At 43.2% G+C, this 141,279-nt stretch overlaps 11 protein-coding genes and 1 long non-coding RNA gene across 15 annotated transcripts in view; 5 read left to right on the plus strand and 7 right to left on the minus strand.

Moving 5' to 3' along the window:
• Positions 1–15,183: 15,183 nt before the first annotated feature.
• Positions 15,184–27,919, minus strand: msrb3 (methionine sulfoxide reductase B3). 3 transcript variants are annotated; one of them, XM_070854100.1, is made up of 7 exons: positions 27,610–27,919; positions 23,912–24,030; positions 18,036–18,144; positions 17,249–17,326; positions 17,040–17,068; positions 16,316–16,413; positions 15,184–16,167 (listed from the first exon to the last, which is right to left on the minus strand). In XM_070854100.1, exons 2-7 carry the CDS (start codon positions 24,012–24,014, stop codon positions 15,988–15,990), a joined length of 597 nt encoding a protein of 198 aa, XP_070710201.1. In that variant the 5' UTR covers positions 24,015–24,030; positions 27,610–27,919; the 3' UTR covers positions 15,184–15,987. The 3 variants fall into 3 exon arrangements, with proteins under 3 accessions (XP_070710201.1, XP_070710203.1, XP_070710202.1); XM_070854102.1 differs by lacking the exon at positions 23,912–24,030 and adding an exon at positions 20,193–20,337 and having other exon boundaries at positions 27,610–27,911; XM_070854101.1 differs by lacking the exon at positions 23,912–24,030 and having other exon boundaries at positions 27,610–27,914.
• A 1,629-nt stretch (positions 27,920–29,548) lies between these two features.
• Positions 29,549–43,448, minus strand: lemd3 (LEM domain containing 3). The gene is made up of 13 exons (XM_070853954.1): positions 42,017–43,448; positions 40,341–40,381; positions 39,128–39,197; positions 37,967–38,040; positions 37,280–37,359; positions 37,045–37,190; positions 36,004–36,105; positions 35,060–35,162; positions 33,937–34,115; positions 33,499–33,580; positions 33,285–33,390; positions 33,109–33,187; positions 29,549–32,013 (listed from the first exon to the last, which is right to left on the minus strand). The coding sequence occupies exons 1-13, from the start codon at positions 43,359–43,361 to the stop codon at positions 31,835–31,837; spliced, it is 2,586 nt and encodes an 861-aa protein (XP_070710055.1). The 5' UTR covers positions 43,362–43,448; the 3' UTR covers positions 29,549–31,834.
• A 2,612-nt stretch (positions 43,449–46,060) lies between these two features.
• tmbim4 (transmembrane BAX inhibitor motif containing 4) lies at positions 46,061–51,076 on the minus strand. The gene is made up of 7 exons (XM_070854159.1): positions 50,871–51,076; positions 49,876–49,984; positions 49,324–49,429; positions 49,128–49,161; positions 48,921–49,038; positions 48,765–48,810; positions 46,061–47,347 (listed from the first exon to the last, which is right to left on the minus strand). The coding sequence occupies exons 1-7, from the start codon at positions 50,959–50,961 to the stop codon at positions 47,141–47,143; spliced, it is 711 nt and encodes a 236-aa protein (XP_070710260.1). The 5' UTR covers positions 50,962–51,076; the 3' UTR covers positions 46,061–47,140.
• Positions 51,077–53,582: 2,506 nt separating this feature from the next.
• Positions 53,583–56,483, plus strand: LOC139222182 (beta-2-microglobulin-like). The gene is made up of 3 exons (XM_070854160.1): positions 53,583–53,709; positions 55,357–55,629; positions 55,906–56,483. Exons 1-3 carry the CDS (start codon positions 53,628–53,630, stop codon positions 55,917–55,919), a joined length of 369 nt encoding a protein of 122 aa, XP_070710261.1. The 5' UTR covers positions 53,583–53,627; the 3' UTR covers positions 55,920–56,483.
• Positions 56,484–58,835: 2,352 nt separating this feature from the next.
• LOC139221656 (beta-2-microglobulin-like) lies at positions 58,836–62,570 on the plus strand. The gene is made up of 4 exons (XM_070853574.1): positions 58,836–58,998; positions 59,347–59,619; positions 60,710–60,747; positions 60,861–62,570. Exons 1-3 carry the CDS (start codon positions 58,932–58,934, stop codon positions 60,721–60,723), a joined length of 354 nt encoding a protein of 117 aa, XP_070709675.1. The 5' UTR covers positions 58,836–58,931; the 3' UTR covers positions 60,724–60,747; positions 60,861–62,570.
• A 1,562-nt stretch (positions 62,571–64,132) lies between these two features.
• Positions 64,133–76,802, plus strand: irak3 (interleukin-1 receptor-associated kinase 3). Of its 2 annotated transcripts, XM_070853827.1 has the most exons (12): positions 64,133–64,256; positions 64,909–65,101; positions 65,849–65,853; positions 66,597–66,733; positions 67,565–67,629; positions 67,723–67,837; positions 68,927–69,045; positions 69,951–70,149; positions 71,475–71,543; positions 71,652–71,819; positions 73,201–73,543; positions 74,686–76,802. In XM_070853827.1, the coding sequence occupies exons 1-12, from the start codon at positions 64,154–64,156 to the stop codon at positions 74,802–74,804; spliced, it is 1,635 nt and encodes a 544-aa protein (XP_070709928.1). In that variant the 5' UTR covers positions 64,133–64,153; the 3' UTR covers positions 74,805–76,802. The 2 variants fall into 2 exon arrangements, with proteins under 2 accessions (XP_070709928.1, XP_070709927.1); XM_070853826.1 differs by lacking the exons at positions 64,133–64,256; positions 64,909–65,101; positions 65,849–65,853 and having other exon boundaries at positions 66,585–66,733; positions 74,689–76,802.
• A 532-nt stretch (positions 76,803–77,334) lies between these two features.
• Positions 77,335–81,136, minus strand: cdnf (cerebral dopamine neurotrophic factor). The gene is made up of 4 exons (XM_070853828.1): positions 81,064–81,136; positions 79,900–80,027; positions 78,384–78,525; positions 77,335–78,266 (listed from the first exon to the last, which is right to left on the minus strand). The coding sequence occupies exons 1-4, from the start codon at positions 81,134–81,136 to the stop codon at positions 78,094–78,096; spliced, it is 516 nt and encodes a 171-aa protein (XP_070709929.1). The 3' UTR covers positions 77,335–78,093.
• A 471-nt stretch (positions 81,137–81,607) lies between these two features.
• hspa14 (heat shock protein 14) lies at positions 81,608–89,572 on the plus strand. The gene is made up of 14 exons (XM_070854158.1): positions 81,608–81,688; positions 82,927–83,007; positions 83,641–83,723; positions 83,959–84,007; positions 84,570–84,675; positions 84,767–84,857; positions 84,943–85,047; positions 85,376–85,537; positions 85,661–85,816; positions 86,173–86,275; positions 86,425–86,640; positions 86,817–86,981; positions 89,245–89,312; positions 89,390–89,572. The coding sequence occupies exons 1-14, from the start codon at positions 81,632–81,634 to the stop codon at positions 89,466–89,468; spliced, it is 1,521 nt and encodes a 506-aa protein (XP_070710259.1). The 5' UTR covers positions 81,608–81,631; the 3' UTR covers positions 89,469–89,572.
• A 2,042-nt stretch (positions 89,573–91,614) lies between these two features.
• Positions 91,615–94,320, minus strand: prl2 (prolactin 2). The gene is made up of 5 exons (XM_070854150.1): positions 94,299–94,320; positions 93,825–94,012; positions 93,013–93,120; positions 92,460–92,639; positions 91,615–91,809 (listed from the first exon to the last, which is right to left on the minus strand). Exons 1-5 carry the CDS (start codon positions 94,318–94,320, stop codon positions 91,615–91,617), a joined length of 693 nt encoding a protein of 230 aa, XP_070710251.1.
• Positions 94,321–101,214: 6,894 nt separating this feature from the next.
• rint1 (RAD50 interactor 1) lies at positions 101,215–114,030 on the plus strand. The gene is made up of 15 exons (XM_070854132.1): positions 101,215–101,472; positions 103,153–103,278; positions 104,927–105,042; positions 106,422–106,595; positions 106,739–106,879; positions 107,397–107,580; positions 107,681–107,791; positions 108,169–108,394; positions 108,815–108,952; positions 109,455–109,549; positions 109,974–110,078; positions 110,537–110,757; positions 110,979–111,159; positions 112,907–113,025; positions 113,506–114,030. Exons 1-15 carry the CDS (start codon positions 101,236–101,238, stop codon positions 113,717–113,719), a joined length of 2,388 nt encoding a protein of 795 aa, XP_070710233.1. The 5' UTR covers positions 101,215–101,235; the 3' UTR covers positions 113,720–114,030.
• A 10,260-nt stretch (positions 114,031–124,290) lies between these two features.
• Positions 124,291–131,205, minus strand: LOC139222192 (uncharacterized). The gene is made up of 5 exons (XR_011585911.1): positions 131,077–131,205; positions 129,532–129,744; positions 125,898–126,138; positions 124,844–124,913; positions 124,291–124,424 (listed from the first exon to the last, which is right to left on the minus strand). It is a non-coding gene; the product is annotated as an uncharacterized lncRNA (long non-coding RNA).
• Positions 131,206–133,239: 2,034 nt separating this feature from the next.
• tmtc1 (transmembrane O-mannosyltransferase targeting cadherins 1) overlaps positions 133,240–141,279 on the minus strand; it is a 119,434-nt gene continuing 111,394 nt past the window's right edge. The window contains exons 17-19 of the mRNA XM_070853952.1: positions 140,130–140,252; positions 135,526–135,603; positions 133,240–134,031 (exon numbers count right to left, since the gene is read on the minus strand). Coding sequence (XP_070710053.1) covers positions 133,906–134,031; positions 135,526–135,603; positions 140,130–140,252 — 327 coding nt within the window. The 3' untranslated portion in view covers positions 133,240–133,905. The remainder of the gene's footprint in view (positions 134,032–135,525; positions 135,604–140,129; positions 140,253–141,279) is intronic.

Below are 141,279 nucleotides of genomic sequence, written 5' to 3' on the forward strand. Positions count from 1 at the left end.
GCTTCCACAGCCTGTTTAGTCTTCTTCCTCTGTGTCACAGAGCTCCACTGTTGTCCAAAAACCATTAAAAGCACGTCAATGTGCCTCACTGTTGCACTGGCTGACAAGTGTGTGCCACGAACACACACACACTGTAGTTTATTTTGACTCAGTCACTCATACACCTTCCTGCTGCCACACATACTGGAGCGCCAAATGTGGATTAATCCGCCACTGAAAATAGTCCCCAACAAATGCACTATTTTATGCTGTTTAAGGAGCCTTTTTTTTTTTTTTTTTTTTTTTTTTTTAGAAATGAAACAATATACCTTTACAGGCTGGGGAAGTTAGATGAAACGGACTAACACATTGTTGGTCTCCACTGACAGTAAGAAAAATATAGTGATGCTTAACTTATCCTCTAATTTTTATTAGTTTAATAACTAAAATGTTCAACATGTTCTAATGCAGTTTGGACAATGTGCTGATTTGTACATAACGTTTGCATAAATTCTAATACAGAATCACATTCCTCTCTCAGACTTAATGGTAATTGCATTTTAAAAAACACCCTTTTCTCTGTTTTGTTTTGTGTTTTTTTTTTTTTTTCTTTGGCAAAGCAGGAGCAGGAATTGTCCACAGCACACTAAAGCATCTGAGTCTGACCGCAGCCTCTTTGCCACCCCGAGTCAGTTTTAACCGTTTCCCCTCCAGATATGTTCCTCCCAGACTCCGTCAAAGCAGCAGCACATGTGTGATGCATTTATGGTGCACAGCGCTGAGAGGCCGTCTGCCAAACACTTTCAGACTGTTTAAGGATTTCTATTTCTATCTACTCTCAGGTTACATTATTTTCCAACAGATTTTCAGGGCAACACACCATAATGATGTCCTAAAAGCAATTAAATACAGCAGACACAGTCTCTCTCTCTCTCTCTCTCTCTCTCTCTTTCTCTCTCTCTCTCTCCTCGCGCTCACTCTTTCCTTTAGCTCACAGCTCTGCTCCCCGTGTGGAGTTACTGCAGAGGAGAAAGTCTCCGTGCTCATCCCCGCTCTCAGAGAGGAAATGAACAAATTAAATATAGAAGCTGGGAGATAAAATAAGCCATCCACATGTCAGGCTGTGTGTGTGTGTGTGTGTGTGTGTGTGTATGTGTGTGTTTCTGGGTATGTATGTCAGAGGTGACCGTAACCGTGGACAGTGCTTATCCAGACAGATGACGATCCACACGCCTGATGTCTTCTGTCTTAGTCTCTAGTGGACGGTCGGAAGACAAACAAAGGGTGAGTGTGGGGGTCTCGTGAACTCCCCCGTCCTCTGGTCTATTAATAGTCTTTGAGGTTTTATGTTTCCGTGACTCCTTCTGTAAGCGGACCTGTCGAGCCGCGCATGCTGTGGACGAGTCTATACTCCTCGCCTCCCCCGGAGGAGCTTTCCCTCACCTCAGGTCCAGAACTAAAAAGGCTCTTCCAGGTGCCACGCCATGTTATACGAGATCCCTCGGCACTCATGACCCAGGTGCATCTGATAGCCATTAAACTGTTGGCAATGGGAAAAGATAAGCTGCGGGTCAATCACCCCTCCTCCGTCCTCTGCTGCCTCTCATATCACCAAGAATGCAGCAGCTCTGATGCAGCGGAGCAGCATGGAGCAGGTAAAGGCAGGTTTCATTCCCAGGACCCCTGCTGACCTGCCGCGACCGGCCTGGCTCTGTGCAGACCTCTGTTTGTCTACAAACAGCCGGGCAGGACACGGCCGTCGTCAGACTGTGTGGTCCTGCCCGGCCAGGTGGCTGCTGTAACTTTTACTGGAGCAGGTAGACCAGATCTGATATCAGCAACAAAGGCAGCAATCAAGACTGCCTGTCTCTGTGTGTGTGTGTGTGTGTGTGTCACTACAATTGTAATTGATTATCAGGGACAGCAAACAATAGCACGTTAACACATTCATTAACATCAATAAGATGTAATTTAGCCAAGAGTCTCTTTTAAATCTCATAATCAATAAAAACAATATAAAAACAGACAAAACGACATTAAACATATGAGCGTGCTGCATCACACCTTTACAATTCAGGGAATAACTCAACTTAACCCTTTAACTGTATCATATTTGATACTTGATCCTTTTTTGTATTTTATGTTTTGTTTGTTTAAGCTAAACAAACTGGGAGAAATACATTGCAGAAAAATGCCAGATGTAGCAAAAATGATACCAATTCAAACTTTTTAAACTTTAAAAAAAAAAAAATTTTTGGAAACACTCCAGTTTAAAAAAAATTGAAATTTCTGGCAATTATTTCTCATGGTTCAGCCATTAAAGGGTTAAAACAGCTGAACGACGTAAAACAGATTATGCACTTAGAAACATAAGATTTAACTCTGTCAATAGTAACACATTCATTTTGTAATTCATTTGAAATATTTAATCTGTTAAAAATATTAAATGAAATGAACGCAGCTTCATTTCCTGTGCCCCCCCTCACCTCGATGGACATGGAAACATTCGTTTGGTATCTCAATCAGCATGACTACACCTCAGAAGAATGATTAATCAATAGCGCCCATGTTAAAACAGACTCAGCAAACGGCTTCACAACTTAACAGGGAAACAACGATCGAATGAAAATTTCAAACATGATCAAATTCACAACTTCAATCATTTAAATAAAGTTTCTAAATGTGTCTTTGAGTGACATTTTACAAACTGCAGTGTAGACCACAGAGTGAATAACAGACTGCAAAACGTAATCGGTGAAATTGGCAAACAACCGACTCTTTTAAATACCCGTGGTCATCACTCAGCTGCAGGAACGACCAGTGCATCCCCACGTTCAGATTTAAAACGTGACGTCGCTCCTGAATTGCATCGTGAGCATTTTCGTGGGTGTGAGTGAACGGTCTCCTCCGGTCCGCTTAGGTTGCTCCTGTGTGAACGATGCAGTGAACATCAATGTAATGTTAAAGCACTCTGAGTGGTCGAAAACAGTAGAAAAGCGCAATGCAGAGTGCACAGTCCATTTAGCAGTTACAGCACACAATAAAGAAATCACCTGGAGAGCTTGCACTGCGTGGTGTCATTTAAAAGGCAATAAAGCCCACAGGGACCAGGCGGGTGCAGCGAAAATAACTCACCCTTAGACCAGATCATGGTCTCTCTCCCACACACACACACACACACACACAGGTAGGACCACGGCCTCCACTCTCAAACTGACTGTCCTTGCCCATCTCATGTCCAACTGCTTGGCGCTAATCAAAGTTCAACAACTTTGCCGAGCAAATTCATTCCTGCATTTGTCCATTTCTTTTTCACACTTAGCTATATTGTTATCTTTATGGCAAGGACATTTACGTGACATTACAGTCAGCTGACCTAGCTGCAGTATAACGAACCAAAACCACTGAGCAGAACCCAACCTGCTATTGTCACTGATTAGTTGGCTTCAAATGAGGCTCAACGTTCGCACAGCTTCCTTTGAATGTCCCTCAGTATTACAGCGTCCGTCCAGCATTGTTCCAGCCTGTGACAGAGTAGACGTCAGCCTATCAGCTGCACAACGTGCTAAGGCTAATTTCGAGAGGCTAATCGGCAAAGTAAAGAGTAAAACAATACAAAGCAAGGCAGAACCTATAGCTTCCGAGTCTGAAGTTTCACTTTGTTGTATCTTTTTATAAAAGGTCAAAGGTCAAGACCAAACTTTTTTAATTGAGAGAGAATCGACGATTCGTGAATTCGAACTTGAGGCTTCAAGAATCCTCTCACTTACTCTCACATTACCCCTCTCATTGGAGAAAAGCAGCGTAAATACTCTGTATATCAGGATAACCCTGTTTCTAAGGTTCCTGTTGAGGGCAGAAGGTGATGAATTTGGTCTCGAAGAGTAAGATTTGTATCAGTGAGGAAGCTCATGAAGTTGTTTTAAAGGAATACGTGGATCAATAGAGTTCTGGCTCTTTGTCAGTCGGGCCAACAGGCTGAAAAGGAACCAAGGCTTTTTTTTTATTTTCCTCTATTAATGATGAGCAATAGGCAGCTCTGGCATTACAGATGACCTGCCTTAATGTTTTAAGACCATCTTGCCAGGCTAAGCAAGGTTCCTCCAGTTTGGTATAGCGCCACAAGGTTTGGGAGTTATACCATGGAACTAATCTCTTTTTGTCATTATCTTCTTCTTTAGTGGAGTCTTGGTTAAGGTTAGGAACAGGTTTAGGATAAGATGGTGGGTTTAGTGTGCTGGTTTGGAAGTTATATGACGTACATGAGGTAAGTTACATTTCATATGTGGGATAAGTCACTTAAGATAATTCAACGATGACTTTTAGCTCCACAGTGGACCTCCTGTGTTCCATCCACCCGCCTCGACCTCTTCTACACGCAGACTTTGTCGTAACATGATGATGTTACAGAAACATGATTTGTCTCATGGGTGCTCAGACTCCAGAATATCCAGTAGGCCTTTTTAGTGGCTGCAACAGTAACATGCTGAAGAGAGCTCTCTGCTGCCAATTGACCCCAAAACATTAAAATCACCTGCACTGTTCTACACTTACAAGTGCAGGTAATGCTTATTTTCTGTGTCTTTGCCAAGTAACTACCAAGCATTCTCATTTTAGTCAAGACACCCCACTCTCACAGTTAGCATCTGTAATGTTGCTAAATAATACAGCGGGTCAAGCAGATTCTATTTTAGTCCAAACGAAGGTACGACATCTTGCTGCAACTGTTTGCGTCGTTCATGTTGAAGTCGCTATCCAAAAGGTCGCGTTGAGGAGTTCCTCATATCAAGAGGTATTTGTCTGGAGGAGGTCTGTCATGGTGGACCCTCCAACGGTTTATCCTCTGCGACCCCACGGACACATTGTTCCTTCTTCAAACTGAACATGCCTTTTTGGCCTATTTACATGTTGTTGGAATTCATTACTCTCATTGCTTCCATGTTATTCTAATTTGGCCTCATATAACCAGGCTGTTGTCTGGTGGAACAAGGCTACCCCTACTTAATTGAACCGTGACCTGTGACCAGAGCCGCTCTCGCCGTGACCTCTGCTGACTGCTGTATGAAGTCAGCGCTTTGTTTGAAGCTTCATAGGACATCGTACTCAACTGAAATATCAAGCTCAGTCTGACGAAAAAAAAAAAAAACAGATGACAAAGACTGAATGCAGCAAACCTCTGCACACCACCATGGTTACGTTTTGAACCTCGCAGCGGTGAATCTCCTCTAACCGGCGGGGCAGACACAAAGTGTGTTTTCTGTCACAAAGTGGTGTGTTTACTTCCTGTGGGAGATACAGAGGAAGCAGATAGCGAGAAAAAAAAAAAAAAAAAAACACCCGTAACCTTTAAAGCAGTTTAGTTGAACTCAAATGGATTTGCGGAGGAATCCAGCCGCCACACCCACAGAGGTCAGAGATCACATTGCAACATAGAAGTCTCTCCCAAGGGCTCTTTGTCAACACCCTGAAGATTGCAGCCAAAAGGTATGTTTGCAGGGATCCAGATTTAAACAAGTGGCTTCCGACGCTGTCAAAATCACTGTCAAGATGTTCTAAAACATTTTTGCCTCATGTCGTCGCGATGCAGCATTGCAGATGTGCATGGGATGTACAGAGATGATCATCAAGTCTTACTTTGTGATCAGTGATAGACGAGACACTTCAAAAAGCCACTGAGCACAAGTTGTTTTTGGTTTTCTTCCTTAGCTCACAGTAACACCCCGGCCATGTCTTCGTCTGGCTGCAGGCAGGGAGGAGGCTCCATCTGCTGGTGTCCAGGCCACAGTATGAATGTGCATACAAGAAGATTATTTTTCAGGAAATCAGAGAGAAAGAGAAATAAGGAAATTCTCTGTTTCTTTGTCTGCAGCCTGTCTAAGAGCTGCTATTGGCTGCTGGCATGTCCAGCACGCTGAGCCCACCCACTTTGAAAAGGGGGGTAGACAAAAAGAACTACTGAGGGTGTAAGAGACAAACATTTATATAACAGACCCAAAGAGACAAGACAGTAATAATAGGAATTAATAATGTTCATTATTAAATCTGGCTGCTTTCACTTTGCAGTTCTCTTCTCGGTCTCTTTTGTTGAAAGTCATCCAGAAAGCTTTCGAGGAAATGTTTAACAGCACCCCCGGGCTCAAACTGCCCCCAGCACCCTACCCTTCTCCTCAGTATGGGGCTCTTATTGGGGAAGGGTACCTAAAGCAGGCAGGAAATGCTGCTTATTCGATGGGGCAGACACACAGAAGTGACAGCAGCAGCTGCCGGTGGAGTTTGAGCAACAGGCTAGGTGCCTGTTTCAACTAGCGGATGTTTAAAGTTCCACTAATCCACATTAAGAGCGTTCACATCATTGGTATCACTTTGAAATAACTCCTCCATTCCTGCACACACAACACACACGCGCATCAGTATATCTATTCTTGTGAGGACCCGTCTATCTACATTCATTCCCATAACCATAACCTTAACCATCAGCTCCACATGCCTAAGCTCAGGCCTTACTAGAACCAAACCGAGAGGATATAGCGATTTTTTCCATTGCTGCACATCACACGCTATGTGTACACTAAGCTAACACATTATATTGTGTACTGATAGCTACACTGCAGTCCAGAGCACACCTTTCCCTCTACCAAATATGAAAAGTCAACCCCAAAAATGAAGAAAAGTGAAGAAAAAGTTCAAAATGGGGACCAAACTGGCAGGGATGAGGAGTCATGGGCGACTTTAATTCACCCAAAAATGAAAGCAAATAGTTCTGGGAGCATGAAAAGGTCAGCTTAACAGAGCCAAACTCAGGCCACGATATCTTAACGTAAAACAGAACAGAAGTGAACACACTAATTTAACAAAGACTAAACTGACCTCACAAGCTGAGCACAGAGATAATGATCATTTATGTGTCACATGCAAAAAGCAGTACGAGCGGAGAGATGCACATATAGGCTACTGTATATGGTGGCGATATATAGAATAAACAGTAAGATATATGAACAGTATTTACAGTATGAAACAAATATGCTAAGATTTATATTGTGTGAACATTTACAGCGGTTACAGTAAGCAGTGCAGGTGTAAGTGCTGCTGATAGTAAGACGTATATAGAATAAAAAGCTGGAGGTATGATATGAATATGGTGTGTACACTATAGGTCAGATACTGTATGTAACATATAGACATATAGGTATAGATATGTGATGATGTATGTGACGTCATTGGCAATGAAAATCTTAGTTCACAGACTGTCTCCAACAGTTCTTAATGAATATTCCTAAACACAAAACTAAACATGAGAATCTAAGACGTAGAATTGTGCAGTTAGATATATAGGAATAAGATGAAATGTGAAATATAATAAAAGAGGAAGAAGTGAAATGAGAAAGAGGAGAAAAGTTCAGTCTGGAAGAAGGTCTGTGGGAGCGTGGAGGAGGACTGCCGCCATGATAGAGAGCTCAGGAAGGTGCCAGCTGTGTACACTGAACGTAACCGTGCACACGTTAGGATTCACGGGATTGATGTCGAGATTATTATCGAAAGCGCCGACAATGCCAGTGATTTGAGGCTGGTGTTTGTGCCGCCTTGCAACACGAGTGGCCTCCTGAGATGCACCGCTTCAAGAGGACGCTTAACTCAGTTCTCTTGGAGTGAGCGGAGCCGCCCGGACTGTGAGGACTCGAGTCCCATTCAGTCACTTCTCAGTCGCTCAAGTCTTCATTTGATCTTGTTCAGAACCTGCCAAGCTCTCTCGACTCAATCCGCTCATTGACTCATTGACCGCAGCAGTCAGAGCGAGCGGCGCCCCTTCGATAACAGCAAGTGGGCAGTATGAGCGGGAAAAGATTCATGGGGGGGGGGATTCAAGGCTGACCTGGTACATACCACACACGTTAAAAACATTCGTTTTTTTGCCCATCACTACTGCGAAAGTAGCCCGGATGATGTCAGAGTGACATCACCGCGACTTGACTTGGACTGTAAAAAGCATGGAGTTTAGAGGATGCAGGCAGTGAAAGAAACTTTGCTCCAAACTGTGTCCAACCATGTCTGCAGGCTGAAGTCGTTTTGAATGGCCACACTGGAAGCCGGGAAGAGCATTGACATCCCATAAACGTGGACAGTGACTCACTGCTCCGGACAGCTTTTGCCTCGAAGGCAGTCGTGGTGTTGCACTCTCACACATACTGTACGAAGAAGCGACAGATCCGACCCCACCTGCTGTCACACATCCACACACCTGGACAATCACTGCAACCCGGCAAACACTCCATCGGAGGCCTGTCGACTCTATCAAGTTGCATTGTGGGAGGTGTGTGATCCAGAGTTGTTAAACTTCTCTCATTCTGAGGATTAAAAGTCAGGAATGTGTCTCCCTCTGCTGCTTCCACTCTGAAAAGGCTGTTTTTTTACTTTATCTTTCAGAAGTGCCGCAGCTTCATTACTCTTGGGAATACCAAGAGTACCCAACCCAATCGCTTGCAGTACTCCAACCTTGTAGTCGAGGTGTAGCTGGTCGAAGGTATTTGAGTTTTCCGGAAGGAAGGATTACCTGGAGACTGCTGTCGCTCACAGCCACAACCAGCTACTGGTTTACCGGCGTGGAGCTGCATGTCCTTCAACATTATAAACCAGAAGAAGTATTTAAATATGTTGCTGTAGAAGGAGAGCAGAGAGTTCCATGTTTTGGAAACACATATCCTGATTTTGCTCTCATGAAAGCAGGACAGCTCTCGGGGGAGGGGGGATGAATCTTGTCAAGATGGTAAGGCAGTGCAGTGTGCATGTTTCCAAAAAAAAAGTGGTGGTTTTCCACATGAAAACTCCTTAATTGGAAAGAGGAAGCCGCTCTGTTTTCCTCTTGTTGTGACGAACTTCTCCAGTCATTTAGCTACGGCAGCTCCATCTGTTTCCTGCATACCTCTTCTTCCAAAATCGCTGTTCAGCCAGGTCCTCAGTAGCGGCGTGTAATAAACCACAGGCTTGTGAGTTTTTCCTAGAAGGTGAGAGTTCTTCCAAGAGAGGGAATATTTCCAGAAAGGCTGAGTAATCCTACCATGCTCGCACACAAGTGTAACACACAAGCTCTCACAGTTTGTCAGCGTGTCGGACAGAGGCTTCATTTAGCCTGCAGAGAAGTCTGCCCTGTTCTTCCATTAAGCCCCAGTCACTGAGCAGCACTGTCGCACTGTTGTACGTTTTCTATGGGATATTGCAGAAACACTTTCACGCCTGTATTGGCAAAACAAATCAAGTTCACAGTGTCTCCGAAATGACTGAGTTAGGAGGTCCAAAACATGTCAATCCCTCCAGGAGGCTTCAGAATAGGTTAGAAAGCCTGTCTGCTCCATGTTAGTGAGCGAAATATGGGAAATATAACTAAAGAGGCAAAATACACAGACGAATAAATGTATCTGATGCGTCACGCTGTTAATCTGTCTAATCAGTTTGGTTTTAATTACTCATTTGGTGCAATTAGGAGATGCTGGCTATGACTTTTCTCATTCATAACTTTCCAACTTTATGAAATTCTATTCTAGCGAATTGACGGAATTTTCAAAATTTCCAGTTCTTCATACAATTTCAACTCTTTCATACATTCAGCCAGTAACTCCATAAAACATGAGAATATCTCACATCTTTTACGCTTTCTGGGCCTTATTCAACTTTTTCAAATGCCGTTAAAACATTTCTAAACACTCAGCTTAGTTTGAAACGCAGTTATAATGGAAGTCAATTAGAAGGACATTAACATTCCTCACTGCATTAATGTAGAAGCTCCATTCAAACTGTAAAACGACGACAGCACTCACTATATTTACTATACAGCACAACATTTTCATGCAATTGCAATTCAAAATTCATGCAATTTTTTTTTTTAGCTCTTCTCATATTTTTGCATTAGTGTGTGTGACTGTTCAGGGGGAAAAGTGGGTGACATCATCGGCAGAATGCAGACGAACAATAAAATGATACAAAACAATCGCTTAAACATTCCCACACTTTTCACCCCTGATACAGAATTTGAACAAAAAACTGTCCCACGTTTCCAAATCTTCAAAAAGCCTTCTGACACTTCGCCATGCAGATTAAAGCGATGCAGTTTAGTGGAAGCCGTCGATAAAGTGATGCAGTTCAGTTCCACGCTTCATCCCTTTTCCACCTTTCCTGCTCTTTGTGCATATTCTCTGGTTATCGTTCAACGTTTTAATCATGTTAAAACGATTCCAAATTCATTCATAATAAAATGGCTATGGATGCACCTTCAAAAAACGCATTAGGAACACAGCGCATACATGAGCCTGCAATGAGCCTGGACTTTAGCTCAAATGTTCCAATGATTATATTTAAGCATGAAACATCATAAAAAATAATAAAAAAAGAAAAAACTTGACAAGCACACATTTAATGGTAATTGAGTCAGCATACCTCATACCATGAGGTTTTAGCTGCGAGTGAAATGATGAAGGTGAACATGAAATATAAAGTGAGAGATGTGACCTTATAATAAAACAGTATTTGCCAATTTCACCGATGATTTGTCAGTGACATTTGTCCACCACATTAAGCCCTAATGCAGCCATTAAAATAAAATCACATCTCAGCGATAACGTGCAGCCAGGAGGGACACCCCACGGAGCCTGGTCCTTTCCCATACACTTTGCAGTCTAAACTATATGCAGAAACAGCTGAAGGCACCCAGTCATGTCTAACAGTGGGCAGACAGATCATACCATCAGGCCAAATCTGGACGGAGAGAGCGGGTGGGCTGTTACTCTTTCCACAGATCTGACTAGACGCCACGTGACGTTTTTTTTTTCTTTTTTTCTTCAATTAACCTTTTTTATTTTGCCAATCTCAACCATTGTGCGGTTGAGTGGTGAGACCAGGCCCTGCCAAGCCACCAGCCAGGCCCGACACACATTTCTCCCACAACCTTTTGAATTCTAAAACTTCCTCGGTTTCCCACAGTCCTCATGACTGAAAGCAGAGCCCAGTGGTCTGATGACTTGCTGTTATACTGCCATTTCTATAAATAACTCTTGGGTGGCCTCGTATCTCCTCTCTACCCAGCGGCTGGCTCGTAGCCTTGATCTAGTCTTTCCCTCCAGACGTCAGTTTGGAGAAAAGGATTGGAGCACAAATGCCCCCGTAGCCCTGGTCAGTGTTACAGCACTGCCATGTCTCGTACAGACTAGCTGTCATTCACTTCCAGAGCCTCAGAAGTCACCAGTGAGTACAAAGAGGAGGCTCCGGAGCTCACCAGCTTTCGTAATTGATCCCAGAGCTGCTTCTTCCACTAAGTGCCCCCAATTCCCATCCCCAACCCCCATTTCCGCCGCCACCACTCTAAGCCTCTTAATTAATCAAGAGTAACATGAGTAGGTAACATCTTCCAAACATCCCTGGCTTTAAGAATAACTTGCCTCTCACTTCTCCTTCCCTAAATCTGTTTCCACTCTGTCCCCCATCCCCAACTGTCATCAGTATAACCATTTCCTCTGACAGACAAGCCCCCCCGTCTTTGCGTCTGCTGGTTTTGCGTCCAGACTGAGGAGGACCCGGAGCCGTGGGGGCCCCACCCTGCCCCCTGGTGCTGTGAGCGCAGCAAAGTGCAACAGCTCCTTAAACAGCATTGGTGATGTGGTGTAATGACGGGGACGGGACCTGTTGGGTGTTTGTGGAGGACTACATGGAATCACATCCTCTACTTATATTTCAGCTGTACTCCTCAGTCCGTCCACATGGACGCCCACGACGCTTTGGACCCCCTTTTCTCGTTCTCTTATGCGCAACAGGTCTGTCAAATGGCCAGATAGCAACGTCCGTTCAGGGGGAGGGTCAGCTGACAGGTTTGACCCATTCAGACAGCGTGGACCCACTCTGTGTGCGTCTAAAGTGGGTATTAGAAGAATCAATGCCAAGGAGCACTGAAGCTGTCCTGGAGGTTTCCTGCTGGCCTGTCATCAGCGACACTCTGCGGATTATCCCTTTAATTTGTCTTCCATTGTATACGTGTTGGCTTTTCACGGCCTTGAGACGCATTCATCCCAAACAAGTCACCTAAACCACCAAAGGGGCGCCACATTCAGGCAGTGCTGGAGGAGAAAGCTCTTCAGCTCAGGATTACTGCGGCCATTTGTCCAGACAGACTTTGTATTATTAGCCTGAGAGTATTTTACGGCTGCATACAGTGTCTCTTATCTCCAGTGCCTTTAAAATGCCTAGAAAATCTGTACATTTTGTCGCATTACACCCTGGAACTTCAAATAAATGAGAGCTAACTTTTTTTGAGCTGTATGTCCTCACTACAAACCTCATCATCAAAGTGAAAATAACATTTTTACAACATTCTGGACAATTATTGAAAATGAAATAGTGAAATACCTGGTTTGGTGATCAGCCCCTTGGAGTTTACCATTATAAACTTACTCAGGTGCAACCGATCAACTTCCAGATGAAACACCAAGCTAATTGCCTCCCACCTGACATCAGTTGTAGTGGTTTGGATCACTTCAGAATAAAACCAGCTGTTTCTCGAAGGTTCCACTACTAGTAGTGCATGGTGCTGCAAATAATTCACCGTGGTTGGAGTTTTAGAAAGGCACAAGAGGCCAAAAGGCAACTTTGAAGGACTTACAGGTCTTTATGGCTGGGACTGTTGGGTCTGTGCATGTGACGACAATCTCACAAGCTTTACGCAAAGCTGGCCTGTACGGCAGGATGGCAAGAAACAAGCCTCTTCTGAAAAAGTGCCACAGTCTGATTGTGTTGCCATGTTGGAAAAGGTTTTATATGTCAGATGAGACTAAGATTTAACTTGTTGGACTGAACTCCAAGCGCTACGTAAGGCTAAATTTTGTAAATAAAGCTGGATTTTTATTTTTTTGGATTTGATTTCAGGCTGTACAACAAATAAAGTAACTATTTCCAAGGGGTATGATGACTTTCTGTAGGCACTGTATGTACTTTATTTCAAAGTTTGCATTGCACTCATATAAAAGTATTTAACACAAAGATATCTTGGTTTTCCTGACAGGTATCAAGCAGATTTACACAATGTGGTGCTACACTGAACACAGAGACCACTGATTATTTCACTTCTATATAAACCTCCATAGTGGATTTGTAAATTACAGAGCTCATTGCTGAGAACTCCTGGGAAGCGAAGGGACCTTCCCAAAAGAAGCTGAGCGGTAACTTATTACTAACTAGCTATTACCTATTACACTAGTCCTGTCCACGCAGGGTTAAAGTCTCAGTACTGATTAACCAGCTAAAAGGGCTCAACAGTCGGTCGCACTCATTAAGGAGCCTCACTAGAGTTCATTCTGAACCCTAACACACGCACACAAGTCTTATTTCAGGTGCTAGCCCGCTGCTGGAGATGGGTGAGGTGGGTTTGGGTTGGGGTGCTGAAGGTGCAGCTGGTAGGGCACCCTCGTTTGCCTTTGGGTCCCCTTTGGCCCTAAAGTAACTTAGATTCTGCCCTAACGTGAACAGCAGGTGTGATACTGCGGTCACACAACATCAGCTCCACCTGGCTCAGACACTAGATGGACAAAAGTGTGTGGACACCCCTCCTGTCTGTCTTCTCGTGTTGAGAACTGGAGTCCCAATTCAGAACTATGAAGTTAATAACACTTAATGATACAGTTTCCTTACAACCAAACAAATACGGATGCCTCTCATCAGCCAAAAGTAGTTGTTTGTGGTAACTGAACCATATTTTCTATATAAAAGCACTGTATTCTTAACCTTCACACAGCTGTCATGAACAAGGGAAGCTGATCCTGGGAAATAAATTCCCTGCCGTACCTACTGGGACCAGCTTGGGGGGGGGGTTAAAGATCAAAACTTAACGCAAAATAACAATTTAACGTTCATCTCACTGCTCCAGCCAGCTCCTTATAGTAGTGTAGCTGCTGCTGAAGCCACAACATGTCAATTATTCTACATTTGAAACGCTGGGCCTCCAATAACGGCCTCATTTGTTGGCCCCTCCTTCACTTTGTCACATTTTCTTGTCAATCTGCCTTACTGGTCATGATTGGGACAATCAGTGAAAATGATGCGAGTCGTCTCCGTTTCCTCTCTGTCTAAAGCAGACGCCACCATGTCACTGCGATCTGTGAGCTGGTGATGCATCGTTTCCTATTCCTTACAATGCGAAGAACTCACTGTGAGAGCGCCACTGTTTAAAAATGTGACTATCTTTCCTCGCTGATGAAAGGAAGCGCCGCGGGGTCATGCGTGTGTCACGTATTTGAAGTGGACAGAGGTTTCTGTCTCAGCACCCCGCCGCTTATCTCCTCCAGGAGTTAGATAACATTTGCCAGGCAAACATTAGCTTTTCGTGCATGAATGGAGAGCCTTTACTCCCCTTCAACAGGATGCAGGTCAGCAGATAAAGGCTGTTTTGGTGCTGCACTTAACTGCACGTAGATGAAGGCCACATTTAACCTCCTGGTCAATCATCAGTTTAAAGTGCAATCCACATCAGAGCGCCTTGTGTTTCCTCTAGCCAGTAGGCCTTCCTCTAACTAGCGAGGACAAACACCCAAACGTGACGTAGTGGTTAAAGTCATTGTTGTAGAGGCTGACAGCGTTTTATACTTTGACAAAAATCTGGAATAATAAACGGGGGAAACACGATAACGTCGATAAGGAGGCTGTGCACCTTTTTATTTCCTGAGTTACCCCATTTGTCATGCATCATGGTAGGTTAAACTGATAGTCCAGTTGTCATAGCAACCGGCCCTTTTTTCCACCGCTTACTGACCCTGTTTGCACCGGTTTTGCTGGTAGTGCAGCTTCGTTCGTCGGAGGCCCCCAGGAGTCTACTCTTGATTCCTACAAGCACCGCCGGGACTCTTCTGCAAGGTTTTTAAAGCACAGCACAGCAGAGTGAGCTGCAGGCTTCAGGTGTGGCCGGAGCAGACGCAGCTGGTAGGTCAAGTGAAAGCCCGGGTTTCTCTGCGTTGGTGCTGCTGGGTGTTCCCGAGCAGCAAACAGCATCATGAACATGGAGCTGAAAACAGTGGGAACAGGGTTAAGCACTCGTCCATAAGTCGCTTGGTTTCAACTGGAGATTCAATGCTGCACGTGCTGCTAACATGAGCGATTAATGTTCAGCATTGATTTATGTGTTAAGAAGAAGGTGGGTATGAGTTGAGTTGAGACTGATAAACCTTTAAACACAGTTAGTGTGTTTCTAGATATTTTATTCATCCATTAACTGTTTCAATGCAAGCTGTCAACAAAAACTAAACATCCCCTAATGTAAAGACGACGAAGGAACAAATGCAGGAGGTGACATAAAGGCAGCGGTACGATAAGATGCCATCTGTAACAGCCCGCTGACTGGAGCACTTGGGTAGGCACCTTCGATAAATCAGCCTCTCAATATCAAACGTCACTTCAAAAATATACTCTAATAAAATACTTCTTAAGTTAGAATATCAAAAGACAGATGTGTCTGTGCGTGCGTGTGTGTGTCTACTGCACAGCACTTCATCGTCACTTTAAATTGGCAGACCGAATGCTACTACCCAGACCTTAAAGGAAATTAAAGGGAATTCAGGGAAGGTTACAATATTTGTTAACATTTTATCCCTCTGTTGGAGACAAATGGGAAGCCGTACTTAATCATCTAGTTTTCCCAAATGTCTACAAGTGCAGTGTTATCGTGACCAGTGGTCAGAAAAGCGATCAGCCGGTTGACAAATACTGAAAGTTCCCTTTAAGGCAATCAGCAGATAGAGTGTGTGTTGCAGCTTTGACAGTGGCTAAAAAAAAAAAAAAAGCGTGCACTTTCCATAGTGATAGATTATACATCAGGGTATTCCCCTGGTCTGCGTCTGAGGCCTGAGCTTCCTTCTCTTCACAATACAACCACCTGTTCTACCTTTACATTGTGAATTAACCCCACAGAACTCCTAACTGTTACGCGTGTGAACTGCTGGACTCCTCTACACAGGCGCCGTCGTCGGTCTGCAGTGCTTCGTGCTTTCAGAGCTCCGTCTTCCCGTCGCTCACTGAGCTGCCGCCGGCTCCGCTCTCAGCTGCGGAGCTCGAGGCGGGGGAGGCTGCGTCTTTGGGCTGGAAAGCCAGCGAGGCCGAGTTGATGCAGAAGCGTTTTCCCGTGGGTCTTGGTCCGTCGTCGAACAGGTGCCCCAGATGAGCTCCACACTGAAACACGATGACAAAGATTGGTACGCAGCTTTTTGGCATTTTTCTGCACAAGACGCTGCACAAGCTTTTGTTATATTTCATTTGTCTTTGAAACACTGTGCTAGTAAGGCAGTGAACAGATGCTATTGAGTGTAACGCAGCGTACCTGGCTGCAGGTACTCTCCACTCTGTGCATCCCATAGGAGAAGTCATCTGTCTGACTGATGGACTCCTGCTTCACGAGGTCAAAGAAGGACGGCCACCCTGAACACATGAGCGGATCATGTTAAGAAGGTGTTGGCTGCACACAGACGAGGTGATCGTTCATCAGACAACACTGGTCATACTGTGGATGGGCTGACATGAAATTCAGCAGAGATAGTCAGAAGGCCTGGATGATATGAATCCTACTGACTTTGGACTCTTGACTTTTTATTTGATCTTCAGATCAAAATGATCATTCATCCGATGCTTTGCCAACTGTTAGCAAGCCAAATAAGATGGTTAATACAGTCAACACTAGACCTGGTAAGTATCAGCATGTTGGCATGCTGATGTTAGCACTTAGCTCAAAGCATCGCTGTGCCTTATTAAAGCCTCAACGAGCTGCTTGCATGTCTGTGGACTCTTGTTTAGTTCGCTTACATTCAGTCCTGCTTTGTTAAGTACTACATTTCTACCAAAGTACAGAAACATACAGTGTGCAAAGATTTCCCAGCATTCTTAAGTGTGTTCAGCTTTCACTTCTCTGAGGGAACCTGGCGTCATCACTGAGGAGTTATCATGAGTAACAGACACTGTTGAAGCTAGATGAAGCAGAATTCCTGAAAGGTGGTAAGGAGAGCAGAGAAGAGAAAAAAGCTGTAGGGGGGTACAGTGGTTCAACTTACCTGAGCCTGAGTCAAATTTAGTGTTTGAGCTATAAACAGGAAACAAAAATGTCAGTTAGAAAAAAAAAACATCTGAATTTTGTGTTTTAAAAATGACTGCCTCGTCTTTCTTATGTTGTCTTTGATATTGTTGTGGAGTATTATGGCTTCTAACATCTAGAAAGTCCTGTTGTGGGGTAAGGCACACACAGACACAGTGCAGCTCTTACCTGAACAGCGGAGCCCCGCAGACAACACAAGTGTATGTTCCTTCATCTTTATGGTACGTGAACTCTCCAGTGAAGGCACTGTGGGAAACGGCAAAGTCAAATTAGTCAAATTAAAAAGGCCAAACATGATCAGTGTGCAGTTTGTACTATTACTGACTGTCGTACAAGTTCTCTTTCATATCCATCACCTTAAGATATGAGTGGGGTGTTCTGTTCCTGACACTGCTTTGTGACTTAAACACAGCTTAACCACGTCATGGGATCTGTAACCAAAGTGTCGTGTGATGTGCTGCTACTTCAGTACACAGCAAGAACAAATATTACTGGGACCGGTGCATAAAAACTGCAGCTGAACATTTCATATCCAGGGATTCAGGTTATGGACTCTACCGCTGACTATCACAATTTAGCATTCAAATAAAGGTTTGAATTCAAAGAAAGAAAAAAAAAAATCAAACTTATATGTATGTGAGCTTAGCTTGAACACATGTCACATCCTCTGTTTGGCACAGCAGACCAAGTGCATCTTGGGAAGGAAGCTGATCACATTAGCCTTGGTGGTTTTTCTTTCAAACTTTTTTATCAGAAGACTCAACTGTCAAAATCAGTGTCTGCACCGAGACGTGTAAATGTGACCGCATGGAAAACCATGATGAATTCAATGTGGGGTTCATTAGATGACCAAAAAAAAAGTCATTCTGATAAATTTTGAATGGCCACTAAAAGAAAAAGAAAAAAAAACATCCCAGACATGGAAGAAAGTCAAACCCTGTGAAAGTCCCGGTACCTCTCAGTCCCCCTCTCCTGGGTAACGTGGTACTGCAGCGGTGTGAGGCGTTTCTTCAGCTCCTCCTGAGGGAAGCTCACTGGCCATGTCTTCTTAGTCCTACATGCTCCTGAGGGAGGGGAGGGGGGGAGGACAAAAAAGTATTAACTACTCAGGTCTTCTGATGACACCAGGAAGAAGCAGACCAGCTACTCTCCTACATACGAAAACGTTAAATCCATCTCTGCCTCAAAATCGTGTCCAGACACAAAATATAAATAAAAGCAGGTGGGACAAAAAAAAAACTCAGCACACAGTATAATGATGACAGTTACAAATTAACAGCGCTTTAATTATTTTTGTCTATGAATGTGACGATAACGATAAAGATGACGTTTCCCTGAGGTGAAGTGTGTGTGTGTGTGTGTGTGTGTGGCAAGTTCTTCATTGTTCTTTTCTATGTGTGGTTCCTGGTCTTTTTTTTTTTTTTTTTTTCTTCCCCGGAGATGGTAAGTAGGTCTTGGAGAAATTCCGCGGCTTCGTGGTCAGTTTTGACACCTTTTCTCTCCCCGGATATGAGAGAACCAACACTGCTTCGTCATGCACACGCTTTTACACGCCCCCAAAAAACAAAGCACAAAAACACCTGGGAGCAATTAGGCCCGTTAAGATTAAATGTACATCTGTTGAACAAAACCAAAACCACTCAGTGCATGCGAGCTGCACGGAAGCCAAGCAGCAAGTCGTGTGATTATTCTGTTAGCACGTGAAGTATATGGTGTCAGCAGCGTGTGGGCGGAGCTACAAATGCAAATGTTCTGTGTTCTTACATTGGTACTTCCACTGTGAACTTAAGTCTCTTCAATATCTGGAACCTCTCATACATCATACAAGTGAGCTATTTGTATTTTTTTTTTTTTATGTCACAACGCCGCCCTGGTTAAGAAAGCTCACAAGCAGCTGTGTTTCCTGAGCAAAATGCGGCCCAGGGTGGGCACGGCCCAGGACAGGAGGGCTCTGCAGCTCACTGCAGAGCATCAGTGGCGCCCATCTGCCCAGCATCAGTGATATCAGTGAGGTGAGGTGCCTGTGCAGAGCCCCGGGATATTAAAAGACCGTTCCCACCCCAGCAGCAGCCTGTTCACCCTGCTGCTGCCTCCTGGCGAGAGATACAAGAAGTCTTTGCTGCCGTAGCACCAGACTGTTTAATCCATCCTCCACATTACACCATAAATAGTTTTCCTTGTGTAGCATGAATGTTGTAATTGTAGTCCCATTTATGCCACACAAGAAAAACTTTTTTTTCAGGGGGATTAAATGACATTTAAGGGAGTGGTGTTGGAAAAAAAAAATGTTAAGCCAAAATGTAGCAAACTAAAAGATAAAAAAAATAAAACCCAACTGGATGTTCAATTGTTCAGTCTTGCTTATTCATATCCAGCTACAGAACACTGTGCTCACAGCTGGTAGTGAATTAGCAGCTGTTAGATGCTGAGACTTGGGTTAGTGGGAGTGATTTGTAGGAAATGTGCTAAAGCATTCAAAACCGCTGGAACCTTTAAGATCAACCCTTACAGTTAGACTTTGCCTGTATGCCTATATTTGGGCATATATATGATGGATATAAGATTTAAAAGGCCTAAATAAATAAGTAAAAACAGAATGAAATATGATACAAATTGTTGTATTTGCTCTTTATGTCTGCATTTAGTGTGCCGTTACTAGATTATTATTAGGATGCTTGCCTTTCATGACTCAACAACAGACTGTACAAAGGAATGAGATTATTGTTAAAAAACTAAAAATGACAAAATCAGACTTTAAAATCTGGTCTGATCAAAGGATGAATAAGCAAGACTGTGAATCTGACCAAGCATTCAGTGCTATCGTTGCAGTAACTAAAGGTTTTTGATGTTCACTGCTACTTTTTTTAAGTACAGAGGTCCTGTAAGCAGCGCTGTTCAGGTTTGCTACACTTTGGGAGGTCTCAGACATCAAACATTTGATCGCCGTTCTCAGGGAGGGCCGATCAAACTAAAGAAAATAACTGAAAGCAGTTACATCATTGTGAAAACACGCAGACTGGGAGAGCAAAGACATGCGAAAGACACACCAGCTAGGTGTTAAGGCTTTAAGAGAGGCAGAGCACAGCAGGCACACAGCACCCAGTCAGTGGACCTGAGGGAAGACTGCAGGACCTCAGAGCTACAGGCTGGCTCTTGGTTATTAGGTGCAGCAGATTGAAGCCCGACATGGCTGCTGAAGAGAGGTACTCCACCCACCACAAGAACCAAACGCCCCTCAGCAGGGCTACAACCTAGGACTGGGCCGGATGAGGGGGAGAAGACAGAGAGGGAGAAAAACACAAGACAACACAGGTCAAGATACGGAACAGCAACAGAGGCAAGATGTGGAATGAAAGCGCTGGTCGTCGGGGTCTGCTCGGGATTCCCACTGTTCCAGTTTGAAGGACACTGCTTAAAGGGATAGTTCGGATTTACGCTAGATTCAGAATATTTTCCCTTTTACGCTTTACTTTGCCATCAGAGGGCCCTTTCCGATGAAGACCTGAGGCCATTCATCTGTGTTCTCTCCAAAGCCACCAGACTCCATTGACAAATCTGTAGTTTTTCCTCTCAGAGTGTGGGAGTTGCTGATCTACTGCCGCTCTGATCAACAAACTAACCCTTTAGTTACTTTGTTAGAACTAACCCTCAAAAACACAGAAGTCACACAAAAGCAGAAAACAAACCAACCACTTGAGGCAGCCGTAGACTAGCATCTCTCCTGTTCTGTGAGGCACAATCACTGTTTCTAAAATTGGAGTCTGGTGGCTTTGAAGAGAGCTATGTAACGGCTTCAGTTCCCCGTCGGAGAGGGCTGTTTGACAGCAAGATAATAAATACATGAAAATATTCTAGTTATAGCATGCACTTAAACTGATGCTGGTTTTTTAAGTGACTAAAATATGTTTTTCTGTACATTGTTTAGTGTCTGCCTCTCCAAACTGGGAGTGTTCTGACAGCCACCTACTGTATGTAATACACTGACTATAGAGAAGAACCTCATACAACCCCACTTCAAAAAATCCGAACTATCCCTTTAAAAAGGCACGTTACATACACACACCTAGAAAAAAAATTAATAAAAAAAACATTAATACCATATCCTGCATGGGTGACAAGCTACTTCATTACAATCAACATATTTAGTGTAGTTTATGACTTTCAGATTGGATGATGAAACCTCCCAATACCATCCTAGATTTTTGTGAATGCTTAAAGGACTTAAAGGATGGTCTGAAAATGCCAAGTCACTGTGGATCAAACAGCTGAGGTACCTACAGATACTATATGTTATGACTGAATCACAGCATCTTTCATAATACTGATGATCAAGAGGATTCATCACAACAAACAGCTCTTAAAAAGTATCTCACACTTCAACATTGTACCACATACGCACTCTGACAAGACCTTCAGAATGAACACACACACACACACACACGCGCCGTTAGGATTCAGGTTTGACTCATACGTGGCACCAACATTGTCCTTTTAATTGGGCAGATGTGATTTCAGTTGGTGTGATTTAACAATTGCATCTTAACAACTTACTTATCCTAACACAAACGTTTTCCACAGCATGACGCGGACAGACAGACACAGAGTCATTCTGGCTGAACTTTAAACCATCGTCCTCCCATCGGCACCAGAAGAGGTGACACCAGCAGACATCTATTATTACAAAGAATAACGCATCTCGGTCAAAGTATGACGATAGACGAGTCCTTGGATGTCACAACTGGCGTGTTTTCAGCAGCGTGTGACACTCTTGCAAATGATTACAGAGGATTTGAAGAGATGTGCGTGCTTTTTATGCACTGCGGGCGTTGTGAGGTTAAAAGCAACTACGTTTTGGCATTCGATGTCACGGGCAGCTAAAAGGAACATTAGAGGAGCTTTTTTTGACTGTACTTCCATGTGGCTCACCAGCACAAGTGGCTAAAACAGCGAGAGAGAAAAAAAAAAAAACAGTGAGATGCCTCACGGTGAAAAGTGCACTTTTGCGACTGGAATCGGCGCTGACTCACGCGTATGACTCACTTCTTAGCCATTCAGTGTGCTCTTACACATGTTGATTTGCTTACCATTCTGACTGAAAGCAGGAACTAACGGTGAAATGGTCAAAAATATAACTATGGAGTGCAGATGAATTTGTAATTGCACCTTTTTCTCTCAGTCCTGGCCTCCTGTTCGTTTAAGCTCATCTAAACTATACAGCACACTACAAATACTATAATATCTTGCAGCCTGTGCACTTTATAGAGCAGCCTTCATGTCACCTTCATGATCAAAGTTACAAGTAGTTGCAGAAGAATGAGAGGATCATAGAGATACACTGCTACCTGTAGTACTCCTATTAATACTCTACCCACTCATTTGAACAAATCACCTACCAATCAAGCCACACCAGCACCCAAACAGACCCAGTCCACTATTTCTCATCCCATGAAGCATGTGACAAACAGCTGTTGTGCTGATGTTGTTTCCAGAGGCAGGTTGGAACTTGGCAGTTAATGTTGCAGCAGACACTTTAAAAGTCCCTGAGCTCATTCTGCGGCCATTTTTAGTGATTGTTAGCTCGCACGGTTGTATGCTTGGTTGTGTGCATGTGTTAGGACTAATTACAACGAGTGACCGCATGCTTTTGGTCACATAGTGCGCAGAGGGTGTCTGTATGCTACGTTATAGGTGTACCGTGATCGTGGGGCATGGACTAAAACATGCAAAACACTGATCAGTTCCTTTAACAAGCACTACAGTCTACATTGTCCTGTCACACCAGGGGCCAGATGTATAAGTGATGCCTGCGTGTTTCCCCACACATGAACTGGTATCTATCAACAGAACAATGGCGGTGAGAGTGTGTCACCCCCCCCCCACACGTGCTCCAGACCAGGCTTGCACACGATTTTAGCTGAGACAGCTGCAGGTGAAACAAATGAAATATAAAGTGAGAGATGTGACCTTATCTTAACCTCTAAAGACCTGGAGTACACATGCGTGGACATCACATTTTGGGTTATATTACCATAGTAGTTAATTCTGCTTAGCTGGGGCCGTATGGACATGTATGTGGGCAAAACTGTTGATATTTCATATTGTTTTTTGCACCGTGATTTTCAAAACATGTTCAAAATCTGTTTTGTATGTGTTATAAATACATGCAAAAGCAGTCAGGAAAAAAAACTGCTATGTTCAGGGTGGAAATAAAGAGTTTTGCACAAAGGTGACTTTATTGTGTTTTCTGGAAATTAAGACCGATTGTCCACATATGTGGACATAATGTTTCTCTCTAAAAAGATGATGCTTAGGTTTTATACTTGTCAGGGTCCAATAAGCCCAAATAGCAAGGAGAAATAAAAAATGGATATCAAACAAGAGCTCGGGTCTTGAGAGGTTCAAGGTGTAGTAAAAACGTTACTTTCCAGTTTCACTGATTGGTTTATGTGTTCTGCAATCTCCGCTGCAGCCTGTAAAGTGTCACTCAAAGACACATTTATACACTTTATTCAAATTGTTTATGAGTCTAGAATTTTATAGTTTTTTTTTTAACATTCGAGGCATCATTTCATTGTGTCTGTTTCAATGTGAGCGCCATGATTGAGATCACCGCGAATGGATGATTAAGGCCAGTTCTACGGCTGTGGGAGTGGAAATGAGGCTTGTGCACCCTTTCCTCAGTGATTGTTATTTATAGAGCAGAGCACACATATCTGCGACCCTATAAATCTAAATCTAAATAGGTGCAAGCGCAGGGTTGTGAATCTACACGGCAGTTTTATGCATCTGGCCCCTGGACGTGTTAACAGTGAAGCTGGCAGGTTACTCTACCTAGAAGAGCAGCAGGCAGTGCAGGGTGGCAGACTGAGCTGCTGCCTGGCCCAAAGGCCTGATGCAGGGCGACAAAGAGCCCACGTCTGAGGAGGGCAGCCATCACACACACAGTCACACTGAAGAGAGAGAAAGCAAGAAAAAAAGAAGCCAAAGGGGAGGTTATTATGTCTGCCATTTAGAAGTTAGAGCATTCTGAGGTACATCTGCCAGTTTCTGTAAATGAAGACTTCTGACTTCATTCAATAAAAGCGTAGAAGGATTCACTAATTAAGGACCAACAAACAGACCTATTTCTGTCAGTTAACGGATGCTTCCAGCCCTGTGAGCCGTCTGATCACTACCAGATGAAGGACTATGTTAAACCTCTGCGGATCAATGCTGGGGCATAGCGTGCAAAAATACTCACGCTGAGGCTTTTAATAGAGACGCACATTAAAAGCCAAAAATCTCAGAGAAAAATGGCACTCTGCTTGAGAGCAGTGCTTTGTGATGAACGGCTCTCCGCTGATGGCCTTATATAGCAGTGTTCTCAGCAGAGTGGGGCTGATCTGAGCCTGCAGGAGAACACAATTCTACCAAAGTATTTAAACACAACATTTACTCCGAGGGCTGCGGCTGACGCACACAGTCAGCGTCCAACAACGGCCTGACTGACCGGACGCTTTGTGTGTCCTTACATCAGCACATGTTAAACTATTCACAGCTGACCGCTGGCTGTAGGCTCTCTGGGACAAAGACGGACCAGCCAGAGTTTATTTTCCGTCAAAAATATAAAAAGTATGATATTAAAAAATACGGTGACAGAGTAATGTACTAGCAGTGAATCATTGTAAATTATGGGATATTTGGAATTCTAAGGTATGTCACTGTCACTCAGTATAACTAACTATACTATATATAACTGTGATATGATAGAATAACACCTTTGACATAATTGTTTTAGCATTTTCAACAACATATAAAAGCATTTTTATAATGTTTTAAATCGCAATATGTTCGCAAACATCACATGCTACCATTCATGTGACGACCTGGGAGCACCCTGAGGGACTCCTGACGGACCGGACAGGCTTCAGGAGTGAGCCAGGACACGAGCGGCTTCAGAAAAGTCTGTTTGTTGCTGACACTAATCATATTGTGGAGCCTCTGCATGTTTTTATATGGATCTTTTTTTTTTTTTTTTTTTTGATATTTATAAATGTTTTATTCAAATTCACAGGAGAAGTCATTTTCTTAGCTTCTCTTCACTTTGTTCATGAACAATGCAATATATGCTCAAACTAATCAACTGGTCCGTAGACTGAAAACCAGCTACAATTTTGTCAACCAGTGAAACGTTCCAGTTTTAGAAAGGGATCTGCTGCTTTTCTCTCTTTGATCATATAGAAAACCAAACAGCTTTGGCCTTTGGACTCTTGGTCAGACAAAACAAGCCATGGGACAGGCCTTTTCCACAGGTGTTACTAATGTCACAGACAAAGGATCTGTTCTAGTCAAATGCCCCAGTGAGCCGTGACAGTGCAACAGTGAGCTAGCGCGCACAATACCAGGGTTAGACTGACGCTGAAGCACCTAAATGGAATTTAGCCATCATTCATTATTTACGCCAGAGATTTTCCTACCAGGACACATCAAACTGGTTCCTGTAAAAAGGCCCGTTGTTCTTATACTGGATTCAAATTTCAAGCAGGCTGTAAGGAGCAAAAGGAAACACTCGCACAAGCCCTACCTGTGGAAGCTAAACATCAGACCCAACAACTAGAACAGTAATGACAATTAATAGGATTTAATCATTACAGATAATAACCAGAGTCCTCTTAGTTTTTCTACTGTATTCAGCACTGATAAGCATTTAAGTTAAAATATAAAAGGTACTATATGAAGTTCTCATTGTAAACTATAGATTTATAAAGATTAATATACTGAAATCATTTCCTACTGGGTTCCAAGTCTAAGTCAAAAGTATTCCCGGACCTCTTCATGACTTTCCATGACCTATAAATGTAACATAACATGCAAAAAACTCCATTTGAACTCACTTTAGATTCTAAATGTCTCTTGACTCTCGTGACACCCTGTCCTTGTAATTATCATTTTGTAGCTAAAGCTCCTCACACTGACACTTCCCCCGGCATGTTTGCCGGCTTTGCTTCAGTTTTTCATCAACTGGACGGCCAGAGGACAGATAAAGTTAGAGCGGGAGCTGAGGATGCTAAAATTTCATGTAACCATAACCAGGCAAGAGCACACATGAAATCAGAAATAACCCGAACAGGAAAGTTACTAGCATGAGAGAAAATATGGGTTTAGTGAATAACACATTTTGATTTTCTTTTTTTTTTCTCAGAATAAATCATATTTCATTGGTCCCTCTCTGAAATAGAATTTTCTTAATTCCATTACTCTCCAGACATTCCATGACCCTTGGGCTGCTCGTTCCTACCTCACAAAACTTTTGCAAAGCCCTTTCAGATTATTTAAAACCTGCACATTTTACATCCTGTGTTTACATCAGCTTTGTATTTTTCTGTTATGGTCATTTGCTCTTCACTTGTAAAATATGCTGCTCTGCTGCCAGTACACACAGTTCCATGTTTGCGACTGCTCATATTAACCGCCCCCGTTGTGTGATCGTACTAATAACTAGATTGGGAAAACCTGGCCCGGCTCGCCGAGCTAATCCTGATTGCAGTCGTTAGGCTTAGTAAAGCCAGAGAACGAAAAGAGAGCCTCAGGAGGGGCCCATCCACATGTGACTGCTTTCAAATGTTATGACTGAACAACACTTGGTGGAAGAATCACTTTACATTTCCAGCTCATGTGAGATGCCGCTTAATAAACCTACATCTCATAGGTACAGAGGTGTGATCCTCTGTGGGGGCAGATCTGAATATTACTACTACTACTGGCAGGACACACACACACACACACACACACACACACACACACACACACACACACACACACACACACACACACACACACACACACACACACACACACACACACACACACACACACACACACACTATATGATGTGCAGTGAGGCTGCTGTACCAGCCGCAGCCACTAGGTGTCAGTTAGGTGTAGGCTGCCTGCTATGAGCTTCACCATCATGCATCAAGTGTTTATGTAATGGGTTTTTTTTAAATAGTTTCCTGGGTTAACGTGGTCAGCTCCTCTTTGGCACAGACATTAAAACTAGACGTGAATATAAAGAATACGACTTAACATATTTGCTTTCTGCACAACACAGCAGGATTAGAGGGCAGAACCCAGAGCGACCTGATGGCTTCAACCTGAATCCCAGGGCGCCATGTTGAGTGTTGTGGATGTGTAATGTTAAAGTTAAGCCCCAAGGAGAGCTCCATCCTGCCGCTGGGCTGCACAGCTGATCACACCGGGGGGGCTGGGAAATGTCAAAGTTACAGAACAGTTCACTTCCATAGTGTTAGCGTTAGCACCCCGCAGCCTGTCTGAGAATAACAACTCAACACTTTAGTACCTCCGTCTGCTCGGTGTCTGACAGGCTTTCTGAAATAACAGCATGCTATTACACATTTTGCTTTAACTTAACGTTTCGAGCCGCCATATTCCTCTGCGTACAGAGAGCTGAGCCACAGCTCGCTCTCCGCACCGACTACTTCAGCCATGTCACGGTGGAAGCTAGCTAAGCTGACCCGCTGACGACGTACCGGAGAAAAGCAGCAGCAGGAGAGCGACGGTGGCGGCCAGGTGTCGTGTCACTACCGAGAACCTGCCGGTATGAGGTCGGTACATGAGCCGGAGCCGGAGCCGGAGCTGGAACACGGTCCGTCCGAGAGACAGTCAGTCAGTCAGAGTGACGGAGAGCTGCACGTCTCCTATTATGGCCGCCGGCCGGCAGCAGGACCCCCCTCAGCCTCCGGTAGCTGCCCGCGGCGTCACAGCATGATGCAACAGTCTGACTGTCGCTCCTCCAACTAACCACATAAGTTACAATTAAAGAAAACTAACTAGCTAACTAGTGCTAACTAGTTATACGCTGTGTCCAACGGGAATACAGCAGCATTAGCAGACACCTAACGGCTGTGACCCCCTTCTTCTTCCTGGTCTGGTGGACACACACAGACAGACAGACAGACAGTCAGTGGTGGGAAGTAACTAAGTAGAAATAAAGAAATAAATACTACTTTATACTTTACTACATTTGTCCACATCTTTCACACAGCTGCAGCTTCTATGATTCGGATTATTAATACAAATGATGGATTATGGGGTTAAAAGAATGAGTTCCCCCTCACCAGCTGTTTTACATGTGATCTCCATATTAATGCATGAATATAATCCAGTGACATGTTGGATGTTAGAGTTCCACATCAAGGACATGTTGATGCTAGTACTTTTTCTTTTGTACTGCAGGATTTTTACTTAGTGGCACTGCCTCTTTCTTTACTATCAATCAAATATGTGAGTATTTCTTCCACCACTGCAGTTAATGCTATTTATTTTAAGTTCCACTCAAGCTGGGACTCTTATAAAGACCTTGAAATAAAACTATGGGTTTTTTTATATATGCACACAGTTTTTTTTTTTAGGTTATTTTCTCATTGAATCTGGGGAGCTTGAACTCACCATGGGCCCCACCTGTTCAGTAATGGTTTATTGCTCAGTGCACACAGTCATAATCTACAGCCACGGCCTAATATTTTTCATATTGCTCCTCCTTTGTTGTTCAAATACTCAAACTTGTGTGCACGTGAGCCTAAATGGGTCTCTTGGCCCGTGTGTGTGTGTGTGTGTGTTCCTCACTTCGAGCCAATAGTTTGTTCCAAGTGGGCACACACACACTCTGAATGTCACACCACAATCAGGCACCGCACTGGTTGTGTAATATGAAATTTGGTCCACCCCATGATTCTACCATTGGATGTCTGATTCTATCCGGTGAGCCGTATCCTCTTCTCAGTCCTCGTGGAATTAGATTGGAACAGAGAATATAAACTGGTCGGTATAAATTGTGCAAACAAAATATATAACATAACCCAAAATTATGAAACAATCCAATATTCCTTTAAAACTCAGCTCAAATGTTATTTGACAGTTTGGGAAAGGTCATTTTGGAATAAAAACTACTGGAATGAAATAAGAACAACAATCTAACATTACAAACAGAAGCAGGTAATGATGATGAGCCGTGCTGAAAAACATATGGGATTACTTTAATTTACAGGTTACATATTGTGCCTGTATGTACTCACATGAATATTGATTTTAAAATATCTAATTGAACACTACATGGAGATTACATTAGATTACAAAGCAAGAAATACCACCATAGTCGATTAAACCGTTTCTACTACCAGCCGATCAGGACAGTCTATATTTTAAACTTTCAAATTTGGACCTGAATGATTGAATGAATGATCTCAGTGTCTATTGTTGAAAGCATAAATGTTGTGGGAGAACTAACGGTGTAGAAATACGAGTTTGTCTGACTAGAATATGACAAAAAGATCACAGAAAGCAAGACCTTGTCACATCAATTGTGGATATTTACTGAACTAAAGCAGACCCAACACATCTAAGCTAAAGACCACATAAGACCTCAGAGAGCTGTTTCGAAAAGGTTTCAGAAAAGCACGACAAACACCATTTTAAAAACTCCTAATAAACCTTTAATTTGAGCCGTTTGTACAATTGACAAATTACATTAAAACATCTGTATCTTTTTAAATGTCTGTAGTATTGTACACCTTCCCCCTCTGGCTAGCAGGTCAGGGGTCCCGGTAACTCCAAACAAACAACGCAATGGAAATAAAGCTGCATATAATAGTACATATTACAGTTATATCAATGTACAGTGTTTACAGAAAATACATCGGAGGAAAAAAAAAAAAGAGTGCATCTATGAGGATGCGTTTTAACGGTGGAGCACAAGCCTGTAGAGGTGCCGTCACGTCAAACCAACATTTACACTGCGCCTCGTTCAGTCAGCGTGGGCCGAGGCGCTGCAGGTGCCCCGTTCTGCTGGAGACGTACAAAAATAGATTACAGTGATGCACTATAAACTGGCTTATTTCTGAAAGTGTTCACTTTATTTTGTCGTTTTACACATCCTGACAAGAGTTTGGAAGCGGATGTAAGGTCGATGAGTCCATGTGTTGATGATGGAAAGGAAAAAAAAAACCAAAAAAAAAAAAACAGGACACGTTACAGGTCTAGTGACGTTAAAATAGTACATCACCACAGCGGATGTAAAAAAAAATAATAATAATAAATAGAGAGAAGCATTTGGTTTAATATCAAAGGAAACTGCTACAAAATACCAAATTTGAAGATGTCAAACTACCAAAACTACATCTATGGCAGGCCTTACTCACCCTTTAAACTGTGTCGACATTTAAATCCAGGACATTCTCCAGTAATGCAGTGCCAGTCTTAAAAAAGCACAAATTTAAGGCACAGTTGGGTTTGTCTGCTGCAAACTGTTGCAGCAGCTTTTGAACATTTGAAATGTGCATCATTTGTACAATTTCACACTGCAAATACTGAATCCAACTTTCAATTCACTGCATAAAAAAAAAAAAAAAAAAGAAAAAAATTAAATTATGTCTGGCAACTCCTGGAATTTTGTCCTAGCGTTTTCTTTTTTTCTGAATACACAGGTGCTGTAAAAACACACGAGCCATCCGGATTCCCACCAAGTTCAACACAGTCTCCTCGGAGGGGGCGGAAGATTTGGAATTGAGTATTACAAGCTGGCACCATCCTCACAGTACGTCGTATGACGAAACAAGTGGGAGCTTCGTTACAAGAGGCTGATGTGATCAAAGACCAGTGGTGACAGGGTCAGGGTCCATCGTGGCAGGAAAACATCTGTCCGTGTGCCCCTCTGGTCTGTTGGTCATGCCCACACAGAGGAGAATGCACACTATTCGTTCGCAACAGGGTTGGAAATACAATTCAATGAGGGGGATGCACCAACAATGACCTGAAAGAGGTAAATGATACAAATAAGTAGTAATAATAAGTTGGGAATATATTGGGTTATATCTGGACAGGAAACCCTCAGGTGACCGTTCCGGGTCACTCCCTCATTCTACTGTATCGGAGTTTGGGAGCGATGCTGGATGCAGTGACAAAACCGAGGACAAAGGGAAAGAAGAGGCCACGTGGAAGATGCGGCCACGTCCTCTCAGCTTTACGGCTGTGTGCGCGCATCGGGGCTGTTGCGGCCTCTTGGGGAGTGTTTGCCTCTGGTTGCAGATTTTCTCTGCTGTGCCAAGTGAGCAGCAAGAAAAATGTGAGCTTATGGTTTGCTTTTAATACGGAGGATAAAGCTTGTGCCACCATTCACATGTATTTACAGCACACCCTCTACAAGTCTGTTCATGCCTTCCTCGCTTGACTAAATAATAATAATAATAATAATAATAATCAGAATAATAATAATAATAATAACAGGGAGTACATTGAACATCTTCAGGAAATGAACACCCACACTGTGTTGTACTGAAAGCTTACATAGAGGCATACTCTGATACATGCAGCCATTTCCATACAGTGCCCACATGAACTCCATCATGGCATCAGTTAGACTGTGGAAGAGAAGGAGGGAGGGTTGGAGTCTCTGCACACATCTTAAATACTCCAGAAGAACTTTGCTTCCTTGTTAAATTCATGACATTTGTAATACAAAGATTATAGAAAACAAACACTGCACCGCTGAACAGTTTCGCTTGCAAAGATCCTGTGTTGAAAGAAAAAAAAAAAAAAAAAAAGAAGGAAAAATAAACAATAAAAAAAAAAGAAAAAGCTCTCCCATGACACAGACTGAAGTCTTCCCCGTTATGAAGCAGTGAAGGAGCAGCAGCAGACTGGTGCTGTCATGCTGGGAGGGCACAGATGAGAACGCTAAACCTAACGTTAATGCTGGTCTCATGAGAAGCCCGAAGAGTTGGCTGAACCGCGGTGCTGCAGGCGGGGCGTAGTGTTCAGGGTGCTCGCCGTGTTCAGGTGGAGGCTGGAGGCCTTCAGGGGCGTGCTGCAGCCCTGGGCCTGTGGGAAGCGCTGGTGGTATCGGTCCAAACGCAGATACTTCACCGTCACCAGCTTACCTGTCGAACCAAAAGCAGGAGCCTGTCACTGAACGGTCACTACAGTTCTCTGAGGTGCTGATGTTTGTCACCTCACTCACTTCTGTATCAGTGTCTACTGTCCCCAAACCCCCCCACATAGAAGTACTGCTATCTCAGTGATGGTGACTGAAGGAGAGCGGCTCAACGATGATTGATTGAACTCACTTTTTAAAATCTGCACCGTGGAATCTAAATGACTGATAGATAAACACTTTTGAACTGATCCAGTGGAGCTGCCGGCTGAGGCGATGTACTGTTTTTAAACATTAGTGAGGTTTTTTTTTTTTACACCAAAAATGTACAAGGTTTTAAATGAAAAAATCCTTTGGTAATACTATGAATAATGACAATCATGATGAGCAGGCCTGTCGTCATGGGCAGCCCCCCCCAAGTCGAAGTTAAATCCATGTCTATCCAGACCCAAGATTAGTGTCACCAATTCAGTGCACGACCAAATGTAGAATATGGTCTCAAGCACAGTCATGTAATCATGAACGACCTGGCTCTTCTTCTTGTTTTAGTCATGTATTACAGTCGTCTTTTGTTGTTGTCTGATGACTTCAGCTACAGATTTAATGCTGAGCTTCTGTTTGGTACTGTCTCTGGTGTATTTCTTGTTGTGGTTTGTGCGTTTCAAAAGGCCCACCTAAGGGCGGGTGTTGCAAATGAGCTCAGGCTATAAATGCTGTGCTTTCTGCTACATACTTGTCAATATACAAATAAACACATCAGTAATGGTGTTGAATAATGGCCAGTAAAGTGTTTTCCTCAGCATTATGATGTCACCGTCGAGTTGACCTTTGGGATATAAAATGTCTTTAGAATTTTATCCTATTAAACGTTTGCACGTTTGAGAAAAATTTAAATTTTGACGTTTGAGCCACAATTGAGGAAATTCCCTGGTGACGTTCCTGATGTATCATGTTCACAAGAATGGGACGGACATGACGGCCAACCCAGAAACTCAATAAAAACACGCGGTTGTTCGACTGTGTTCATGTTTATGGCTGGTTAATTGTTGTGTGGCAGTTGATACTGCTGATGTCAAATGTAAGTGTTAATAAGCGTTATTACCATCAAACCAGGAGCCATGAAGTGCCTTGAAGGCTTTTCCTGAGTGCTCTGCAGAGAGACACTTCACATAGACACAGCCCTGTGGAGACAGCAGGAAGCACAGTGTGACATCACTACAGCCAACGGTGTGGAAGGGCTGACAGCAAAGTTTGCTCATCACACACTGGACAGCATACCTCTCGTGAGTTCTTGTCTACGGCGATGTGGACGATGCCGTCGTTGTCGTTGCACTTCTCCAGGATGGCCTCATGGATGGCGAGGTCCCAGTTCTCCCCAACCTCCCTGAAAATGCAAATACTTGTGTCACACACGGAAGGTCCAATCGGGGGAGGGACTACGTAGACTCGCCCCCGACCGTGCGTCAAAGAAGCAGCAGAGACGAGTACTCACATGACTGGGTCGAACATGTTTCTGATCTTCAGACATGGAGTCAGGCTGTTGGGAGGAGAGTTCCTCCGGTCCAGAGGGAAAGCTGGGGAGGGGGGACAAAATCAAAATGAGCTGATAATTTGGTCAGAACACACAGGACACACAGTGAGAGCATGTTTTCTTGGCTCTGAACTAGTGGCTAACAATGGACTTTTAAAGGCTGATGTAACATCAGTAGTTTTATAACCAGCCGATGTCTCCCCACAGCTCCCGTTTCAGATCAACTGTGGGGCACACCTCGTCAGACAGTCTGCATGTGGTAGTGTAACAACAGACTATTGATCTGTGGGAATCCACATCCAATCAACTCCTCTTGTTCCTCCCTCTTGCGTGCTGCTGCCCATCAGCTGTTCATGTCATGTCATGTCATGCCACTAAAACATTGCGTGTGCGTCTTACCTTTTCCCTGCCAGACTTTGGAGGGCATTAAGGACGTCTTGTCACAACTGAGAGAAGGCTGGATCCACCTCCAGACCAGGAAGTCCGCTCCACCAATCCTCTGGGTCTCTGTTCGAATCCTGGACTCATTGGCTGACAGGAAGTTCACAGCCCGCTCCCAAATCCTCTTCATTTTCTTCCTGTAAAATATCACAACTACTGACTCGGCTTCCAGACAAACAGTTCCTATAGTTTGATAGTGCCTTAAAAGTGCCTTTAAGGAGCACATTTTAGAGACATCAACGCACTGCAGCAAACACTATTATTAATACAACTATTAGTACTACACAGAGACATACATGTGTCAGAATGCGTCAATGTTAGGTTGAAGGGGAGATGTACCTCAGATAACCCTATAAAATATGTTTTCATTAAGAGATTTTCTTCTCTTGGAGCAGAGCAAGAGAGAGAAAAATACATAAAAACTGCATTTGTCATTAGCCGAAACACAGATTTTCAGATTTGATTCATTCTAAATGCTTTCAGGGTGGAACAGATTAGTGAGATGCTGGCGTGAGCCGTGAGGATAAGCAGTCATTTGGCTGCTAAACAAGTTTTAAAATCCAGGGTTCCCACACATTTTCATGGACTAACCTTTTCCATGACTTCTCAAGGACCCATGTAATTTGAGGAGATGACTCTAAATCAATACCAGAACTTATTAACACACCGGACAATTAGGACGCAGCTCTTTATATCGGCTGTTAGTGCTTTAGAGTCACTACATCACGTTAGATGGAAGCTATTTAAAAAAAAAAATCATGAAATTTCCATTCAAATATTAATATAAACACACAAGAAGCACTAAAATGCAATATAAAAGAGCCGTGTCCTATTTGTCCAGTGTAGTAATATATTCTGGTATTGATTTAGAGTCACTCACTGACGTTATAGCTCTTGGAAAAAATGCTTTTTTAATTAAGATATTTATTTAAAATAGATTAATTACACATTAGGACAATAACTGTCCAGCAGTTCAGTTTTTTGTTTTGGCTTGCTGTATGGCCTTCATGTAGTTTCCTGAACCCTTGCAAAGTCTTCCACCCGGACTCAAAGATCCAGCTGTGGCAGTGTTGGTACTGACCGCTCCTGAGGCTGAACCAGCGAGTCTCTGACGTGGGGGATGGGCAGGTAGGGCTGCAGGTCCTGGTTCTCTTGGCAAGCCTCACTGTGGCTCCTCAACACGTCTGACCACCGACACAGTAGGAACAATGAGGGATTAAAGCATGATGATAAAAGACGGCAGTAAGACTCCACAACACATGTACATTGTACACACAATACAGACTTCCACACATTGGGTATGTGATTAATGTCTCTGTTGTCTCTAGTACTGGTACTTCAGATTTTAGTAGTTGTAGTAGTTTTTCTTTCCTCTGTTTTCCACTGCTTCCAGCCTTTGTGATAAAAAGTTTGGGACTAGAGACAGTTTCACGATAGAGCGTGGTAAAATTCTCCATGGTTAATATCACACATTTTAATTATTATTAACACAGTTTTTCATTAGCGCGCTAAAAACCTCACAGTAAATACTATCACTATCATAGTTAGCAGCAGTCTCCCAGACCCAGGCGCGGGTTTGAAAACATGGCAGGTGATTTTTCAGCCTGCCAAGAAATGTGGTCGTATTTAGGTTTGAGAGAAGTGCTGAGAGAAACGTGACCTATGATGGTCACTCTCCCTACAGAACACGCAGAAAAGAAAGGGGCAACACTTCAAATCTTACGAGTCATTTTAGTGACCACCACCCACAAATGTGATACGGTTTTCATACTCTACATGCGGTTTATACTAACAAAAACGTATAAAGCTGGTTTTGGTTTTCAATATAAAACTGTGTGATTTTAATGGGATCACTTTAATTGTGAAATTAAATGTTCACACCTTTTCATCTCATCTGAGACCATGTTGGTAGTGAACACACAGGTGAAAGAGTGTAAGACAGCAGCGTTCCCCCGAGGCTACAGGCCGCTTCTGTGACTTAGAACTTCTGTCCCTAGCTTCACGTGAACGTGTGGTGTTCCTTACCGATAATTCTTTCCACCATGTCGTACATCTGCCTGTTCTCCTCCTCCTCTCTCCTCCAGCGATACTTCATGTAGCAGACCACGCTCCACACACAGCCTACAGCTGCAGAAAAGACACGCACACGATTCATGGGTTCAAATACAACTTCTGGAAAACTCTAATGCGATAAGAATGGCAGACGACTTTTAATGCTTTAACTACGATAAAACTGCTGCTTTTAAAGAGGACGTATTACACAAAATGAACTTTTTAAGGTCTTTGCAATGTGAAGAATTCCTCAAGTGTGTGGAAACACACACGTTATGTCACACACAGGGATCTGTTGAACAAGTGACCTCCTTCAGCAGGCTGACAGTTCCACCCACTGAACACCTGAATGCACCTTGCTGTCCTGCCACCATTGTTATCTTGCTAATGCTAGCCCTGGTAAAAAGACAAAAAACCCACAGTCCCCAACAGTCTTCTAGTGTAACGTTATGTGTAACGCTGCTTTCTTGATGAGGTTTGGTTTATGCTGAGCTGTCTTATGTGACACGTCATTAGCCCTGCAGCAGCGAACTCTAGGGATGGCGGTGAGCGATGGCCCACCACTTTGGTTCACCCTAAAATATCTTGACAAATATTGGATGGCATTTTGGAACTGTACCATGTACTTGACTTCTAAAAAGGAGCTGAACTTGTTTAATCATGTATGATGCTTGCTACGTAGTACACTATCACTCAACGCATAGCACAAGAGCTCACATCATTTTGAGGATTAAAAACTTCTCATCTTCTCTTCCACGACTTTAAAAAAAAAAAAAAAGATTTACAAAAGTAAGAATGCAATATTTGTACTGGCTGACACTGTGGTTTTCATCTGTGTGCGTCTCTGTGTTCATTGATGTCAGTTACATTCATTCCTCATTGGCGACACTGGCAGTACAACTGTAACAAGGTGGAGGTGCCTGAATCAGCCACTGTGCTTTGGGAATACACTGATTACCACTAACTCCACATGTTTCAGGCCTGCTGTTGTTTACGTGCGGTGGCTTATCTCACCAACTGCGATGAGGAAGACTCTGCTGATGACGGTGAGGAAGGCTCGGCGAAAGCGGCATGTGAAGGGCATCTTGGGGTGTGTAGACTCCAGCCGAGAGATCTCAGACACATCAGTCACTGGCTCCTCAACGACCTGTCCGGTCAGCCTGCATCCACACACACATGCACAGTGAGTATAGGCGTCACATGCAAAGCTTGTGATCAGCATGGATACATACCGTAGGTCATGTATTACCTTATCCCCACATCCTGGCCTGTCCGGATGATCCACTCCAGAGAAGAAAGAATGAAGTCTTTAAACTCCTGATTCTGAGCCTGAACAAAAGGCAGCACATGGTACCAGGGAGAGGAACAGCACAAATTAGTTTCCATTGTCCAGCAATAGGGCCGATAGGGCCTTCTTCATCAAGGCTGCTTTTCAGTAATCCCTAGTTGAACATGTTCCTGCTTGAACATTCTTGAAAATTCCAAAACCTCACCGTGACTTTTCAAGGGCACATAATAAAAATGTCCACGTAATCTGAGGTGGTGACTCTGAATCAGTACCAGAACGTATTACTACACTGGACAAATAGGACACACGTCTTTATATTGGATTTATCTTTAGAGCCACTGTGTCACATTACAAGGAAAATTAAATATCCATAAAAAATAGAAGACACGCCAAAATCCAATAGAAAAAGGTGTGTATCCCATTTGTCCAGCATTGTAATAACTTCTGGTACTGATTTGGAGACACTGAGTCACATTGCATTAGGGCTGGGCTGATGTAAAAAGTTTCACCCCAGTCTGATACTAGGCCTGAGACTGGACCAGTCCGGTGTTGCATGTAACTCAGCCACTCCTGAGTGGAATGTATGTATAACAACCCACGATTCGTGTGTGTGTGTGTGTGTGTGTGTGTGTGTGTGTGTGGACGTACCAGTAAATATTTAGAGGCCTCGGCCATGGACAGACTCCTGTTTGGATGCTGCTGGTCTCCACAGTCATGCTGGCCTGCAATCACAGTAACAAATCACCACTGATGAAAAAGAGCACACTTCTGCAAACTGCTTGCACCAACACAGTGTGTCTTCTCATCCTATTCATCTACAGATGTGTACTCGTGTTAAATGACAGCCGCAAAGGTGGATATGAAATTAACAGGGGATTTTAAACCATGTACTGTACGTCCAAGTACTAGATCATTTCAACAGGATGTGATTTAAATAAAGTAGAGAATACTCGGGATTAGAATTAAGATATTATCATCTAGTTATTAGTCAATTACTCGGCTTCTACTACAACATCAAGCCTTTCCCCCCAGCACTGTCTGACTGAGGACCAACCAATCATTTTTCTTTAAACAATGTGTGCAGTATATAAAGTGCAAATGTGTTCGCTCTTTAAATATTAGTCACTGTCAGACTGTCGATAAATGATCTGGAAACAGGTTTCAAACATTTTCCACCTATGTTCTCCACATCGCAGCAACTTACTCCAACTCTAAGTGCAAACTTAGAGCCACTCATTCTTACTACACTAATAGAGTCTGCTGACTTTCTTCTGTGCAGAGAGCAAATTGATAAGCAAATAGACGTGAATTATTTGCTTGTTAATCATTAAAAGCACTGAGAACAGCAGTGTGCTCATTAGGTCTGTCTGCCTAATAAAACCACAACATTTCCTATGTTTTCCTGCTTTAGTGTGTGCTGTCCATACACAGTGAAATGTGCCAGACGTCAGGTCCGCTTTGCTTTGGAAGCCCAGTATTTATGTTAAATAATGTCTGACCTACCATTTGGCCCTGCAGCGAGTATCAGCTTGTGTCACCGTGAGTCTACTGGGCCCTCTGACAGGTGACATCATTCGCTGGCCCTGACCTTAAAATTCCCTACCTTTCAGTTGCCTTTTAATCCTTCTCTCACTCAAGCAAAGAGCAGGTCTGCAGCTCAAACCAATATATTATCTAGTGGAGAATAGCTGCTTGGGTAAATATGGTCAATGAAAATAAGAATCACTGGTCAATTGAGTTAGAAACTGTACTAACATACATCTCTGCAGACAGTGGCTGTGGAGTGCAGTGCAGACAGTTAATAGCTACCAGCAATGTGGGCCAAGTGGTCGTGTAGATTGAGCAGCAGCTTTAGGACCAGCTCCTTCTCCGTCTTGTTCTGCAAAAAAAAAAAAAAAAAACTTAGTGGACACACTCTACCAACAGAGCTCCATTTATTTATCATTCACTTGTCAACCGTGATGAGAACACTTTGATAGTTGGGGGGAAAAAAGTTCTTACTGAAAACCTGAAGGGAAGGTAGTCCAATCCAATGTGTCTATTTACTTGTGTTATGAAATATGTCTAATTGAAATATTAACGAATCTGTTCATTTTGCTGAGCTCAGTGTCTGAACCCAGAGTCACTCACTGATGCGCCCAAATCATTTAACATTTTCACTCACATATGCAGCAGAATGCTGCACCGCCAAGGCCAGCTTTGGTAGAGGACTGCAGCATTACAAAACTAGTGGGCCTAGCTCGACAAAACCCAGTGTAGAAAAGAAAGAAATCTTTCTAAGATTTAGTGATCTTTCAAAATGACTTTAAAACCGTATGCGTGTTATTGACAGTATTCAGTATCAGTTTAGTCTATTATCTATCCATGTTGATATATATGGGGTGAAAAAGACATTTGAAACACCTCCCAAAAAGACAATTGGTACTGTCTAGCTTTCAAGGAAATGTGCATATCGTAAAAAAGTGGAGCTAAAAAAAAAATAATCAGTAATTAGCTTGATAGTCAACTAATAACTATTACCACTTTTTCCAAACAGAAATTAAAAGATTTGATTGTTCTGAGTTCTCAAATGTGAGAAGTTGCTGCCTTTCTTGCTTTTCATTATAATAAATTGAATATTGTGGGGATTTTGACTATTTGATGAAGTCACTTGGCCACTAGGATATTGTGTTGGACTTCTCCCAATGTTTTATAGACAAAATGATTTGTCGATTATTGTAGGCATATTATTCGGTAATGAAAATAATTATTAAATGCAGCCGTACAACAAAGACCAGAGGACAAGAGCTGCTGCCTAAGGGGCAGCTCATCTCAGCCCGACCAGCAGAGCCAGTCTAATTCATTACCACGGCAGCATTTCAGCTGTGTTCACTGCTGACATCCATTATGCGTCCAATCTAATTGCAGGCTAAGTGTACACATTGCTTTTCCTGTGTTCTACATATAGAACAAAAACTTTGCTATTGTATACAACATTGTTATACACAGAAGTGAAGGAGGTCTGAGGAAAAGCTCTACTTACATAAGATGAGTCAAACTCGCTGCCAAAAGGATGGCTTTTAACTGCAACAAAGGAGAAAGGGATCAAGTCAGGAGACAGAAACAACTCACTGCAAACCCACACACATAAAGGCACGAGCTGGATTAGCAGAAGGAAAAACCTGGTCTTTTACAATAAGACGGCATGTTTGGAGACTTTGGAATGTGAGTGTAGTTCAGCCATCACTTAACATGTGAGTCAGTGTCTGTACATGAAACTCGGCCATTGAAACCTCACCGCATAAGCCAGCCACTTGGAGCCCGGCCATCTCACTACATTGATCACAGTCACAGACACAAACGGCTGAAATACACTGTATAGAGTATGGACACCACTTTTTTTTTTTTAATCACCTAAAACATATTTTTAAGCTGGATTTGTAGCATGGGAAATTAGTAATGTGTTCCCCACTTTCCCTCCAAAGCTCACTTCTCTACATACAATACACTTCACAATTCCTTTCACGTCCAGTGTACTGGGTGGGTGGTGGTCCAAACAGCTTCTAGTAAACCAGTAATTCCATTCACAGCTAGACATCACTCTGCGCTAACAGGAAAATCTGTCTTGTTGGGATTTGAGGGAAACAAAGCATTTTATAGGTTTCACCAGTAAGATTAAACTTCATCTGGCATATCAGCATTTCATTATCAGCTTTTAAATCAGGACATTAAACATACGCACTAAAAAATGAATATCTCTTATGTTATTTGTCACAATGAACAACATTTTGGCTGTGACATTCTCAAACCTTGTTCTTGGTTTTCAAAAGACACAAATGACCACAGGATTCGTCCATTAACGGTGCCCTGTGCTAACGGCTGCGTTTCTTGGTCGGTGCACGTGCTTCCTACTGTACATGCACAACATTTTTGGTAATGAAGGAAGTGTAAAGGATAAGAAATGTGATCCTCATGTGACTCAATTTATTCAACTTTAGCCTTTATTTCAGTCGTGCGAGCATTATCAGGATTGATTAATATTAGGGTAATCTTCCGAGCAAAGTCTTCCCAGCAAGTGGAATGTGTTCAACATTTGGCCAACATCAGCTTAATTTGCTTGATCACAAACACATCAGAAAGAACACAATCTAGCGTCTGTTTGGGGCCAGGATTGGTCTGACATTTGTGCGAACGTTTCTTAAAGTGGGATGGATTACACTCCTGTCACATGGGTAGCTGCCTTTGGCTTTTGCGAAGCAAATCTAGTGATTGCACCTGCAGGAGGGAGAGACTGAACACAGGACGGTGCACACTGATCTGTGCCACAGGTTTGCACTTGTTGACTTGTTGAAGTTAGAGTCACTGGTTACGACACGTGAGGCCAAAGGAGCCAGGTGAACAGTGTGGGGATTCTACTGTGTCCAGTCTGTCCATACTATTTAGTGAGGTAGGCAGCGCTCTTTAGCCAGCTGCCTGGACCATCAGGCTGATTCCTGGTCAAGGAACACAAGCGGTGGGTGCAGATGACTTTAACGTGTAGATTTTTTTTAAATTTCTTTTCAGTCTGTGCTGAAATTAATAAAATGGATGACTAAACCGCGCAAGCTTCAAAATAGTTGGATATTCACGCACAACTGCTTTCTTACAAATAATCTGATTACACTGTGAGATGATAAACAATTGAGAAATTTCATCAAATCATTTCCATCAAATACTTACTGACTCCATCCACCTCCGAGGATCCAGAGCCCCTCATCCTGAGGTACATGAGGCCCAGCAGCAGAAAGAAAAGGCAGGCTGCCGTGAGCAGGAACATGGAAAGGTAGTGAGCGCTGAAGCTACCAGAGGAGGCCACCTCTTCCCTTTTAAACTGCTGGAGCAGCTCGTCCTCGGGGACAGACAGCTTCTGCTTCAGCACTGCCTGGCTGTAGGAGTGGTTGGGAGCGGTGTGGTTGGAGTGGTTGCCCCTGTAGGTCTGGGACAGGCTGCTGTAGTTGGAGAAGCGCGGTCTTAGCCCGATGCTAAACCTACTAGTGCTGCTGCTCCTGGAGGCTCCGTGATCGCCGTCGACGTGGTTGTTTTTGCCGGCCTCTCCTCCGTGGTTCTCGGAGAGGGACACGTAGATGAACTTCCTGGGAAAGTTGTGGCTGCGCAAGCCTCCCGATGAGTCCGACTCCCTTCTCTTTACTTCGCCCCCCGCTCCCTCCTCCCTCCGGCTCCCCACCATGTTTAGACCCTCAGGCGGGTTAACCTCTCTGGCTGCCCCTCCCGTCTGAGACCCTCGGCCGACTCCGTGGGAAGGGAACGCCGCTTTCGAGTGGCTCCGTCTAGACTCCAACCTATCTCGCTGTCGGTCTCCGACACCAAGGCCCCCGACCTCCTCCTCGTCCGAGTCTGAGTAATCCCCGGCTAGCTTGCTAGTGTTCAAGTGAGACGCCCCACAACCATTTAAAGAGCGAGAGTTCTTCTCCGTTTCCCCATCACAACCGTCCTCGTCCCCCGATTCGTCGTAATCCCTCCCTTCCGCCTCAGGGCTGGATCTGGCACGAACTCCCCAGCCCAGTGAGACACTTCTCTGTCCGTCCGGACCCGGGGAAGAATTGTTGCTACTCAGCGTACTTGTAGCGCCATACTGAGTCTTGGTAGCCGAACTCGGTGTTGTGACGGGCCTTATCTTCGGTTGCTGTTGAAACGCAGAGCCTCGGTCTGCCCTGCCGCTGTGGTTGAGGCCCTTTCTTTTCAGCGGAGTTTCAGCGTCAGACTCGTCGGAGCTGAAGCCGAGGACGGAGGACTTCCGTCCCGGTCTCCTGCTAGAGCTCAGGTGCGTGACGTCATGGCTGGCTGGCCTGGATCCCGCCGTGTTGCCGCCGCCAGTGGTGCTGCTGATGGCACCGCCGCTACGGGTTTTACCGGGTCTGGAGCTCCGTTGCTGCTGCTCTTCGCGAAGCTTCTTCAATTTCTTCAAATATACCGGTCGAGTGTTTTCGGTAACTGGGCCTGGAGTGAAACCAAAGTGCTTTAATTCGGAGAAGAGCTCCTCATCTGTTAACTGCGTTGACGCCATCTTGGACAAAACTCTAGGAGAAGGTTGTGTAACGGAAATGACGTCTGGGTGAAGTGGCAGTAGACCAACTGTGCTGCGTTCAAAGCCAAAGGTAAGCTGTTTATAAACGATACGGTTTACACACGCAGCTATGAGGAATTTCTCTCCTATTACATATAACAACTATGAAATATAAATAAATCCTATTCTTAGTGTGTTTCTGCAGCTGGTGCAAAATCGGAATATACCCTCTCTGTAAATAGAATGGATAGTAAAAGCCAGACATTTACCAATAACCATGTAAGCAATCATTTAACTTCAACAATAGTGGGAAATGATTCCATGTGTGAAACTCAACACAGCTTCTTCCATACAAATATGTTATTCTCAACAAATTAAGGAAAGCATAAGGAAGAAAGAAATGCATAATATACTGTATATGCCACTAACCTTCACATGAAGGTAGAGGTTTATATATGTCATCATCAAGTGTGATTTATTTAAGAATAGGATATTATTTTATATTCTGAAAAGAATAACCAGAGAATAAAACTGACTGTTCAGGTATTTCATATCCACAATTTCAAATCTTTTAAACCTCTTCAAAGTATTGCGTACTTCATTGTTTAATTTGGAAGATACACTGAGTCTGTTAAGCTTATGAATGAAAGGACATGTCCACAATTAGTCTGATTCAGAGGGTTCTTCAAAATGATTTCTGTATGTGCATTCTGCACCTTATTTTTCTATATATGTGTACAGTATGCAAAATCTATATTAGAATTGTTCAAATTCAATAAGCTCCAATAAAAGAAATTCAAATTGAGGGAAAAGTCTGGTTGCTGAGATCGGCCTGGTTAGATTCAGACAAGACAACTGAGGATATGAGATTGAGACCTGAACATGCGAACATCTAGTGGCTGTTCCCTGAGCTGTGAAGGCTGGACAGCTTGGAAGTGTCCACGTGCTGAAGCGGTGTGAACAGGGACGCCATTCAGATTTGAATTCTCATCCGTAGAGTTCAGACCTAAATGTCCCCTCAGTTAGACCAAACCATCTGTAGAGATCAGATTGTTGCTTCAGTATTCGTTTGCTTTATGGCCATTATTTGCTTCCGTGCTTTGTCATCTCTCTGAAAACAACTCTTCCTCGTGAGCCAGCTTTGTGGGCTGAGAGGCAAATATGTACAAACAGAACAAGAACAGAATGTGTCTAACGCATCAGTGGTAATAACGAATAATAACACATTTAAATGATATTTGAAATCTAACAGTGACAGGGCTCATTCTGCCACACGATGAGTGCTTTAACTTTATCACGGTATTACCGCTACTTCAGTAAAGGTCCTGAATACCTCTTCCAACAGTGAGTACTGCATAAGTTGCAGATGCATTTCACTTGTTCTCTGTATCAAACATTTTATTTGGGTAATGGCAAAGACTAGTTAGTAAGATCCTTGATTCTGTGTCTCATTATTCTAAGACTCTGGACTCAGCTGGTGCAGTAATTTACCTCTGTGTAATAATTTGTAATAATAATTTTTAATACATCTTTTTTTTTTTATTCCTACTTTTATATATTTATATTTTACTTTGTGTTTGAAGTGTATTCTTATTCTTATTCTTTTGGAGCTGTGTGTAACAAAAAGCAATTTCCCCCTGGGGATTATTAAAGGAATTCTGATTCTGTGTCTCATTGAGTAATGGACAGGTGCCATCTTTGATCCATTTTTTTTGCAGTATGTGGTTTGTCCAATCCCAGGACAACATAAACAGTGGAAGAAACCTATGAAATAAGACAGGGTGGTGCAAACGTGTGTAAACCATGCCCTTGTGGCCCTTTCTGCAAACACCTATGGAGGAAATCAAGGGAGAAATGTGACTCACTGTGTCTATCCAGCACAGTCTTACTGTTACACAATAGGAGAGTTCAGCAAACCCTGGAAGCACCAGAGGTTTGTGCACAGATGAGCAACCAGGTTTGTGCAGACAGCACAAACCTGGTTGCTCTGTCTAGTACTAGTAATTCAAAAATGCTTCATATTCAGTTGGTGCCACATTCTTGTTTTTTTTTTTTAAATCTACCTTGTGGAACATTTCAGGGAGTCAATACCTGGAAAGACGTGACAATCAATGCAAGTATCACTGCCTTTGGGACGTCTTTGTGGAGGAGAAGAGCTTTGGCGAGGTGTCCCTTGACATTGACAAATGTAATACGACAATTAGGAGTATATTTGTGTGATTACTTTCGTTTTGTGTTGTTTTAGGTTAAAGATAAATCACATTCCATCGTGGCAGCAGGGATAGTGTGAAGAGAAGAGGTGTGAAACTCAATGCTAAATCCTTCTTTCACACCTCGACGCCCCGTCTCGGAGTGTCTTATTAGTAAGTGAATAAGAAACGCTCGTCTCCTCCGCATGTGAAAGGGCCACTCTGCAGTGCTTTAGAAATAATGTACTCACTAAGTGTCCCCCTTCCCCCTCGTGCTTGGATGTAACCTGGTATAAACTCTACACTAACTGAGCTAAATTAAAAGTTAACTATCCAATTAAAAGTATTCACCCCCTTAATGTTGTTTAGCCTGCTAGAACATCATCTGCATTCTTTTAAGGAATACGATCAAATACATTTACAAGGTTTGCAAAAACTTTTTTTGAGAAAGTCATTTATTTATGTTGTGAGGCAACAGGAAGAAAGAAAAAAAAAAAAACATTCAGAATATTATTTTTACCATTTGGAAACTATATTTATTTCCGTTTATATTACATGACAGCTCTATAAACACAACAGCGGGACAACACAAGAGTTTACAGCAGTTGAGGAGCAAAAGGAGAGCAGCAATCGATCGGAAATCATAACCAACAAAACCAACAGGATGACGGAAAAGAAAGAAATCTGCTGCTAATCCAGCACAAGAGTCCGTCTCACATCATTTCTGACATGCACAGCTGCTGCTGGAAAATGGAAAACATTGCACGTGGTCCGTTTAGGAAATCATTCGTTAAGAACAGCTGAAACACAAACCTTCATCAGATCCGGAGATCACAGGGAGGATAGAATCCCGTAATATTTCCGCAGAGCCGCCTCACAGTCGACTCTTCGCTGACTTCACGTTTCACAGAGTTTCAGGTCGAGGTCCCAGAAACTGTACACGGTTACATTTACGGTTACACATCTTGTAAATCAAAAATCAACCCACGCATGCACTTAAACTGCATTAAAATCAACATATCGTGTGTCGTCTTCTTCCTATTGTACATCATTAACAGATAAAAACGTGAGGGGATAGTTACATGTGCAGGGAACCGTAAAGAAATTACTCAGGTTTGACAACACTGGAAACATTCAGCAAAAAAAAAGTTCATTTGAGAATAAACCAGCAGGAGGACAGATCTGCTCCCCGCTTTTTTTTTATTTCTTTGTTAAATATGAAGTATGTGTAAAATGTCATTTCCCTTTTGTCTGCAGAATCAATGCTTTCATATTTTAGTGTTTAATTATTGTTGTTAGTCTTGGTGACTATTTGTATGTGTAAATGTATTTAAATGTCAATGATAAAGGTGCACCCCCCCAAATTAGTCGCATATTAGTGCCACAATTAAGTCACTTTCACATATGCCATCCTGAAGTGTCTGGCAGAGACTGGAACACGGGGTGAGCTGCCAGTGGGCCAGCTGGGGGCGCTAGTGGGCCGTGTATTAAATCATACATCGTACCTTTGAGTTGTCTCATAATAATGGTATTCAGAATAAACAGAAATCACTCGGTTAGTTTAAAACAGAAAGGTACAATCCACAGCGTTCAGTGCTTCTTCATGGAGTCGAGGATGCGCAGGATGTGCAGGAAGAGGTTGACGATGTCCAGGTAGAGGTTGATGGAGGCCAGGATGTGCTCCTCGGGGGAGAGCTGCTTCATCAGCAGGTGGGTGTCGTAGATGATGAAACCGCAGAAGACCAGGGCCCCGGCTCCAGCCATGACCAGCTCTGTGCTGTCACTGTTGAAAAAGAACTGCAGAGAGAACGGAGTCAGCATGGTGTGTGTGTGTGTGTGTGTGTGTGTGTGTGTGTGTGTGTGCGTGTGTGTGAGAGATGTGAGTGGAGGGACTCTACCCGCATTACAGTGTGAACTCTTGGGCATTTTTTGTAAATGACAAAGAATTGGGGTCACTGTTCTCTTACAATACGTCTTTGATTCGGTTGCTTTGTTTCTCTTTCTGTTGATTCTTTTTTTTTTTCTTTTACTTTCTGTTTTCTTACTTTCTCTTTCTGTTTTCTCTACTTGCTCCTCTCTCATTTTTTTGACTGCTTACAGACTGACAACACTTACAAAATAATAAAAAGCACAAAAAAAAAAACAGACACACACGGCTTCCTCGTTCATTTCAATTGGGTAACTGGCATCGACGAGCCATGGGAGCCAAGATGCAATCTGGCAAAAAACATGGAGCTGTATGCCAAAATTAGATAAACCTTGCTTAATGCAACATGACCGGGCACAATGCTGAGTTGACCAAACAAACAGAAACAGACTTCAATGGCTGCAACATAATCCTCTGGTGCAACTGTGCCTGATCAAAGTGGGTCCACTAAAAGTGCTTGTTTTTGCCACTGACAGGCTCAGATTGTTATTCTAAGTGTCTGACAGCATGGGAAGGTATCCCTACAGAGATATAGACCGGTAAAATCATCTTTGTTTAACCAAAAACAGCTGTTACATCGCTTTCTTTAAAGCCACCAGACTCCATTTACAAAAACAGTCATTTAACCTCACAGTCCAAAGGAGTTGCTGGTATGTCGCTGCCTCAATTAGCTAGTTTGTAAATGGGATGAACCTTCGATACAACTTGGCAACGGGTGGTATTTCTGGTTTGCTCAGCTCATAGAACTTTGTCTCAGTGAACCAGAGAGTTAATGCTTGCAAGCTACAAAGTCAATGACGCTGCATACGGTTGGCAAACATTAAACAAACAGCCAGGTCACTGTCACCAATTCACTATCAAGAATTTCTCAAACAAATCGCAGGCCGTGTGTTGGGCTGCAGCCTTGAAGTAGCCAGTTGATTAGCCTATGGGATGTGCGATGGCTGCTTCTGTGATACAAAGTCTGAGTGAGTTCAGAGGGGCAGTGTGCTCCCTGCAGGTTATAGGCTCCACACGGCGGTGGTGTTCAGAGGATGGCGACCTGCTGGACATCACTGGAAATAAAAGCTAGCTTAGTACTGCGTTGCAATAAAATACACACACAGGCTTTGACTGCCTCCCTGTTGCTATGGTTACTCATTTTATGTAGCCAGCGTATTAATCTAGAGCAGTGAACAGCATTGGAACTACTTAGTAGGTGTCCTATATCACTTTTTAATGGACTATTTACCCAGACCATGACATAGAAATAATAGTTATCCTCCCATATCAAGCAGTTCCACTTACCCTCATGAAGCTTGCAATGATGAGGATCCACAGACAGGCGAACAGTCTGGAAGAACAGAGCAGGTCAAATGTTAGTTCCCTCTAGAAGAGTACATAAGCTTGGATAGAACCACTTTTCATGGTATTGGCAGTGAGCAGCGGTCGTGACACACGCACCCTGCTCCCATTTTGCTGAAGTCTCTCTTGGACTGGAAGGTGTAGACCGTCAGTCCAGCAAACACGGCGCAGGTCAGGAACAAGGCCTGGAGCACTGTGGAGTACTCATAGAAGGTCACTGCGGAGAGAGAAAAACTCTGCAGTCAGGACAGTCGGGCAACAGGCTCAATGGATTTCAACTGACGGACTCCTTTAAACAGAACTTACAAGCTGTGGCCACAGAAACTGCTTCCAGCAGAGTCTGAAAACAACACGAAAACACACAATTAGTGGCACTTCCACACTTGGGGCTATTTATCAAATAACCAGCTGCAATAAAGGTTACAGTCCCAGAGCCTCTAATCCAGCAAATGAAACCACCAAATGAGACAGGAATGAATGACTGAGAACACGAGGGGCTTACAAATGTGAGCAGCAGGTAGAGGTTGACTGGATGCTGGTGTCGGTATACGGCCAGGGCCAGCAGGAGCACCAGGGAGCCCAGAGCCGATCCCAGAACCACAGAGGGACTGAGGAGGAAACCAGACTACAGTCAGACAACATGGCCGACGTAAGCGTCACTGATATATATCAGAACTCCAACATCAGTTTTGAGGGATACTGTAAGAGTGCAGATATTTTAGGCTGCCACCCCCATAAACAGTGGGGCTGAATTTCTAGTCAATAACTGGACAGTTTGATCTCAATGGCAGTAAGTGAGGGAGTACGGTTTTGTGATTTGAGTGAAATTACCCCTTTAACATGGTCCAAATTGGATGTTGAGCTGTTCAGTAGCTAATTTTTGTGTACTGACAATAGAAAACTTACTTATCTGAATTAGAATACAGCCAGTTTCCAAAAATAAATAGACTTTTCTAAAGTTCATGAAGGAAAAATCCCATAGTTCCCCAAGAGTTCGATGTTCAGGAAGCTGTCATTTCTCATCCTGGTTACATGACAACGAGACCATCCTCACCTGGTGTGGACAAAATCCTTGATGGGTTGAGAAAACATGAAGAGGGCCGAGGTGGCTGTGGTCAGGATGATCTGCACGCTCAGGAGGGTGTACACCTTCCTGAGGAAGTCTGATCGGCAAAGACAGCAGTGGACAGTCAGCATCACAGCAGCTGGATTTCAACATTTCAACAGGCAGCTCATTAAGTTCACAGTAAATGCTAAAAAGGTGGTGGTGCTGCTGTGCTTCAAGCCGACACTGCCAAGTAAAAGCTTTTAAAAAAAAATAGTCATGTTTAAACCTGGGGTGGAAGAAGTACTCGGATCTTTAAGTAAAAGCACCACGCTGCAGAAATACTTTAAAAGATTCAAATAAAAGTCCTGCGTGGAAAATGTTACTTCAATGCAAAAATGTCCCCGTCATGGGACAAATAAAGGAATATCTTATCTTATCTTAAATACACTTGAAGTACCAAAAGTACTGATCATGCAGAGGGACCCATTTTTTAAATCACATATATTCAATATTCACATGTATAAATATAAATACTGACTGCTTTAATGTTGCAGCTGATAAACGTGCATTGTTGAACATACATTTTATTCATTACTTTACACACAGCAGGGAAGTAAGTTACTTTCCACTGGGAACCAATAAATCCTTTTGGATGTGATGCCTGAATTTATCTAGCACAATCTAGCACAAAGCAGCAGACAGTAGACAAACACTCAGAGTGCAAATATCATATTTGTTTGTGTGGTTCAGTACTTGAGTAAATGTACGTAGGTAGTTCCCAGTACTGGTTTAAACCACATATCAGTGCTCTGAACGATGGCACCGTGGTGGCTCAACGTTATGGTTTGCTCTCCATATGTTTTGAGGTAACGAATGCTAACCATAACAACATGAGCTCGGCGGCCCCGCACTTCGGCTCTACGGTAAGCTAATGGCTGCTAGCTGCGTTAGCTGACGTGGCTAGCTGCTGCGGACAGCCCATAAAACGCTCCCGTGCTCACCCATCCGTATCTGGACGCTGGCCGTAGCCACGTTGGTGCCATAGTTAAAGTCGTCTTCAACAGAAGACCTGGGGTACGGTTCGCTGCTCATGGTGTCACCGTAACGTCCTCTCGGCTGGATTCAGAACAGTAATAAGAGCGGCTCTACAGAACACAGCCGGACTGCGGGCTGTGTGACAGACATGAAACACGGGAAGAGCTGCTGTTTAGGCGTAGACGTCTGACGCACGACGTCAGCACGTAGAGTGAAAAACACAGAGCGCCTTTTTTTTTTCAATAATCTTTATTGATTGTGTACAGCGGACAATGCTGGGAACGGATCACATAAACTAAAACATAAATTCTAATTCACTTATTTAAAGTCTTCTGATAATTGATGAATTGTAGGTTTTCTGAACCAAAGCAGGACGTTTGAATTAAACGAAATCAACAACCCGAATCTCAGTCTGTATAGAGACAAAAAGAAACAGTTAAAGGTGGAACAGAGCAGGGACACAATACATTTATATTAAATTTAAACTTTGCATTGTGTGAGTGAGCATGTAAACACAACAGAATCTACTTCCTTTTGAGATAAACAATGGCATAAAAAAAAACAAAAAAACAGGTTGGACCAGACAGCATGTGACTCTGACTCATGACGACGATAAGACATACTGGCACACACATCAAGAACCAAAAGAACTTATTCTAAGTACACACAGTGCCTGCTTATAGAATTCTGAATTGTCCTGCTAATGCCCAAAGTAAGTAGGTGTCCCTACAGTCGTCACGCTGCTTTAAAAACAAGATGGCACTTTGGAACTGCTGGATATCCTGGATCAGTCCCAGCCCCAGCTTTCATGGGACTTCCATGATCAGTCCACATTAAGTGTTCAGGGTCACCCCCGTATGAAATCCTGTGCTCTTAGGGGCTTTTTGTTTCAGCATGCGAAAGTACATGACGAAATCTGTTGCTTAGGTTGTCTATTTTCTTTTTTTTTTAAATTTTGTAAGAAACTTTCAGTTTCTGTTTGCTTTTGTTTTAATGCCCAACCGCCCCCTTCCCTCCCCCCTCTCCCCCCCCCTCTCTCTCTGTCTGAACCAAAACACAAATGGGAGACTGTAATGGTGTACTGATGGGACATTAAGTGAGCAGTGTCACTCAGCAAACAACAACAATGACCCCCAGGGTACAGATGCGTATAAGCCCCCCCTCTTAGATAAACTGAGGGGGTAAACTCATTTAAAATGTATGTGATGGTTTCTTTCTCGTGACTTCTTCAATGTGAATGTTTGGGTTATTTGTTCAGGGTTTTTTTCAGTAAGATTTTGGTTATTGACAATTATTCATAGATTCTTACAGAGGCCCTGTCTAAGGGGCTCCTGAGCCCTTGGGCTTTCTGAGCTCTCAGACTCCGGGGGCCCGGTATGCCCACCCTTAACCTCTAAAGACCTGGCTTACACATGCGTGGACATCACATTTTGGGTTATATCACCATAGTAGTTAATTCTGCTTAGCTGGGGCCGTATGGACATGTATGTGGGCAAAATTGTTGATATTTCATATTGTTTTTTGCACCGTGATTTTCAAAACATGTTCAAAATATGTTTTGTATGTGTTATGAGTACATGTAAAAGCAGTCAGGAAAAAAAACTGCTATGTTCAGGGTGGAAATAAAGAGTTTTGCACAAAGGTGACTTTATTGTGTTTTCTGGAAATTGTGGACCGATTGTCCACATATGTGGACATAATGTTTCTCTAAAACTACACCATGTAAAAAGATGATGCTTAGGTTTTATACTTATCAGGGTCTAATAAGCCCAAATAGCAAGGAGAAATAAAAAATGCATATCAAACAAGAGCTCGGGTCTTAAGAGGTTAAGCGTGCCTGCATGTTTACAGACGGGGCTGTCACTGATGTATTCTGGCTGATTCACAGGCTGGCAGGGGAAATCCAGAGTCCATAATGGCGAGAACTGGTTTTACATGCCCACAGCAGCTGGTTTCACCTTGACTGTCCAAAGGAATGCCTCTACCCAGTAATTATGTGCCCTTCCACTTCTTCTTTAAGTCAGTGAGGGCTCCATGAGTAGGGTTCAGGGTTCAGACTACTGATCCAGGCACCAACAGAGGTTTCATTGCCCTTAGATTGCTTTTTATCAAAAAGCTCACTGCAGTTTTGTGACAATGTGACTGCTGTGTATGATTATGTTTTCATTTTTGACTTCATTTACTGCTCTTGTGTGCACACTTAACCTCTACCAAAAGTTCTTACATAAATAAAGAATTTTTTCAAATATACAAACAAAAAGGACTAGTTACACCAGTTAAAACAAATACAAACAATAATGAATATGCAAAAAAAAAAAAAAACAGTAAATACAATAAATAAATAAAAATCCATAAAATGATGTAAAAAAATAAAAAAAGAAGAAGAAGAATACTTGTCCCTCACAGAGGATGGGAGGAAGCAGGGGGGCTGAGGACGGTCCTTAGGACTGGAACACATCCCTCCTGTTATGGGGGGTCTGGGTTTCATACTGCCTTGTTGACTTTATTATTAGACAAAGAAAGGTCTTCCCACTAAAGCCTCCCTGTCCATAAAAACCAAACCTGCTTGGTGACACTCTACCCAGAAACAGTGTTCTAAATAAATGATTGGCTTGGATCCTGTCAGTGGGCGGTCTCAGCACACTTTTTCTCTGCTCTGCTCCACGCTTTCACTTTACTTCAGCTCATTGAGGGAAGAGGACGCAGCTTCTCAAGAACTACTGATGGAGAGCGGATCAATCATGAGGCCTTTGCTGATTCTCGCAGCTCTGACAGCTGTCTTCTGTGCGGAGGATGTCAAACGCAGTGAGTTCATCTATTTGCTGTGAATCAAACCATTATATTTTACTGAAGATGACCAGAAACTGTATCTCAAGTAAAATGGCCTTCATCCTGAATGGCCCAGGTAAACACAGCCAATAGTAGAAAAGACTGGCAGTGAGGTGTAACCTGTGATGGGCTGCTCTGAGGGCTCAAATGGAAGAGCTGATATAAGTCAAATGTAACAGAGAAACATTAAACAATATGTCTGGCCTGTTTCTAATTCGGTGGAGTTCCCCTCAGCAGTCTAGCTTTAGTTTCGATTCTGTGAAATGGCAGTTGTGCAGTGACAGCCCCATCCTCTGGCTGCAGGACAGAACACACCAAGGTTATTCTGGTGAGCTCACATCTCAAACCAGGGGTGAAAAAAACCATTTGAGTTCACTGAAATTGAAATAAAACTAGACTGAAATGATACTGTGTGCTTACAAAACTAAGTAAACTAAAGCAAAAATCTACAGGAAATGAGCCTTTGCCAGTGACTGGGATTCATCTGTGCTCTTAAAGTGGTTTATTTGTATTTTAATACCAATTCTAAATCCCTTAAATCTGCCCCTATACAGCGAAATACTAATATATTATAATAAAAAATACTAAATATGGTATATACGCACAAAACTAAACTGAAACGAAACTGATTTTAAAACAAAAATTGATAACAAAATACAAAAAAAGGTCAATAAAAAGTAATTCACTATATTATATATATATACACTACTACTTGGAACTACTTGATGGTGATACGGACACGAAGTCATACGTTGCTTTAACTGTATAAAGTGCGTCACCTCTATTATTATGTAGAGTGGTGACAAATGATTGGTGGAAAATCATATAGTGAAAGTAATAAAAACTAAACTTAATCTAAATTATTTCTAAACATGAAATGCTCAACTTCAATAAGCAAACCGACACTTAATGTAAAATGAAATTAAAAAGTAGTTTAAAATACAAAACGGCAATAACGCCTTGAATAACTGAGGGACGGTCGGACCGGGGGGGCATCGCCTCTGTTGTTCAGTGAGTTCATGTTAAAAACAAAATTGAAAAAATTCCAAATTGGCACGTAGAGCTGTTTAATGTCGTTGTCTTATTGCGCTTCCGTACCACCAACAAATAAACAGTTTCAAAGCGGAGTCCTTCCACTTTTAATGTGGCAGAATCTGAATTTATATGAAATAAGATAAGGATAAGAATAAGTACTTTCATTCATTTTTGTTGATTAAATGTAGTTTTGTCTTAATTAGTCTTTTTCAGTTTTTGTGTTGTTTAATTTGTAATATTTGTCAGAGGCATGTTTAAGGAGTTCAGGACCGCTATTAAAATACAACCACAACACTGAGTAGTTAGTTTTGTAAGCACACAATATTGTTTCGTTTCATTTTCAATTTTCTAAGTGCTAATTTTCAGTTTTTATTGCAGTTAGTTTTTTCCCCACATAGTTTTAGTTCATTAGAATAACCTTGGGCAGAATTAGTCACATGCAAAAATGGTTGTTGCCGCGGCAACGCCCTCCACAGGCTGACTGCCGAATGTTTTTCCTATTTCCTGCTGTAAGTTGCAGGCTGCGTGACAGCTAGCTGTGTGGTTCATGGCAGCATGACATCATTTCCTCTTCCATGTTGTCTCCAGCTTCGCCCGAAGTTAAGGTGTACAGCCGTTACCCGGGACAGTATGGCAGGGACAACATCCTGATCTGCCACGTGAGCGGCTTCCACCCCCCTGACATCAAAATCCAGCTAATGAAGGATGGAGTCGAGCTCTCTGGTGCCCAGCAGACCGACCTGGCCTTCAGTCAGAACTGGCGCTTCCATCTGACCAAGGACGTGTCCTTCTCACCCTCAAAGGGAGAAAAGTACAGCTGCAAGGTCACTCATGGGATGACCGCTAAAGACTATATCTGGGGTGAGTTAGGATCGGCCGAAATGTGTGTGTGAGGCTCTTAGAACCAGGGTGATACAGCCGGCAAAGTAGGATACAAAGACATTAGGAAGACAGAAAGTATTAAACAGAATGACAGCAATACACTTTGAGACAGTGACATTTCAATGTAATAGAGGTTTTTTAAAATTTGATATGCATCTTGATGCAGGTCTGCAGCAGAATACACAGTGGCAGATATCATGAAAGTAAAACAATTAAAAAATTTAAATGTCTGTGTGCTTTTTCTGTTTTTTACAGAGCCAAACATGTAACTCAGCCGGCCTCAGTAGTCTCAGCAGCAGCAGCAGCGGCAGCAGCAGCCTTTATCCATCACATCTTCAATCAGCAGGATTACATCTCTCCCAATTTTTTCACTTTGCAATTCAGAACGCCAATTCCACAATGAGGGGACTTCACATTTTTTTCTTCATATTTTAATATGACGAGAGATTGCAGGGGCTTTGGTGCATTCAGTCATTTGTGTTTCACTAGTGTGTGTTACTTACATCAAATCTGACTTTATTTTCCAGGCTTTAATACTGAAATGCGTGTGTATATTAAAATGAGATAATCAAATGCTTCCGCTTGTTCAGCCTGTAATATTTGTGTCTGTACACGAACTGTTCTTTGTTTAGTTTTAATGGCATCTACCTAAACAATATCATTGAATGATAATTGAATAAGAATATGAATATGAATATGAATAAGATTTGAATGGGGTGTTGTCTTTGTACCAAAAAAAAAAAGTAGAAGTAGAAGTGTGCTCTACAATCTTGATTTGTTATTAAAGGTGTTTGTTATTGCCCCTAACTTAATAAATACCTGGAAATTTTAAATTCCTTGGTGTCCTTTTTTTTTTTTTTTAACACAAACCTCGACGATGTATACTCTTTCATAGGGATATTGATCACCTGCCCTTTATGACCCTCCTTCTTCGGGAAGGAAAAACTCAAAATGTCACACACTGCTTCCTGTACCTTCAGCAGGTCTGATTCAGTGGCTGGCTGTCCACAACGCACCTCTACTGTCGTTTAGAGGACTCGCAGGTGAAAAAGGTGGAACAGCTGGCAGCTAAAGAGCGAGTGAATATTCATCCAGTGGGCGGAAAGACTAAATACACTGTTGCCCATAAAGTTGGAATGAAATGTTTTTTACCTAATGTGATTTATTCTTGATAAATAAAGTGTATATCTTCTCTACTCCTCCAAACATATCACAGTGAAACTTAAACCACAATTAACCTTTGTAAACTGTGTATTCAGGCTTTAACAACATTGGGGGTATTGAACAATTATTCCAACTTTATAGGCAACAGTGTACATGGAAATATTGCACTGTGGCTTTTGGATGCTGTATGTGTGGTAACATATACTGTACTTGTGGTAAGACATGTACTGTAAGTGCAGTAACACATGTGCTGTATGTGCAGTAACACATGTACTGTAAGTGTAGTAACACATGTGCTGTAAGTGCAGTAACACATGTGCTGTAAGTGCAGTAACACATGTGCTGTATGTGCAGTAACACGTACTGTATGTGCAGAAACACGTGTTGTATGTGCAGTAACACATGTACTGTATGTGCAGTAACACATGTGCTGTATGTGCAGTAACACATGTGCTGTATGTGCAGTAACATGTGCTGTATGTGCAGTAACACGTGCTGTATGTGCAGTAACACATGTTCTGTATGTGCAGTAACATGTACTGTATGTGCAGTAACATGTACTGTATGTGCAGTAACACATGTTCTGTATGTGCAGTAACATGTACTGTATGTGCAGTAACACATGTTCTGTATGTGCAGTAACATGTACTGTATGTGCAGTAACACATGTTCTGTATGTGCAGTAACATGTGCTGTATGTGCAGTAACACATGTTCTGTATGTGCAGTAACATGTGCTGTATATGCAGTAACGTGCTGTATGTGCAGTAACACGTGCTGTATGTTCAGTAACACATGTACTATATGTGCAGTAACACGTGCTGTATGTTCAGTAACACATGTACTGTATGTGCAGTAACACATGTACTGTATGTGCAGTAACATGTGCAGTAACACATGTGCTGTATGTGCAGTAACACGTACTGTATGTGCAGTAACACGTGCTGTATGTGCAGTAACAGGTACTGTATGTGCAGTAACACGTGCTGTATGTGCAGTAACACGTGCTGTATGTGCAGTAACACGTGCTGTATGTGCAGTAACATGTGTTGTATGTGCAGTAACACATGTGCTGTATGTGCAGTAACATGTACATAATGATTGAATTTTGCCACAATTCATTCACTTCATAAAGACATGGGGACTCACTATTTGGCAAGATCCAGTTAACGATTTTTACTCGTGAATCTTACTGAGTTACAACCGTTTATACCTGGCCCCTGTTAGGTATAACACACATCACCATTAATCACAAGCATCACAATAACCTCCTCAAGTATCCACTGCACTACCTGATGTCACGTCAACACGTGTGACAGTACTGAGTGAGGCTGCTGACAGCAAGCTGACAATGTCAAGGTTAACTAGATTTCTAAAGCCTTAGTGTTTGACACTAGTAATGTGGAGTGCAGTTAAATGAAGTCTTTTAACTATTAAGATCTATTACAATATGCGCACAGTGGTTGGATGCTTGTTAAGGAGTATCTGATGGAGCTGGCTGGAATAAAGGCTGATGGACAAGAAGTAAGCTCACTATTTAGCGAGGGACAGGTCACAGCTGCCCTTTTTTATCTGATGTGGTGTAACAGTTTATTATAAAGTGTTAACTAATGACTAATAACTAAATAAAGCCCATTCAAAAGTCCTGTCCCATGTTAAAGTGGTGTCGGCCGCACTTGGCGAAACTGCGCAATAAAGAGGAACATGTCTGACTGAATTCTACCTAGCAACGGTTTTCTATTGGCTTCATTCAGGATGATTTTTGTTTTTGTATCCGCCCAAACTCTTCCCCTGTATGTCAGCTGACTCGTTCTGTTCGGCGCAAAGGTGGTTTCCTGGGATGGCGAAGAAAAGTCCCGCCTATCAAACTATTGATTGGTTACATTTTAATAATATCAGAATCAGGCCAATCAGAGGCACATTAGGGGCGTGACTTACCGTTTGTTTCCTTGTTTGGAGGGCGGGGTTAACTTGCCTTCGTAAACCAGCGAACTTTCCCGAACAATACACATTTTTACTTTCGTTTTGGATCGCTGGACGGCAAAAGTGTCGTCTATCTCACTTGGACAAATATATAATAACCTTTACAGTGTACAGAGACTTAGTGACGTCGGAACCATGGCGGCGTTTGTCCACGTACTTCTCGTTGGTCTGCTCTGTCTCCTCTCTTCAATGGCCAAAGAATGTAAGTGACCACTGTACATGTATTATATGTCTACAAATGGCGTTGTGGTGTTGTACAGAGCACGTTAAGTACCAGGAAGTGTTTCTTTGGTACACATATGTTTGCGACGTGCGGGTTGTCAGACTAACAAACACTTGTTATATTTAACTCCAAGTCTTCCGGGTGCTGTGACGTCGGAAAGTAAGATTTCATAAGAAATACGCAGCCTAAAAATGCTCCAAAAGACAAAAAGCACAAGCTGTGACCAGGTTGTTTCATGCATTTTATGACCATTTTATCAGCATGTTCTCATCGGCGTGGTTAATGACTAACTTCTACTACTCTGTGCTCTGCTCTGTCTCTCTGCAGCATTGCCCAAAGTTCAGGTGTACAGCCATTCACCGGGAGAGTACGGCAAACCCAACACCATCATCTGTCACGTCAGTAACTTTCACCCTCCAGAGATCGTCATCGAGCTGCTGAAGGATGGAAACGTGATGCCCAAAACCAATCAGACCGACCTGGCCTTCGAGGAGAACTGGCACTACCACCTGACCAGATTTGGGCCCTTCACCCCAAACAGAGGAGAGCAGTACGCCTGCAGAGTGACTCACATCGGAAACTCCAAGACGTACTATTGGGGTATGCGTCTGTCTCACTGTTAAAGCCTTTATGATGTCTTTCACATGCCTATCATTGGGTACAGTACTACTAAACCGGGTTGTTTAAGGTTTACAGTGTAATCCAGGGTTCCCACTGTCATGGAAAACCTGGAAAAGCCTTGTTTTCCAGGCCTGGGAAAGACATGGAATTAGTGGAATCCTTGAAAGTTTGGAAAAATTGAATTAGTCTTCATGTACTTTATGCAGTACATTTATTTTGATTGCTAATGTGTAATTTAGTTATCTTACATAAGTATTTCCTTAAAAAAATTAAATTGTTTATTTATTATTTTTCAAAAGCTTCCGTGTAATGTGACCCGAGTCCAAATCGGCACCAGGAATTATTACCATCCCACATCGCACACACCTTTTTATATTGGATCTTAGAGCTTCTTTTAGAGCCTGTTTAGTTTCATGGTGTGATGTGACACAGTAACTCTGCTCACCCTTTACAGCAGAGGTTACAGGAGTTCTTCGTAGAGACAAAAGAAAAGGGGGTTGCGTTAATCACATCATCATTCACATTAAGATGAAAAGAGGGGGAAAAAGGTTCACTGGCTCATTTTCACTTTTCTAGATTTAAACATATAATATTAACTGGGACAGAAAGAAAAAATGAACCTGAAACCTAGAAAGTGATCTACAGAATTAAAGAACAGATCCTCATGAATACTAACACATATTCACCAAGATCCCCAAAACTTCCCTGAGATGTCAGGAGTGCAGCATTTGTGTCCTGGACTATGATTTTAGTTTAGAGCTGAACTAGTATATTGATCAGTTCCTTGATCAACAGAAAATGAATTAGCAGCTGTCACATTTCTTGTTTTGTATCACTGCATATTGAGTATCTTTGGGTTTTGGCTTGTTGATTGACAGCAAGACATCCAGAGATACATTGAGCGGTGGGAAGACATTTTGCAGACAAATAAATGATCAATCAATCAAAAAAAAAAAAAAAATACACAGGAGAGTCATTTATACTGAAAATAACCTCCTCATTTACATCATCAGAACTGTCCAGGTGATCAAAAAACAGGTTCTCAACATGCGTTTCTCTCTCTGTACAGAAGCAGATATGTGAGTTCTACACTCCGCCTGGCTTCAGGTATGTACCACACTCATTCTCAGCATAGTTTTTTCACTTCAGCAGGCACGTCACGTGTGCAGTAGCTGTCTGAGTGACGACACGCTGTTGTTATCCTGTTTGACGAACCACAGGTGTGCCGCGACCGGAGGAGAATGGAGAAGAAGATCGGAATGTTCCTCCATAATTGTGGGTTTCATTGTTAAAGCATCAGCAAATGAGTGAGAAGATTACACTCCGAGTGGCTGTATTTTTGTACCAGAATTTCCAAATGGCTATAACGCATTAAGTGATTGTTGACCACAAAGGGACGGAAAGACTCCAAAAGTCAGAGCAGCAAGTCTTAAACTTCTAGATCGGTGTTTCCCAAACATTTTATCTGGGGACTCACTTTTTTTTAAAATGACAAACCAATTCAAAATAGAGCTTATATATAAATTGTGAGAAGAGTGTAAATGAACGTGTCTGACCGCTTTTACTGCATCACCTTGTATCATCTTTAGTAGGTTAACCCGCCGCTTCGAAGTGACACGTGCAAACAAACATAAACACATTAAACACCATTTGGATGGAGTTAACGGACCATCTCACCGGCTTCACTTCCTCTCATCAGTAACTATACACACACACTGTAAAGACTCTGAATGGGGCACAATGAATTGCACAAACTGCAGTTTAACATCAGGAGAAACTCCAACGAGCTCCCTCATGTGGTTCAAAAGTGCACTGCAGAAATAAGTCTGAAAATAAAAGTGTGGGCTGTGACCCACATGGTTCAGCTTCATCAGGAAACTAGATGTTTAAAAAAAAAAAAAAAAAGGCCCCCGCAAAGCTGCTCATCCAGCCCTCTCACTTCCTGTTTTGCCTCCGCACCTGTGACCAGTGCACGCTATCTCTGATCCTGCTGGCCTGCACCATTTCGGTTTCAGAAACACAGATTGTCTTTGTGTCCTGACAGAAGTGTCTAAAATGTAATGTTTAATGACTGTAGTCTGTGAGGAAGCCGTACAGTCAGGCTTTATCATCCCATTAGCAAGTCCTAATATGTAGAAACCCAGCAGAAACATGGGGACGTAGGACGTCTACAGGAAGTGATCACATGGTCAGTGGCTGGGACGTCTTCCGGGGCCGAGCTGTGTACGCCGCACAGAACTGGTGATGTGGAGGTCAGAACTGTGTAGGAGAACGTAGTGAGAGGAGGAGGAGAACATGTTCCGCTGTTGGTCCGTCGCTGAATATGATTTAGGGTAAAGTGAATTGCTGACACCATTGAAATACAAAAATACAGATATTCATGAATGGCCTCTCTATTTAATTGTCAAAAATAGTATGTGGGCAGCCAGTTCTGGCTCGTGCCCTGGACAGGAAGTGACCAGTGAGCTAGTGGCTGCTCACAAAGCAAAGAAGTCAAAAGCTTTCCCAGTTTACATTCAATTCAAGAACATTGCTTCCTGCAGCTTTAAGATTTTGAATGTTGAATTCCTGAATCGTTGGGTCTCTCTCTAATTAAACAGTTTGGTCTAGACCTGCTCTTTATGGAAAGAGTCTTGAGATAACACTGTTATGAATTGGCGCTCTATAAATAAAGATCGATTGATTGATTGATTGATTGAAGATGACCACTCTCTCTGTGTGTGTAACTATTCTCACGACTGGATTCATGTAAATAAGATTTAAACACCTGATGCACATTTTATCCTATGAAATATTGAGTCAGTCGACATTTATTATGCAGAATGACCCGAGGATGTTCCTTCGCTGTTCATACTACTAGATCACAGTTTGATATGTATTTTATGTATTGTGGCTGGGTAATAAATCTCTTTGTGATGCTTCAAATTGAATGGCTTTGTTAATAAATGTGTCATCAGAAGGCCGAGGTCCACAGCATGAAGTCCTAAACCACAGCAATAATAATATATTACAATATATTGGACATATTTTAAACTGAATATTCAGGGAGTGGGGGAAACAAGCTTTCCACTGCTTCATTGCGCTGCATGCAAGTTTGCTTCTAGGTGCGATGAGGGAAACTTCTCGAGGTTGATTTTTGGAAGGAAATGGGTAACATCTCCAGAAGTTTCCAGTTCAGTTGACCTATAAGTGATGCATAAGCATCAACTGCTGCAAATAAACCAACAGCTTCACAGTTTGATATGAGTAATGGAGATGTCAGGCGGGGCGAAACAGCACCGGGAGTTTATGATGAGTTAAAGAGATGTCTTCTAATAGTAATAGAGACATTACTGTAAGGTATATTTATTAGAGTTTTGCCCTCAAAAATACAAACAAAAAAAACAGCTGTTGAATAAATTGTCATGTGTGCCCTCTCTTTTCATCTCTATGGAAGAATGTTTGGTTTGGTTTCGACCAATATGACTGGAATTTCTGTTCACAGTTTGATTTGATGTATATTCCTTTGAAACTCAGAGGTGCAAAGTTCTCCACAAGAAGCCGACATTTTTAGACGAGTCTTTGTCCAACAGTACGTCTTCTCTGTATCCAAATGTAAAAGCAAGAAAGTGTTACAACACAGAACCTCTCTCTCTCACACACACACACACACACACACACACACACATGCTACTGTGCAAAGGTTTTAGGCAGGTATGAAGAAATGTCTCACAGCAGAAAGGTCCGGCTTCCTCCCACAGTCCACAGACATGCAGGTTAAGTTAATTAGTCACTAAACTGTGTGAGAATGACCATAAACTCTTGTCTGTCTCTATGTGTTGGCCCTGTGATTGATTGGCGTACTCCACCTCTCCCCCAGTGCCAGCTGGGATTGGCCCCCTGCCCCCTGAAGGATAAGTGCTATAGATGATAGATGTACACTGTTGCTCATAAAGTTGGAATCATTGTTCAATACCCCCAGTTTAGTTCAAGCCTGAATACACAGTTTGCAAAGGTTGATTGTGGTTTAAGTTTCACTGTGATCTGTTCGGAAGAGTTTGATCAATAAAGTTGAGAAGATATCCACTTTATTTATCAAGAAGAAATCACATTGTCGCAATCATTTCATGAGAAGAGGTGAAAAAAAACATTTGATTCTAACTTTAACAGTGTATAAATCCATGTAATGACATAAAAACTGGGGTGCCCCTCCAGTGGAGAAATCAGGTTGGCTCATACTTCCTTCAGTGTTATTAGAACTATTAGAAAGTAGTTTAATCTGAACACCTTTAGAGTTGAAGGTGGGGGCCTCTCTTTGACGGGGGGGGGGGGCACTCCGGCCCAGAGGAAGCGGTGATTCAATGATCACCCCCCACCTCTCACTGTGACGTGACGGGTGTATTGTAGATGCTGCTCGTCTGTCCACTGACTCGGGGGAGGAGGGACTTTCCGCGTTTGAGTAACAGCGGACTGCTGAAGTGCGCAAACGCGCCTGTTGCTGCCGCAGAGCGCACAGACGCACGGAGACGTTCACATGGACTCCTCCACCTTCCTGTACGACGTCCCCCCGGCGGTCTTCGAGAGGCTCTGTGAGATCCTGGACAGCGGGACCGGCTCTTTGGGCTGGCGTGGACTGGGTGAGGGACATGTGGACGGGGAGAGAAGCAGCCGATCGGAACAACAGCTCGTTTTTGTCTTTATTGTTAATCATCGATGTCTTTTGTTAGAATTAGTTGTCTGCCTACGCCGTCTAAGCCTCGCTGCTTGTTTACTGCGCTTATTTCCGTGACTCGATGATGCTGTTGGTCAGTTTTTATTGTTATTTCTCTCCTTAAGAGCAGGGGAGGGTCTTTTTTCATTATCTGGATTTGATCCATTCACTTGTGTGCAAAGAAAGTTGAACTTGTTGTCTTACGTCATCCAGATGATGAACAAAGATCTCACCTCCTGTTAAGGAGAAGAACAACCAAAACAAAAACAACAACATAAAGTACCATGAACTTTCCCACCATTACATTCACCTCTTGTAGCTTCACTAATTCCTACATTTGGATCATCCATTCATTGCATGCATGTTATTATATTATCATTATGCATTAATTATACAATTCTAGTGGTTAGTGAAACTGGTCATTCATATGAGCCTGTCAGTCTGTACCTGGTGTACCTGTATTATGTGGCCAAAGCAAAGGGACACATAAACCTGTGTTCTCACTCATTAGGTGCACACTTCTTTCCTCCGTTAAGCTCGATCTGATGTCTTTTTTTTTATGTCCCTTGACCTTAAAGCCGCGCGAATCGTCTCCAGCGTGTTGGAAGTTCGCATGTTGGAGCGCACGGAGGCGGTCGGTCGGAGTCCCACCAGGGAGCTGCTGTGGTCCTGGGCACAGCAGAATTCAAGAGTGCAGGACCTGGTGGAGGTGCTGCGGGACATGGGCCACTACATGGCCCTGCAGCTCTTCCAGGGCCACGCTCAGGGCCAGTCAAGCGCAATTAAAGGTGAGTTCAAAGTGTCATCTCGTCATAAATGTTTGTGGGGATGTGATAACATCATAGACTGTATACAAGAAGTGAAACCACCTTGTGACTAACCATGTGTCATGCCTAAACCTAACCAATCAGAAGCAGGGCATGACAGTATGCAGGTGGAGTCCTGCACCATATAAAAACTTAGCACGCTCTATAATCACTTGTGAGCAGAATGAAGTAAACTTGATGTCTGTAGATAAAACAGCAAGGCCTGTTCCAGGGTACAGGAGGCATCCAAGCTAACAGGACTGCTAACGGGGCTGGCGAGGGTCAAAAACCGGTTTAGCTGCAGATGAGGCCGCACAGCTTAGTTGCTTGGTCTTGCGAGCCTTCGCATGCTGCTGAACATGGATCGGCTTTGCATCATCTGCCGATGAGGCTACGCTGCTGTGGTGACTAACAGGCCTGCCATCGGCCTGCAGACGGAGCAGGCCGGGGGCCTTCTGAGGTAACGTGACAGGCACGTGTCTCAAAAGAGTAAAGAATGACATCACGTCTGTTCCTTAACACGGCCTCACCACTACTTCCTTGAGCTTAATAGAAAACATCATGAGGTCACGGAAAGATGTGAAGGAGAACTCATAAAGACTTAGGAGAGGATAGTCATGGTGCTGAGAGAATCCGCTATAACTCATAGACGACCATGATGTGTGTCTGCTTAGATGGCTGTTTTTTGGAGGAATATTTTAGAGTCAGTGAGCCGAGGTTTAATCTCTTTTTACTTGGAAAAGTGCGGTGGTGAGTGAAATTCACTCACATTCTTCCATATTCTATAACTGTTGATTATAATTATTGCAGAAGTTGCTTTTGGTAATAATTGGTCATTGTTGTGGAGGCTGGTTCTGTACGCTTCACCTGTTTCTAATGCAAGCCTGAAAGACTGCTGGAGGGAAATGATGTCACGCAGAGTAAAGCCCTCTCTTGGTTCCTCTTTGTGGTGCGCGTCTGATGTCAGCACAACATGTCGAGCCACTCATCACCACAAATAGAACTTAACAGGAGCTTTAATATGTGGGCAATCTTTCTATTCGCAGAGCCGCCTTCGCCCCCCAGCAGTCCGGAGCCCGCGGGGCAGACGTCTGCAGCTAAAGTGGAGGTAGAACTTTTTATTCCTCAGACTGGACGGCAGCCTGTATGAGCTGAGAGAGGTAAAAAGAATAAATGACCATCCTGTCTGTGTTTTCTCTGATAAGGATACCTTCGAAAAAGGGGCAAGTTCGTCAAGTGAAGCATTACGTCCCAGTAAGTCAAGCGATTTGAATCTGTTTTTTTTAAGTGGACTGATTTGAATATCTTTTGTTATACATCAGTAAAATTTCATTTTGGTGGGATTTCCCCTTCCACTGTGACTGTGAGGCTGGATTAACGACCTGCCCTGTGAGGTTTTCGAAGCAGTGAGGAGTCTTTGCCGTCTGTCTGTGCATTCCCAGAAAACTCTGCTGCTGCAGAAATCATCACTTTCCAAGACATCATAGAGGGAACCAGAGATTTTCATCATGAAATGAGAATTGCCGAGGGTCACACGTTTGATGTGTACAGAGCGCAGATGGGAAGTAAGACATGCGTGGTGAAGCTTTATAAACAGGTAATTGTCTGGGATGTGTTCAAGCCAAAAGTTCAAAATTATTATTATAATCCATTAGCAACGTAAAGGCCAGATTTTCCACCGCGTTCTCCGTCACCGTTTCAGGTTTGACAGCTGCTCGTTTCATTAAACTTAAATTAAACTGAGATGATTTATCGGCACTTGACTGGAAAATTAGTGCCACCCATTCCTAAGAACCACATAATGGCGGTGGATGGCAAACGCACTTTCATTGACATTTTATTGTGCTGCTTTCTCGAAATTCAGCAAACATTCACGCTACATTTGATGGAAATCTGACTTTGTCGACATTATAGCCTTTTCGAAGTCTGTTCGCGGAAAGATCTTAAAACGAGGTCCGCCTCTTCGTTAGGGAATTGAATTCGCTCAGTTTGCTCAAAGAGGAAGAGCTTCATTGGAGTCAAACCTCAGTGAGCAAACTACATTCACCGATGAAGACCATAAGATGCAGTTAAAAAGATTGCAGTGGCTGATATGGCTTACCGATCAGTGTTCAAATCTGAAAATCACAGCTGCAGTAACCTGTAGTTTTTCCTTGCCCCCGACTACGTCACTGTGCACGTCAAATTACGACGAATTATTATTTTGCAGCTGGATGATTCAGTTTTCTCTGTCGATATAGCAGCACTGAGGTATTTATCACTCCAGATTCACCATCAGCACTGATAGGTAATCTCCCTTTGGGCGTCTCTTCTTCAGGCGGAAAGTAGAAGCAGTCTATACTCTGTGTTCTCCTGTACTAGTCAGTGTTGGGGTGGTTGCCACAAAGAGCATCTAACTGAAATGTTTTCCCTTTCCGTCGTTCTTCAGATAAACGACGCATCCTGTGAGAAGCTGTGGGATGCCTTCAGAACGGAAACCGAGATTCATCATTTGTACGTGTCGGTCCTCACCCTCAAAAGACCTCTCTGTTTTATCTGACAGAGTGTTCCAACGTTTAGCGTTGTGTGTGCTGTGCTGTGTTACAGATGCCACCATCCAAATATCTTAGACTTGCTGTGCTGTTTTTCTGAAGCGGGCCGCCACTGTCTGGTCTATCCTTACCTCCCCAACGGGTCGCTCTTCCACAGACTACACCATCAGGTACATCTGTGATTTATCAACATCTGCCTGCCCCCTAATGTTGTTCCTCCTGCTGCGTTTCTGTCTGTGACCTGTTTACTAAGGAAGAGAAATAGTTGCTAGGTAACGTTGTCATTGTCAGAAAATAGGAAGTGAACTTGTGGTAGACCAGTGTGCGCAAATGCACAGTGTGGTTTTGCTCTCTCTTTTATTATGACAAAGTAAAAGAGAAATTAGAGAGCAAAGAGCAAACCTTGCACAAATTTACATTGAGAAAGAATGATCCAAGTAATACTGCACACTCGATCACAGTGCATCCACTAAAGGTGCTTGATTTTGCCGCTTACTGAAAGGATCCCTGGAGAGATAGACCTGCCATGCCGGAGTTAATGAGCCCAATATGACACACAGAGTTCAAACCCTGATCTAAATAAAACCTCAGCGTTAATTAACATCGGCCTGAGACAAGCCTCCCATTTATATGTCACGACACAGGTAGTTATGGATGTTTTGTTGTTATGTCCAGGGGATTTCATTATCACGAAGCGGCTACACCAGCAATTAACGTGCCCCAGCTCACACCGAATGCCTTGACTGCCAATGACAAGAGAAGGGAACAGGCCTCACGTGAACCCTCTCTCACGCTCGCCTACCCAGCACTGAGCTCAGCACTGTTTAGGCTGTTAAAGACAGCAGGAGATAATCATTTTTCACAGTACTGAAAGGAACTTAAGTTTTAGTCTGCCTGCACAGATACCAGCTTTTTATGAAGTTATTGTATAATAAGAGTTGCACGAAACAAAATCCAACTTGATGTTAAGTGTGTAGTTTACTTTATGGATGCTCAAGATTTGCTATTCTTTGCGTGCTTTTCTTTTGAGGATATTAAAGTGTATTTTTAATGGTAGCTGCTGATCTGAGGACGGAGCGATGTATTTACCCTGCTCCAGCCTCTATTCCAGACCATGCAGTGCTGTGCCGTGCCATGTCTGATCCTTACTGTAATGCCCACGTTTCATCTGTTTTTCCAGCACTTTAAGTTAGTTTGGCTGTTTCAAGCTATTTGAAAGACATGTGTGCGTCACATCTACGATGGTTGTCGCCGTACAGGAAGAAGAGCGTCCTCTGTCCTGGCAAGAGCGTCTCGCCATCATCAAGGGGATCGCAAAGGCCTTGCATCACCTCTACGCAGCCCAGCCCTCCCCGGTGATCTGTGGCAACATCTCCAGGTACGAGCCACCAAACACACACTCGCTTCGCTGACGTGCCTGTTATCAGGTACACTGTGTGACTTTGGGAAGTTCCAGTTTTACGACCACACCCGTGCAAGAGTGTGACAGTAGCAGGCAGCAGCAGTCCGTTGTTATTGTTTTAACAGCACCATTTTATTTGGTGTAATAGTGACATCTTGGTGTAGTGATAATCAGAGCAAGGCCATGACAATGTCTTATTACTACTAATAGAATAATGTGACTTGTCACGTGGTGCAGTGGGGTACTGCAGCCAAAGAGAGCAAAGGGGCATCTTTAGCTACTATCCCTATGCCCCCCCCCGCCTAACCCGTCAGCCACAGTTATTGCTAAATCACTGCTGCTGGCTGAATAATCCAGTCCGCACACTTCCTTCTCCAATGCTGATGAGTGTATTTCTGTCAGAGTTAAGATGTATTTCAACAACAAAGGTGAATTTTACACAGAAATGTAGTGAAAATGAGGAATATATAGATATATATAGAAAATAATAGGTAACACAGTGATTTTTGGTGAGATGACTTGTTCACGGGTACGTATATATCCAGCTTTGTCAATGAAACTTACAAAAAGGTTTCTAGTGACGGCTCAAGAGTGTTTCGCTGAGAATGAAACACCACTATAATTTCGATGTTTGAAAAAGTAGAAAAAAAAGAACCAGTGACTGTGTAGATGAGCCGTGTAGGTGATCGCCTTCACTTCAGCTTCAGGCAGGTGTAAGTGACAGTGACAGCTGTGAGAAGCTCGCAGTCAAACTCAAACCACAGCGTGTGGGCTTCAGAGGCTCCACAGTCAAGCTGCCTTCTCTTCCACCTGTCTTGCGTCTCTCTGCTGTCTGTGAAGCTGAACAAGTTGACACAGTGTCTGAATGTTTCCCTGCACAGTGCCAACATACTCTTGGATGATGGCCTGCAGCCTAAGCTGTCTAACTTCGGGTTGGCTCGTCTCCGTCCTCATTCAGCCAATCGGTACTGTACCACGACTGTGGATACAAGCTCCCACAGCAACCCGGGATACCTCCCTGCGGACTTCTTCCGAGACGGGAAGCTGTCCTTCAGCGTGGATGTCTACAGCTTTGGAATGGTGACTGAGACAAGATCTTATAATCTTGTCCTAACTTTCTTCATCCTGTGTGTAAAGCGGGTGGTTGCATTAGCAGATTGTAACAGGTTACAAGATTACAGTTTACGTCAATGATTACAGGTTACATTTAATGATTACACATGATTTTAGACACCCACACCCAAGTGGAAAACATCTAACTTCTGCTTCTAATTCAAAGTTTGCCCTCAGACAGCACTGTTGTTTAGCTCTGTTTTTGGTCTCCACCTCCTCCTGAGGGAAATATCTGGCTTTTTATCTGCAAAATGCTCCACTATGTTGACCTGCTATGCCTCTAATTGTGTCTGTCTGCTGTTTGGTGCTGAGCAGGTCATGTACGGTGGGAAATGAGAGTGCGCCAAAAGTAATGTTGCGGGTTATTGACCCAAAACAGGGAGTTAAAATACGCTGATGCCTTCCATAGAGCTTAGTGGAATTGAGCAGTTGGGTGGCAATTCTCTGCCAGGACCACCTTCCACACTACATGTAGTCATTTCATCTGTAGTTAACAGAAAAATTATTTCGCAGCTTGACATAAAAGTAGCAATACCACAGGATAGCGTTTCTCCATTACAAGTTCAAGAACTACAATCAAAATGTTACTGAAGTATAGATGTTATCCGAGAAATGTACTCAGACTATCAAAAGTAAAAGTAAGCTGAATAGTACCTTGTTATATCATTATAAAGATCACTGGATTACCTTGATCTTAGGTGTATTAACATGTAAGCAGCACTTAAATGTTGTTGCCGCTGGAGATGGAGATCATTTTATTTATTTCCATCAATACATGCATCAGTGCATCAGATTTTACAAAGTGGTCTCAGCTTTTGCATCTACAATCTTATTTATCTAAAGAAATGAACCCTAGAACACTAACAGTTAGTAACACCATCACTAACGTCGGGTATAACAATACATAGCAAACTGAAGTACTTTTCCCCTATACAAGGTCTCATAAAACGAAAAAAAAAGGCATCATGGGGGGGGGGGGGCCCTATAAAAAGGCTCTAAAATTAGTGAAAAATTAGGGAATTAAAGAAAAATTCCTTTAAAAAAAATAGACACACAATGAAAATCACGTGACCAAAATCTCGTGGGTGTTCTAGGGTTAATAACTGCAGCTCTCAAGCACATTTAGTAGAGTGAAAAGTACAATATTTACCTCTTATTATTATTCTAATTATTCTGAAAGTAGAGTATCTTGCATCTAAATATGGAGTCATGGAATATGTGTTTAACTACCCCCCCCCCCCCCCCGTTCTTCATTGCCATTATTACATTTTGTTTGTTCTTGTTTGTTCTAGATTATAATGGAAACAGTAACAGGTCGGAAGGTTGGAGCTAAGGAGGATGGAGCTGAACGCACCCCGCTGGTGAGTCAACACTGACGTTGGAGGGACTTTGGTATTTTTAATCCTGGGCTCTATCTGAACATACTTTGTTGTGTTCCCCCTGTTCCCCCTGTTCGTCCGCTCTGTCAGAGAGAGTTGCTTGTTACCGAGGTGGAGGACGGTGGCGGCGTGGACTCCTGTCTGCGGTTTTTGGATGTGGCGGCTGGTCAGTGGCCAGATGCTGTGGCCCTCGGCCTTCTGGATCTGGCCTTGGACTGCACCGCGAGCCACCGCAGCAGCAGGCCGAGCATGGAGACTGTGAGCATTCAAAGTTCATTCTTGACCTTTTGTGACATTATATGACAAACTATTCGGACAGATCACATCCTAGCTTTTGATGCTTTTCACATCAATTATGGACAAAGATGTCCTCTTTGACCTTTCTCCAGCTATCCGCTGACTCGTGGTTGATGAGCTTTGACTTGATGGATGCTGTGAGCAGTTTAGGTCTGATGTTGTCTGTGTCTAGTGTTCACTTCATTTCACTGTTGAAGTTCTAACAGAAGGTCCCGGGTTCAAATCCCGGTTTGAACCCGAGGTCTTTCTGTGTGGAGTTTGCATGTTCTCCCCATGCTAGCGTGGGTTCTCTCCGGGTACTCCGGCTTCCTCCCACAATCCAAAGACATGCACATTAGGTTAATTGGTATCTCTAAATTGCCCGTAGGTGTGAGTGTGAGTGTGAAAGGTTGTCTGTCTCTGTATGTGGCCCTGCGATTGGCTGGCGACCAGTTCAGGGTGACCCCGCCTCTCGCCCAAAGTCAGCTGGGATAGGCTCCAACTCCCCTGCGATCCTGACGGATAAGCGGTATAGAAAATATAGAAAATCTTTGGTTGCTTGTAGGTTCTGCTGACTTACACTACTCACAAAAAGTTAGGGATATTTGACTTTCAGGTGAAATATGTGGAAAATGTAAAAAGTGAATGCTACAGTGATATTATATCATGAAAGTAGGACATTTAAGTAGAAGCATGCAATGGTCATTTCTTCATTTTAAACAATTTATTGAAAGAAAATCTACCAACAGTGGTAGGTATACCACAACAAAACATGTTCAGTGTCTCAATAAATTGGGATGTGGCCAAAGGACGTCCACTCCTCTCCTTTCTGTGACTCTTCCAGTCTCTGTATCACTGTTCCAACCTCCTGATGACACTCTGTGACCCTCTAAGCTCAGTGAACACCTCCGTCTGAGGACTTCCTGTTTGAAGCCTCCAGTGTTGAGGTGCTGCTGATCAACTGTTAGGTGTCGTCTTGGTCTCATGATGTCAGAATGTGAACAGCAGGATGAGGAGGACTGTTTAAATACCAATTCTAACTGAAGCAGGAAATGTATTGGTGGATTCATGGATCAAACCTGTTGTGAATGTTGCTGTTAAGCTTCTTGTTAGAGAACAGCAGCTGGTGCAGAAAGTACTGAAACACTGAACAGTTGGACATGTGCATTCAAAGGTTTAGAGAAGGTCACATTAAGTTCACCTGGAAAGGTTAGAATGCATTTTAGGTTCATCCTGAAATTTCACCTGAAAGCTGAATATCCCTAACTTTTAGTGAGTAGTGTATATATTATTATTCTGCTGCTGGAATCATTCAAGTGACTGTTGACGGGATATAAATGCTACTAATCTGAACTGTCTTCAGGTAATTCTGGCACTGAGCAAGCTGCTTCCTTCACCCAGCCGCCCCTCTGCTGACGAACCCCGCAGCCTGGTCGATGGGTCCCCTGTCCTCCAGAGTCCCCCGTCCTCCATACCTGTGGAGCACGACGAGCAGCTCAGCCTCCATAGTTCTCAGGCGCAGGCAGGGCCATGTGAATGCAGCCAGTCGGAGGTGACGTATCTGAGTGACAACGTGGACGCTCTTGCTGAGGATCTGTACAGCAGCTGGCCCGTGCAGTGCAGCTGCCCCGCGGAGACCAGTGGTGTGGCCTGTGAGGACTGCAGGGCCAACGGCTTCACCGCCAACCACACGGGCAGCCCTCAGAGTAAGCGCTGTTAAAACACTCAGATCCACATTACAGAAGCAGATTTTATTATTTTTTTAAAAACCTGTGAGTCTCTGTGTGGGTAACTATAACTCTGCCAGGTGCTTCCAATATATCACTGCGTCTGAGGAAATACTCAGAATACCACAGACGCTATCACGTGGCTTTGTTGGTTGAATACTTGAGTCTGATTGTTCAATTATGGCATTTTGCAGTCTATTATTTCTGTATAACAGACCTTTAGTATGAACGCAATTCTGTTAGAGGAAACAATCAAATCATTTTCAAATGATCAAAATATTTCTCAATGAATATTTCAAGTCAAACTATTGATTCTCTAGTACAAAGCCGTGTAATAAGCAGGATAATGTACGTGGAGAGGCGGTCATTATTGGAAACAAACCCCTTTTTGGCTGATTCAAGACCAAAATGATTCCAGACCGCCTAAATTTGGGGTCCTGCGTCACCCCGTCAGGGTTTGTTCTGCAGTGATGCCAGTCTCATTGCACGTTATCCCTTTCACAATCATACCTCAGCAACAGTGACGGCTGCGTGCCAGAGGCATTCTGTTTTTTGGGATGCCCATCCTTCCCATTCTGATGAATGGCATATCTCAGGATGGTCTCTTTAGATTTGGCTCAAACTTCAACTTGGACTCAAAGGTGAACTGATTAGATTTTGGCGATCAAAGGTCAAAAGTCAGCATAACTCAAGAATTCACTCAAGACATCGTCTGTGCTGCTGGGTTGAAGACATGTTTGATCCATCCCTGTTTTAGAATTTAGCAACATCCATATTTGAAGCATCGCCCACTGTCATAGCTACAACTGTGTGCTCTCTCAGAAGCAGCCTTATTGGCCAAGCATGTGTCCAGCAAGCAAGTCCAATCAGTTTTATTTATATATCCCTATATCCAAAACAAATTTGAACCATGTTTGCTAATGATTTAGAGGCATGTTGATCCTCTCACAGTGATCTATAATGACCCTGCTCACCTGTCCCACCTGAAGAGCCGCTCAGCCACATTTGGTTGTTAACGCAGTGCTTGATAAACTTAAAGAGTTGAAGCTAAAACTTTTTTGCGTTTATCGTGTGTGTCCAATAGAAGTAACCAGTTCCTTTTGTGTTTTCCTGTGTTTCAGCAGACTTTATTGGAGTGGAGGAGAACCCGGCCAAGCAGAGGCTGAGGAACAAGCTGGATCTTTATAACGGAGGGCTGATTGGCACAGAGGAACTGTTCTCTGAGACAGGACTGCAGTAGGGAGCGGACTTCCTCTCACAGCTCACTGCGTCTTTCTGTGGTCTGTCACGTGTGTGTTCGTCTGTGAAATGCTGTTGGACCCCTGCTAGCCACAGGATTGCAGCAGCTGGTCCTACTCGAGGGAAACATCTGGGTTTCTATCATTGCGATGCGGGTAGTATATGCAAATGAACAATGTCTTAATTTCCTCCCTGCCCATTTGCCTGCCAAAACATAATCCGGTGGACTTTTCCCTGCACCTCCATTTTCTGTCTAAATACTGTAAGAAAACTATTTTAAAGGTTCAGTTCTGGTAAGACATGTTGAGCTACTTATGAGCCTGACTCCAGTGCGGAGGAATTACAGCGTGTGAAGGAGCAAGAGGCCAAGATTCAAGCACCCCCACCTAGTGAGGACAGCAGTGTTGTCCCCTTTGGTTGTTACAGGTTTTCCCTTTTGAAAATATTTGTGCCTTTCAGCCCAGTTTTATGAAAAAGACCATCTTTCCAGTGCTGCAATACTTGTTGAATATTTGAATCCTGGGACAGCGCAAACAAAGGCAACTGTGACACCTAAAGATGTTTTCATGGAGATGGTAATTATTTAAACCCCTGAAATAACACGACTTTAATCATGAAGTCAGTGATATACAAGATATAAATATGAATACTAAAATATATTAAAGCAGAAAATGGACAAAAGCACAACCTTGAACAAACCAAAAGAGACCTCTGTGGCAGCACATCACTGTAGAACATCGATCAGAGAGACGGGCCGCTCTCTGCATACTGGGCTCATTCTGTACAGGACGTATTGCACATATTGTTGCACCAGCTGTCCCGCTCCACCCGTAGTCCTCCCATGTGGTGGAGGCCTCATCTCAGATTACTTTTCGTTCCTTCTCCTTCCTCGCCCTCTTGGTTGTCTCGCAGCTTTTACGATCCATCGTTCCAAAGCACATGGACATGCCCCTAGTCCCAGTTTAGTGAGCCTGCAGTTCTGATTGGTGTGTGATCAGGTTTGACTCTCAGTGTTTCCACCTGATGATTTGTTCGGTTTGTGATTACTTGCGTTCATGATGCTGAATGCCAGTGAGCACGTGGCGCCTGTGTAATCTTGCCTAAAGCCCCTTGTTGCCTGACTGTAGCTTCTTACCACTGGCAATAGTGTCATGTCACAATAGTGGGGTTAGTGTGATTTTAGAGAAGTTATACCAAAACGCTCTGGGGCAACAAGTGGGTTGAGCTCTTCTCCTCCCACTGGGCTGACAGGAAGTCACCGAGATACCACAGGGGCAGTGTTGAGGAAATAAGCTCAATGCACCCCAGGAAATTACCAGCTTCTCTGTGCAACGCTGTCTTACGGCTTCTACACCAGCACAATGATATAGCTCTTATTTTTCTTATTCTCAAAATGTATTAATTTATGTTCTTTTAACTTGTAAGATGTGCAAAAACCTGTTTATGTGGTTGCAGTGAAAATACCGTTCAACCTACATTGCAGGCGCTGGCGTTGACGAAATCCCTACTTGTAAATATCAAAACTTGTGTTGTGATCGCTTGTATCTTTTTACGATATACCCCATATCTGAAAAATGTCACACTTGTTGTTTGTCCCCTTCTGCATGTTTTTAACACGTTGTGTTGCAAGAAAAAAAAAATACGCACTCATCACTTTCACATGAGGCTTCCGGTAATTCAGGAAGCTGCATTTTGAACCTGTGTGGCAGGTGACTGCTGCCACAAATGAGTGCATGATACTCCTTTTATAAAAGAAAAAACAAGACTAATGTAATGTATTGGCTGCATTTTTGTGTCCTTGGATGGAGTTAAAAATGTTAGTGAGGAGTGAAATAAATAAAATCACTAGCAGCGTAACACAGTTTATTTGAATTTATTGAAGTGATTGTTGTCAAAGGAAGCGGCTGAAAGCTTTTTATTTTACAATCTATTTATATAAAGTCATGCTGCTGTTCATGTATTCCATGTATGTTTTTCCTTCATCAAACAGCTCACTCAAAATAAAGAAGTCTAAAGTCTAAAGTCACTCCTTACATTTGCACTTTTTCATCTACAGTCTGTGGTTACAGCCAGTTTTGTGAATGCACACCAATGTGGGGATTATTAACAATTTGATAAGGATTTCAATCTAAAGTAATGATGTAACAGTGAAATAAGTGAGAATACTTTGCTCACAAGGTTGTACAAAGTCCCAAAACGTGCTATTTTCTGTTTTGTGCAAATAAGTTAATTAGCTTGTGTTCACAAGATAATTTACTGTAAATGTATTTGTACTGACTGATGTGTTCCTCTCATTCTCTGCTGTGTCTAAACACCTATGTATGGACAGTGGGAGCCTTTGAGTTCCCCAACAGTGTATGAAGCAGTTGAAACGAGCTCCACCTCAGCGGCTACATCAAAATGCTGCTTACACATTAATGCAACAATTACAATAATCTATAATGTAATGTAAAGTGGTGCAAAGGCAGTGTCTGCGCATAGAAATGCATATGAATTCGTAGTTAATTATCTTGTGCACAAGGTGATTAACTTGTTCCCACAACATAAAGAATAGTGCCTTTGGGGGTTTTAAGGGGACCTTTTCAATAAATAAAATGCACTGCTAACGTTATACAGCTGGTGATTCTGAAGCAACTCTTTTTTTTTTTTTAAAAGAACCTGAAGCTACACAAATAAGTCACAAACCCACAATTAATATTCCCAAATAATTCTAATGCTTTTGTATGCCTCCTTGTAGATGAATGTATTTCAACAACAGACGCTAGTTACTTACTTAAATATGATGCATATAGTACGGCCGGCTATTAAACCTCAAGCTTTTGTGGTTCTGACTGTAATGTGTTTGTAGCACTGAGTACAGAAAACTGTACTGATAGTAGACATCTGCAGAGATATACCTGGAAGATCTGTTTTGTGCATCGCTCTCTTCAAAGTCACCAGACTCCATTGACAAAAACACTCATTTTAACTTGTGGAACATGGGAGTTGCTGCATTTTGTATCTACCAGTCATTTAAAAAAAAAACGTGGAAAAATAGGGACCAGGTTGAAAAATAACAAAGCCATCCCTTCTTGTAACATACAAACTCAAATGATGAGAGGGATGAATAACAGTTTGGAGCTTAGAGAGAACTTGCACCGGTTTAAAATAAGAATCAGCTCTTTCATTTTTGCACTCCAGCGTCCGTCCACAGCACCCTCAAAATCGATTGCACTTTCCATGTTGGCATTTTGAATTTAAAATGCATTAACCAAGGCCTGTGCTGGTCAACACGAGGCACCGATCACTGCTCAGAGTTCCATGCTGTGAGCGTGCAGCGGTGCTTTCTCTTGGATGAGGCTGACAAACTCATGTTTCTCCACGCAGCCCCGACACTCCTCTCCCCACGACGCCAAAATATTCCTTAGCTCCGCGACCCTAAGCTTTCTGAGCCCATCGCTGCTCAGATCCTTCAGCTGAGGCTCTGCAGAAAAGCACAAAACACAGACGTGAGTCGTGTGTCCAGCCACACACACACACACACACACACACACACATAAATGAAGGGCTAGTCTCTGTTGTGTATTTGAAGTCACTTTACCATATCTGAGCTGACAGATCTGTGTGTCTCTGCTACTGAGGCGCTGGCAGATCTTCTCAACGGGGACATGGGAGGCCAGAGGTCGAGACACTGATGCTGTGACACTGGATGCTGCATCACTGCTGGCTCCTATGTAGTAACACTAGGACAGCACATAAACATACTTTTGATCAGCTCGTGTATGACATGGAAAGCTGTTCGTCAATGATGAAGACACTGACAGTCTGTGACTCAAGGCCTATGTAGTGTTAAACATCCTTACACTTCTTCCATAGAGCTCCTGCCTAAACTGAATTATACAATGCATTTTTACACAGAACTATTATTATTCATTGATTATGTTGATCCCCAACTCTCATGCAGCATTCACGCTTTTGAATTTGATTGAATTTTATCCAGAAAATATCAATAAAAAGTTAGAATCAATCATTTGGATGACATGGTCATCGCGTGTGCAAAGTATATACCGAACTGTGTGGATTTAACTGAATTCAAATGATCAAACTGCAAATGTGTGTGATTCTGTAGTACAAGTAGTTACACTACTCACTAAAAGTTAGGGATGTTCAGCTTTCAGGTGAAGTTTCAGGATGAACCTAAAATGCATTCTAACCTTTCCAGGTGAACTTAATGTGACCTTCTCTAAACCTTTGAATGCACATGTCCAACTGTTCAGTGTCTCAGTACTTTCTGCACCAGTTGCTGTTCTCTAACAAGAAGCTTAACAGCAACATTCACCACAGGTTTGATCCATGAATCCACCAATACATTTCCTGCTTCAGTTAGAATTGGTATTTAAACAGTCCTCCTCATCCTGCTGTTCACATTCTGACATCATGAGACCAAGACGACACCTAACAGTTGATCAGCAGCACCTCAACACTGGAGGCTTCAAACAGGAAGTCCTCAGACGGAGGTGTTCACTGAGCTTAGAGGGTCACAGAGTGTCATCAGGAGGTTGGAACAGTGATACAGAGACTGGAAGAGTCACAGAAAGGAGAGGAGTGGACGTCCTTTGGCCACATCCCAATTTATTGAGACACTGAACATGTTTTGTTGTGGTATACCTACCACTGTTGTTAGATTTTCTTTCAATAAATAGTTTAAGATGAATAAAATGACCATTGCATGCTTCTACTTAAATGCCCTACTTTCATGATATAATATCACTGTAGCATTTCACCTGAAAGTCGAATATCCCTAACTTTTTGTGAGCAGTGTATCTGTACTGCCTGTGCAGTGGCTGTCTGTATCGAGCAGACTGTAAAAACACCGCAACAGTCAGATCTGACGCCTTGAGAACACAGATGCACCGATTCAAGTGTGGCTAAAATGGAAATAATTCAATAAAATCAGTTTGGTTTTCATACAGTCTGTGTTTCTTTTACAAACATACATCTGCCATCAAAACAAGCTGCTGTGTCCTTTCATGGACCACAGTTAAGAGCCAATAAATCAAGGTTTAGAATTGGTAGTTTTTGTCTTAATGCTGTGTCCGTTGTATCCGTGCTCTCACCAGCCTTGCCTCCTTCCCGTGGGCGACAGCACAGGCCGCGGCCAGCTCTTCCTCCACCAGGGCAGGACTGAGTTCTCTGTGGGCTGAGGTCACGCTGCCATACAGTCTGTGGAGGAAGCCCGCACACACTGCAGACCAGTTCACTGTTAGCAGAGGCGAGCAGGCTACTACATGTAGGTAGTTACATTGTTTGCATGGTGTCGTATAGCCATGTGCTGCAGTGGCTGGCTAGTGTGTGGACCTGTTTTAGAGGTAGTGTTGCGTGTCATAGGGGGGGTTTGCACCCTGTGGCCGGCAATGAAAGAAATAATCATCTCTTCATTTACTTTTTCTTAGTTTGCAGTGCTGGAAAATCATTGACTCTATATCCTAAAGGCTATAACTTACTTGGTTACAAATCTGAGGTACTTGTACACTTGAGTAATTCCATTTTATGTAACTTTGCACTTCTACTCCAGTATATCTCTCCACTATATTTGGTTTATGTCACTAGTTACCTTTCAGATTACACATTTTTATACCCTTCCTGAAAACCAGGTATCTCCAAATTTGGTGAAGTATTTATAGTTGTAGAAAAATCCCTCTTAAGTTGAATAAACTATTTCAAACTCTCTCGGATCAGCAGGAAAATCCATCAGCAGTGCTCAAGAGAACCTGACAGCGACACAAACATATAATGATCTAATAGACCAGGATGCATTGCTGTAGATTAAACCACTCCACAAAATATAAAAGTTAAATTTAGCACAACTTTACATCCGATATGATAAGAAAACACTGACAGGGATCATTTTACTGCACTAAAAAGTACTTTCACTTTGGATACAAGGCTTCATTTTGCTGACAGCACTTTTACTTAAGTAAAAACAGGACAGAACTTTGACCTGTGGAGGAGTTTTTTTCAGAGTGTGGAATGAGATTTAGATTAACTTCCACTAATACAAGTTCTACTACATTCTGATCCAAATCATTGGAAAACTATTTAGCAGCCAGGTTGCACCCCAGTTTGGTCCACACGTGCTGAGGGCACAGGCATGCAACGCTAATGTGGACAAGAACTTGTTATTGACATCAGAACTTAAAAAACAACAGAATATAGTGTAATAAAAAAAAAAAACCATAGCCAGAAAGGAAACAACTCCTGCTCACACCATGCTGTCTAACCTTCACAGTTTCCTGTCGCTGAACAAATAAACCCTGTGAAACACAGCAGAATGGAGAGGGACAACACCAACATGGTAGCCTCGGTGGTTATTCTTAGCTGCATGGGGGGTGTTCCTGCCAACAACCGGCCTCGTGGGAGGGGGGGGACTTGAGCTTGATGAAGAATTTTGTTTTTATTTTGCATATTGAGGATAGACAAAAGAACAAATAGATCAGAGGAGGAAGAAAATAGACTATACCAACAGCCGAATTCTCTAATCTACAACTAGAACTTTACATTTCAACTCAGACATGTAAAATATCTTGAGATAGATCAAAATAATGATAACAACAATAACATTATCATTATTATTACTACTACTACTACTACTACTACTATTATTATTATTATTATAGTTGTTGTTGTATGTTATTAAAGAATTGTGTTACTGAGTTCTTTTATACAGCCCGTGGTCGAGCCATAGAAGTTACGTGCTTTTATTCTGAAAAAGCTACCGGAAGTTGTTAGTAGGAGCGGAACACAGGACGCATGCGCGCGGCCCGGCCCTTCTAGCTGACATCCGACAGCATGGCTGCGATTGGAGTTCACTTCGGATATACCTGCGCCTGTGTGGCGATATTTAAGGTGAGTTTACATTCTACCGGCCTGCCACGCGCCGGCCTCCCTGTCGTGCCCGGTGTATCACGCGGACTGGTCCGGTCTCCTCGCGGCGGGGCGCAGGTCGCGAGGCTACCGGTGCCCCGCACTCAGGGACCCCCCGAGAGAAGTCAGTCCCTCTCGGACAAAGTAGTCTAAATGTGACTGTAGATGTCTGGTAGCAGCTCCACAGCCGTCAGGGACCGTTTTTAGACAACTAACGGTGAATTCTGTCCCGACCAGCGCAGCTCCGCAGAGCTCATTGGGCCAAACAGGCCTCCTGTGAGAGGGAGAAGAAAAGTTCTCCTTAATGGTTCCCTGTAACTCTGTCTCTGTAGGAGCTGGGAACCAGCATCCTAGTAATCCTGATGAAGCCACAGATGATGTGGAGATCCACTCAGCCTGGTTTTTAAAGCGCTTTTCTGATGCTTCCTGCTAAAGTGTTTTATACTTACTGACGTTTCCTCTCTTATTCTCTAATGCTGGATGGATTAGTCAGCAGAAAATGAATGACCGCTTTGCAACTTTAATAAGAAGTTAGTCATTTAAATCTGTTTTCCCTGACTTATCCACAAGCTCAGCAAGGTAACCTGCATCCCTCTCCCGACACACGTCCTCCCAGGGGATCCCAGTGTGCACCCAGGCCATGTCATCCCTTCACTTTCTTTATTTTCCGTGGCCTCCTCCTAGTTCGATATGCCCAGGGAAGGCAAACATTTAGGCTTGGATCCAGAATCTCCGTCTCAGTACCCTGAGCTCATGACCACGGGGGAAGTGTTGGAGTCTAGAAGGACTGGTCGGTGAGCTTTGCCTTTTAGCTCAGCTCCTTCTTCGCCATGACAGTCCTCTGCAGCATCTGCGTTGGTTCACCTGCCCATCCCATGTTCCATCTGACCCTCCTCACATGCTCAAACTGATTCCCTCCTAGCAGCAACTTGCTCCCGACCCAAAGGAATCAATCTACTGTTTCGCAGCAGACGAGACGAGGCGAGACTGGCCTGCTCTGCGTGGACTCCACTGAGATTATAGATACTTGAATATAAAACCAGTTGAGAAATGCAAACAATATAGTGCTTTTTATCCTGACCAACCACAGCTCCTCATTTGCTCTTACCCGTTCCAATATGGCGCCAACGTTGACATATCGTGTCCATGGGCTGCAGCTGTCAATGAATTCATATATGTACAAAACACTGGCAGAAGCCCTCTCTGTGTTCGCTCCTCAGGATGGGCGGGCTGACGTGGTGGCTAATGATGCAGGAGACAGAGTGACTCCAGCCGTGGTGGCCTACAGAGAGACTGAGCAGGTAGGACACATGCTTTGCCTCTGTTCAAGTCACTTTTCCCTAAGGGCTCGCGTGACGACGTCAGGGGTGACGCTGTAGAGGTGGATGAGAGAAGCATGGCTTTCTGTGGAGAGAAGAAGAAAAGAGCCGGGATCGATTCCTCTCATCGAGCTGGTTTGCAGCTGGTCCGGTTCAGTTCATGACTTGACAAAGACTTGACACACCAAACACTGATCACGTCAATTTACATTTTTATTTATAATTTTAGACTTAATCTGTGAACAGCTAGTTTTCTGTTTAAGGACAACTTGGGTATTTTTTAACCTCGGCCCTGTTTTTAAATATTTTGGGCTCGAACTGACCAGCAGGTTCAAAAAGGTTTGGAATCGGTCGTTGTAGATCTCCTGCAGAACGTCCTGCTACGTAACCCTTGTCGAAGCACCGCCTCGATCAGTTACCGGTAAACTGACAGACCAGCAACTCCAGGTTTAAACATATCAGTTATCCTTTAAACTTCCCTTGAGGTAGCCAGATATTACATTCACATTATTGACAGCTATGTGATGCAGCAGCGCAGCCTCCATAGGCAGAATGGCTAACACTTAGCTGCTTATTTGTTAAGCTGCTCATTGACTTGATTTTCATCTTCTGCAGATTGTAGGTATTGCTGCAAAGCAAGGACGCGTCCGCAATGCTGCCAACACGGTCGTTAAAGTAAAACAAGTGCTGGGGAGAAGGTAACGTCAGTGCTCAACATCTCTGTTTGCAAATCTCAAAGCCAGAAGAGACCGTGTTTTAAAATCTGAATATTATGTCAGCCACTTTTATACCACAAAATAAACGATTGAGAATAATCTGTTAGCAAAAGCATTTACTGAGACAGTGGCACATTACAGACACACAGTATTTTCCTGAATGACTCGCTCAGGAGTGACTTACACATTTCATTTCTCTCTATCTCACGACGGGCAGCTTTGATGATCCAGAGACACAGACCCACAAAACGGAGACCAAGTGCCAGGTGAGCTTGTGAACAGATCCACGCTCTGTTGTCTCGCTACTGCTTGTGTGTGTTCTACCCCAAAGTGTCTAAAATGATTGCTTTGCGACGTACATTATTTATTATTAGTATTTATGTTTTTTATTTTCTACAGACAAAAAGAACTGACAAAAAACAAAAAGATAACAAATGTAGTGGGGCGCTACTGTCAGAATAGAAACCTTACAAATTCAGTAAGTCAGGGGTCTCCAACCTTTTTCAAGCTTTGAGCTACTTTTACACAGCAAGAGCGTCAATGAGCTACCCTCATCTCGAAAACTCCTGCGTAGCTGTGTGATCAAGGATGCGTTCACCTGCGGATAGATATTTTCAGCCAATTTGTAGAAAGTTACAAAAGATTTGTTCTTCTATATTACTGAGTTTGGGTTAATGTTTGCAGACTGTATAAAAAATGAGACAAATCAAGCGAATGTGCATTCAGAGAAGGCTTTTGGCAACTCATCCCTCGGTTTTAAAGATACTTGTTGTCCTAACCCACGATGATTGGCTGCACCGCTAACACAGTCGCTGCTGCTGTGTTCAGGTGGTGAACAGAGAAGAGAAGCCTTATTATGAGATCACGGCAGGAGAACACCCAGAGTACGTAGCTCCAGAAGATGTCGCAAAACAGATCTTCCACAAAATGAAAGGTACACACACACACACACACACACACACACACACACACACAGATCCATGCGTCGTAAATAAACACTAAGCTGATCATGTCCATTTCCACAGAGACGGCTCAGTCAGCTCTGGACTCTGATGTCACTGACGCAGTCATTACTGTCCCCTTTGAGTTTGCACATGCTCAGAAGCGTGCTCTGAGGTAAGCTATACCTATACCACACCTGTACTCTTGTGGCGTACCCTTTTTTTTAACAAAGTCTACCTGCTCTGTTTGTCGTGTGCAGGGAGGCGGCTGAAGCTGCAGGGTTCCATGTGCTGAGGCTGATCCACGAGCCCGCTGCCGCTCTGTTGGCCTATAACATTGGACAGGAGTTTTCTTCTGGAAAGAGGTACGGCACTGATGCTGCATGCTAAAGAAAAGGATCGTGCAGAGATAGACCTGCAAGACCCTTTTGGCTCAACTAGAAACAGTTTATGTCGTTATGAGACCGTGGACTTTTAAAGGGTTCCGACAGACTATTTAATCACACTGCAGTAGTTGCAGCTTGTTTCGCGGCTGCTGGCTGAGTCCGTTTATTTCAAAGCATTTCTACTAGTCATTTCCAATCCCAAGTATGTAAAACAGAGCCCAGGGTTAAAAAAAAAACATACCAAAGTCATCAAAATGAATATATTGAAAAAGATTTTCCCTCACGCTAATCTGTGCTGTGTTTACAGCCATGTCCTCGTGTATAAGCTGGGTGGGACATCGCTAAGTGTAACAGTGCTGCAAGTGAATGGAGGAATGTTCCGGGTCCTCAGCACCCACACTGACCACAGCATTGGAGGAGAGAGCTTCACCCAGGCCTTGGCCCAGCACCTTGCTGCTGAATTCAAACGGTAGCTACTGTGTTTGTCCACCCCCTGTCGTATCAGTGAGGGCAGAGATCTCTCTCTCTCTCTCCCTCCCTTGTTTATATTTGACTCCTCCCAGCCATCCTCATGTCTTTATTTGTCGTGCAGCACCTTTAAGCATGACGTGAGCAGCAATGCTCGGGCGATGCTGAAGCTGATGAATGGAGCAGACATGGCCAAGCACTCTCTGTCCACACTGGGATCAGCCAACTGCTTTGTGGACTCCCTGCATGACGGCATTGACTTTGAATGCAATGTCTCTAGGTAAGCTGTGAGGCTGACACAAAGCTTGTTAAAAACAAAGAATAGTACAATAGGAAATGGGAAGATGATAATATGAGGTATCAAAAATGGATATTTACAAATGAGGTGAATGCTAGTGAATCATTCTTCTGAGCTTTGTTACAATAGGTAAAATAGGTAGTGCATTTATATAATGCTTAAATAAAGCACATGATCACTATAAGAAAATAGATCCTCAGACAAGATTTGAAAGAAGACACTGAAGTTGCTCCTGCAGATCAACAGTGTGTAATTGGAGCGACTGAAATCCGTGGACAAAGTCAGCGTGGTTAAATATTTGTTGCCAACATGTCGACCTCACTGTTGTGTTTTCTCAGAGCTCGATTCGAGCTGCTCTGCTCCTCACTCTTCAACAAGAGCATCCAGCCGATCAGGCCCCTGCTGGAGAAGGCGGGACTCTCCACCAGCGACATTAACAAGGTAAGGTGTGAGGTTTTATTGATCCGGCTGCAATGGTAGCTGCACGCTGTGGATAGTGAATTGGTGTCAAAGTGAGTAGAAGAAATCCAAATCCTGTGGATCCACAGGGACAAATGTGAAACTCTTCCCATGTGATGGGTGTGTTTCAGGTAGTTCTTTGCGGTGGCTCAGGCAGGATCCCTCGTCTGCAGCAGATGATCCGCGAGGTGTTTCCTGATGTGGAGCTGCTCAGCTCGGCGCCTCCCGATGAGGTCATTGCCGTGGGAGCGGCCCTGGAGGCAGGCTTACTGGTGGGCAGAGATGGCCTTGCCCCCGAGGAGGAGTCTCTCACAGTGGATGTTTCTGCCACCGACTTACTAGTGAAGGTGTGTTGGTGAATTAAAAACACACCACGTAGAATCATTTATAGTCATTTCAGTCAGTTTTGTTTTTCGCATGTAAACGCAAATTAGCTTTAGTAGTAGGTTTTACTCTATCCAAAGGGTTAAGCACATTAATTCTAATCTCTTCTGTCCGACATGGCGGCGTGTGGGTGTTGCAGGAGGTGGATGAATCCGGAGCGGAGGTGTTCACCGTTCTCCTTCCATCCGGCACGCCCCTCCCTGCCCGCAGACATCACACCCTGAGTGGAGGGGGGAAACTATCCTCCGTCTGTCTGGAGATTTACCAGAGATTTGTCTCGAAGCAACCAGAAAAGCTAGCTAAGGTACAGAAAAGCACTAACGCTGGATTATATGTGGAAAGACCTCTACCTCCATACAAGACATTAGAGTATTACCCCCTGATAACACAGTGGAGGACAGTTACCTAGCGAGGCAGCTGGACTGGCAAGATTACAATCAGGCGAGCGTCCACGTTGCCTCACACCAAGTTATGTGTTTGCTGCTGACCCGCAGAAGTCTGGACCAGTCAGCGTCCGTTCATGTGGAACTACTAGCAGATAGGGCCGGGTTTTGATTTAATGACAGTGAGAAGAAAGCAACAATGGCGGATCCAAAAAAAGGTTAGCGCAGATGGTGCCGCAAAGCATCAGCTGAATCTGAACTGGGGAGTGTTTCTTCATTGAAAGAAGAGTAAAGAGTCGTGTCTTTCACACCGTCACACAAGTGCTTGTCCTTCTCCGAACGGTTTCCGAGGACGACTTGTCACACAACGTCTCCAGAATTAACAAATACTAGGACAAAATATACTCAACACAGCCTTTTTTTTTCGTGACAAAGACGTTGACCCTGAATACTTTTTCTGCTAATATTGCCAGTTCTATTCACAACAAAGTGCTCTATGTTAATACAGCTAGATTGGACAGGCTACGGTGAAATTATACCAGCAAAATAGAAACAACAATGGCTTGTTTACGCCGTTAATCTAATTGTACTTATCCACCACTATTCAGCCATATTCCTGCTATCTAATCCTATATTACTAATATTTTACAACTAACCACCATCTGAAGGACCAGAAACAGTCCTAAGTATGAGATGTCTATTTTCAGCCAAACTCCAAAGACCAGATTTTTTAGCACAATTATCGCAACAACTTGCTTCACAGAGAGTTCAGCAACCTGACCCGAAGCCATCGGGTCGTGTGTCTGGACGTCTGGTTGCATAAAGCTTCGGGCTTGAGTCGGGCTCAGGGTAGATTATTTTTAAACGTAACTATCTCTCTTTCTCCGTCTGACTCCATTGATCGTCTGTGTCAAGTTGCCAGAAGAAACCCAATGCCCTCTGGGAAGTCGAAAGAGTCTAACCAACGTGTTCCATTAGCTTGGTGAGCAAGAGGTCAGCGATGGATGAAATGCCATCTTTCTATGGCCAATGAGGCCAGGCACCAAACAGACGGCCTCTCTGCAGAGACCAAGAGAAGACGGTGCAGAATCCAAAAATCAAATCAAGTTTTATTCTCACAATCATAATCATGCACAGTCAGTCGGGCCTATAATTACGGTTAATTGTTAGATTCCACACTCAAGAGAATTGTAGCCCACGTGTAACGTTTTGGTGTTGGTTTGTCTCTGAATAAATGCTGTAACGCATCAGAGCGGCTGCGGCTCAGAGGTAGAGCGGGGTCGCTCCTCTAAGTCGGCGCGTCGAAGTGCCCTCGCGCCCAAATGTGTGCGGAAAGAATACTCTCCTCCGACTTCGATTCCTCCTGTACGAATGAATGAAGTGTGAATGAGGGTGTAATGAGGCTCTGAGCAGTCGAAGAGTGCCGTACAAACGCAGACATTTCACTCCAGTCAGGGTAGGTCCCATGTGTAGCTGCTCTTTTCAGTGAGCGAGACAGAGCAAAGTCTCCGCTGTGCCTCCCCACCGCAGTCTGGAAGCTGAGGCAGGAGCGGTTAACTATGGGTTTGAATAAATATGGAGAGAGAGTGGCATCGGAGGGAGAGAAACATGCACTATGCCTGGATAAATGATGATTTTATCTTCAGAGCAGGCTAGACAAAAAAAAAAAAGCCCCCCCCTAGTTCCTGGTTTTCTCTATCCCTGCAATATTCTCATCTTTTTACCCCCTAACCTGTTTGCTTCCTGTGCTTTGTATCACAGAGGGGAACATCTCACGGTCCTGTTCACTATTAAACTCTCTTGGTTTAATAGTCTTGTTGTAAAACATCCCGTCCAATTACATTTACTGCCATGTGCAGTGTAATTGACATTGAATCTTGCCTAGCGTATCGTTAGCTTGGATTCTATGAGGTTATACATTCTCTGCTGGCAAGTCGTGTGTGAGGTTTGTCTAACTTTCTGGAGTAATGAACATTTCCATTGCATCCTATGGGATAGTGATGATTGTTTCAGGTATTAGTCACATCCTCAAGTGCTACCAGAGAAACTGAGTTATGGCTTGGGGAAAAACTTCAGATACACATAAAAATATAAATGACTGGTCTTCAGAATGCTTTTTTTTTTTCCTTCAGCAAATGACCACTGATCTGCTTGTGCGCCTGTGTCTGTCTATTTACTGTATAGATTGTCTTGAGTGACCTGCAGCCCAAAGAGGAGAACCACAGCATTGACACCGTGGTGACCATGAAAAGGTATCCGAGCTTCCAGGATCGGCGCGTTAGCCATTTGAGACGGCTGCTCGTTTACGTTCATGTCCGTTTGTTTGCAGGGATGGCTCCGTTCATGTTTCCTGTGTGGAGCAGAGCACGGGACGGCCAGAGGTCATCACCATAGCAGCGGCGTCGTGACGGAAGTCCAAACGGCACACCAGCACACACTGTCACTGCGATGTTCTTTTGTTATTACTGTTTCGGGTTTATTTCCTCACTCAATAAACATAATCAAACACAAAGCGGATTCCCGGATTTATCACCTTCTGGATCTCTGTGCAGCACATGCTTCCAAACTGTATTTACTGTTTATATCCCCTCTTAAAGCCACTTGTTACTGACTGAAAAAAGTAAGATTCAGTATAATCAGCAGCATTAGGTGTCTGCACTAGAATGGTTAGCATAGAAGGGGGGGGGGGGTCGCACAATTTTGGTTGAACTGCTGGTGTTGTGGAAATATGCACATGCAGACAAGCATCACAATATTAAATAGGAAATCCCACATTTGCCTCTTTTGCTGTATCTACTGTAAGTGTAAGTAATCAATCAATATTTATATAGTGCTGATTCTTAACAGAGTTATCTCAAGACGCTTTCCATAAAGAGCAACTCTTTCATTAAGAGAGAGACCCAACAATTCAGGAATTCAACATTAAGGATTCAAGGATCCCCACATTAGATATTATAGAGGTGTTTTATTAGGTGGCAGGAAAAACTCCCCTTTAACGGGAAGAAACCTCGAACAGAACCAGGCTCAGTCGGGGGCCGAGGTTGGGCAAATCTTCATAGCAAGTGCAAGAAGCGGAGTGATCAAGAGAGAGAGGGGCTCCTTTTAACCACTGCTCTTTCTTCAAGTCTTTCCTAATACAGCCCTCACATGCCCACCCGTTCATGTGAAGAGACTCTGGTCCGGTCCTGACTGGCTGTGAAGTGAGCCTTTCCTAACATGGCTACTTTAGAAGAGATGGAGGGTGATTTTTGTCCTTCCCCCACAAAACACTAACCCTATGAATGTGTATGTGGTATGTTAGTGAGTAAAGGATTAAGAAAAACCCTCAGCTGGAGATGAGAGTGACATTACACCCCAGTTCCAGGACAAGTTGGAAATATCAAGATGGACGCCTCCAGGAAAACCTGCGTCGTGCACGCTATTGTTAGCAGTAACAGTTGATGACAACACATTGTGATGGAAGCTGGACGGTGCTGCTTGTACCACTGATTTAATGAGACTGTCAGGACCACTGCTCCTGCCCCTGCCTGTGTCTGGGGGCCGCCCTGTTTGCTCTGTCTCTGTCTCTCTCTCTGGGTGTGATTGCAGGAGTGGAGACAGCTGCAATTAAATCATCCACCTCCTGCTACTTAAGTCTGGTAACAGACATCCACTCATCACCACTATGTCGACTCAGCTACCTGCTCCAACCCCTGCTTTTCCCTGCCTGTCCTGTTTCCCTCCAGCTTCAGAACCCTTGCTGGGCTCCGACTGCCCAGATCAGCCCCTGAAGCTCGACGGCAAAGTTTTGTGAATTTTTTTTGTTAGCTGTCTGCCTTTTTGATAGTTTTCGCTCTGCCGTTGGTTCTCAGTTTGTTCCCTTTTAGTTTGTGAGGAGTGGCAGCATCTGCATTTTTATATTCTCTCGGTTCTGTTTATACTGTAAATAAACTTGAATTTGGTTTCTGTCCTGTGTCCTGTGTCCACATTCTGGGTTCTCGGACTAGCAGTGACTATAAAACATTAGATTACTACATCTTTTCCTACCATTGATGCACACGGCAGCCATCTCTTTTTTTTTTTTTTTTTAGATCAAGGTTTTGGCGAGGTTCAACTTTCAGCCGCCATTAACACTGTTGGGCATCAATGGAGCATCACGTGCGACTTGTTTTTATCAGTCACGATGCGCCTCCCCGTCGCTCTTCTCCGTAGAAATGACAAACATGGCATGTTTTATGTAGTATTAATATATTTAAACATGGTCTGCATTATACAGGAGTCTATCATAACATGCATTACACTCATTCATCCTTTGCTCATGCTCAGCTTCTTTGTCCGCACTCTTAATAATATCGGGAATGACGTGGGGGTGGGAAGAGTCTTTGGGTTCCGGCAGCAGTTCAGTCGTGATTGTTTGTGAAAATACCAGTTTATCAGTTACCATCCCATACCCTGCAGATAGACAACACAACAAAAACCACAGCTTTATCCGTGTAGTTTCTAACTGTAGCATCTCCGTTCCAACGCGTCGACCGTTTGTGGAAGTTAAACGCGGCCTCCATTGTTCTCCGGCCTTTAACATCCATTCTCTGGTACGATGCGACACTTGAGGATTTTCAGGTAGTTCTGGACCTTGTTGGAGTCTCGGCGAAAGCAGTAGAGGAGGTCGTAGTCTTTCATCAGCCGCCACTCGGCGCTGTCGGACGGCAACGAAGCCTCGGGAGAAGCCAGGCTGCTGACAGAGTTGCTTATTATCCCCAGTGTCTGCATCTGGAGCAAAGAGGACACGCGTCAGCTTCACGCAACACACCCAAAAGACCAAGACAGAACCTGTGATAGAGTCCACACATCTCATCTTATCGGTCATTCTTTATTTCAATCCAAAGGAGCGGGGAGAAGAAAATCTTTAACGCCTGTCATTTTCTTACACATAAATAAATGATGAAAGATATAACTCAACACGTCCTCTTGGTACGACAAGAAGATGAAACATGAAAAAGAAAATCTGAGAACGCTCATATGAGATACCACACCACACGTTATACCATCTATTTTATATCATAAACGCTTATGAGCGGCTGATGGTGTCGGTGTCTCTCCGTGTTATCATATTAGATACCGCTCTATGAATCTGAGGTCATCTGAGGATGAAACGTGCAGTTTGAAGTGTGACGAATGCGCTTTGTCACCCGTGTTTCATTCCCATTTGCTAAGATGACGCAGCCTGACTGGAGACTACGTCCCCGAGAGCTAGATTACCCAGCAGCTCAGAGCGTGCACCACGCATACTGCAAAAATATTTTAGCTGGGGAGCAACTTCTCAGAATGATGATGCAACTTTGAGCCTACAGCTCTTTGGGATCCTGCTGCTTTAGAATTAACACCACACTTAAATAAAGTGCTGCAGCTGGGCACGCTACCTTCTCGGCCACTTTCTCTACACCTTTGCGTAGCTCGTGCACCATGTCGCTCATCTCAAGAGCTTTATTGGAGCTGAAGTTGTTGAAGTCATGGTGGTGGGCCATGCTCTGATGGAAATGCCACAGGGGATCCCTCCATGCCACCAGAAGCTTCAGAATCACCTCCGTCAGCTCTTCCCTCTGCAGTGAAAACAGGAGAGGTGGATCATAATACATTAAAAGTCACCTCAGACTGAGGATATCCTTTAAATGACACGTGTAGTCAAAATGAAATCCGTACAAAAAGTCACTGGAATTTTGGCATGATGCTGAAAATAAAAAGGAGAGGGACACAACAAACACACTTGATGGATTGATGACTTAAAAATGCATGGAAAAACTTTGGGAAATGTAAAAATATAAGCAACATACATAAGGAAATGTCTCAGACCATCCACGCAGAGGTGCGTTGTACGAGGGGAGGGGAATGAGAGCATGCTGCATCCTCATAGTGAACATGATTCGAACAGCGCATGCCAATGAGAGGAAATAGCTTTTATAAAGGTTAATTCACCGCCATTCTCTGAGCGTTCTCCTTGCCATTTGGGGTGAGGATGGTGGAGGTGTGACAGTTGCGGCTGACCCGGCCGATTTGATTCTTACTGGGCAGGAAGTACTGCTCCTGACAGGACAAACGTTGGATGCAAGAATGAAATGTCAGAGGTCAGGGTGTCACCCAAATGTCAACCATGGCTGCATTACAGAAGTGATGAATGAAATAGTAGAATCGCCTGCTGTTGGAAATAATCAAAGTATTTCACTGGTCTTTTCATAAAACTGGGCCGTCCAGTATGAAACTAAAATATTTTTTCACAGTCTTCCAGCAGACGTTTGCTGGCAAGCAAGTGGGGCATTCTGGATGCAGGCAGCATCAGTATTTATTTTATACTACCCGCATTGTAATGTTACAAAGTAGAATCGAAAATTAATTCAGTCTAATACAACAGCCTCCAATAAGTCCTCCATTCCTGAAGGTTTAAATGCCCGGTTATTACCCAGTTACTGTTGCAGAGAGGTGTAGAGTCAACTGTATGTTCATTTTGGAGGAAGTAGTTTGTAGAGCTGTGAAATCAATAAGGCTAGACTAAATAATAGAAACCCTTCTCTGTATAATGCAATGCAGTTCAACTGCAGCCGTCAAAGGCATCAACACAAGCTGAACATTAGAAGCTACATTCACACGTTGATACCACACATACTGTGTGTAGTATACAGTCTAATAGATTAAATGTTCCCAGAAAAACAGACATATCATTCTTAGCACATGTAAATCTAACTTTAAACATTTAACATCCTTGTCAGACAAACTGGAGGAGGAAGACTCACAAACTCGGAGTGAAGGTCGTTTGAAATGCCGTGCATCCTGGCCGAGTGTTGGATAACCCGGTCAAACAGGTTGGCCAGGGAGAGGACGTGACACCCAGCTTGGGCATTGGCACAGATGGGTGCTGCGCCCACGCTGGTCAGTCTGCCGCAGAACAACAGACAGACCAACGGCACCCACACGACTGACACTAGAAGAGACCAAACACCGAGGGAAGAAGAAAAGGAAGTAGGTAAAGCGAAGAAGCGTGATCCCAAGCACAGAGGAAGACTCAACCCTGAATCACATCTTATTCCTGAAAGTCTGTTGTTACTGAGCAGGGAAGGTCGTGCCCTCCTCCTAAAAATCAAGAGCTGAATGAAGTGAAGAGACAAAATGACAACGGAGTGGTGGGTTGGGGAAAGGTGAATATCTTAGGAAGAGAACAGGTTGACATGCAGGGAGAAGACTGACATGCAAAGATGTGGAACGGCTACCTGATCTGATGTTTCCAGGCATCCTGCGGGACACGGAGGAGCTCCTGTCTCAGAGCAGAGGGTGGAGAAGCTTCTCTATTCAAAGACCCCTCAGCTTCATATGAGGGTTCCTCACTGACCATTTCCCTCTTACACTTTAATATCAAGGGCAGGAGGGGGAGGGAGGAGGAGGGGGGGGGCGGGGGGAGAGGGGGAGAGAGGGAGGAGAGTGGGAGGATGGGGGCACGGAAGGGTAGAACATTTTCAGTGATCACTAACTACTGTCCTGTGAGTCATAATTAAGTATTATATAATAGATTACTATAATTATTATACTTATAATAATAATAATAATTAATATTATTATTATTATTGTTATTGTTATTATTATTATTATTATTATTATTATTATTATTATTATTATTATTATTATTATGTGCTTTATAAATGTATTATAATATCTATAAATACATTCTAATACATTTCTGAATGACTTCATGGAAAACAAAAAATCATCATAATTTCAAATTTTAATATTACAATGTGCTTGCAGATGAACGCACACTGTCCAGATGTATTTATCTGAATAGTTTAATATTCTTGTGGAATTCTTGAGGTATTGTTGAACTGTAGTACTGCGTTATACAGGCAGGTGTTTCTGTTATTTTGTCCACACCATTTATCAATGAGTGTTTTATATTTATATTTATATTTAGGGACAACACATAAGTGTAAATTTGTCAATGTGTGCTAACCCCTGTGGCAGGATGTCCTTTAACTGTATATATTCACATTATGCAGTGTTTTCTGTGTCTCACGAAAATTATGATTATCATTATTTTTCCACCAAAATAGCTTCTTAAATAGTCTTTATGCATAATGCTTTGTGTTTGTCATGTAGTGTGATGTGTGTGTGTGTGTGTGTGTTTGCGTGGGTGTGTGTGTGCGCGACCACACTGACGGTAACGCAGTCTGCAAGAGCGATGACATCATCGACCTAGGACGTCATTCCAGCAGAGCATCACTGGACTGTCTGTTCGACACATTTGGGTGGTCGACACTCAGGGTTCACTCAGCAGGCATCTCCAGTACCTATTGCTAATGTCGGTATGCCCTCCAGCTGAAGAAAAGATATCCAGCCTATTAAAAGGTCATTTAGAGCACTGCAGGCACTTCTAGGAACAGAAGAGGAAGCAGATGAGTGAGCTATACAGATGCTCGCAATGACACCATAGGGCAGCAGTAAATGAATGTGACGTTGTTTAGAAATCCAGATGAATGACGTCAAGTATACAGCCTGAATCAGCTCATGTGCGTTGTAAGCAGCTGACTGACCTTTCTGCAGTATGCTGTGGTCATCACTTGGTGAACAGAAACCTGGCAAGAAACTAGAAAAGGCTAAGAAGCCTGAAGACAATGATTTATTTTTGAAAAGAAAGACGTTTAAATTGATTGGGAAGAGTTGCAAACTTTAGAATCTGAGCCAAATATAAGGTTTAGCATCTTTATAAATTGCAGAAGTCTCAGAAATCAATAAAAAAAAAGTAATAACTAACAGTAGAAGGTGTTTTAAAATGATCGGCAGTAATAGTGTTAACGATACCTGTTGCATTAGCTGTATTAGTTAATATTGTTTGTTGCAGTAATGAACCCTGGAGCCTTTCTGTACTTTCTCATCTCTCAGGTTCCTGTGGATCCTGTGGATCCTGGTCCTGGTTCTGCTGATGTGGTTCTCGGGTTCCTATGGATCCTGGTCCTGGTCCCGCTGATGTGGTTCTCCATCAGCCAATGGATGTGCGTCTGTCCAAGGCTACAGCCTGTCCGTCCTTGGGAGCTGGATCTGTCCTTCACTGTGGTGCTCCTGGAGGTTTCTCTTTTCCCACTGGGTTTTTTGAGTTTTTCCTTCCCGAAGAAGGAGGGTCATAAAGGGCAGGTGATGCCTCGGACTGATCCACCGGACTGATCCATTGACCTCATTGACTGCTGGACTCTTTATTAGATTGTTTGTTCGCTTACACTTGTTTATTTCAGTGAACTTTGTAAAGCACTGTGAGACACTCTGTTGTGATATTGGGCTATACAAATAAATTGAATTGAATTGAATTGAATGGAGGGGCAATGCACTGCTCCCCCCCAAAAAATGAAGGGAACACTTAATCATCACAGTATAACACCAAGTCAATCTGTCCAGTTAGGAAGCTTAAGTGATTGTGAATACATTTCACCTGTTTTGGTGCAAATGAAAGTGACAACAGGTTCACTGGAGAGGTAACGCTAAGAAAAACCCCTCCAAAAAAGGGAACGTTGTGATTTAAATGTATCCCTTCATTTCTTTGGGCAGTGTAATTTGTGATTTTAGAGAACAACTGACATGGTTTAACCAGAATTTGTCGTGTCTCGTCGTGTTTGTTAAGTTGTCTGTGTTCACTTGCGTGTGGTCTTGTCTCTCACTTCCTGTTTTATTGTGAAAACTAAACTCTCCTCTCCTCTCTAAACTCTTCCTGCCCTTGTGTGTTTCCCGCCTGTGTGATTGTCCGCCCCACCCCTGATTGTTTCCACCTGTTCCCCATTACCTGGTGTATAAATTGTCTGCATCTCCCTGTGTCCTGTGCCGGATTGTCTTGTCCTGTCGAGCGTTCAAGTCGCCAGTTATATCTTGTCAAGCCTTAGGAATCTATTGTAACCACTGTATCTTGTTAAGTATTTTGTCATTGCTCAAGTCCCTAAGTATTGTTTGCCTGTCAGTCCTTATTAAAGTGTTCACCTGTCGGAGAGTTTCCAGTGTCTCGCTTTTTTCTGTCAGCTTCAGTGTTTCTCTGCAAATATACTATATTACAACTGTCAGTGTGATTAAAACAGTCTGTGATGGACAGATTCATTAATGAATCTTACCATTAATGCTCACATCACTGAACATGATGTGGGGCTTTGCAGAAATATTCTATTTGTCGCCTCCAACTGTTTGCGTGTAGGATTCTCCCTCGGAGCACACAGTACTGAACAAGCAGCGCTCATCATCAGCAGGGTAGACAAAAGTGGCATACAGTTTCCTCCATCTCTGCTGAGTTGTATGAAGACAGCGACTACAGTCGAACAAAGACGCCGCAAATCCAAAGAGCATGTGGGTCCATGAATCGCTCAGTGAGAAAACTTGTAGCACAGTGAAAACAAGCCAGAAAAACGAGTCAGAGCTGCTGCTCAGTAACAGACTCAGTAGCAGTTAAGAGAGGTTGTCAGTCAGAAGTTGTGCACAGAAATAGAGGCACTACGCACAAAGATAGAAATTCGCAGGCACATTCTCTTCATCAGATTTATAACGCTGCACGTACGTATATTGTTCTGTTTTATAGATCTCGATCCGTGTGGATCCAGGCACATGTGCACAAGCCTCATGTGATCTTCCACAGTCATACACAAATGTAGAAATGGCCTTAATTATGCATTTGGATGTCAGCACCCTCCACACTCATTACAGCTGTCAGTGAAAAGAGCAAAGAAGTGCAATTTAACCGACTGTCACGTCTGCGTGTCGATCCGCCAGCAGCAGAGCGGCTTTCATTGCGCACAGTTTACCGCCTGTAAACCATCATCACGGTGAAGTCTCAGTCGTCTTCATTGCACATCGAAGGGCCGTCGGTCGTCGACTCACAGCACTCAAACTTAAACTGAGTGCTTCACCATTTGGAATCGGGGGAAAAGATCACAAGGAAATAGCGGCATGCCTGTAAATAAACAGAATGTAATGACTCGTAAATAATTCAAATCAAGTTGATAAATGTGGCATTTTGCAGACTGCAGTGTAGACTCCGATCTGTACACAGAATTAGAGAAAATGGCAAACAACCTAAACCATATTTGACTTTGAGGTTATTTCTCTCACTTTATATTTCATGTCCACCTCATCATTTCACCCTAAGCTATGATAGTGTACGCTACAGTCACAGTACCGACCACTCCATGCTTAAAAACATTTACAATGTCTTTTTCCAAAGATAATTTTATCAACACAAAGTTGTTTGATATAAATTTAGAACAAATTATTTCCCCAGTTACTTCCGGTGGCATCTCTGTGTCCAGGTTTTGTGATAACCGTCTCAAAGCAGCGAGCCCAACAACAGTGGAGACACTGCAGAGCGTGGTCACCTGACTATGTCTGCGAACATACGTCATACATTATCATAGCATCCCTTCAACGCCTCTTCAGAAAACATCTCACTCTGACTTGCTGCTGAAAGCTGGCAACCCGTGTTAATGCTAATGAGAGTAGGACAACAAAACATCTGGCATCACTATTTAAAAGACAAGCTTTTTAGCAGACGGATGCAGCAGCCCACCAACCAACAGACATTGCCATCCTTTGCCATCAAGGCGTTACCTAAGCTGTTACCACAGCACAAAATTCGGACACGTTTGGGACTGGAAACCTCTCCACCTCTGCACAGACAGCTGGTCCCGGTGCTTCGCCAATTTGATCTGTGATTAGGGAAACTCAAACAGGTTTAACGAAGCCCTGAAGAATTAACAGATCACACCATGACATCCTGCGCAAACACTGACGTCACCTCAATTTAGTGAAAACCTCCCCACCATCCACAAACACACACTGTATAGTTTACAGCTTGCTTATTTCCTGATTCAGTTACTCAAAGGAAAACACTTTAGTTTGCTTATTACAAGCACACTACTAATTGGTAAGTGGATTTATATCCCTTATACCCTGCACTCACACAAGTATGTACTCCTTTTATTACGTAGTTGGTAATAATTAGTTGATTATACCAACTTTGATGGTATACTGTGATATCAACTTTTACAGTTGGTTATTATACATACCGTGAAAGTATCTTCTGAGAAAAAGAATAAGAATATTCTCTTGTCATAAAGAGAAACGTAATGACAGCTATATCCGGCCCGAAGTGTACACACGTTTCATTCAGTTAAAGTTTCGGTGATGTCTAGAGGCTGGCACTCCACGTGACTCTGCTGCACGTTCACACGCACACAGTCACATATACACTGGAACATAGTGTTGTTGGGCAGACGGTCTCGTGTTGTCACATTCAGGCTGACCTGCAGATTAACGGGGTGACTGTTACAGCCGAACATGCCCATGGGCCAGAACCTTCACAGGATTTGACCTTTCACTTCATTTTTACAGCACAAGAACTTCTCCTTGTCACGACAGGTGCGTGCAGCGTAACAGGAATGCAGAGGAAGGACCCAAATGTGGATCCGGTGCAGTTCATTTTGTGTAATTATCACAGAGGTACAAAGGCTGGCTTATGATTTTGGTGAGGCAGGCGGGGGTCAAAACCAGAATGTAGTCCAACACAAGCGAATCCAATAAGGAGCAGGCAGGAATCCAGAGTCCAATAGACAGGCAAAAGGTAAAGGTCAAACACACGGGTGAGGATGACAGAAGCAGGTTCAGTTCTAGGTCTCAGGAAGCAGATTACTGAATCCACGTACAGAGGCTAGAAAGCCAAGACAAAACGCACATGGCAACTTAACTTAACAACCTGGCAGGGAACAAAGGAAGTGAACCGGTATATGGGGTAAAGGCTGATTAGGGAGTGAGGTGGAAGTGGAGAGGTGAACGGTGAAGCTCAGGTGACTGCAGGGCTGATGAGGAGGAGGACAGAAAGGAAAGTCCTGGTGCATCTGGTGGATAGTTGGAGAAACCTACTTCCTGATTAGATTAAAACATCTTCTCTGCTGATGGACAAGTACCTTTGCTTTACATGTGCTGAAACACCACTCCCTAATAAATGGAGTTGGAAAAAGTCACCTCATGTCACGTCAGTACGTCACGTAGCGGTCCATATATACGGATAAGTGTGGATGAGCTGAGGACAGTTGTACTTTCTTGTGTAGACTTGGCAGAGACGATTTGATGATGTCGCTTGGATGCTGCGATATCAGACCATCAAAGATATGGGATTTGTTGTAAACAGTATAATTTTATTAGTGACATATTTCATACATAATGGAAATATAACAAATCGCCTTCCTTGTTGAATATATTCATAAATTATTATTCATCATATACCAAAGCTCTGAAGAACATGAACACCATATTAACTCTAAAACCTCATGTTTTACTAATGAAATAACCCAATGCTTTCTTTTACTTTTCTATAAATGTATATGTATATATGCATATATATATACTGTTGCCCATAAAGTTGGAATAAAATGTTTTTTACCTCTTCTCATGAAATGATTGTGACAATGTGATTTATTCTTGATAAATAAAGTGGATATCTTCTCAACTTTATTGATCAAACTCTTCCAAACATATCACAGTGAAACTTAAACCACAATGAACCTTTGCAAACTGTGTATTCAGGCTTTAGCAAAATTGGGGGTATTGAACAATTATTCCAACTTTATGGGCAACAGTGTATATATACTGTGTGTGTACTTATGTGATTGTATTCTCGTTAATGACGAAATCCAGTATTAGGCTATATTATTATTATTATTATTATTATTATTATTATTATTATTATTATTATTATTATTCTATGCAGTGTTTTGTATGACCAAAACGTCGAGTGTTGAACTTAGATGAAAATAAAAAAATAAAAAAATTTTAAAGAAAGAAAAAAGAAAAGGGTGAATTTGTTGACGTGTAACCTGTGACGTATGGCTAGACGTCAGAAATCTTCAGACAAAGATGGGCTTGTTTTCTCTCCCGGTGTGCTCCGTAGATCCAGTGTTAGTGGAACAGACCTGCAAGGAACCACGTTTCAGTAGACAAGAGTGAACAAGACACAAGTGTCGGCTTTATTAGAGGTGGAGGATGAGGAGGAAATAAAAACTTGGACATATGGTGCAACATAACCTCGGCCGAGGGCGGTGTGCCCGCCCGTCCGCGGAACACGCGCAATTAATAAACGAACGCTTCTCTCTCGCGCTATCCTAGCAAGTTTGTTGACAGCATCGGGGAGGAAAGATGGCGGCGCCCACAGCAGCAGCAGAGCAAACGATGAACAAACTCACAGATTCTATTTCAAAGACGGTTACCACAGGCAGCCAAGATGGCGAATCTTTCCCAGCAGATTCTCTAACAGTGCAGGACTATGTAGTGGATTTCCTGGACAAGGAGGTCGGCAGCGACCTGAAATCCTTGAAGAATGTTGGAGACCTGCTGGAAAAACTGACAGAGGAAAACAGTGTGCTTGAGGAACAGGTGAATTACCGGCCTTTACGTGTTTCTGTTTGTAGCAAAAAACTTTTAAACGCATATAGAATCTGACAGGTATCATTTTTTTATGTGTATGCGTATTATATGCGTCGCCATAGGTTATTAATGACGGAGAAATGTGCGATTAAATATTCCCAGTTTACAGCTAATTCACGAAAGAGTGCACAGCCACTGTTGGCTTCATTAAAGTCATCAACACTGTCTAATAGTCTGTACGAGGCTGTCACTTCAGAACAAGCACTTATAAACAGTAATCGATTGAGAATGTGCAGCCATGTCATGCGCATTGCATTATGGGATAGGATACGCCTCTTTGTTTACATCATACTGTATAGAAAGAGGACGACATGACAGCTACTCGAAATTGGGACTTCTATAATTTGAGGTAGTTCTCATTGTTCAGATCACATCATGATAATGATGTCAATAATTTACCTCTGTGTAATAATTTGTAATAATAATGTTTGATACATAATTTTTAATACATACTTTTTATATATTTATATTTTTTACTTTTGTGTTTGAAGTGTATTCTTATTCTTTTGGATCTGTGTGTAACGAAAAGCAATTTCCCCCTGGGGATTATTAAAGGGATTCTGATTCTGATTCTGATTCTGATGATTGACAGTCAGCTCTAAGCAGAGATTGAGTTGGGCGGGTGTGTGGGCGGGACCTCTTTACCACAGCTCCAGCTCATACTGCATGAAATCTTATATACAGTCTGTGCTCCATCCCCCGATCACTACTGTACTAGAGGGTTTTTTTCCTCCAAAGATGGCAAAGGCAAGTCCTGCCTCTAGCTTCTCTTGCCCCTAGTTTGCCTCTGCTTGGCCTGACCTGGATATTCTTCCCCTTACATGTGACTCCTTATACCTAAACCTAACTAATCATAGTTTGATGATTAGTCAAACTAACCAATCAGTGGTTTGATGGGCAGGGCCTTCCTTCATCTTCCTATGAAAAATAATTTTGCCTTCTACGCATACTCTGTCACCAGTGCAAGATGGCAGCACCCACAGTCGAGATATTTTGGTTTCATTTTTGCACAGTGGAGACTAATTACTCAGATGGTGCACTGGGCCTTGAAGCAAATTTGATAGCAGGCAAACTGAAATTACAACAATTGTGTGATACCATCGGGCCCAAACAGACTTTTCCCCATTCAGTAAAAGGGTGAATACACTTTTTTTTGGGTGTCACTAACCCTGCGAAATGTCATTCTAGGTAGCAGAGGGCTAAACCAGAAGTTAGCTGGCTCGGCTAACTCTACGGGGTCGTAGAGCATGCAAAAGTTGTACAGTTTAATTTGATATGTGATCATAATAACACCGGGGGGCATATTTGTCAAGGCACAACAGACAATGCCTCGCCTTCGCACTCCATTAGTGATCACTTTCCCACGCCGGCCTAATAAACAGTTGATGATACAGCAAGCGTTCACCATTCCACTGTGTTTTAAGTTGGATAGCCCACTAACATCAACAATATCAATTATAATGCTGACCCTCAACTATACCCATGATTGCTACATTAATATATAGACAAATAATTAGATTTTTAGCACTTTAATTGTTTAGTTTTTTTGCAGCTGACCACAACGTCTGGCTTCTGTGTCAATAAACTGTGTCAAACGTGAATAGTGACTCTATAACATGTGTCATTTAGGTTCTGACTGTATCCAGTTCGGTGCCTCCTAAAGTGTCTGCCGCTCTGTCTGCTGCTGAGGAGGCCACATGTTCCCTGGAGGACCTGCTGCAGAGGGAGCGATGCATCTCCAACATGCTGCACCAGGTAGTGACTGCACAGAGGAAGCAGGGGATAAAATGCTAAATAGTGATTTGAAATAAACAAACAAGGAAGCGGTGTGTGGTAGAGATGCACTGATTTACTTTACTCAGTTGGAGTGGATACTGATACCAGAGCCTTTTTCTCTTGAATATTATTATTATAATTACTACTAGTGCTGTTGTTGTCGGTGTTAGTATTCTCTTTAAGGTTACACAAGCCTGTAGTAAACCACACATTACTACTTATTAAAAGAGCCAAAAAATCTAGCTTAATGTAGCGTGAATGACCCTGTTTGATTAATAACTGATTCATTAGTTTGATTAATTTATAAAAACATCAGACTGTGGAATCTGGATCAGTACATGTGCGTCTACAATCAATGAATGAATGGTGCACCCGATCCTTACGCTGGATTGAATACGTCCCAAATCAAGTGTGTGATTACTTGCTGATGTAATGTCTATTACAAATCATGTCACCTTGTTCTGGGTATCAGGCATACAGCATGTGAGTAAGGCTGGATATTATTTAGTCTAAATAAGTGGGGTTTTTTTTCATCTAACGTTAGTAATAGTTACATGTAAGTAGTAATAGCAGTGTGAGGTCAGTGTTTCATATTGTCATAGCTGGTTGAGCTTGAAAGTTCACTATTGACATGGAAATAGTTAGAAATAGTACAATATGACTTCCATTATAAGCTCTGTACCAGAGTTTTTCACATTACAGTATAGAATTAACAAAATGTCTGTTTAAATCAGAAAGTATGTGATCAAAGCAAGAATCTAAATGTGTTGACTAAATCTACTGAGTGATTCAACAACATGCAGAGCTGAGTTACAAGCATGCCTGCAAGTACAAGGCTGCTGTTCATTAGATACATTCCATGGGATGACATCAAGTTAGCTTCTTCCATCAGAGTGGTGCACTCAGGCAGGACTATTGACATTTTATGTAACACTTCTTCCTCCCCTCCTGTCAAACTACCAAATGCTTCTGTAGCGTTATTACAACAGAGAGGTGCAATCAGTACACAAAGCCATACTCCAGATTCCACGTCTGACTGAGATTATAAAGTCCTTTTTCCTGTTCCATTCTGTCAGGAAATTATTTCTATAAGACAAGAACTGTATTTTCGCTGTTAGTTCGTACCACAAAATTTCCCAACACACAAGATAAACTCTCAGAGACAGAGATCTCAGTTCAGAGTTTTACTGGCGACAAGCAAGGAGTACAGGCAAGGATTTACATCTGCACTGAGCAGTCTCAGTGTCTTTCAAGCATATATGTGACATGTATAAGCAAAGTTCCTCCTCTCAGCAGTCCTCCGCCGCACCCTGCTCCCTCTCCTCCTTGCAGGGGAGGTTGGTGAGAAACTCAGGTGCGCTGACTTCTCACTGTTCAAGGCCTTCTCCAACTCTTCTTTATCTCAAGAATGCAAGCACAGTCTGATACATCCTACACCAACACACATCTCTTTGGTCTGTGTAAAGGTCACAGCAACTATCACACAGTCCTGCATCAGGCTAAAACTTCATGATAATAAAGCATAAATGTATTAACATAAAAATGTATTAACATAAGCGTGCCTGCACATTTTCTATTTCCTAACAGTAAACAATTGTTTTTCTTGGTTATTTCTTCCCTACTCTAGCACCTACAGGGGGCCCAGCCTTGGATGGACAACCTTGGCCAGACGCTTAACCAAGTCGACACTATAGAGAGACACATGAAATACCTCCAGTGCCTTCAGCATATAGAGGAACTCAGGTGATGTAACTAAGGGGTGAAGACTAATGGAGTGACATGTGACATGATAGACAAATGAGAGATAGTGGGGAGCTTAATGGAGAAAATAAAGAACTATACTATACTGTACTGCAAAGCACAGACTGTATTATTGTAGATCAGTGGTCAAAGAATTGATGACGGCCACTGAACGAAGTGGCAAGAAGTGTTGACTTCCTAAAGTTGGTCTGACATGTTGCTTGATTAAAGCTGGGTGAAATGAAGGGTGGGCAATACACGTAAAAATGAATTCCCTTACATCTGACTGATCCAATCACAAGCAGACAGCTCTAAGTACGCTAGTTTATATCTGGCATTAGAATGTGTCACCATGCGCATCTCCGGTGACCAGGGGACGTGTGATTGGTTCTCTGTATGCAAATCAGCACAAGTTGTACAAACATTTCTAAAATAAGTGAAGAGTTTAACTTAAAATGTTTGAACATTCCCATATTATGCTCATTTTGGAGTTCATACTGGTATTGTGAGGTCCTATTTGAGCAGGTTTATGTGGTTTAATGTTCAAAAAACACATTATTGTTCTCTGTATCTCTATGTTTTATACTAGACATGCCTGCTGCAGCTGCTTTCAGCCTCTTTCTGTACGCTCAGTTTTAGAGGAACAGAACAATTTGTGCTTTGCTCACACCTTCAATATCTTCATGTTACTGGGAGCTGGTGTTGGTGAGGAAAAAACAGTGGCTCTCTTTCAAAAGTCTGATGGTCTGTGCTCGCTGTGACAATATCACAGCGTCATGTTCCAACATTATTATCTGATCTTTCATATTCCAAATCATATCCATAATGTTAACTGCTCTCGGGGAGCTTAGAGCTCAAAGTCTCAACGAGCAGGCATTTGGAGAATGGAGCTGCGGACTATCAGTTTTGATGGAAAAGAGGCATCAAGGATTTAAAGTTCCCTCGTCGCTCATGCTGACTAAAAGGGCTCAGCGGGAGGACATGCCGCTTCACCAGAAGCATCTGATGATGCACAGCGGGGGGCAGATTCTTCACATTACTTGTGTACCTTCCACTTCGGCAGAGAGGATGTCAGATGCGTAGCCGGTCTTTCATGTGTCCCGGGATACATTTGTTTGCACTCTGCTAAAAGAATGCGGCCCACACCACCTCCGAATGTGGTCTGAGGGATCGCCTCTCAAAAGCGTCCTCTGTCCGTCTGTATTCATTCACACTTAGAGCTGCTCACTTGTGATCGGACCACAAAGGACACATGTTAACGCCACGTCTGAATCGTTGCTCCTGTTTTCCTGAGAGCGTTCTTCCCACGCAGGCAAATGATTTTGTCACCATGCGTCAGCGCCATCTGCACTTTAATAAAGCGAAGTGTTGTGTTCCTACAGTGCTGCAGTCCAGCAGTGCCTGATGACCAGCAGCGTCTGGGAGGCCATAAGGGCAGTAGACAGCATGGCTGCTCTGGACGCTGGACTGAACCAGTCCGGGTGTTCTCACCTCCAGAACTTCCTCCGAGAAACACTTCACTTCTGGCACAAGATCATCATGGACCGACTAGCCACGTACACACACACACACACACACACACACAGCATCTCTTTATGTCTCTTTGTGTGTTCATGTGACGTGGTTCAGACATACAGATACACACTGTATCATTATAATCACTATAACAACTAAAACCTCCCCTTTAATGCTTTCACAGTGATTTTGAGAAAGTGCTGACGCAACTTCACTGGCCGATCATCTCCCCTCCGACTCAGTCGCTGACACCCACTGCCAACTGTCAGGAGATCAGCAGCCAGCTGGAGCTGCTTGTGACACAGCTGCTTGCCCTGCAGACCTCGTATCCTTCAGTGTCGGTACACTTCTGTTCTCCACACATAGTATTGTGCAAAATCTCACCTCCTACAAATGATGTGCTTTGGAGGAAACGTAATGCTATTTGGATACAGGTCATAAGCCACGCTAATGGCACGGCCCGAGGGATAGCAGTGTCTCTTGTTTGGTCCAGAAGGAAACAATCCTTACAATGAATGCACGGAGTTCCATGATAATGTTACACAGATATTCATGGTCTTTAAAAGAGGTGACTTTTCACCTGGCACCTAATGTCTCTCCATCCACCGGATGAGTTGGTGCTAAACTTGGTACAGTCATATATTTCAGACAGTATATCCCAGTGACTTTTCATTGAATACTCCAGCATCATGGATTGCTCTGAAATTTCCATGTGCATTGATGACACTAGATGGAAAGTATAAAACAGGTTTTATGTTCAGCAGGATTCGAACTAAGGCCCGATGTGAGCCCGTAACGCCACAGGTGCTCCAGTGTTTGGTCTCTTTAACCTCCCCTGGCAGCGATGACCTAATATCCCAGAGGGCTTTGTCCCAGTGTGTATCCTCCACCCAGCCCGTTTCTTCAGCCACGCCTCAGTCCCAGTCTCCTCCCCTCTGTCTTCCCGTCCGGATCATGCTGCTGCCGCTCAGTAGGAGGTTCAGATACCACTTCTATGGGAACCGGCAGACCAACTCCCTCAGCAAGGTCTCACGCAAGAACATGCATCACACACACACACACACATTAAAAAACATCTTTGTCAAAGTTCTAGAAGCTCAAACTACTCTATGTTTGCACTCTTCAGCCAGAGTGGTACCTCACACAGGTTCTGATGTGGATGAGTCACAGCTCGACCTTCATGGAGGAAAAGATCCAACCTATCCTGGACCGCGCCGGGGCCACCATTAGTGCCAGGGTACGCTGTTCCCTCATACTGCTTTGATCCCCTTTGGTTGAATAATGTCCAAACAGCTCTTTTTTGATGAGATCAGATTTGATCCACAACAGAATACTAATTTCCTGTTTGTTGTATCAAAACTGACATAGAGTTATTAATTAATTCATCTTTGAAGTGGACTCTATCCACATGCTGATGGTTTGCATGCTACATAAACTACAATAAAGATACAAGTTTAAAATCTTTATTTATTTATTAAACTACATTTATTACAACACGTTTGGGGACATAATATCTTCTGAAAACTGAGTGTTATAGAAGAATCAACAAATACACCCAGTACATGCCTGTAGTTGTCTGGCCACAGCAGTTGTTGTATGCCTGTGTGCCGGTAGGTGGAGCTCTGTCGAGGCCTGTTGTCTCTAGTCCAGGAGAAGGTGGCCAGCGATGTCTCCAGGCTCCTCTATGATGATATGCTCTTCTGTCACCTGGTGGAGGAGGTGCTGCAGTTCGAGAAGGAGCTGCGAAGCAACCAGTCATACCCGGCGGTGCTGCCCGGTCTGCTTCACCTCCTGCTCGAGGACACAATCCTTCAGAAGTGGCTCACTGTGGAAAAGAAGAGTAAGTGGTCAAGTATGAGGGCTCTTAGCTGTGCGAGTTCTTGTGATGTAATAGTCAAAGGCATGTTTTTTTTATTATTTTATTATTACTTTTAGGGCATGCAAGGCTAGTTTCATCACCTAGTAGCTGGAACGCAGTGATGTGGCAAACCTCTTGTACTGATAACAATGCAGTTATGACATTCTGTTGTTTTTTTCCTGTTACATTTGCGTCTGGGTTCAGTGGGAAACAAAATTTGTGCGTATTGCTGTGGTATTCATACTCCACCCACACAGGGTCTAGCCAGCCATCTACTGTAACAATTCATTACAGACATACTACAAGTCATATATTTAGATATGCAGTCGGCATGGTCACGATTCATTCGCTGTAGAACGGTGACGGAGCATCGTTGCCTGTATCCTCTCTCCCTATACGCAGTGGCGGTGGAGAAGATGGACGCCATGCTGTCGGCCGAGGGAGCCTGGAGCTCTCAGTACAAAGACATCAGCGACATGGACGAACTGAAGGCTCCAGACTGTGCTGAGACTTTCATGACTCTGCTGCAGGTCATCACCGGTAAGACTCCTCGTTTCGGCAGTTCTGGTCTTGGTGTACTAAAGCATTAACATAACATACATGCATGTTAATAATACAGCAGGCTCCTGCTTTTCTATCATCTTCCTTTCCTTTTTTTTTAATTAGAATAAGGTAAAATTGCAACATTTTTAAAAATAGTTTGCATTGCCTCATATGTCTTGTCTCTAATATTATGTATTATCACAATACATAATATTAGGTCATTATACATCCATGGTGCAACAAGGCACTTTGATACAGACTTACCAGCCACAAGCCTGCATCATTGCTGCTAATGTTAAGATGACTAATGCGGGCTATTTAACCTGGTACCGGTGGAATACGGTGGGTATTCAGGAAATGCAGAAGCACAATCTGAAGTTCGAACAGCCCTAGAGCCAGCAGAATGAAATATTTGCACACTTTTTATATCCACACTTTATAGTAATGCTATTGGAGCGTATAAAACATTGTTAATGAAAGTGTTTCCTGCTGTTCTCAGAGCGGTACCGGGCCTTACCCTGTCCTTCTGCACAGCTGAAGTTCCTGGGGCTCCAGAGAGAACTGGTGGACGACTTCCGCATACGACTCACTCAGGTGACACTGACAAAGACACTCTAATAAAGACTTACGCTCACGTAATGTAGGGAAGACGGTGAGCTGCTCTGGAACACGGAGAGGCACTCAGCTAATGATTATAAGGGAAACCAAAGGACGGTGAGAGAGACGTTGGGACTGGGCGTCTCATTAATGCTTTTTACTGAAAAATCATTTATTGTCAGCTGTCACAATGTATGTTTTGTCCAGTGTCAATAGCTTTCTATCGTTGTGTCTGATTATTTAAGAGCTAAAATCAATTAGAATGTTCACAGAGAGAAAGAGTGACAGATGAATTGATTGTAAAGCACTATGAGACACTCTGTTGTGATACTGGGCTATACAAATAAAATTGAATTGAATTGAATTGAATTGAATGAATGAATGAGGCACAGGTGGCTGATGTTATTTCTTGTCTTTCCAGGTGATGAAGGAGGAGTCTCGCTGCCCACTGGGTGCCCGTTACTGTGCCATCCTTAATGCCGTCAACTACATTTGCACCATCCTGGGAGACTGGGGAGACAATGTGGTGCGTGGAGTTTGTTAAATGTATTTATTTTGTCCATGCATTCTGTGCCACAGCCCCAGCGTGCTGCTGCCATGGCTGGGCTCTTTTTGTTATCAACTTAACTTGTCAACTTAACTTCACTGGGAAAACGGCTCTAGGGCTTAATGTATAACCAAATATTTACCTCAATGATCCTGTTTAGGCTCCACAAATAAGTGGGGAATTTTGTAACAATTTTATGTTTCCAGTCACACCACTTTCTTAAGCTTGGAAGTGTGGATGGATTTTAGAGAACTGATAGTGTCTGATAAATGCCAACTGTGCCACCTCCACTTGTTTGGAGTCTAGGTTCTGCAGGAATATGTGCGTTCAGTACGTTGACCAAAATATAGCCTGTAGCTGAACTTCCAGAAGAGGGCAACCTCTTTGGTTTTACCTCATCACTGATATTTTGTGCGCTCCTTTTATCCTTTCTGCAGTTCTTCCTCCAGCTGCAGCAGGCGGCAGTTTCACTTGGTGAGGAAGTGGTGCTGGGGGGCCTGGGGGTGACAGAGGTGGGCCGCCTGGCTTCGCTGGAGGGCTCTTTATTTGAAGTTCTGTTGGCGCTGCTGGATCGACTTAAAGGAGACATGATGGGAAGGCTGTTGGAATGGACCATGAGAGAAATCACAGAAAAAGCCAAACCATACTGCCAAGACAGGTGAGACATCAGCCTGCTGAGGAGCATCATATTAGTTGGTGCTCCATGTGAATTGAGTTTATCAAACCCCCACTAGGAAGAGAATAGGTTGTGGTTTATGACACAGAAGGATCTCTTTTAGTTTTTGTTCCACTGATTTCACTTTACAGGGTGGACAAAGAAACAACGTTGACACTGACACTTTCCTGGCTTTGGCCCGTCTTTACTTGTCTTCTCTTTAGATGGCTGTCCCTACCATCTCAGCATGACCAGTCCACCATGTCCCTGTCCAGCTCGGCTTGTCCCATGATGCTATGTGTGAGGGACCGGTTGTTGAACCTTCATCAGGTCCTGAGTCTGTCTCTGTTCCAGCTGGCCTGGCAGGGCCTGGCAGAGAGACTTGACAACTTCCTCTACCAGGAGGTAAGAGATTCGTCTGCGCTAAAAACCCACCATGCTGTCGGTGTCTCATGACCATTTGGGGATGGTTTAGATCACCAACATTCTACACTGGCACATACGTATAAATCAGCGTCCACGATTGGATTCGACATTCGATGCTGAGGTCACTGTTCGACTTGACTTTAGATTTAAGCATTTTCTTTTCAGCTCTTTCATTGTTAGACTATTCACTCTTGATTAATAAAGAGCAACAGATCATCATTTCTATTCTGTGACAGCTGCAGAGTTACAGCCCAGTTCCTGCCAGCACATATTCTGTATATTTAATAAAGTTAATAAAATAAAATGCCATTAAGAATCTCTCAGCAGCCTAATTTAAATCAAGATGGAATGTATAGTACAATCAGCATATTCATTCTTTCACATCGGCTGTCATTTGTAACATTCCCCTTTAATCAGCTTCTTAAAGTACAGCAGCGAATCACATCTGACTTTTCTGGCCACAAACAATTAAAAGTGTCACTTTGCATCTTCCTGTGTCCTGGATGTGAGCTCAGAGGAATCTAACTGTTTGATGTTAGGAATTTATCGCATGCCATCAGTCTGTCTAATTAACTTTGGCAAAGTTTCGGCACAAAGGGTGAAACAAATGCCAAAAAAAAACAAACACATTTTAACTGCATCAGTCACTTCAAACTAAAAGCCTCAAAAATTTTCAGTGTAAAAAATCATAGAAGGTGTTTCTGAAATAAGCGCTGTTGCTCTACTACTACTAGTAGTAGTTCTTACAATGTAAACTGTGTGCAGGAAATGGCAGAACATAATGCTCATACTGTGTCAGATCTGCAAAAACTATGGCAGCGTTCACAGTTGGACTAAAAGGCTCAACTGGTACAACTTGTTTCATTATTAATGCACTGCTCTGAATTTCTAGCAAGTCCATTTGTATTTACACTTCAGTAAGATGCAGACACATGATGATGAGGGAAGGCAAAATTAGACATTTGGGATATTTCCAGGGATCTGAAGTGGCGAAGAGGGGAGTATTCCAAAATGAGTCTCCCCCACAGGGTGCCCAGGCTCGGCCTTAGAGATAGAGTGAGGAGCTGGGACATCCGGAGGGAGCTCAGAGTAGAGCTGCTGTTGGCATCTTGTGAGGATGCCTCCTGGGTGCGCCCCCCCTGGAGGTCTTCTGTGCACTTCAGACTGGGAGGAGAGCCCGGGGCGGACTCAGAATTTGCTTGGAGGGATTACATATCTCACCCGGCCTGGGAATGCCTCAGGATCCCCCAGGATGGAGGATGGAGTTCCTGGCATCTTTTGTCTCTTTGTCCAGGCCACTTCTGATGGTTTACTGTATGGTGAAAAAGCCCCACCCAAAAATATTATATTTACATGTGTTGACATGTGCTCCACCCGACCTGCAGAGGCCTCACGGATGCCACCATGTGGTCGTTGATGCAAATAACAGTTAAATCTCGTGGGAATTGAAATGCGATTGATGAGCCTTCCCTGTGTCACATTCTGCTTTGTATCATGGCATTAACAAGACAGCTCCTCAAAATGATCTGCAATGATCATAGATAGTTGTTTTTTTTTCTGAAATACTTTATAATGAATACACTTGATGCCTGCCCACCACTTAACTCCATAAATGAGTCACTAAAATGCATAAAACAGTGGCAGATGAGGAAAGAACCCTGCTGCGTCCACTTGTTGTGTTATTGTGTTCACTGCTAATCAGCTGATCCACGTGTCTCTCCGTCAGGTGATCCTGTCTAACCATTTCAGTGACGGTGGGCCGGCTCAGCTTCAGTTCGACATGACCAGAAATCTCTTTCCTCTGTTTGGTCACTACTGCAAGAGACCCGAGAACTTCTTTAAGCAGTAAGTGTGTGTGTGTGTGTGTGTGTGTGTGTGTGTGTGTGTGTGTGTGCGCTCATGCATTTATGTGTGAAAGCGTTTGACAAAAGTCTGGTTTAAAGACCCCCTGCACTCAAAAAGGTGTTTTCTTATGTTCCTTCTGTGGGATGTTTGAGACTTGGAGTGATGAATGATGCACAGGCACAGTTACTAGAAAGCTGTTTTCACACTTATCTCACCAGGGAGACTCTTTCACTGAGTTGAAAATGTGGCCGTACCAACATGATTTTGTGACATCACAAGTGGTTTGGCCGGTCATTTTGTCCAGTAGTGTTTCCCATGTGTGTTACATCACTTGTCTGACACGAAGGCCTCGGCGTCATGTCCCCGACAAAGGACGACACTACACGACCAGGTCTTAGAACAAATAACCGAACAAAGCAGTGGCAGCGTTGGTTCTATCAGCATAGTGATCGGTTGTGTCTCCGTCTGCTGTTTCCACAGCGTTAAGGAGGCGTGCATCATCTTGACCCTCAATGTGGGCTCTGCCATTCTGCTGAGGAATCTCCTTAAAGAGTCCGAGGATGAGACGAAAGACTGGGCAGCTGCCGGGGACCCTCCGCCAGAGTCTGCTCTCAATGAGCTGGGGATTTATTGCTTGGCACCGTGTGACGTGGTGATTCTCCTCAACCTGAGAGCCTCCTGGCCCGGACACTGACGTCCCCCCCCCCCCCTGCTAACATTTGTTCCTGTGGAGCGTGCATCAGACCGACTGCTTGGCAAATCTTTCGTATGACACTTTTGAAGCTTTAGTCTGCTTTTTAAACCAGGTAACGTTTGTCAAGTTAGGACTGTTTCACGTAGTGTTTAGTACGTTGATAGTATTGTATGAAATCTTGTCATTACAGCACTACTTTTTGGGGACCTCCTTTACCCGTTGCCTCGGTTGACTGAGGTATACCGCACCAAAGTATGAATAACAGCTGTCCTGTCCCAGTGGATTATGCAATAAACGCTGCTGACCTGTAATGCTTCGTGTTTCGTGCGTACTCGCATATATTTTCTTAAATAACACTAAGCTACAACCTGAAAATGAGTTAAGATAGAACGTAAAGGGGACGTATAATGTCTTTTCAAAATACAAATATGTGAGAAAAGACCATCCTCCACAGGATGAGTTTAAAGGGTTTTTGTCAAATACCGATAAAAGCAAATTAAAAAGTCAAATGATAAATAGATTTTTACTATTAACAATTTATTTTAAGTGCTTTAAAAACAAGAAATCTTAAAAATCTGCATTTGAATAGATAATATTTTGCCAGACAGTTCTAAAGAGGATATTCACCCACTGAGCCTTTCTTTAGAATCCACTGGTTGTTCTAAATGCTTCTTAACAAGGATCGTGTTGCTGCGATCCGGTTTGTCCATGAATAAATATGAGTTAATTAATCACAGCTGCAGGGAGAGCGTGCAGCCATGTTTAGGTCTTCCGGAAACACTCTTAACACCGTAAACACTTCCTGCTCGTTTGCAGAATGTTTTGTTCGTGCGTCCTCTTGTATTTCAAAGAATGCCGCCACGGATAATGCACTCTATTTATTAAAAAATCTTTTTTGTGATCCACTCATTCTGACGGTACTTTTTAAATTCCATCTGTATGATTTTGTCATTTTACTCTGGTGTGATTGTTTTAGAGAAGCGAAAGGGATGAAGGAATGAGTGAAGTGTGGTACGTAGAGGACGTGTATGACTGCGGCATGCAGCTCAGTCTCACTCACGCATGGCAGGATGAACATTATGAGTGTGTGATGAGGTGATTAATATGCAGTTACTGCTCAGTATGTACTAATCCACTGCTTTATATTCAAGGCGATTAATCCTTGTAATCTACTGTAGAGGTACAGTGAGGGGGGAAGAGTCTTCTGCGCTTCACTGTCCTCAGTGAAAAATCACTTCACCCTTTCAATTCATCATTCTTGAAGGGAGAGAGGAGGAGGGAGAGAGGGGGGGGGGGGGAGTCTCCCAGTGTAACTCCATCTGGATAAGCTATGTCTGTTTTGAAAGTTTCAGAGCAAACTGATTCAAGTAACTCTTCACTTTTGTGAGGTGCTTTGACAACTCAAGAAGTTCTTCAACGTCCTTTCATGGGCATTAAAGTTACAGGGCTTGATTATTCCTCCACTGAACCAGGCAGCAGCAGCAGCACGTACTCAAACAGTCTGCATCAAGCAAAGAATGTCATTAATTCATCCAGGGATTAGTCACCTCCACCTCTATGACACTGGGAAGTAACTACAGCAATCGCAATGGGAACATGAGGTCTGTGCTCGTAATAATATTCAGGGTGGGGGGGTAATCTGGGGGCTGGTCGCTAATAAAGGCTGGAATCACCCGCACTAATACGGCTCACATGAAATATCCTCCACTATAAGACCGCCCTGCTGCTCTCACAAACAATACCACTTTTATGAACTAATTATTTCTGTTTGTATATTATATTATATTAGATGTTAGGGTTGAATTGATTTATCCAACCAATAACAAAATGCCGGGTGGTTTTATATAATATATAATATGATATAATATAATAGGCATAAAAATCTACATTTTTGATGTAGTAATGTAATGTAATGTAATAATTTACACTTTAAGTTGCCTGTTCAGAGATTAGAGCCTGCATGTTCCAATGGAAGTTGTGTTCACAGTTAATGGCCTATTAACCTTATTAACTGTAACTGTGGAGCTGATTAGATCCGCCCCTAGTGACTGAATTTAAGTCCAGCAAATAACTAGCATCATGCTCAATTTCCCACATTTATAATCAAAGTTGATAAAAATTAGTTGAGGATTAAACGAGTTGCCTTGTCTGCGTCTCTCAGAACACATACTAGTAAATCTTGACCTCCCCAATATGGCGCATACACACACACACACACACACACACACAAAGCACCCAATCAGGAGTCCACGTTTCTACATGTATGGAGAAGAACAGTAGGCCGAATCAGTGTGAGGAGAAAAAAAGTGAACATATTGTAGTAGGACCCTCAAATCCATGTCTCCTTTAAAGACTTCCTGATTTTATGACTCTGGAGTGAGGTTACCATAGAAATGGCGTCGCTGCTTCTTTGCCTTTGGGTCTTTTGTCAGGCTTGTGTCACCATTATGGGCGCTAACTATAAAAGTGTATTCCATTTACACAGGGGCCTTTTTGTAGCAGTGATGGAGAGCGGCAGTAAATGTCAGCAGAGAGGCTGCCGGCTGCAGCTTCCGCACGCTCGCTGTGCTGATTTATCCGCACCGTTTGCTCTGAAGATTATCACAAGGCACTCAGTCAAATCAAAATCATGTTATGCTGTGCCTTCCATTGTGCTGTACGATGAGATGTTCACGTTCTGTGAAATGTACTGTAAATCCAGGGAAAAGCGACGTCTTTGCACTGTGTGCAGGCTCCGATATCTGCCACAGGATGTCACAATTCACAAATACTTGAAGTTTAACAAGGTAGTTATAGAATAATCCTATTAATTCTATTATATATTATTGTATTCTATTAATTCCTATTATGTAGAGGACTTTTCTCTGTGCCGTTAATTACTACAGTCATTTTTCTTTGCATGATGGTTGGTTAGTGATCACTTTTTGAGTCCACTAATTCTCTATAATTGGACAGAACTACAAAATGACAAAGTCAGTACTGAGTGGAGTATGAGTGATTGTGGACACGGCCTCATAAAGCCACTATACAGTACCTGCCCGGCACTAAAGAGCAGTAAAACAAAGGTTAGACTAGAGATAAAGTGGGATCCTCCACTAAACCCACTCTCGGCTACAAACCTCCTTCTTCTTCTTCTTAATTGGTTTTAAAACGACTGCATCTCTCTCTCTTCTTCTTTCGGTCATGTGGCAGTGATTGTGGCTGACGCTGCTGTTTCTCAGACAGACAGAAAATAAATGATGACTCTCAGTGCTCATCTCCTGCCCTCCACATCTCCTTCTCCTTCTCCTCCCTTCACCCCCTCTCTGCTTCAGTACCAGCAGTTTGCTGGCGAGGCTCTGTCGGCTGCTTTATAGAGTCTGCTGCTGATTAACAGGTCAAGAACTTGTGTGTGTGTGTGTGTGTGTGTTGATGATGATTTCAGGTGATGGTGGTCTGAGATGGTTAATGCAGTGTTGTCAGATCTACCACTCAAAGAACATGTTACTCAGTAGGAGCTGTGAGTTTTCAATAAAACATGTGCATCTGATTTATTCTTTTAGTTATCAGAAGGAGTGGGGGGGGGGGGGGGGGGGGGGGGGGGGGGGGGGGGGGGGACCTCAGATGCTTTAATCAGCAGCCCAAATTCTGCTGCCTGAGAGAATAAGAAATAAAAGTCTAACTTCAAACTGTTGTGCAGATTCCACACTTCTTCTTCGCTTTCCTGTTAGACCAAGATAATGAAGATGGTTATAGTCAGTGGAAAAGTTTCCTGTTGTTAGAAAATAGCTGCTTACCTCAACAATGGACTGTACAGGATATAAAGATGTATGACGCAGCTCCACCTCCTCCTATAAATGAAGCTGAAACATCACGGATACACTGTAGTGATGGAATTTCAGCTCTTTTTAAAAAGCCGGCTCTTTCGGCTTCTCAGATTTTTTGTTGCTTCAATAAATTTATTACCAAATTAGGTGTAAAATGAATGACTAATGTAAAAGAACACATTATATAGAATATTTATTGTTTCTATTGCTTTATTCATTTGAAATGATGTGGTTTTACTGGGCTCATAGAGCTCTGGGCTGTAGGTTTGGTGGCTGTGGTGTTGTCCTGGATGATGCTGTAGACACACTGACACCTTCATTAACAGCAGCTTCCCTTGCTTGTCTTTCCTCCTCTAACTGAACTGATGGTGAACAGTACACACATGTCTGTGCAGGTTGTTTGTGGAGCCTGATATTAAATTTTAATTTTGCAAAGTCTGCACTCTGCCCTCCAACTATCACTTATATTAAATTGTGTCCAAATTTGACTCCGTTTTCTCTCGCTCATGTTTCTCACCTGTCCTGCACCCCCCCCCCCCCCCCCCCCCCCCCCCCCCCCCCCCCCCCCCCCCCCCCCCCCCCCTCAGTGTTTGGAGTAGCCGCACGTGACCAATCACGTGTGGCTTTAGACGGAAACAAACATATCGGCTCCCGATCAGGAGTCGGCTCTAAGAACCGGATCATTCGCGACCGACACATCAGTAACACACTGACATCTCGCTCTACTACTATTTGGTTCCAGAGTCTGTGAGCCCATCGTCGCTCCCTGTCCCCAGGAGTTTGTCTTTTTTAAGACAACACTTCTCCAGGAAAGCCACAACAGCTCAGGCTATAGATCTGACATCTCCTCCCTCCAACTCAACAAGCCCCAGAAATGTGTCTGGTGTCACTAAAGCACCTCATCACCCCCCCAGGTACTTAGAAACACCTCCATCTGTGGACTCATGGAGGAGGAGGCTGAAACGCTGCTCACCCACATCTGCCACCAACGTTTAGAGAAAGTCTGGTGCTAGAACACCATGAATCATTTCTGTTCTCTTTATCCTGAGCATTTAGAAGTGAGGAGCAGCAGTGGAGTCTGAAACTTCATGAAGACGCGGAGTTGGCTTTAGTTAATGAGGTCAGTCTGAGGCTGAATGGCCGAACACAAACACAAACACATGGTGGTCAGAAGCTAGCTAGTTAGCTAATTAGCAAACGCTAGCTAGTTAGCTAACGCTAGCTAACCATGGTAATGTAAACAACTGCTACATTTTAACAATAATAATAATTATAATCCTTTATTGATCCCCGTGGGTGAAATTCAGGCGTTGCAACAGCCCAATGTACAACATTAAAGTGCAAAATTAAATAGTGCAATAGAAAAAGAGTAACACACTTTAAAAAGAAAGTGTAAATTTATGACAGTGACGTCATATACAATTAGCAGCAGGTGTGAGAAAAGTGCCAATGTGAAGCCATGATGTGTTGCTGTGTGGTAGAATAGTAGAATATGGGATGGATAAATATGTGCAAGTACAGTACTACCATCAACCATAACTACTGCTATAGTAGTAATAATAATAATATACTATATGACATTTTTCTCACTCATTTCATATACCTCTCTGTACTGTACATTTATGTTTATAGTGTAAATGCAATTTCTATTTATCTACTATTGCTTATTTTCCTGCTTAGACCAAGAAAAAGGAACAAGTGCAATATTTCATATATATTTATATATTTATATATTTATATTTTCCCCCATGTGCAATAGCCTTTCTATCACCTCATTCTTTCATTCTTTCACCATACATTATTTTTTGTATATACTGTACATGTAAACATATATATATTTTATATTTTTTATTCCCTTTCTTTGTATGGGTGAACTGTATCTTGTATGTGTGAATCAGAACTGCTGCTGACTTGAAATTTCCCCATTGTGGGATTATCTTATCTTATCTTATCTTATCTTATCTTATCTTGCCCTGGCGCTGTTGCTGCTGTAATATGTAACTCTCACTCGTGGTCCTGACTCGATCACGTCGGGGTCACCAATTATGTTGTGGCGAATCACGACACACGAACAGGATCTCAGCTTCATCAGCCTCGGGGAATTTATTGGCAAACACTTCTCGTTCCAACACCTCTATACAGTTCAGATTCCTCATTACTATTCCAAAGTTCTGATATTGAGTGGGGAGTTTATACCTCCTCCTACGTCACTCACGCAGTGTGTGTTTATGTGAGAGCACAGGTAAGTGCTTCATCCCATTCCACACCTCTTGTGTCCCATCTTTTCCTCAATCCTCTCCCTGTATTTGCGTTTTGCCTCTCAGGTTCCCGCGTCAACCGAGTGGATGACGTCACTGGCTGTCCTCGCCAAAGCAGATGGGGGGATGAAAACAATAACAGGTTGTTTCCAGAAGCAAGCAGCACCATCGTTCACGCCTTGGAGAGCAGCAGCAGCAGCAGCAGCAGCAGCAGCAGCAGCAGCAGCAGCAGCAGCAGCAGCAGCAGCAGCCCCGGTTGGATGTCCATAGTACCCCGACGCCTGGAGCACATTCCCATGAGAGCGGATGAGGAGAGCACCGTGTGAAACTGATGACGTGCAGAACAAGGTGAGGCCCTCAGTGGTTTGGGTCGGTGCTCTGCCTGACACAGGTATTGAAATATGTCTAGGGTTTGCACCATTTCTGGGGCATGAGAAATGATTCATGATTATCAGAGATAACTGATGATTCTATTGATTCATGGGACTCACTGTAAAGTCCACCTCGGTAGGGATGCCACTTCATTAGCAGAGGAAAAAGATTGAACTGATTCAGTCTTCTAAAATATCTAGATAGATCTAGCTATCAATTGGGCATTCTGACTAATAATTAACTCAATCAAAATGAACATATTGGTAGCTCGACCATCTGATTTTACACTTTCCTGGAACTCATGTTTCTTAGCTTGGGGTCTTGTTTCCCACCATTGTTGTGTAAGGTTTCTACTTCTCAGGTCAAGTTGACCTTCCCTAATGACTGATATGTTACTTCTGGCAATCACATCTTAGTAACTCGAGCCAGGGAATTTCACCACTTAAGTACTTGTTCGTGTGCTTGGGTTCGTGTGCATGTATCAGAGTAGGGGTGTGTACAACAATCATTTCCTATCAGAAACTTAGCCCTACAATTTCCCCCTATGGGGGATCAATAAAGTCTATCTAATAATAATAATAATAGTGATATTGGCAGTTCCAATAACAGCCATATTAATGATAGTTCAAGATGACATAATAATAAATGATGATGATGCTAAAATCTAATAGTCTGGTTGATAGGTAGAATGTTGTGCATATTCAGTCAGTCCAGTGCAAGAGAGGGGGGGGATCAGTGAGTGTTGTTTGTTGGATCAGCTTGATGGCAGACTGAGTTCTCCAGTGCTGTGAAACAGTCTGATGGCAGTGGGCACAGATGAGCCTCAGACATGGTGTCTGAGCTCCCATGGATGGGGGTGTGTTGAACCTATTGAAAAATAGGTTGCTAACTCCTGGTCCCCCTGTCCTCCAGATGGAGTCACACTGCAGCCAGTCATTTGCTTCATCCCATTCCACACCTCTTGTGTCCCATCTTTTCCTCAATCCTCTCCCTGTATTTGCGTTTTGCCTCTCAGCTTCCTGCGTCAACCGAGCGGATGACGTCACTGGCTGTCCTCGCCACCACAGATGGGGGGATGAAAACAATAACAGGTTGTTTCCAGAAGCAAGCAGCACCATCGTTCACGCCTTGGAGAGCAGCAGCAGCAGCACCAGCCCCGGTTGGATGTCCATAGTACCCCGACGCCTCAAGCACATTCCCATGAGAGTGGATGAGGAGAGCACAGTGTGAAACTGATGACGTGCAGAACAAGGTGAGGCCCTCAGTGGTTTGGGTCGGTGCTCTGCCTGACACAGGTATTGAAATAACTGATGATTCTCTTGATTCATGGGACTTACTGTAAAGTCCACCTCGGTAGGGACGCCACTTCATTAGCTGAGGAAAAAGATGGAACTGATTCAGTCTTCTATAATATCTAGATAGATCTAGCTATCAATTTGGCATTCTGACTAATAATTAACTCAATCAAAATGAACATATTGGTAGCTTTTTGTTGAACGAACAATCTGTGTGTGTCCCTCCAAAATATTGGCCAGTCAGACCTTGTGGCGGGGGTCAGAGGAAGCTCAATGCCCCAGCCTGGCTTTGTCTCTCAGAAGGACGAGGCGTATGGGTTTATATGTGAGTGTGTAGGATGAAGGTGTCCGTGTGAGCAAACTAACATCAAGTTAACTTTATGGCTGCACAGTAAACTACAACACATGACAAATGAAAGTCAATGAACATTAAAGCAAATCAAAGTGAATAATTGAACAAGGTTAAATGGTTATGGCACGTATACAGTTAGTTGACCCCCTAAGGGTCCTGATACACCAAAGCGATTTGAAAGAACTGGTGCCGTCCAGAAAATGACAGCTTGTGCCTCTCACTCAATCGCTGGTAATCCTCAGTGTTGCCACACGCGTTGCCTCTTTTGCAGCTGACTTGTGAAGCTTGGACCTGCAGCTGTCCGCAGTAACGGCACGCTACTGTCACTATCTCTTGTGATGTCCACTTGACGCTTCCTTCAGTGATTTTCAAACTATCGTGCTAAAACACGCTGATCATGCTGATAAAAGCCAGTCGATCAGTGTGGGTTGGAGTTGATTCAGTGAAATGTTGTCAGTGAAACAGGTTGTTTAGTCTAAAAACTGATGCTAATTGACATTGATTGTTATTATTCAGAACAACTGAATTGTCATTGTGAACTTTCAATCCCACGTCACAGTCTTCCTGATAAGATGTTGCGACCTCAATGCGGTTCAGGTCCCGTGTTCACAGACAGGTGTGTTATTTGACTAGTGTAGCGTCTCCCACGGCTGTAACGGCTGTGATGTCACCATGCGAATGAAGCTCCTTCTGCGTCACGTGACGACAGCGGGGGCACCTCCCCACGTGCACGCGCATCCTGGTTACGATGGAGATTTCAGAATGTCCCGATTGTGTTTTGCGCAATGATGTTAAGGTGTTATCGCAGTTCCAGAAACCACGCTGGGACCTTATCCTGGTTTTAAAAAGGAGTCGCACTACCTGGAATGAGTGAAATCTAAAGCGGCTGATTTAGTTGAGTCTTGGCTCTGCAGATTTCAGGATGCTGCTGCCTGTGATGTTGGACCTCTGTGTTAAAGATTACAGATCATGAGCTGCTGCTACACACACAATGTTGATGATGATGATGATGATGATGACGATGACTTGCTGACTGCTGCAGCGGCTCTTTGTTTTGCTTCTCAAGTTGCACCGAGAACCAAATGCGTTTGTTTGTTATCGTATCTTGCCAAAGTTTAGAAGATGTTCTATTTTGTACTATTCTGTTCCAATAAATGAGTGTTTATGACACGGCTGGAATGATTCCTGGAACAATGAGAAGAATTTGATTCTAAAAACATACACAGTTACTGTTGTTTAACATTTGGATCCAACCTTTGAATGAACAACTGAACACAGAACTACAGCAAACAAATGAAATAAATGAATCTAGGCCAGATGCTGCTTCTTTTACGATTTTCACTCATTTCTTGAACTAAAGTCAAGCGTTCATTCTTTCCAGACCAGCTTGCATTTAAATCCAGCTCCGGTCTGTGTGTGGCTCTGTACCTGGACTGTACCACTACTAGCTGTCTTCAGAGCGTCTCCCTTCCTACTTTGACATAATGGTATGATCCTACTCTGTTCTCGCACGTGATTGGCCGCCCGGTGTGTGGCCATCAGATAAAGTGTGAGCAGGAGGAGCTCCAGACAGCAGTCGGCTCTTGTCCTTCAGCTGGGAAGAGTCGGCAGCTTAGCTTGTGCTTCATAAAGTGTTTGGAGGGTGAGAGGAGGAAGAAGGAGTTGGTTTTGGTTCACGAGGTCAGTCTGAGCTAGCTAGCTAGCTTGCGCACAGGTGCTGCATGTTCCTGCTGTTTGAGGCAGATCTACACTAAGAAGGGCTCAGTTTGACTGTGGCTTTTGGGTTTGTCGGTGGTTTGTTTGTGGCCGATGAAGGTGTCTGGGAACAAAAGTAGCAGATGAGTGTTGTAACTGTGGTTGTCATGTTCTCGGTGTTTGCACTAGAACCTCCAGACGTTCCTCATGGATCCTCGCAGCTGTTTCCCGTTTAATCAGCTGCTGCTGCTTCAGAGGGAGAAACAGGAGGCCGTGAGCACACTGGCACTCTGCAGCAACAGGAGAGTTAAAGCTCAGACTGAGTGTAACGTTTTTAATTTAAAGTCCTGTTTAAATAGTGTGAGTGTGCTGCTCATGACTGGAGCACAGGGTGAGTCATCAGTGATCAGTTTGAGCATGTGGCTAATGAGTGGCTAACATGCTGGCTAGTGTTAGCATGTAGCATCAGCATGTGGCCTGGTAGAGTTGAGCTGTAATGAAAGTTGACTCTCGAATTGGCTTAAAGAGCCAAAGCTGAAGGAAGTCTTTCCTTTTTACTTGACTAAAGAGCTGCAGTGTTACTGTGACTGTCTTCCTGTTGCAGGTGGTGTCTGGGCTGAAGAACCTGAAGGTAAGAATGCTCAACTTTAGCTAGAACATTAGCTGAGCTTTTATTGTCTTCAGAGCAAAGTAACTTTTTTTTGGTCCACTTTTCTGATGAGTTCTGTCACTAATTGTGTCTTGTTTGTACAGGGAGAATGCAGGTGTGTGGTGGGAAGAGATGAGGAATGGGTAAGTATGAACACAGGATGTGAAACTTTATTTAAAATGCAGAGAACAATTTGAAAGTTGAGTCTTTGCTTTCTTTTTTTCCCCAGAGGTTGCTGCAGGAGGACTGGAATCAGCCATGGCTCCAAACAGAAGGTCCTGTGGACAAGTAGCAGATGTAAGTGTTTTCTGTTCCTGACTTTGTACTGTTTTTTTTTTTTTAAATAAAGCTGTTTGAGTGAAATAGTTTTGTCTGGTTCTCTCTGTAAGTAAGTAAGTAAGTAAGTAAGTAAGTAAGTAAGTAAGTAAGTAAGTAAGTAAGTAAGTAAGTAAGTAAGTAAGTAAGTAAGTAAGTAAGTAAGTAAGTAAGTAAGTAAGTAAGTAAGTAAGTAAGTAAGTAAGTAAGTAAGTAAGTAAGTAAGTAAGTAAGTAAGTAAGTAAGTAAGTAAGTAAGTAAGTAAGTAAGTAAGTAAGTAAGTAAGTAAGTAAGTAAGTAAGTAAGTAAGTAAGTAAGTAAGTAAGTAAGTAAGTAAGTAAGTAAGTAAGTAAGTAAGTAAGTAAGTAAGTAAGTAGCTCACCTATGTGCAGCTCTTTTATTGACATTTGGGCTGTGACACCTGAGCTAAAGGTGAAGTCATGTGACTGGTCCTGACAAGAAGAACCAGAGAAAAGTGAGAACAAGGAACAGGTTTAAAACAAGAAGTACAAACTCTAGCCTGAAGAAGAGCTCAGCAAGATAAAACAGCTGATGAGGATGCTTTAACTGGTTTTCAGGGTTCATTTAGAAATTAACCCTGAACCACTTAAACACATACAGTACAAATAACAGTCATTGATCTTCATCAGGTCATGGGATCTCAAACAATAAATGACTATACACTACTGAAAAAGTTAGGGATTTTCAGGTGACATTTATGGAAAATGTACAAAGTGAATGCTACAGTGATATTATATCATGAAAGTAGGGCATTTAAGTAGAAGCATGCAATGGTCATTTCTTCAGCTCAAACTATGTATTGAAAGAAAATCTAACAGTGGTAGGTATACCACAACAAAACATTTTCAGTGTCTCAATAAATTGGGATGTGGCCAAAGGACGTCCACTCCTCTCCTTTCTGTGACTCTTCCAGTCTCTGTATCACTGTTCCAACCTCCTGATGACACTCTGTGACCCTCTAAGCTCAGTGAACACCTCCGTCTGAGGACTTCCTGTTTGAAGCCTCCAGTGTTGAGGTGCTGCTGATCAACTGTTAGGTGTCGTCTTGGTCTCATGATGTCAGAATGTGAACAGCAGGATGAGGAGGACTGTTTAAATACCAATTCTAACTGAAGCAGGAAATGTATTGGTGGATTCATGGATCAAACCTGTTGTGAATGTTGCTGTTAAGCTTCTTGTTAGAGAACAGCAGCTGGTGCAGAAAGTACTGAGACACTGAACAGTTGGACATGTGCATTCAAAGGTTTAGAGAAGGTCACATTAAGTTCACCTGGAAAGGTTAGAATGCATTTTAGGTTCATCCTGAAATTTCACCTGAAAGCTGAATATCCCTAACTTTTTGTGAGTAGTGTATATATCAAGTCAGAATTAGTAGAAATGAACAAGATGCTAAAATAGCTCCCTGAGGGCCTCACCTTGTTCTGCACGTCATCAGTTTCACACGGTGCTCTCCTCATCCGCTCTCATGGGAATGTGCTTGAGGCGTCGGGGTACTATGGACATCCAACTGGGGCTGCTACTGCTGCTGCTGCTGCTCTCCAAGGCGTGAACGATGGTGCTGCTTGCTTCTGGAAACAACCTGTTATTGTTTTCATCCCCCCCATCTGTGGTGGCGAGGACAGCCAGTGATGTCATCTGCTCGGTTGACGCAGGAAGCTGAGAGGCAAAACACAAATACAGGGAGAGGATTGAGGAAAAGATGGGACACGAGGTGTGGAATGGGATGAAGCAAATGACTGGCTGCAGTGTGACTCCATCTGGAGGACAGGGGGACCAGGAGTTAGCAACCTATTTTTCAATAGGTTCAACACACCCCCATCCATGGGAGCTCAGACACCATGTCTAGGTTCAGTGTCCAAGTGGCTCCTCAGATTTTTTTGTTGCTTCCATAAATGCGTTACCAAATTAGGTGTAAAATGAATGACTAATGTAAAAGAACACATTATATGGAATATTTATTGTTTCTATTGCTTTATTCATTTGAAATGATGTGGTTTTACTGGGCTCATAGAGCTCTGGGCTGTAGGTTTGGTGGCTGTGGTGTTGTCCTGGATGATGCTGTAGACACACTGACACCTTCATTAACAGCAGCTTCCCTTGCTTGTCTTTCCTCCTCTAACTGAACTGATGGTGAACAGTACACACATGCCTGTGCAGGTTGTTTGTGGAGCCTGCCCGATATGACATTTTAATTTTGCAAAGTCTGCACTCTGCCCTCCAACTATCAGTTAGATTAAAATGTGTCCAGATTTGACTCCATTTTCTGTCGCTCATGTTTCTCACCTGTCCTGCCTGCAGTGTGACTCTCGCTCTCTTGTCTCTCCCTCACTCCAGTTAATGTGCTCACTGCGCTGTGTGTCTGTCTTTAACAGAAACAAGACGAAAACAAACATATCGGCTCCCGTCGTTCACTTCAAAGAGCCGGCTCTCAGAACCGGATCGTTCGCGACCTACACATCACTAACAGGGACACACTGACTGAAATACTGAAGGAATCACCTCCTTACATTTGGAAACAGCACTATCAGACAAGCATCTAGTGAGGACCTCTCTGTCCTATAGACCATAGTGCAGTAGCAAGAAATCAAATGTTATCAGGTAATGGTCCCATAGAATAGAGTTATGTGGAAACACTGTTAACTGTTCAAGTTCAACACTACAAGCCAGAACAAGGTCAAGAGTGTGGTTCAAACAGTCAGTGGGTTCATTTACAGTCTGGGAGAAGCCAACTGGGTCCAATAGTGAGACAAAAGCAGTGCTGACACCGTCGTTATCATCGTCCACATGAATATTAAAGTCACCTACTAGAATCACTTTGTCCACACTAAGGACTAAGTCTGATAAAAACTCTGAAAACTCAGTGAAGAATTCAGAGTACGGACCAGGAGGGCGGTACGCTGTGACGACCAACACAGGTTGGACAGTTTTCCAGGTTGGGTGTGAAAAACTAAGAATAAGGCTTTCAAAGGAGTTACAATTAAGTTTGATTAAGTTCTAGGTTGGACGATTAAACTAGAGTTGAAAATTGCTGCAACTCCACGTCCACAATCTCAGGGAATATGAGTATTAGTATGACTGGGAGGAGTGGCCTCATTAAGGCTAACGTACTCCTCAGGACGGAGCCAGGTTTCAGTCAGACGCAATACATCAATATGATGGTCAGATATCGGATCGTTTACTAAAACAGCTTTGGATGGCAGAGATCTGATGTTTAAAAGCCCACATTTCACTCTCCTGTCCTGTTTCTTTTTTTTTTTTTTTAAACTTATTTTTTATTCATTTTTCTTTCAACAATTACAGGTCGGGGTACATCATACATACATAGTTAAGCACACATCCTTACACCAATGTCCTTATTTATCAAATGGTAATGGTGGTGTCCTCTTCTTGTCTTCTATAATCAGTCCATTTTTCACATTTAGCCTCAAATTGTGCCTCTTGGAGTCTCAGTTTGTGTGTGATTTTTTCCATTACAAAAATCTCTTCCACAGTGCACATCCACTGCTCCCGGGTCGGCAGTTCTACTTTGTACCACATTCTCGTAATTGTTTTTTTGCTGGCTGATAGCAGCACTTTAACAAGATACTCATCCTCTTTTTGTATTATGTTTCGTGTTAAATTCCCTAAGTAAAGTATCTTACATGTTTTTGGTACGTCATATCCTATTATTCTTTGTAACCCCCCCCAAATTTTGTCCCAGTATCCTTCTAACTTTTGACAGGACCAGAATATATGTGTATGATCAGCATCCATGTGACCACATGCTCTCCAGCATGGCTGCTGCACAGACGTCACTCCCCTCCTAATCTTTGGAGTTATAAAAAATCTAACCACATTCTTCCAGTTGAATTCTCTCCAGATCCTGGAGCTAGTGGACGTGCACTGCGTTTTACAAATATTAAACCACTCTTCCTCAGTTATTTGTTCTTTCAATTCCTTTTCCCATTTTTCTTTTACATAAAGAGAGGAAGACTTTCTACATGACATCAAACTTCTATATAGGACTGAGATTGCTCTGCATTCTTTACCTTCATAAGCTCTTCGGAATACCTCAACAACTTCATTATCAGTGTCAGTTTTTATCTCCTTTTCCTCCTGTCCTGTTTCATAGTGCCAGTGGTATTAACTCGGATTAAATGTTTATGCTGAACTCCTCTCCTGTTGGACTTAATAGATCTAAATGATCTGAGTGGTCGGGGGACGTACAAAGTCTCTATGGGATGTTGGGTGGGTGACTGTTCTAATGGAGGAGCAGAGAAGTGTGTAAGACTGCAGCTCTGCCTCCTGGTCTCCACTCTGGGTTGTCAGGTTTGAGGATTTAGAAACTTCACCATATAAGAGCGCAGCTCCGTCCAAAGTGGGATGGAAGCTGTCTCTTCTAATGACACCAGGTTTTCCCCAGAAACACTTCCAATTGTCTATGAAGCCCACATTGTTAGCTGGGCACCTCCTCGACGTCTGCTCTACTTACCGACGATGGAGACAGAATCCGTCCCGCAGGCGACAGCTTTCAATCATTCGCAACACATGAAATATTGAACCCACAACCAGATGAAGACCAGGAGTTTTAACAAGAGCAGCTTTTCGGTCGTCACGGAACCAGAGCTAACTAACTGAGGAGTTAGAGTGATGACACTGTGCATGTTACCACCTCCCCTGGTAAAACACTTAAGCTGGGACAGTGATGTCGTTGGATCAACATGGACTAATGGCTAAAAGGCTGAGGTCAAGAGATTAAATCCAGACTGTTGATGGTTCCTTGTCAGGACTGAACAGTGAGAACAACAAACAGGTTGAAAAGAACAAGTACAAACTCCAGCCTGAGGAAGAGCTCAGCAAGATCAACAGCTGATGAGGAGGAGGCTTTAACTGGGTTAAACTGACACTTACACACTGGTACACTTAAACGCCTAAATAAAGTCATTGATCTTCATCAGGTCATGGGATCACAAACTAGCTCCAACAATAACTGACTATATATATATCAAGTCAGTGTTAGTAGAAATAAACAATGAACAAGATGCTAAAATAGCTCCCTGAGGGCCTCACCTTGTTCTGCATGTCATCAGTTTCACACGGTGCTCTCCTCATCCGCTCTCATGGGAATGTGCTCGAGGTGTCGGGGTACTATGGACGTCCAACCGGGGCTGCTGCCACCGCCGCTGCCGCCGATAGTCATCCCAGTGATCGACTGGTGATGCCAACAAGGTGAACGAGCTGGTGAGGAAGGCCAGCTCAGTGGTTGGACTGGAGCTGGACAGCCTGGAGACAGTGGCAGAGAGAGAGAGGAAGCCAATGAAGAGAAGCCAGTACAGGAGAAAGATGCTCTCTTCTCTTAGTTCTCATCAGAACAGGAGCAGCAGCGTTCTGGACCAGCTGGAGAGTCTTTAAGGACTTATTGGGGCAGCCTGATGATAACGAGTTACAACAGTCCAACCTAGAAGTGACAAATGACTGGACTCATTTTTCTACATCTTCTATTTTTTTAGCAATATTACGTCGATGGAAAAAGGCAGTTCTTTGTCAGCCTGGCTATTGTGCTGAACAGAAATCTAGGGTTGCTTTTATTTTCTTCTATTAATGAGGAGTAGTAGGTGGCTCTGGCATTACAGAGGGCCTTTCTGTAGGTCTGGGACTTAAACCAGGGAGCTTGTCTCTTTTCTTTAATTCTCTTATTTTTTAGAGGGACGATAGAGTCTTGTGTCATTCGCAGTGAACCTGCAGCACTATCGACCAGATAATCCATTTGGGAGGGACTAACATTAGCATAGTGCTCATCCATAGCACAGGGACACACTGGCTGAAATACTGAAGGAATCACCTCCTTACATTTGGAAACAGCACTATCAGATAAGGATCTAGTGTGTCAACAGTGTAGTTCAAACAGTCAGTGGGTTCATTTACAGTCTGGGAGAAGCCAACTGGGTCCAATAGTGAGACAAAAGCAGTGCTGACACCATCGTTATCATCGTCCACATGAATATTAAAGTCACTGCCATCAGACTGTTTCACAGCACTGGAGAACTCAGTTTGCCATCAAGCTGATCCAACAAACAACACTCACTGATCCCCCACCTCTTGCACTGGACTGACTGAATATGCACATAACATTCTACCTATCAACCAGACTATTAGATTTTAGCATCATCATCATTGTTGTCAACTTTATTATTATGTCATCTTGAACTATCATTCATATGGCTGTTATTGGAACTGCAAATATCACTATTATTATTAGTGTCATATAGTATATTATTATTACTACTATAGCAGTAGTTATGGTTGATGGTAGTACTGTACTTCCCATATTCTACTATTCTACCACACAGCAACACATCATGGCTTCACATCTGCACTTTTCTCACACCTGCTGCTATTTAATTTTGTACTTTAATGTTGTACATTGGGCTGTTGCAACACTTAAATTTCCCCCATGGGGATCAATAAAGGATTATTATTATTATTATTAAAATGTAGCAGCTGTTTACATTACCATGGTTAGCTAGCGTTAGCTAACTAGCTAGCGTTAGCTAATTAGCTAGCTTCTGACCATCATGTGTTTGTTAGTGTTCGGCCATTCAGCCTCAGACTGACCTCATTAACCAAAGCCAACTCCGCGTCTTCATGATCTTTTCCTCCGGTAGTTTTCCACTTTTCTTCTCCTCCTGGAAACATCTTTTTGACTCAGAAAAACGAGCTGCAAAAACACGCGCAAACAATCCGCTCAGGCTCCGACGTCATCTGCTACTGCGGAAGTGTCCTGACGTCATTTCCGGTGACAAGTCCAGTGAACCCTGCTACATGGCTGAGGTTTTAGATTCCATGTACATCCATACATCCATTATCTAGATTGATCCAACTCTTCCAAACATAGCACAGTGAAACCTTTGCAAACTGTGTATTCAGGCTTTAACAAAATTGGGGGTATTGAACAGTTATTCCAACTTTATGGGCAACAGTGTTTTGTGGTTAGAGCTGATAGTGGGACAGAAGAAGAAAAGAATAGTCAGTGATAGAGCATGGGTGAAAACACAAGGCCAAGTTGGGATTCATAAAATACTAAAAGTTAGGTGCTTTTATGTCAATACATTCGAAGAGAAATAACTCCCAACACCATTTAATAAAAACATATACTTTATTTTTTTGGGTGCAACGCGTTGCACTGGTCACTTCATTTTCATCCCATTAGCATTCCACAACTAAATTCATTCACAATCAACGTCACTGTCAACAAAACCACAACAAGCAACCAAACAGCAATCCTCAGAGGTTATGGTACGCATGAAGCCAAAGGTTTCACTCCTCACACAGGAGCAGACACACTAGCTTATTAGACTTAGATCAGGTCTTCTCCTGTAGCCAATTCTGGAAATTGAGGTCAGATCTACATCGTACAGGTAATGTCTTAAGACAAAGAAGCTGTTATGAATCGTATTATATTTCGTGTCATATAATCTGAGAGCTTTACAGATTTTGCTTTGTGTGATATCGGCTGATATACTCTAGTAGGATTAAAATCCATTTTGTGCCAAACCTTTCCCTCCGTGTGCAACACAGCAATCTAAAGTCAAAGGTTCACTTATTAGCACTTCTTCATCCATATCTGCTCGGTGAATGGAACTGGCTCAGGTGTCATCATGTGACTGCGTTTCAATTCATTTTCCACTTGAAACAGCTTCATATCTCCAAATTCAAAGTGATGTTTAAGAAATGGGAGCAACAAATTGGCTCTTCATTTTCCTGACAATAGATTTTCATTGTGTCATTTCAATCAGATTGACAACAACCGTCGCATTGCATGAGCAGCGAGGCGAGGATGTGTGCTGCCGGCCACACAGACAAATGGACGATCAGAATCGGACATGAAAAAGCTGAGGTTTGGAAGGCACGCACCGTTCCGTTTGTTGGTTTGCTTGCTTGAATAACAATTGGTGCCGCCACAAATTAAATCTCACTAACGCTGTACGTTACTTGCCAAAAGGCCAAAATTACACGTGGCTGTTGTCTGGTTAGTGTGCTGTCTGCAAGAGGTTGTCTGCTCTGACACAAAGATCACCTGGGAGGCTAAAGAAATGATTGGAAGTGGACAGTGGGGGTTTTGTAGTTCAACAAGACCAAGGGGATCTTTAGTGACACAATGGAGCTACATCATGTCAATTCCAGCTGTTGGATGCTCCAAGTAAACTTTTATTCATATTGTATGAAGAATCGAGGGCCGCACTAGTAGAGAATCTATGTCTGAAGCTTGCAGCCTCACTACTGGGGTTCCTGAAGGTTCTGTTCTTCCCTTTTCACAGCTGTGCAGATAACACTCAACTGACGCTGTATTTTTCTGATCTGAAACCCAGGTGGCAGCGTGAACCTCTGTATGTTTGGTTAAATATCTCTGGCTGGGTGTCTGCACGAAGCACTGGGGTAACACAATCAAATGCTACATAGCTAGATTTACTTTCTCTTGAAGAAAAAGAGCTCAAAATAATTGAAATGTTGCTCCAGATTCTTCTGACTGAGGACAGAATCAAGCAACTGGACTGGTTTGTCTGTATGGAGCAAAGAGAGAGAGAGGCCACCTGTCTGTGAATTTACTACTTTCAGTGAAAGTATTGCATCAGTGAAGAGTAGCATGCAGTTTGTTAATGTCCTCCATGACTTTTCTGCAGCGGTCCGCTGACTCCTAGAGTTTGGTCAATGCTGACCAACTCCTTTCAATCGCTTCATCCATGTCTGTGTGTAGGACCATCCGGGCAAGCGCTGGTGTGGTCTGGTCAATTATTAGCAAACTCCAGGCCGACTCCGTTCACTATAGAAGACTTTAAGATGCACTTGACAGATCTGGAAATGGGCCTTTGAGCTTAGATTATTCCGTAACACGTACTGTAGGATGAACGTCCGTGCTTATTCCCTTCATAATAATGACACTTTCCACACAGTTTCACTCCACTGATGTAAATACATGAATAATTCTCATTGGCAGAGCAGAGGATTGGATTACAATCTGGAATTAAGTGCCATATAGGAAATGACTTCACGTGAACCTAAATAATAAATCAATCAAACACAAACGTCTTAAGCAGATGTGATGTGTATGTTGAAGTAAAGCTGATGCAGACAGGGCAACGCATGGAGTTCTAGCTGGTCTTCAGCTAGCCGTTCCCCTTCTGCGTACCCCGGGAAAGGCTTCTGTGGCTCGACCAGTCTCTCTGACTCCAGCGCACCCAGCCCGCCTCTGAAATACTCTGCAGTCCAAACAAATTCACCCTCCTCCTCTGCTCTCGCACAGGCGGGTCGTCTTAGTAACCAGGTCCGTTTTATCCAGCGGCCTGGTGGCTGGTACTCGGGCTCCAGAGGGCTCGGGGGGGGGGGGCGGGTGACCTACTCCAGTCATCTGTGCCCAGGATGCAACATCTGGGAAATCAGTACGGCCTAAGCCCCCCCCGTCAGTCTCCGCTCCAGCCGGTCCAGCTTGGCTATGTTTTCCCTCAGAAGTTTGGAACCAGGGCTTAGAAGCAGGGCTCGCTGGTAGTACGTCCTCGCTGCTGCATAGTCTCCCTGCAAACACACATACAAGTTGAAGAGTATCAAGAGTATGTAGCCACTAGCACTTTCTGCTTGATGTACAGACAACTATCGCTGGACTACTTCGAAACTGAAGAGAACCTAAAAACTTGATGATTGTCAGGCAAGTTCTGGAGTCCATATAACTCCAGAACTTTTCTGATGTTAATTTGCAATGGACACTGGATTTCATGAAATCCTCAGGAAGTGTAAATCATAAGATAAGATCAACTTTATTAATCCCAAAGGAAATTATTTATTTTCACCCTGAATCTAAAAATCTTGGATCACACAGGAGAACGCTTCCACCCTGCGACCCTGCCCTCAGCTGACATCTTCCCCCAAACGCCACAGACACACCGGCGAAAGGAGGTGACACTGGTGTGCTAATATCCCCAAAATCTTATTCTCCTTTTTGAATTCCACACTTTGAGTGTGAAAATAAACATCATTGTGCTCTGTCACCCTACGGGTGCTCACTGGGAATTCTAGGATGAATTAGACGCCCTTCTATCAAACACCCCTGAAGATGGCGCCCCACTTCTATGTGACTTCAACACCCACAAAGAGAAGTTAACATGTTTTTCACTACCTTCTCTCCCCGCCACTGTAGTGGATCTACGTGCCCCTGCTCAGTTTGTGTCATTGAATTACACCTAGGCTCCACGCACTGGATATTTGATGCCTCTTGACTTTTTCTCTCCTCCTGACCTGCTGGAAGAGCAGCACCCTCTCTGTGTGTTGGAATCTCCCCATTTACAAATCAAATATTGGCATCAGCTAAATACATTTCACTGATTGGTTTACGAGCTTGGCTGGAATCCCAACTGACTGCATTCGCTTAGAAAATAACTGCGCAAAGTTAGCTAAGGATACACAAGCATAGATTAAAACCTAGACAGTCAGTGGTCAGAGTCTATAATATGATTTCCTGGATTTGAAATGTTGGTGTATATGGTCCCGGTAACATTTTATCTTAATGTGCAGTTAAGGAGGAGATCACATGACATATGTCGGCAGTGCAGGTGCAAGAACATGCATGCTTATCGCAGGCTGTGAGCTTCCATAAATCACCAAGGAGCGTGCTCAGCTCAGCTTTCCAGCATAGCCAGACAGCTATTGGTCTGAACGCGCACACACACACACACACACACACACACACACACACACACACACACACACACACACACACACTCTCCATCAGAGCTGTGTATACCTGCTAAATTGAACAAATTAGTTTGAATTGAAAGCTGTTCCCTTTCCCCTTCCTACTCTGCTCTATGCTAGAGCTGTCACAGTGCGTAACCATCGTGTCTGCTCCTCACCGCAGTAAACTTCATATTTTTAGATGAGTGACTATCAAATGTAGTGTTTCTGTGCACACTGATGAATGTTTCATGTGAACTGTGTATGTGTTTAGGCTTGTGGGATCCGGACAGATCCACTGGGACGTGAACCGCATTGTGCTTTTTCGGCCTTTTCGGTTACCTTGATGTGCTGAATCCCTCCCATGTTCATCCAGGCCTGCGACTGGTCAGGTTTGAGCTCCACAGCCAGCTTGTAGCTCTGATTGGTGAGAACAGAAACAGACTGTGGTCAGTGTCACATCTTATCACAGTATCAAAAGTACTACTCAAACAAAGGCTGGTGTCAAACTGTTTGCTGTGTAAGAAAACTTGTGGAGTTGGTGTATGCGTTGCTTTACATCAGATGCGGAGACGTGAAATGTGACCACAGTTCACTGGAGACAGAATTAAAGACAGACACATGATGCCATGTGTAAATTCAGTCAGTCAGCTGAGTAGTAACGAATCGCTAGAGCGTGAACTGGACTGATTAGCTTATTGATTCAGTGAAAACGGGGACAATGATGAGTCAAAGAGTTTCTACTTGACTCCAGGACGCTATTTAACTAAGTGATGAAAAAACAGACTGTGGTCAGTGTCGGGCATGTGTGTTGGAGATGCTGTGCCCTCTGAACAGCCAGAACAGACGTTGTGGCTGTTCTAAGTCCAAATGCTGAGAACCCACATCTTGTTACACACATCGCACGAGCAGAACAGCAGCTGCTTCACTCCTCTGTCTGTGTCTAAACGAGAAGTGCTCGGGGTCAATGCCGAGCGGGAGTCGTGCACATTTGACGGCACACAATCGCTGTAGTGCATAAAAAGGGAGACGATGGATGCGTAAAAGCATGAAAACACATTCAGAGTGCGCTTTATTATTAGCTGCAGCTGTGTTTACACTGCCGTAACGCTGTGAGACCACCAAGGGCAAGTATTGTGTTTTACAGTTTTGTACAGTGGGGAGCTGGACTGAAGAATAATTCTGACAAAGCAGGAAAGCACAGGTGTGATTACTAAAAGCTGCGCAACACTTAAATGTGCCATTACAAAGGGCATTAGCGCTGGTAAAGCTTGTTGATCTAGGTAATTGGAACTAGGCTCTGAATTAGAATAAAGAAATAAAATAATCCACTTGATGAGCCTCTGACTGTGACTTCTATGAAAGCAGTTTACTTTCTCTTGATCACACCTCCTGAATGCGTAAATTCTATTTTCAAGGCCAAAATCTGATTAATAAACAGCAATGTTTGCAGTATTTAAAAGCCTCAACATTTGCACCTTATTTATTTATGTTTGGTATCTGCAAGGATTAGGGCAGGGCGGGATGAATCAGCATCCAGACTTTCTGCTCTGACACACTTGAGACAAAAAAACAAAACAAAAAAAAACCCCAGACCTAAAATAAACCAGTTTAAAACCGCACTTCAAACTGCTCTCAGGCTGTCCCCCTGTGTTTGTTCGGCTCCATCAGAGACTGTGATAATGCCGGAGAAATAACACATGACACCATTATCTGTACAACATAATAAAGCAGTTTCCCTGCACAAACACTGCTCTCTTTAAAGCTGCAGTGGCCTGAGACGGCCTCCTCGGCTCTTCTTGTCATGTTTCCACTCCATCAGTGTTTCCCACAAAGTGCTTCGGGGGTTGTCTTCCTCTGGTTTGTTTGCTTTCTCTCCTCTCAAGGCTTTTTCTGAGGAAGTCAATCACAGTTTCCTGTGCAGGAAATGTGCCTTCCAAAACTTTCCTTCAAAGATTAAATCTTAGCCACGGGTCTTCAAACAAGTTATTCATAGTGTGTCAACAGATCTGTTTGAGCGGTAACCCCCAAAGTGAAAGTGAAGGGCAGCGGGCAGGAGGCAGTTCTTCCTGAAAGTAATCGCAGACACGAGCTGGATTTCTTAGACGGTTGTTATGTGGGGAGACTTGTGTTTGCAGGGGTGTTTTTCCAGCTTTTTATACTTTCAGTTGCATGCGAGAAGAGAGGCAGAGCAAGCCGATGCGTTGCTTTCGTTGCCTGGGAAGACAGCAGTCAAGAGGGGTTTCTTCAAATGCTCAGTGACTCTGAGAAAGCCAGCGCATTGTGAAAGGTTGTGACAATTTGTGACAAGAAATAAAAACCTCCGAGGCACTTTAGAGATTACAACGCTATTCTGACATACAAAAGCAAAAAAAAAAACTGGTAAATTGTCTCTGCAGAAACACACTGGATGTGGAGGTGTGAGGAGGGGGCAAATGCGAGGGTGGATCACGTTGCATAGGCTGCAAATGGGAGACTGCAAAAGGCGTTTTATTTTGAAAACTGAGCAGATACTCAATGCCGTCCCTGTGTCTGACTTCCTGCCTGACCCTTTCTCTGGAACTAGACCATTTGAAGTGGAGCAGAGCGGTGAAGTAGCACACTTCTGGTGGAATCAAAGGCATTGCCCAGAGTGGCTAGTGAGGCACGCACGAGGTCAGTCTAGCTTAATTAGTCCCGACTCGGGATTCAGGTATGAGTCATGGACTCATCCGCTGCAACGGAAGGAACTGATATAGATATTCTTAAGTGATTCACAAGAGAAGCAATTAAGCTGCTGCTGACGGATGACGCCTCTTTTCATTCGCACTGGAAATTATTCTGTTTGTGCACTCAAGGCAATCAGTGAATCATCTTATTGGAGGAATCAGACCTCTGTATAATAGAATGTCAGCGTCTTTCACGCTGTTGGCGTATATACTCCTGAACAGTATTCATTTCTCTGTGAGTGAGCTTCGTTGTATCTTAGATGGCACGACTGCTGTTGAGTTGGCTTGATGGCTGGATTTTTTTCATGCTTACGACAATGTGTTTTGCGTATTAAGGTCATGCTAGGATTAGACCCGCTTTATAGATTGTAGGAGTGTTCTGGCCACGTTGTAGTAATAATGCACACAACTGTTTGATATATCCAGCATATATAGTTAAACTTAGGATGATGGTCGATGTAATTACTTTGTACAAAGTTCTGCTCTGGATTAGAACTGGATTTAGCTGGAAAGATGTTTTGAGCATTTGTACAATACTGGGAAAAAGTTAATCCACTGATCAGTGAGGCCATCATTTATTATTTTCAGATGCTAAACATGATGTAGCGTATCAGCTAGTGGAGGATATATGTGCATGGGCCCGTGCAGAACTCTACTGTGACTCTGCTAATTCTAGGCACGAGCGCTGGATGCTGCCTACTACTATCAGTGAAAAAAAAATCCCAGGCCTCAAATGCTTTCCAGTAATCACTAAAAGATTGAACATAAAGTTAATGATGCACACTGCGCTCCTTGGGGAGTTAGTGGCTGTTTGAAGCAGTGTAATGTCTTTTGTTTTTTTTTTTTCCATCAATGCTTTTCAACCATTCCATTTCCCCCAACACAGCAACCAATCAGGAGCAAACACATCTCATATCTGCTTAGTCTCCTTAGCTCTGTACATTATATATTTCTTTAATAATTACCATAATTAAACTTCACAAGTATCTAATTAGACCTCCGTGACCCTTGCTCTTAGTTTAAATAGCCACGTAAAAGAAGATCAGCTTTTTATCACCTAACAGATATTGTTCATGTCAGAAGTGGAGCTGAAACAACTCATTCGCTTCACACTTATTAGCGGCAGGGTTGACCACTACAACAGGTCGTCTGACAGGGCTCCCGAAGAGGACTGGCTTGCTTCGGAGTTCTTACAGGAGCCAAGAGGTCACACCGTGTCACCTCGATCCATTCGGTCGCCACACCGGCCTCCTGTCAGCCACACAACTGGAAATAAGGCGGCGCTGCTTGTTTATAAATCAATACGTGGTGGAGGACCAAAATACATTACAGAAATGTTTCAGGAGTGTCCTCCTATGTGAAACTGAATGTGAAGAAAATTTCACTTCCCTGCAAACGCTCGCTAGCCTAGCAGATAACATTGGTCTTATAGCAATAATAATAATATTATAATAATACAATCTGCATTCTTGATACAGATCATTTCACCTGCCACTGTAAATAAAGTGCAAGGATATAACAAGTTATTCACAAAACATTAAGTGGAACACACATTGTCAATGTCTAGTTACCACAAATTACAGCTTTTCAAGCCCAGCATCATCATACAGTATATGTAATTAAATGTTTACTATGCTTTATATTCTAAGCTGGTTTCATGTGTGTAAATCGTGTAGAGCTCTGCTTGGGTACGGTATTGAAATCCTTCTTCCGCCGCTGCAACTGAAGAAAGCCGGGTGGATCTTATGTGCTTAGAAGTTTAGAAGAAGGGAAAGTCCGGTCCCAGAATGCCGCTGGGCTGGGGCGGATCCATGCGACGGCAAAAAAAATGTACGATACATATATGTAATGCAAGTTAATTTGAAATTTTTCCCCATAAATTCATGTCAGCGCTCACAACTTTCAGACTGAGGGAGAACATCTGGTAACAGTTTGACGTTGCCTCATGTCTGCCAGAGTGCACGGATGACGTTTTCACTTAATCAACTCTACTTTGATTTGTGAGCTTAAGGGGCCGGTTGCTTGTGTCTGCTGTTAAAATAAAGTGATTTGCAGCCAGAGACGGTTCCGTCTACAAGTCACATCTGTTTTCACCTACAGATAACTGTAACACTGGAGCTCAGCTAATCATTTATACACACATGACGTAGCGCTGACCGGCGGCCGCGGCCTATGGAGAGTGCATACTTACTTAAAGCAGGGACAGGAAAAAGAGAGAGGGAGAGAGAGTGACAGTACCTCGAAGGCTCGGTCCAGCTGGTTCATCTCTCTGAGCTGGTTTCCTTTGGAGAAATACAGCTCTGCTCTCACTGTCAGATCACTGGGATTCTGCTGCAGGGCCCTGTCCAGAGCATCCAGAGCCTGGCGCAGACACACACACACACACACACACAGTCAATACACACTAACACACACAAATAAACATATACACAGAAGAAAGAAAGAAAAAAAAAATCCTCTCAGGGTCGGGCGTCTTGCTGTTTGGGTGTACTTCCTGGCAAGACTGTCGAGAGTCACTGCCGGATTAGAGCAGAAATCCCAGCTGGCTCTGCAAAAAGCCCCTTTGCACTACCTGATACTTTGAACCATGAAGGCTTTTGAAGCGGAGAGGGATGGAGGGAGGAGAGAAAGAAACAGATGATGCAGAGAAGAAGAAGAAGAAGAAGAAGAAGTGTAAACTGATACAAAGCAGAGCTAGTCAGACAGGAGGAGGAGGATGAAGATGAAGGGCACGATAATGTATTCCTGTCTCTCTAAGAGAAAGAGCAGCGTCATCTTCACCACTGCCACACTTGCAGAGAGATGGATAGAAAGAGAGAGAGAGAGACGGAGAATTTCCACAAAGAATAATGCATACGCAATGGGAGAAAACTTCAAACATGTCAGATTGTGTACTCTGAACGTACAAAGTCTCTTTCTGGGTGAATTCAGGTCAAATTCATTTGCTCTCATTGTTTTCTCCTAGTTGGTCTGCGATAATTCACATAGGGGGAGGCTGAGGTGGGCACGTTTCCGTGAGTATGATTATGTAGCTTGTCTTTCTGGAAGTGAGGTGATCAGATTGATGGCGGTCCCATGTGTGTGTGTGTCAGGGGCAGGGATAGTCAGGGCATGGTTAGCCTAGCTTAGCAGAAAGACTGTACATCAGTACAATTCTGAGACACAAGTATTTATTTTAGTATTTTAATTTTAGGCTACTTTACACTTCTAATGCATTACATTTCATGGGGGAATATTGTATTTTATCCCTCTACGTTCATTAGTTACTTTGCAGATTAAGACTTAGCATGTAAAAGATTAGTTTCAACATAATATGCTTACTTGAATACGAGTACTAGTACATTTAGTACATCAGTACATTTAGCTGATAATACTAGTACAACTTTAA

Source organism: Pempheris klunzingeri, chromosome 22 (genome assembly GCF_042242105.1).
Source record: "Pempheris klunzingeri isolate RE-2024b chromosome 22, fPemKlu1.hap1, whole genome shotgun sequence".
Taxonomy (NCBI): domain Eukaryota; kingdom Metazoa; phylum Chordata; class Actinopteri; order Acropomatiformes; family Pempheridae; genus Pempheris; species Pempheris klunzingeri.

Bases quoted from the DNA above. Each gene is read 5' to 3' on its own strand.
- msrb3 (XM_070854100.1), bottom strand. From the start codon at position 24,014: ATGGCTGCCCTCCTCAGACGTGGGCTCTTTGTCGCCCTGCATCAGGCC. The intron at 18,145-23,911 runs GTAGAGTAACCT...CCCCTCCCTCAG, and splicing joins ACTGCCTGCTGCTCTTCTAG to GAGCATGTAGGACTAAGAAG. The intron at 16,168-16,315 runs GTACGCTGCGTT...ATCGTGTTTCAG, and splicing joins TGGAGAGTACCTGCAGCCAG to TGTGGAGCTCATCTGGGGCA.
- LOC139222182 (XM_070854160.1), top strand. From the start codon at position 53,628: ATGGAGAGCGGATCAATCATGAGGCCTTTGCTGATTCTCGCAGCTCTG. The intron at 53,710-55,356 runs GTGAGTTCATCT...TGTTGTCTCCAG, and splicing joins TGCGGAGGATGTCAAACGCA to CTTCGCCCGAAGTTAAGGTG.
- tmbim4 (XM_070854159.1), bottom strand. From the start codon at position 50,961: ATGAGCAGCGAACCGTACCCCAGGTCTTCTGTTGAAGACGACTTTAAC. The intron at 49,039-49,127 runs GTAAGTTCTGTT...CTCTCTCCGCAG, and splicing joins AGTTTCTGTGGCCACAGCTT to TGACCTTCTATGAGTACTCC. The intron at 48,811-48,920 runs GTGCGTGTGTCA...CTGTTCTTCCAG, and splicing joins TTCAGCAAAATGGGAGCAGG to ACTGTTCGCCTGTCTGTGGA.
- irak3 (XM_070853827.1), top strand. From the start codon at position 64,154: ATGGACTCCTCCACCTTCCTGTACGACGTCCCCCCGGCGGTCTTCGAG. The intron at 64,257-64,908 runs GTGAGGGACATG...TTGACCTTAAAG, and splicing joins TTTGGGCTGGCGTGGACTGG to CCGCGCGAATCGTCTCCAGC. The intron at 66,734-67,564 runs GTAATTGTCTGG...GTCGTTCTTCAG, and splicing joins TGGTGAAGCTTTATAAACAG to ATAAACGACGCATCCTGTGA.
- prl2 (XM_070854150.1), bottom strand. From the start codon at position 94,320: ATGCCTGGAAACATCAGATCAG. The intron at 94,013-94,298 runs GTAGCCGTTCCA...GGTCTCTTCTAG, and splicing joins GCCTGGAAACATCAGATCAG to TGTCAGTCGTGTGGGTGCCG. The intron at 92,640-93,012 runs GTGAATTAACCT...TTTTCACTGCAG, and splicing joins AGAACGCTCAGAGAATGGCG to AGGGAAGAGCTGACGGAGGT.
- LOC139221656 (XM_070853574.1), top strand. From the start codon at position 58,932: ATGGCGGCGTTTGTCCACGTACTTCTCGTTGGTCTGCTCTGTCTCCTC. The intron at 58,999-59,346 runs GTAAGTGACCAC...GTCTCTCTGCAG, and splicing joins CTCTTCAATGGCCAAAGAAT to CATTGCCCAAAGTTCAGGTG.
- cdnf (XM_070853828.1), bottom strand. From the start codon at position 81,136: ATGTTGGTGTTGTCCCTCTCCATTCTGCTGTGTTTCACAGGGTTTATT. The intron at 80,028-81,063 runs GTTAGACAGCAT...ACTGGTCTGCAG, and splicing joins AGCGACAGGAAACTGTGAAG to TGTGTGCGGGCTTCCTCCAC. The intron at 78,526-79,899 runs GTGAGAGCACGG...GTGCTGTCCTAG, and splicing joins ACGGGAAGGAGGCAAGGCTG to TGTTACTACATAGGAGCCAG.
- rint1 (XM_070854132.1), top strand. From the start codon at position 101,236: ATGGCGGCGCCCACAGCAGCAGCAGAGCAAACGATGAACAAACTCACA. The intron at 107,581-107,680 runs GTCTCACGCAAG...TGCACTCTTCAG, and splicing joins AGACCAACTCCCTCAGCAAG to CCAGAGTGGTACCTCACACA. The intron at 111,160-112,906 runs GTAAGAGATTCG...TCTCTCCGTCAG, and splicing joins ACAACTTCCTCTACCAGGAG to GTGATCCTGTCTAACCATTT.
- lemd3 (XM_070853954.1), bottom strand. From the start codon at position 43,361: ATGGCGTCAACGCAGTTAACAGATGAGGAGCTCTTCTCCGAATTAAAG. The intron at 38,041-39,127 runs GTAGCTATTAAC...CTGTGATTGCAG, and splicing joins CCACTTGGCCCACATTGCTG to GCCAGCATGACTGTGGAGAC. The intron at 34,116-35,059 runs GTCAGTACCAAC...GATATTTTACAG, and splicing joins CTGGTTCAGCCTCAGGAGCG to GAAGAAAATGAAGAGGATTT.
- hspa14 (XM_070854158.1), top strand. From the start codon at position 81,632: ATGGCTGCGATTGGAGTTCACTTCGGATATACCTGCGCCTGTGTGGCG. The intron at 83,724-83,958 runs GTAACGTCAGTG...CACGACGGGCAG, and splicing joins AAACAAGTGCTGGGGAGAAG to CTTTGATGATCCAGAGACAC. The intron at 84,676-84,766 runs GTACACACACAC...CCATTTCCACAG, and splicing joins GATCTTCCACAAAATGAAAG to AGACGGCTCAGTCAGCTCTG.